The sequence below is a fragment of the Elgaria multicarinata genome, chromosome 9, assembly GCF_023053635.1.
Source record: "Elgaria multicarinata webbii isolate HBS135686 ecotype San Diego chromosome 9, rElgMul1.1.pri, whole genome shotgun sequence".
Classification (NCBI taxonomy): domain Eukaryota; kingdom Metazoa; phylum Chordata; class Lepidosauria; order Squamata; family Anguidae; genus Elgaria; species Elgaria multicarinata.
Genome location: NC_086179.1, coordinates 97,870,993 through 98,003,114, shown reverse-complemented (window position 1 = coordinate 98,003,114; position 132,122 = coordinate 97,870,993). Strand labels below are relative to the sequence as shown.

Genomic DNA, 132,122 nt, shown 5'->3' with positions numbered 1-132,122 from the left:
AGTGAGCTCTTATTAGCCAGGGAGGGCAAGGATCATCAGGGCATGTAGTCAGTCACAATGCTGCAAGCCCCGTGTCCATGTCATCAGAGCACAACTTAAAATCTCACAAAATCAGGCAGATGATGGCATCAGGCACCTTGCCTGGAACTGCACTAACAGCAGCATCAATTTTGCCATGGAAACAAATGCTTTTGTCCTCAAATCGTGATGCAAAAAGGTCAGTGTGGTTCCTTGAGGGATCCACGGCTTCATTCATCGGAGAGTGTTAACAGCTCCCAAAGCACTTGAAAGTGCTCTGCTGGATGGCTATTCAATGATGCAATGGAGGCAGCACAATAAGCCTTCTCTGCTGCCTGTACCACCACGGTAGCTTTAAGCCACATGTGTGCACTAGCTGACGTCCAGCCTGTCCCATTGCCCACAGCCCTCAGCATACCAAGGAGCCTAGTAGACACTACAGCGTTGATGGGGGCACTCAGGTGTGATTGAATCAATGGCCCATTTCATCTCACCATTCCACAGCTGAATCGTCAACTCTCTCTACTGGAAAATCCCCACTAGCGTTCAGAAATTGATTCGATTAATCACCTGGGGAAAGCCACCTGAACAGGGCCCCCAGCCCTGAAGGAGGGAAGTAATGCTGTGAGTTCATATATTATATGCTTAATCATCTGTTTGCGGAAGGACTATAATGTCAAAGTATGCATTGTGCCTTTTGTCCTTTCTTTTTTCCTGACAATTGATGGCATCTGCCCCTTACTAAGAAATCACCAATATTGAACAGCATTCCACTCACCCGAGCTCCCAGTTGATGGCTGCATGAGATGCTGCCCTCTTATGTGATCCTGTAGATACCCCGGAGGACCCTCCGCTGTTCCATATGTCACAAGGCCACCATAGCCAGGTAGAGAGAAAAAGGTTGTGCTGGATTTACTGGGTGTAGCTGGTGTGAGGTGGACACTGGGCAACACATTGCCAGTAAGATGGATTGGGAAGTGATGTAACTGAGACATTTGCTGTTGAGGGTACTGGCTAAACTGGCAGGCCCCAGACTGGCTACCTGGGTGATAATATGGAGTCTCTAGGTTGGCTGTAGGCTCCAGCTGTTCAGGGTAACTGCAGTGCCCAGGTAAATTGATACTGCGGTAAAGGAAGAAAAAGTTCATAGGCTATTGTTTAGAATTATAATCAATTATCTCTCCAACGGATGAGGAAAGTTAACTTCTAACATGCTATATATACACTACAAAAAGTATCAATTCTTAAAATATTACTTAAAATAATCCCTACCATACCCACCAGTGAATGCATGGCCAAATACAAATGTTTACATTGATTCCAGAAAAAACTTATGCTTAAGCTATGCCAAAGTTCAAGGGGAGTGAAGTTCTAAAAATGAGAAACCTCCAGCAAGAAACCCATATTCATGCCTTTGTATGAGTACAAAGGCATACGAAAAACAGGCAGCATGGTAATGTTACAAGGGGCCGGTTCAGACAAATGCAGTGGTAAACACGGACTGCAAAACAAGACCGCCTCTCCCTACCCACAACCCACCCACCCAGGGCCCCTCTTGTGCAGCTGCCCACTAGATGGCTGTATGTGGATGTAATGTTTCCATAAGGCCTATGAGGACAGGCCCAAATTGCACAGACTTCGTGTGGGATAACAATTGCATACTTTGGACCTACCATAGAGGCCCTATGCAAGTATGACACAAGTACCTGGTAGGGCAGAAAAGTGCTGTAAAATTCGTTTGAATCAGTGCATGCATGAGGAAGCCACTTGCAGATGACAGATTTGGGGTGTAATTCAAGGTAACAGATTTTCTGGGGATGGGAAGAAAGCTGACAGCCATTTTGTCTTGGGAGGCAAACAATATCGTTCTTAATGAAGATAAACACTCAGTTGCCTTCACCTCCTTTCCACTAGGCTTGCTTGTGCTTGGTACTCACCTACCTTTGGCTTTGGATGCTGAAGGTGAAGGCCTCACTGGAGCTGTTTTCCTGGCTAGATGGGCTGTATTCACTGTTGGGGGTATCCAGCATCAATGGAACAATATGATTATTTGGGTTAAACACCATGTTGAGTGGGAGGCTGGCCCTACGAATAGGTGGAGGACTTGGAATGGCAGGAAAGCGTTCTTCCTTGAGGGAACCAAATGTACCCTTGGAGATGGATTTTGTCTGGAAAGATTCATAAGAAGTCCTACCAGTAACTGAGGTGACTGTGAAGAAAAAAGAAAGAATGTGTCACACATGAAAGGCAAACAGCAGGGCCAAGGGCTCCCAGCAGCGAGTGGAAGAGAACAGAAGATCCAGGGGTGAAAGACTGTAAGAAAAACTGGTGGTGTAAAAAAGAATGAAGTTCACTCAGCTATCATATCATGCTGTGGCCTGCTTTCTAGGGTAGTGTTCTCAGGTCCACATTACAATTTTCAGGTGTTCACTCAAGATATTCCAATTCTACACCGAAAACCTTGCAGTGTGAATGTGGCAAATAGGTGTTGCAGGCACGTGTATCATGCAGGTCTGTCACACTACATCTACATCATAAGGGAACTGTGATTGGTCTCAGTTCCCTGCAGGGTGTACACTCAGTGGGAAACATGGGTTGGCCTCTGCGTAAGGTGTAGACTTTGTCATACTGAAGGCAAACTATTCCGGCTTGCTTGTTCTTAAAAAAAGAAGCCCAGTTCAAGAGGTGCTTTTCCAGTGTTAATTACCTGTACTGTTGGCACCTAGGAGATCATATTAGACAATTAAAGGGAACGTGTTTTACATCACAGCCTGCTCCAGCAGGGGACAAGGGTGATGGGAGAGTCAGATTTCCCTTGAATTGCTTGTGATATTCCTGCAATCACACCTCTCTGATACCAGTGAGGCTACACCTACCCTGGCACAGAACAGGTTTCTCTGATACTACCTGCAAGTTTCATCTTGGAGGGAATGGAGAAGTGTGAGCAGTTAGGGCATTCCTGGAGTTTTTGGAGAAGGTGGGGACAGAATAAATGCACAGTTGTTAGTCATCTGTTAGAATCCAGAAATCTTTTCTTAAGAAGTGCTTGGATTTTATGGATATTGTGATATCCAGGGTGACATCTAGCTCCCCACATGTAAAACGAGAACAATGCTGTTTTAAAATAAAACATAATATTATATAAATTAAGCACAAAAATGTAACTAAGTTCTGTGCAAAGAAAAAATGTTAGAGGCACCACAACCTTAAAACCTAAAGGTAATAAAGATTATAGAAAGACTGAATTTTGTTCTGTTTTGTTCTGTCTTGCTTATTGATTTTCTAAAAGGCTGAGCACCACCTGCTACATTAGTCAGTCACGAAAGAACTCACGTTGTCTTTTCAAAGTGAAAAGTGTTGTGGCACCCCACTTGTGGGACGCCCTCCCCTTGGAGGCCTGACTGGCACCGACACTGCCTTCATTTCAGGGCCAAGTTAAAATATGGCTTTTTATCAAAGCCTTCAAGGGCTAAATGCTCTATGGTTACACATAGTTTTAATTGTTTTATTGCTTTTAAAAAAATTCTACCGATTTTAATTTGTAAATGATTTAATACATTTTTAGCTGTGTAAATTATTTATGTTTATAGTGTTCTGATTTTATCTGTATGCCACCCTGAGATCCCAGTGATAATAGGGTGCGAAATGTTTTAATAAATGAATGTGGAAAACACCAGCAAGCCTATTGATTTCTGCCAAAAAAAATGACCTGAATTTTGCCCAACTCCAGGCTCCTGTGCACATTTACCCTGAAGAGACAGTTAATAAAAATTTGAATACCATATCAAAAACAGATAAAAGATATACTACAAGAAACCTAAAAAAATTACATAAGGGCCCTCTGCAGCCAAATTCACCCTCGTTACCAAAAGCCAGTCTAAACATAATTATCTTTCAAATATAATAAGTACTGCCTAGCTTTTTCCAGGGGTAGTGACAGAAATTATATATTGACTGGATTCAGATGTCAAGATACTCTATGTTAGGTTAAATAAGCCATGATGGTTTATTAAACCCACCATAGGTTATTGTGTCATCTGCTGGGAATTTTTTAAACCACGATGGCTTATTTCTGCGAAATAACCCACTCTGATATATTCATGGTCTGCAGAGTGGGTTGTCATGTCGTCTGTTGGGCACCATGAATTAATTCTCTCGCCTAGTGAGCTGCACAGGGAGATTGCTTCTCATGGGCTTTAGCGCTATTGGGAACTCGTTACTACAGCCAGCAGTGCCTACGGAGGGAAATGTGCAGATATTCATAATTGTAGGAGGAAATAAAGTTTATAGAAATGGGGCTTGATCAGACCAGAAGAATGAAGGTGAATAGGATGATTTATTGCCTCTAAATGTTCAGGGGGAAATACAAATTGACTGAGATGAACACTGTTGGGAACATGTGAAAGCAAGTCTATCGGGAAAATGTGCAGTTTCACTCTCACTCTAAAGCTCCAGCCCTACATTTATCGTTTGCACCAACCACCATGTGGAAAAGGCTCAAGAAGAAAGGACAACCATCGGGTTTTAAATATTCCCTTAGAAATGCTTCCTTTGACCCTTGCTCATGTTTCCAAAGCATTTTAACACTTAGCAAATGTGTAATGAATTTGCAACTGACAAAGTTAAATGCAAGCATCTGTAAGTAGGGAAATCGTGAGAGATCTGTGCTTTCATGGTAAAAATAAGCAACATCCACATGGGAAATGTGCAATTTCACCCTTGCACTATCGGGAACATTTTGAAGCAACTAAACCAGCAGGTGTCCATGAGGAAATGCAAAATTTAGCACTATAAACATGATAGTGAAATGGCGCATTTCCCCCTGGACATTAAAGTATCAGGAATATGTTAAAGCAACTAAAGCAGCAATACCTATCTGGTGCACTCAGCATTTTCCCTCCTCTGGGGTAATTGCATAGGGTTATGATGGTGCATTGGGTACACTCATCTAGGAGAGGCCATATGTGACGTTCGGGCCCGATCCTGCAAATCTCCAAGGGTTTATTTGGGCTTATCCCTTTTGGTGCACACTGGGATTGTTGTAGCCCTTTCTGCGATGTAATGAATGGGTGAAACAGCACCACTAATTGGGGTGAGGGATGGGTCAGATTAGGCACAGTAGCTTAATAAGCTATATACAGTAGCTTATTGGCCTGGTTGTGTGGTGGGGCATTGTGGACTATTTCAAAAATAAGCTACTACGAATAGCTTATTAGACACCATGGCTTAAAGTGACATCTGAGTGCTGCCATTGTGAACCACACACATGGCTTGTGCTGAGGTTTTAGGGTGGCTTATAATTTAATGGCTGTACCTAATGGCCAAAGTCTATATGACATTAAATGTGTGATTTGACTTTGTGTAAATCATTTAAATCTTCAGCAAAGGAGATCGTTACCTTGTCGTGGTGCTGGAGCTTGAGCACCTCAAGGATGCCATGAGCTAAACCGTGAAGGGACACCCAAGACGGGACGGTCATGGTAGAGAGGTCAGACTAAATACGATCCCTGGGGAAGGTAATGGCAACCCACCCCAGTATTCTTTCCATGAAAACTAAATGGATCAGTACAACCAGAGATATGTCGGTATACCATCGGAAGATGGGACCCCCAGGTCGGAAGATGGTCAAAATGCTACTGGGGAGGAACAGAGGATAAGTTCAACTAGTCCCAGATGTGATGACGCAGCTAGCTGAAAGCCGAAAGGACGGCTAGCGGCCAGTGGTGCTGGTGGTGAACGACGAATCCGATGTTCTAAAGATCAACACACCATAGGAACCTGGAATGGGTGTCAGTGAACTGAAATGGACTGGAATGGGCCACTTCACATCAGATCACCACCAGATCTACTACTGTGGACAAGAGGATCACAGAAGAAATGGAGTAGCCTTCATAATTAATAATAAAGTGGCTAAAGCAGTGCTTGGATACAATCCAAAAAACAATAGAATGATCTCAATTCGAATTCAGGGTAAGCCATTTAACATCACAGTGATCCAAATATATGCCCCAACCACAGATGCTGAAGAAGCAGAAGTAGATCAGTTCTATGAGGATCTGCAGCACCTACTGGATAATACACCAAAAAGAGATGTTATTTTCGTGACAGGAGACTGGAACGCTAAGGTGGGCAGTCAAATGACATCTGGAATTACAGGTAAGCATGGTCTAGGAGAACAAAATGAAGCGGGACATAGGCTGATAGAATTCTGCCAGGACAACTCACTGTGCATAACAAACACCCTCTTCCAACAACCAAAAAGACGGCTTTATACATGGACTTCACCAAATGGCCGACACCAAATTCAGATTGATTACATCCTTTGCAGCCAAAGGTGGCGGACATCTATACAGACAGTAAAAACAAGACCTGGAGCTGACTGTAGTTCAGATCACAAACTTCTTATTGCACAATATAGAATCAAACTAAAGAGATCAGTTAGATATGAGCTCACTAATATTCCTAATGAATATGCAGTGGAAGTGAAGAATAGATTTAAGGGACTAGATTTAGTAGATAGGGTCCTGGAAGAACTATGGACAGAAGTTCGCAACATTGTCCAAGAGATGGCAACAAAAAAGTCCCAAAGAAAAAGAAAACCAAGAAGGCAAGATGGCTGTCTGCTGAGACACTGGAAGTAGCCCAAGAAAGAAGGAAAGCAAAAGGCAACAGTGATAGTGGGAGATATGCCCAATTAAATGCAACATTCTAGAGGTTAGCCAGAAGAGATAAGGAATTATTTTTAAACAAGCAATGTGCGGAAGTGGAAGAAGACAATAGAATAGGAAGGACAAGAGACCTCTTCCACAAAATTAGAAACATCGGAGGTAAATTCCAGGCAAAAATGGGTATGATCAAAAACAAAGATGGCAAGGACCTAACAGAAACAGAAGAGATCAAGAAAAGGTGGCAAGAATATACGGAAGATCTGTATAGGAAGGATAATAATATCGGGGATAGCTCAGACGGTGTGGTCAGTGAGTTAGAGCCAGACATCCTGAAGAGTGAGGTTGAATGGGCCTTAAGAAGCATTGCTAATAACAAGGCAGCAGGAGACGACGGTATCCCAGCTGAACTGTTTAAAATATTGCAAGATGATGCTGTCAAGGTGATGCATGCCACATGCCAGCAAATTTGGAAAACACAAGAATGGCCATCAGACTGGAAAAAATCAACTTATATCCCCATACCAAAAAAGGGAAACACTAAAGAATGTTCAAACTATCGGACAATGGCACTTATTTCACATGCCAGCAAGGTAATGCTCAAGATCCTGCAAGGTAGACTCCAGCAATTCATGGAGCGAGAATTGCCAGATGTACAAGCTGGGTTTAGAAAAGGCAGAGGAACTAGAGACAAATTGCCAATATCCGCTGGATAATGGAGAAAGCCAGGGAGTTCCAGAAAAACATCTATTTCTGCTTTATTGACTATTCTAAAGCCTTTGACTGTGTGGATCATAACAAACTGTGGCAAGTTCTTGGTGGTATGGGGATACCAAGTCATCTTGTCTGCCTCCTGAGGAATCTGTATAACGAACAAGTAGCAACGGTAAGAACAGACCACGGAACAACGGACTGGTTTAAGATTGGGAAAGGAGTACGGCAGGGTTGTATACTCTCACCTTTCCTATTCAACTTGTATGCAGAACACATCATGCGACGTGCTGGGCTTGACGAATCCAAGGATGGAGTTAAAATCGCAGGAAGAAACATTAACAATCTCAGATATGCAGATGACACCACTTTGATGGCTGAAAGCGAGGAGGAGCTGAGGAGCCTTATGACAAAGGTGAAAGAAGAAAGTGCAAAAGCTGGGTTGCAGTTAAATCTCAAAAAAACCAAGATTATGGCAACCAGCTTGATTGATAACTGGCAAATAGAGGGAGAAAACGTGAAGGCAGTGACAGACTTTGTATTTCTGGGCGCAAAGATTACTGCAGACGCTGACTGCAGCCAGGAAATCAGAAGACGTTTACTTCTTGGGAGGAGAGCAATGACAAATCTTGATAAAATAGTTAAGAGCAGAGACACCACAGTGACAACAAAGGTCCGCATAGTTAAAGCAATGGTATTCCCCGTAGTAACCTATGGCTGCGAGAGCTGGACCATAAGGAAAGCTGAGCGAAGGAAGATAGATGCTTTTGAACTGTGGTGTTGGAGGAAAATTCTGAGAGTGCCTTGGACTGCAAGAAGATCAAACCAGTCCATACTCCAGGAAATAAAGCCAGACTGCTCACTTGAGGGAATGGTATTAAAGGCAAAACTGAAGTACTTTGGCCACATAATGAGAAGACAGGATACCCTGGAGAAGAGGCTGATGCTAGGGAAAGTGGAAGGCAAAAGGAAGAGGGGCCGACCAAGGGCAAGATGGATGGATGATATTCTGGAGGTGACAGACTTGACCTTGGGGGAGCTAGGGTGGCGACAGCCGACAGAAAGCTCTGGCGTGGGCTGGTCCATGAAGTCACGAAGAGTCGGAAACGACTGAACGAATAAACAACAAAAAAAATCATTTAAATAACGTAATTAGCAGCTACTAGAAGGCCAAATAAGCGTTAGGAACTTGGTACAACAGGAGAAGGAGGTATTTCCCCCCCTCTTGCACCATAGTCCCAACAAAAGCCCCCCTCCCTGAAACTGCTATTTGGCATGGGAGAAAAGCTCCCATTGGTGAGAATGAAAGTTTCTTTTCCGGGGATAACAGCAGCTGGGGGAGGACCAGGGGGCGGGGGAAGTAAACAAAACGATATCTACACACCATAGTCCTGACTGGGACTCCAGCAGCTATTTACAATTTTTAGAAGGGACAATGCTAAAATGTGCATTTAATGACATGTGAAGTCTGGCCCTAAATTTAATATATTGCAAGAGGGTCCGGTATGAAATCTACAAATGGAAAATATAGACTGCTGAGTAACAAAATGGCTAGTAGTGCCAATTATTAAAGCAACAGGAAAACTTAATATCATTTCAGTATTGAGAAGTAAGATGGACTACAAAGCACATAAGGAACAACCAGTTTGATTTCAGATGACTATTTAAGTATTGTGCAACAACCAGTGCAAGAGCACAACCTACTGCCTGTCACTGACATTGCAAGTACACAAACAAAAAAGGGAGCTCAAAGACTCATTCCAGGAAACCCCCAGGGCAGCCTTCCCCAACTGGATGCCCTCCAGATGTTTAGACAACAACTCTAAGCATTCCTGATGGGAACTGAAACCCAAAACATCTGGAGGTCACCTGGTTGGAGAAGGCTGCTCTCTAGGGCATCGATACTGGAAGACAAACCCTAACTGATGAACTGGAATATGGAAAAGCACCAGTTGAAGAAAGGAGCTGCTCAACTTTAATTCCTTGGGCCAAGCTTCCATATGTTGCGACCTATAAAGCCCAGTGCTGGTCACCAGTCCCGTAAGGTAATGTTGACTGCTTGGGACTGCAAAAAGAAGCTGATTGTTAAGCACTTGACAAGGTACAATACATGGCTGGTGCCTGGAGGGGGTGATAATGACCCTGGGAGCATGGGACATTGTACTGGCCTGGCCTAGAGCAACCAGGAGGATGCTGTCACAAGGCATGAGTGGGAGTGAGAGAGGTTGGGGGAAAATATGGGGCATTCATGGTAAAAGAACATTTAATATCCATTAATCCCACCTGCCTGCAGGAATAGGCACGCTGCAGCACATGAGAATTTCCCACTCTCATTCAACAAACAGATAGTTTGAGAAGGCTTGAGGAGTTGTCAAAGGCAGAATAAGTTTAAAAGGAGAACAGAAGCACAAAACATTTCAGAAGGGCATCTTAATTCTCTTCAGCAGACAGAGGTGGTCATTGTTGTTGTTTATTCGTTCAGTCGCTTCCGACTCTTCGTGACTTCATGGACCAGCCCACGCCAGAGCTTTCTGTTGGCCGTCGCCACCCCCAGCTCCCCCAAGGTCGAGTCCGTCACCTCCAGAATATCATCCCTCCATCTTGCCCTTGGTCGGCCCCTCTTCCTTTTGCCTTCCACTTTCCCTAGCATCAGCCTCTTCTCCAGGGTATCCTGTCTTCTCATTATGTGGCCAAAGTACTTCAGTTTTGCCTTTAATACCATTCCCTCAAGTGAGCAGTCTGGCTTTATTTCCTGGAGTATGGACTGGTTTGATCTTCTTGCAGTCCAAGGCACTCTCTGGATTTTCCTCCAACACCACAGTTCAAAAGCATCTATCTTCCTTCACTCAGCTTCCCTTATGGTCCAGCTCTCGCAGCCATAGGTTACTACGGGGAATACCATTGCTTTAACTATGTGGACCTTTGTTGTCAGTGTGGTGTCTCTGCTCTTAACTATTTTATCAAGATTGAGGTGGTCATGGAGCAGGTTATTCCTCTCACTTTCCCTGGTGTTTGGCCTAATTAGCCTCCTATATTATTTCTATCAGTAGGAGCAGTTCCCCTCCCCAAGTTTCAAAATATAACAGAGCAGAAGAACAAGAAAACTCCTATACTCAAAGAACCTAACAAGGCCGTAAAAGAAACAACTTCATATGGTATAACAGTAAAAATCTAATACAAAGCAATATCTTAAAAAAAGCCGGGAAGGATGAAAGAGAAGAATGACAGAAGTAGTTACCCCACTACTCAAAACTTCTGAAGTTCTCAAATTATTCAAAAATGGAAATCTGGGAACCAGAGTTTAATCCTCTCCTATCTCAACAAGTGTGAGAGGAGGAGTTAATAGAGACTCAGGTATGTCAGGATAATACCCATCTGTCAATGTTTACAGTAAGCCAAATATTTCCTTCAGTGTTCTTCTACATCCAGGAATGTAGAAGAACAGCACCACAGAGCATCCTAAGTAGGCCATTTTGCTGTAAATGGGTTATTACCTGTGAATTCTCCTTCTGGTTCGCCAGAGAGTGATCCAGACACTGGGTGCTCCTTACTTCACCCAGTAGAAGGCAGGAACTTTTTTAAAGATGCTTTTAGGATGCTTTTAGGAAGTTTTAACAATGTATAATATGTTTATAATCAGTGTTTTATGTATTTTATACTTGCTGTTGTTCCCTGCCTCCATCAGGATGGAGAGGCGGGTAAGATATAAAATAATTATTATTATTATTATTATTATTATTATTATTATTATTATTATTATATTGAAAAACGAGCCCAAGGGACTGTGTTAAAAGGCTTCCTCCCTCCCTAAAGTCAGACACTACTGCCTGCCTAAGCAATCATACTTATTTGCTGTGGCTTTACAGTGACCCTAGCAATAAATCCAGACAAGTCTACCAGGTCTGGCTTTATCGCTAGGAGATGGATCACTGTCCGGTGAGCATATTAAGAGGAACATTCACAAAGCATGAAAATTCTCTGCTCCAGACAAAGCGTATGTAAGTGCAGCCTGGACTCATGAGTGAATTACACACTGTGAAAGCTTTGCAGTCCAAGATTGCCTCAGCAGAAACAAATCAACGAATCTGCAGTGCTTAGTGACTGTATGAAGGGAAGACCTACTTACTTCAGGAGCGGGTCCAGACCTAATGGCCCAACCATACCATACCAAAACCAACAGAGAAACAGGCCTGAATAGGTCTCACCTGAAGTGGAAGCCAGTAGAGAAGCCTGTCCACTGAGCATACTGGAACAGCTGATAGTTGCATTGCTCATCATGAGTGCTGCAGGCCGATAATGCACAGTCTCAGACAGCTGTGGGACAGGTAGCAGAGTTGCACTGAAAGTGAAGTTAAACATCATGTTCAGTAGAAGGAATGATTCAAGGGCAACATTAAAACCTTCCCTGTGGCTTCACTTTCAGTTCCCTTGCCAACTGAGGGAAACAGTACTGGTCACCTTCCTTACTAAGGAAATATCTGAATGATTCTAACACAAAAATGTTCCCCTCCTCTCTTCAGCTGACCCATCACATGTCCTGTAATTAAATGTGTATAATTTAAACTAGGGTTCAACTAAAGCAGCTACTGCCCCAATTTCGCGCTTCCATTCAGAAGTGCCAAAGCTGTTTTGGTAATTCGCGGGGCCTGTAATGTCAGATTCCCAAAACAGTTTGGGCAGGGAGAGGGTCACCTTTCTTTAAGCAAACAACAACAAAACCAGCATAAAAGCTATTGGCTCTACCAGTGGCAACAGCAGGATCGCAGCTCCGGCCACCTCAAGAACGACACTAGCATTCAGAAGCACAGCAGCAGCTCTGCTCCACCAAAGTCAACATCAGAGCACCTTCCATTTTGGAGGGGCTGAAATGCCACCCCCCATTCAGGATAACCAGCTGTTTCAGAGGATGTTGGTTCAGCCCTAGTTTAAACCCAAATGTAACAACTGGATGAACAAAATTCAGACTATTTCACGGCTACCATATAGGGAAGAAAAAACAACCGCCAACATTATACTGCCTTTACACAAATCTATGGTGCAACCACACTTGGAATACTGATTACAGTTCTGGTCAATGCACCTAAAAAACAGGACATTGTAGAATTGGAAAAAGTGTAGAAAAAAGTAAGTGGCTGGAGCAACTCCCCTAAGAGGAAATGTTATAACATCCGGGACTGTTTTGCTTGGGAAAATGGTGTAAAAGAGGAGACATGACAGAGGTGTATGAAATGAAGCATGTTGTGTAGAATATGGATATGGAGACCTTTTTCTTCTTCTCTCATAATACTAGAATCTGAGATCATCCCCCAAAGCTGATTGGTGTGAGATTCAAGACAGTTAAAAGGAAGGACTTCTTCACACAGCACATAGTTAAACTATGGAATTCACTTCCACAAGATGTAGTGATGGCCACCAATTTGGATGGCTTTAAAAGGGGATTAGAGAAATTCATGGAGGCTATCAATAGCTACTAGTCATGATGACTATATGCTACCTTCAGTATCGGGGGCAATATGCCTACGTATACATGAGCAAGAAGGTACTATTGTACTCAAATCCTATTTGTGGGTTTCCTACAAACAGCTAGTTGACCACCATGTCAACAGAATGCTGAACCAGATGGACCCTTGGTCAGATCTAGCATTACATTCTAATCACAAGGATACAGGATCTAGGAAGCATGGGAAGTGAAAATCAGCTATATAGGAAACAAAACCCATTTCCATAATATTAATTGGCTTTTGGAGATATGTGTGCACAGGGTAATAAATTTGTGAGGAAGTATAAAAGTGGTAATTATTGCATTCTATAATAATTACTTTTTAATTTCACATACTTTAAAAAAAATCACATATGAATTCTACAGCAAAGACCACCTAGCAGAACTCATAATCTTATTTTGCATTCCAAATTCAGGGAGGGGAAACTGAGGAGAAAAATATATTCTATCATCATCCTGTCTTTTTCCCCACCCTTATTTATTTATTTCTTTATTACACTTATATACCGCTCCCATAGCCAGGGCTCTCTCTGTTACGTGAACCCTTGACTCTCTCTGTTACGTGAACACTTATACGTTTCAGTTTGTATCTCTGCAACTTACATAAACTTATATTTTATTTTTAAATTATCATTTAATAAATAAAACAGGAAATGAAACATTCACTAGATACTAAATCCTGAGCCTGGAATGTGTAGCCCTGGCTACAGAAACCTTGTTTTCAAATTTCACTTAGAGAAAACTTGAAAGGCTTCACTCCCTTGAAACATGAGCAGAGGGAAGTTTAGGGAGAAAAAAGCAATTGCTTCATTCACATGAAGTTGACTCTTTGGCTGGAGAAATAGGACATTTTTTCTGCAGACCGTTGAAACTGATCTGGGAGAGCCGTCACTGACCATGGTGCGTCCACCCATCTCACTATCACTTCTATAAAAAGCAACAGACAGTGCTGGTTTCTGAAGCATTACAAAACTTTGCAAAACCTGCCTGACAAGGGAAGACATTGGGATGAAAGAACCAGAAGAAATGCCTCTATGATAAAACTTTCAGTTCTCTTCAGAACTCCAATCCACCAAAACTAAGATGCAGAGGCTTCTCACCCTTGAGAACTTTGTTGAGGGTCTATTGACACAGCTGATGCTGCAGTTGAACATTTCTGGTTGCCCTTCACTGTCAGTTTTTCTATTTTTCTCCACTTTGCTCTGCGATTTTGGAACCAGACCTAATAAAATGGGGTAGGGGTGGGGGCGGAGGGAAACTTTAGTGAAACAAATATACACACACCTATCTTATTCATTTTTACTGCTTATACCATCTACCAGATCACAGGACATTATGCTCTTATGACTCATTCAGTATATAGAGAGAAACAACAACAGTCCAGAGAGCCAGTGTGGTGTAGTAGCTAGAGTGTTGGACTGGGAGATCTGAGTTCTAGTCCCCACTCGGCCATGGAAAGCCACTGGGTGACTTTGGGCCAGTCACAGACTCTCAGCCCAACCTACCTCACAGGGTTGTTGTTGTGAGGATAAAATGGAGAGGAGGAGGATTATGTACGCAGCCTTGGGTTCCTTGCAGGAAAAAAAGGCAGGATATAATTTCCCCAAACCTTTTTTCAAACAAATAAAAGCAATCATTTGATTGCTGCCATCATGAGCAGATAACTAGCAGTGGGCTGGTTGGCCCTTTCAATCGCCCCCTCCCCAAACTACATACCCCTATCTTTGCCCCACAGGGCAAGAAGCAGGAGAAGGGCACGCTTAGTGGGAAATGGCCAGAGGTGAAAGGGTTATTTATTTATTTATTTATTTATTTATTATTACATATTTATACTGCCCAACAGCCAAGGCTCTCTGGGCAGTTCACAGTTAAAACCACAATGTACAAAGTCAGAATTTAAAACTTTTATTTTTATTTTAAAAATGTAAAATAAAACCAGGAAAAATTATAATCTACCGAGGCCACCTGGGTCTCCAGTGACAAAGATTGATCTAGGAGCACCCCCAACTACGAACCTGCTCCTTCAGAGGGAGTGCAACCCCATCCAGAACAGGCAAACACCCCAATTCCCGGCTCCTGGAGCCACCAACCCACAAGGCCTCCATCTTATCAGGATTCAGCTTCATCTAAGCCATAACTACACTGGTTCAGAACATTCACTGCCTCTCCCGATTCAGATGTTACAGAGAGTTAAGCAGACCTTTCCCCACAAGACACTGAGAGATGTGAACTGGAGTTCTCCTCCACCCACACCTCAACCTTAAAAATGCAGCCTGAAGTAAGGGAGGAAGCCGTAAATTGCATCACAGGGGCAGTGCTGGGAGAGAGGGCAGTTCAAGTTTCCCTAGGGGCAATTTTTGTGATCAAACTCCCCTCTTTTCCAATCTGGTTTCTCAGCCACAGGGGAAAATTACAGGAACGTCCACATGCCACTCTATTTTTCCCACTTGTGGGCTAGAGAGAGTTTGTGGGTGTGGAGATTTTGACAGTAAAAGCAAACAGGGAAAAGGTTAGGAACAGAGGAAGCTGCCTTACATGAGTCAGACCCCTGGTCCATCTAGCGCAGTATTGACGAGACTGACTGGCAGCAGATTTCAGGCAGGATCCTTTCCTAGCCCTACGTGGAGATACCAAGGATTGATCCTGACCTTCTGCATGCAAAGCAGGTGCTCTACCACTGAGCCACCGGCCCCTCCCATCACCCCTCCTCCAGTACTAGTGCTCTGATGAAATTTGTTAAAAAACAACAACACCTACCCAGAGTCAGCATTTTACAGGGGGGAGAATCCTTCAGGTGAATGTTGAGACATTATTTGGAAAGGCTCAGATTCAAATCTTTACTGAACCATAAAGCTCACTGCCTCGTCTCTCTCTTACCCTAACTTAACTCATTCACAATTGTGAGGATAAACTAGGAGCACCTCCACACACACTGGGATAGGATACAAATTTGGTCACTCTCTATACCAAGGGTAGGCAACCTGGTCCCCTTCCAGGTGTTTTGGACTACAACTCCCATAATTCCTGACCACTGGCTGTGTTGGCTTGGGCTTATGGGAATTGTAGCCTAAAATATCTGGAGAGCACCAGGATGCCTTGTCCTTGCTTCTTATCATCCAAATGGAGAAAGAAAGAAATCCCTAACATTCCTTATTACCTATAAAGGTTCTCTAGGGATGTTTGTGTTTATTCCAAAGTGCTATAGTATATATTAAGTACTGTACTACATAGTTATAGGTTGTTGATATTGATTATTTTGAGGATCTTCAGTTATTATTTTGTTTATATTATTTAAAACAAGCAGAAAAAGATAGATGAAACAAGTCCACAGAGGAAAGGAACCACAGACTCTTAACAAGCACTTGAAAATTAAAGTAAGAGGGGTCAAATAAGGAAGACAATTTAACTTTCTCCCAAAATTTGCCTGTGTCATCTGAAAACAATGGCTTAGTGACCATCCCATTTTTTTAGCAAACCATCTGAATTTTATGCATAGCGAAAAGCAACACAGATAAATAAATGAATCAAACCAATATCCTTTACTGGATCAATAACTGCATATGATCATGTGAGTTTTTAAGGTACGCTAATACACTTTGACTCTAGACTATATTAAACTAAAAAAACTTTCAACTGTTAGACCAACAGATCTAATTCATAACTTTCCAAGTCCGTTCTGAAAGTACAATGATTTGTGCAGTGTACTTCTGCAAACAAACCCCAGTTTACATAATCTGTCTTATCATATGTAAACAGTCTTAACACTGATGCCACAAATTCACATGAGACTGTAGTTTTCCTTCTGTGAAAATAGAAATTGTGATTTCTCTCTTTACATAGAATCATAGAATAGTAGAGTTGGAAGGGGCCTATAAGGCCATCGAGTCCAACCCCCTGCTCAATGCAGGAATACCCCTTAAAGCATCCCTGACAGATGGCTGTCTAGCTGCCTCTTGAAGGCCTCTAGCGTGTGAGAGCCCACCACCTCCCTAGGCAATTGGTTCCATTGTTGTACTGCTCTAACAGTCAGGAAGTTTTTCTTGATGTCCAGCCACGTGTGGCCTCCTGTAACTTGAGCCCATTATTCCGTGTCCTGCACACTGGGAGGATCGAGAAGAGATCCTGGCCCTCCTCTGTGCGACAACCTTTCAAGTATTTGAAGAGTGCTATCATGTCTCCCCTCAATCTCCTCTTCTCCAGGCTAAATATGCCCAGTTCTTTCAGTCTCTCCTCATAGGGCTTTGTACAGAGCAACAATCTGACATGCATCTGCAATTTTCAATAATACACTGCTCAGGTAAGGGGATTGCATGCAGAAGCAATTTCTGTTTTTGTGCAAGTCGCATTGACAGAATCAACTACAGCCTCTTTCAGATGCGCTCCTGCGTCACCTCTCCCCTTGCCTTCTGCCTTCCTACTTCAGCATACAAATTCCAGTTATGTTAAATTATAGTTCTCCATTTCATCCAAAATATGGAACAATAGAATAATGTCAGTTTGTGGTTCAAGATCTTGGTTAGTAAACAGGCATTAAACCAGTCCCTCACTCTGAATGTAACAGGGAAATGTAGCTTACACGAATCAGGCTCAGTGCACCAAATCCAGCAGGCAAAGGGAGGAGCCAACAGGAAGGGCCGGACACTCAGCTAGCTCACCTATGGTTAAGCAAGCCAGGTCTGTTACACTGTAACCAGGCCTCAGCAGGAAAGACTTACCATAATCCGCTGCGGTGTCACACCAAGAGCATCAGCAATTTCCCGGCGCTTCTCGTTGCCAGGATAATGGTCTTCCTGGAACATTCTCTCCAGCTCACCTAGCTGTTCTGAAAAGGAGGGCACCATTAAATAAGAGAATGTAAATGGGGAAAAAGAAAAGAGTCACAGAAGGAGCAAGATGGGGAGAACCACAAAGGAGAAATAGCTAATATTTACTTTCAAAATACAAATAAATCAAAATGTTGCAGTATATCCCCAGGCTCTAACAAGAGCACTTCTATGCAGAGCTTCACCCCAGCCAGCCTGCCTGGAAAAGGAGCCCTGTAGTGCTGTTTGGAGCTTGGGGTGGGGGGAACACCCTTTTTAATTCCCCAACGTACTACATAGAGGGCTCAGGAAAAGGGCCGGCTACCAGCCCCAAGCTTTAAAAACTTGATGACACACATTCCTCAACAACATTCCAAGGCACTGAACCAAAGACTCAGAGCTTCTCCACATGAGAGTGGAGAGCTTCTCCATATGCTCATGTTTGGCCAATCATGGAGGTTTGCAGGTGCTTTACATGACACCATCAAACTCCAGGATATCTCCCATGCCTTCCCCCAATAATTTCTCTTTTAAAAAGGTCAGAGATAGTGGACTACTTAAAATTTTCATGAGATATCCCCACTGTGTGATGTCAGCATTGCACTACAATACAGTCACTAGATGCTGCTTTTTTAGTTACCTTAATGGAGGTTTGCCCAGAGCAGAAGTTTACAATTATAAGTTACATGGTCACCATATAAAAGTGCTCGTAGTGAACATGGAAAGACCAGAGGGGAAAAAAGGTTAGTAAGGATGTGGGCTTTTCCCTTGATGTAGAGACACTTTTAATTGATGTGCCCACTTTTGTTGTTGGGTTGTTCAGGCTGGCTTGTTTAAAGGGTCACTTGTGAACTCTGAAGCCGGCAGAGTACTTTGCACATGTTTTGTTAGAAAGGACTTCAGAGCCTCCTAGCCAAAGTAGTGAAAAACCCTGCCACTCCTTGCAGTGCCCTGTGTCCCTTCTCATCCAGATTGGCACTTCAATTGAGAACAACGGGTTTTATCCCCTTGTAAGCTGTTAGCCCAGCTGTGCGTGTTTACACGTGACTCATTTACTTCTGCATAAGTATGGGCATCTCCCCAATTCATCGTGATTCGAGAAAGGAGGAGTTAAGCTTTCTCTCCTCCTGCTTTTATCTGAATTCCCCTCAAGAGGGTGGGGAATGTTAAAAAAAGAAAAATGCCTTAATCCCCCCCCCCCCCCGTTTAAAATCATTTCGGGGTGGGGGAGGATTTTGTCAATCACACATGCAGGCAGAACTGTGCGAGGAAGAGGAACGGGCTGCAAGGAGCAGCCAAAGAGGCTTTTTTTTAAAGTGTTAAAGAATGAAATCCTCAGGCATCCCATCCTAAAACATAAGGTAAGGCCAACTGCTCCAGATAGATAGATATGGCATCTATCCATCCATCCATCTATCACTTGCATGAAACAATATGCATCTGATCTTAATAATCTACCAGCACTGTAGAATGTACGTTTCTTTTTCTGGGCAGGTGCAGCCAGTTCTTCAGGAGTTTCTGGTGGACATTCCTTTTCCCTAGGTCCATCTGGGTGGCCTTTGGATACCTCAAATGAAGAAAGCCTGTAGGGCTGCTGACTTGTGCAGTAAACCGCAGCACATCTGGCTGATATACAAGTAGCATGGCCCAGGCTTAGTTTTTGGTTCACATCCTGGTTCTGCTCTGGTATATGTATGTCCCCAGGAGCAGCAGAAGATGTTTTCAGGGAACCTGCTGCAAAAATAGGACTGTTTTGTTTTTCCATGATCACCTTTTCTGTAATATTAAGGCAGTATAACTCTGCTTGGTCTTGTGACTTCACATGATTAGTAAGTTCTGGGTTCAGCTGAGTTTCTGAAATAGGGGGATCAGTGTTCATATCATTGAAATAGGTTGGCAGGTAGTTGCAGGTGGTGGTGAAACTGAGCTGACGAGACTCCAAAGCTGACTGCTGTGAAGCAAGTGGCTCAGGCTCCTGGCCTATATAATAGTTTCCTTCCCCTTCTTCTCCCTTTGCTGCATCACAGTCTCCTTCTTTCTCCAGGATCTTCCCAGACTCCTTTGCTACGATCACAGTATGGAGCACGGACACATTATTTTTGGCTCCAATCTCATCCACAAGGTTCCCATTTTGAACAAATTGCTCCGTACATAACAATCCCTCTCCTTCTTGCTCGTCAAATTCTTCCTTGCACACTGCAAAGCAAAAGAGCTCACATTATAAGAAAACCAGAAACAAAACAAGAAGACAGGTCCTTCCCCAAGGTGGTTACAATCTGAGGGCTAAACTACATGCTACATTAATTATATAGCATACCGATGAGTCTAACTTCCTTTTTTATCTTTGAGTAGGCACTTGTGTGCCCAATCTAGATCAGGAACAGCATGCATGGGTATATGAGGCTTAACCCAAATCCATCCACACAGATGCACAGGGGCTAAAAAGATTGGGGTGAAAAAGATGGGGGGTGCACCTCCATTGGCACCACGCTACACATAATGTGTAGTTTAGACCTAAGTTTCAACAGTGAAGAGACAACAAACGAAGGGATGAAAAATAACACAGGATAAACATGGGCAAAAATGCAGTTACATGTACTGAATGCTAAACTAAACATTCTCCTAATCACACATAGCGGAGCTATGCATAAGTGTATCCCCTACTCTCCTGCAAGTACACTTGGCAATGATTCAGATCAGGACCATGGTGCTTTGGGAGAGGAGAGATTAAGCCCCCTCCACGCCACCATTTTTGGCCTGAAATTTCCCCAGGGGTTTGAAACAAAGAAAGTTTCATGGAGGCTATTTTATGACCCTGCAGGAATGGGATTGGGGAATGGAATTATGGGATGAAAAATTATGGGAAAGAAAAATACTCCAGATGAATGACTGGCTTCGAAGGTGGTGCCGTCGTGAGAGTTTTGGATTCTGGGACCACGGGCTACGCTACTTGGAACATGGACTGCTGGCAAGGGATGGGTTGCACCTCACAAGGGCTGGAAAGAATGAGTTCGGCCACAGCATGAAGAACTTCATCAGGAGGGCTTTAAACTGAATCTTACGGGGGTGGGAGACGTAAATTTTGAGGCAACAATGGATGAAGGCCAATGCACCACAGTACAGAGAACAGCTCCAACAGTGTCCCAAAATAGTGTCTGTAACAAGGTAGGAACAAAGCCAGACTATAAAACACATGGTCTTCGATGTCTATATACTAATGCCCAGACCATGGGAAACAAACAGAACGAACTTGAACTCTTATTACATGAAGGCAAATACGACTTGATAGGTATAACTGAAACTTGGTGGGATGACTCCCATGACTGGAATATAGCAATTGAAGGATATAACTTGTTCAAAAAGAACAGAAGAAATAGAAAGGGAGGTGGAGTTGCACTATATGTTAAAAATACCTATCCCTGCACAGAAATACAGGCGGATGAGACTGGGAGCCCCGTCGAGAGCATCTGGATTAAAATAAATGGGGCTAGGAATAAAAAGAATATGATAATCGGAGTCTACTACCGACCACCCAATCAAGGAGAAGACGAGGACGAAACTTTTGAGAAACAAATTGCCAGTGTTTCAAGGAAGTGTGATGTAGTAGTGATGGGGGACTTCAATTACCCTGATATCTGTTGGGAGACCATTACTGCCAAAAGCGGCCCTTCCAAGAAATTCCTGACATGTATGGGTGATAACTTTCTCCTACAGAAAGTGGTGGAAGGAACTAGAGGGTTGGCAATCCTTGACTTGTTATTGACCAATAGGGTTGACTTAGTGGATAAAGTGGCAGTCACGGGAACTCTGGGGGAAAGTGACCACGTCATACTTGAATTCTTGATTATGAAGGAGACAAAAGTCGAGCATAGCCATACACGTACTCTGGATTTTAGGAAAGCTGATTTTAATAAACTCAGAACTATAATAAGTAAGGTCCCGTGGCAAGGGAGCCTAATGAGAAAAGGAGTGCAGGATGGGTGGGAGTATTTAAAAAATGAAATTTTAAAGGCACAGTTACAAACAATTCCAACCAGGAGAAAAGATAGAAGACAACAGAGGAAACCAATGTGGCTCCACAAAAAGCTTAGAGATGACCTGAAAACAAAAAGGGATACATATAGGAAGTGAAAGGAAGGCCAGGCTACAAAAGAAGAGTACAGACAAGTGGCGCAGAAGTGCCGAAATGGCGTCAGGAAGGCTAAAGCTGTGAATGAGCTGAGATTAGCGAGGGATGCTAAAAGCAATAAAAAGGCTTTCTTCAGATACGTGAGTACTAAAAGACAGAGGAAAGAAATGGTGGCTCAACTGCTTAATGAGGATGGCAAATTGATAACAGACGACAAAGAAAAGGCTGAAATGTTCAATTCCTACTTTGCCTCGGTCTTCTCCCAAAAGCGGGTCTATGACCCCCCTGGAAAAAGTGAAGCAGAAGTTGAGGGGGCAGGATTGCAGTTTGAGAATGATAAACAAATGGTCAAAGAACACCTAATTTCCTTGAATGAGATTAAATCTCCAGGGCCCGATGAACTGCATCCAAGAGTAATGAAGGAGCTAGCGGAAGAACTCTCAGAACCTTTGTCTATTATCTTTGCAAAATCATGGAAGACGGGTGAGGTGCCGGACGACTGGAGGAGGGCTAACGTTGTCCCTATCTTCAAAAAGGGAAAAAAGGAGGAACCTGGGAACTACAGACCAGTCAGTCTGACATCCATCCCTGGGAAAATTCTGGAGCAGATTATAAAGAAGTCAATCTGTAAACACCTTGAAATCAATGCAGTGATTACTAGAAGCCACCATGGATTTGTCAGGAACAAATCCTGTCAGACTAATTTGATCTCATTTTTTGATAGGATAACCTCCCTTGTGGACTGTGGGAATGCTGTGGATGTCATATATCTTGACTTCAGCAAAGCTTTTGACAAAGTACCACATGGCATTCTGATTAACAAACTAGCTAAAAGTGGGCTAGATGGAACAACTATTAGGTGGATCCACAGCTGGCTACAGAATCGGACTCAAAGAGTACTTATCAATGGAACCTTCTCAAACTGGGGAGAGGCAACGAGTGGGGTGCCGCAGGGCTCAGTCCTGGGCCCAGTGCTCTTCAACATTTTTATTAATGATTTGGTCAAGGAAGTGCAGGGAACGCTGATCAAATTTGCAGATGACACAAAATTGGGTGGGATAGCTAATACCCTGGAAGACAGAAACAAACTTCAAAGTGATCTTGATAGGCTGGAGTGCTGGGCTGAAAACAACAGAATGAAATTTAATAGGGATAAATGCCAAGTTCTACATTTAGGGAATAGAAACCAAATGCACAGTTACAAGATGGGGGACACTTGGCTCAGCAATACTACAAACGAGAAAGATCTTGGAATTGTTGTAGATCACAAGCTGAATATGAGCCAACAGTGCGATATGGCTGCAAGAAAGGCAAATGCTATTTTGGGCTGCATTAATAGAAGTATAGCTTCCAAATCACGTGAGGTACTGGTTCCTCTCTATTCGGCCCTGGTTAGGCCTCATCTAGAGTATTGTGTCCAGTTCTGGGCTCCACAATTCAAGAAGGACGCAGACAAGCTGGAGCGTGTTCAGAAGAGGGCAACCAGGATGATCAGAGGTCTAGAAACAAAGCCCTATGAAGAGAAACTGAAAGAACTGGGCATGTTTAGCCTGGAGAAGAGAAGATTGAGGGGAGACATGAGAGCACTCTTCAAATACTTAAAAGGTTGTCACACAGAGGAGGGCCAGGATCTCTTCTCGATCCTCCCAGAGTGCAGGACACGGAATAACGGGCTCAAGTTAAAGGAAGCCAGATTCTGGCTGGACATCAGGAAAAACTTCCTAACTGTTAGAGCAGTGCGACGGTGGAATCAGCTACCTAGGGAGGTTGTGGGCTCTCCCACACTAGAGGCCTTCAACAGGCAGCTGGAGAACCATCTGTCAGGGATGCTTTAGGGTGGATTCCTGCATTGAGCAGGGGGTTGGACTCGATGGCCTTGTTGGCCCCTTCCAACTCTGCTATTCTATGATTCTATGAAAACAGGAAGGAGCTTAAGCTATCCTCCCTTGAAGTGCCATGATCCTGATTCAACTTGAGGTTGCATGTACTTGCAGGAGAGTAGGCAATACAACAACCATGCATAGAGAATGTTTAGTTTAGCTTTCAGGGTTGGTTGCCTCACTTGGGAAAGAAGGGTTTGGGATAAAAAAAAAAGGCCTCACAGAAAAGGAAAACAAATGCATCTCCATTGTTCAAAGGTAGAAATAATCTCATATGATAAAGACATACGTGTTGTTTTTGTATGATTTGTTCTAATACTATGTCCTGAAAAGAGCAGGGCTCCTTTTAAAAAAAAGTTTTAGCACTAAAATTAATAACCCCCTTATAAAACTCATACAATCTTCATTAAAATTCCTTTAGCCTTGTCAACAGACATGCCAATGCATCTTATGGAATGCCTTCCATTCCAACCAATAGAAATGCCTTCCATTTCCATCCTTCATCTTCAGTTTTATTTTATTTCCTCCCTGACCCCACCCCATAATTTTGCAAATGGCTGCCTTTTCTATAACCTCTTAATAACATTGCCTCACTATCACAGTATTTGTTGAGCCATCAAATTTTGAAGGCTTAAAAAAAAGGGCTTGACAAATATATGGAGGACGGCCTACCAGTAGCTATTCTAATAGCTAAATGGAACTTCTATATTCAGAGACGATACATTTCTGAGCACCAGATGCTGGGGACAAACTAAAGATGACCTGCTAGGATCAGGTAGTCGACAGTTGAAAACAGAATGCTGGACTAGATAGTTATTTGGTCAGTTCTTGCAAGGCAAACACTGATACCCTTGAGGAATTTGCATAGATAGGCAGATTTCATTTAATGGTGCAGCGTCATGTAGCCTATATGCTATGCTGCACCATAAATTATCAAAGGCCGCTGCCTCTGTCTTTCCCAGGAGCTCAGACCTCTGGCGCCCAGGTGGTCTCCCATTCTAGCAGCATCCATTCCTGCTTAGCTTCAGTGGTAACCTGGTATTAAATGCTTTCAGAACATCATTTGAGGCTATTCAGCCTATAAAAATATAAAGACTCTAAAATGGCAATGGGACACAGCTGTCCCTGGACCATTCATCTGTGGCTCCACCTGTGGACCACAACTCCAGCCATCCGTAAAGGTACAAGAGACACTTCACATTGGTGTCTGCATTGGCTCCTTGTCTCAAGTGAGCGCACCAACTATGAGAAGGCGCAACTAAGGATAGGCAATGTGACAACTTGCAAAACGGTGGTTCTTGTGAGTTGGTGATACCTACCAATTCACCACAGGTCCATGTGAAACAGGAGCCCATATGAACAGCATTTTCCAAAGGATTCAGTCACCATGAGCATCAGCCCTAAATTTAGCAGGGAAAGTAGATGTGCTGGACAGCCACCCATGCATTTCTGTTAAAGTATGAAGTGGGAATGGATGTGGTCTATTGTGCTCGAGGGAGGAAAGGATGCAAAACCCACCCTTCCCTCACCTTTCCTCATTGAGCTCCACTACTTTGAGCCACTTTCACCCAGCCCAGCTCCGTGACTGGAAGGGAGCCAGCTAGTGAAGAAACTGCTAAAGTCCACAGAGAAGAGCCTGGCATGACAGGGGATGGGGTGAGCTTTGTGTACGCCTTTTCTTGTAAATAGTAGGACCATCCCCCATTATATGGGGTGAATAAAAATAGTTTTTAAATAAATAAATAAATAAAATCATTTTTAATTTTTAGAATTTAATTTAAATAAGATTTTTTTATTTTTAAAATATGTAAGTACAAAGTTGCTCTTAAATAATAATAATAATAATAATAATTTAGCTGCATTTAAGAATGTTAGCCCTACATTTAAGTCTCTGCACAGGTTCAGTGCCTTAGATAAAAGGAGGCTTCTCTATATAAAGAAAGAGACATTTGATCCTTTCTCAGATTTTGATTATTTGCACTCTACCTACCATATACATATATCATTTTCACCCCATGCAAATAAACTGCTCCAGTCTGTTCAGTAACTATCATATTTTAGTATTAGCCACGGATATTGAATCTGGTCACTCTGGGCAGGGCTCCTGCAGCTTTAACTGTGGTGGTGAAGAGGCAATTTCACCAGGTGCTGCAGGCCTACAATGGACACCTGCTGAAGCTCCCTTTTCTATACAACTGTTAAAGATACAGGAGCCCCAGTCCTCCTTTCCATAGGGTCACTTTACCATAGGAAAAAACCGAGGAGGGTCTCCTCCAGCTTTAAATTTAATGTGGCCATAATTGGGCCATGGGATTATATTGGCAAGTAAATTAGGCAAATAAAGGTCTCATTAACGCGTGAGGCGAGTGTCGTTGTCCCGGGCTACTTTTACAGTTCCGGCCATCCGCTCGGGTTCGGAAAAGCGAGGCGCCCAGGAGGGCCGTGGAACGCAGCTGCTTGAAGACCCCACACGGGCTGGGGTCGCCCGCCCTCCCGCCCTCCCGCCCGGCCGCGCGCGCCCTGGCCCCGCCCGCCTTTCCCCGCTTGTCTCTTTTTTGTCTCCCCGCTTTACCCGCGTCCCTGTGTGGGGCTACGCGCTCCTGCCTCGTGCTAAGCTCCATCCTCTCCTCCGCGTGACACAACGAGGTAAGCGGGGCGGCTCGGAAGCCCGCGGTTTGTAGCGCCTGGGGGAGGGGAGGGGAGGGGCGGCGGCGCCCCGAGCTCCCGCGGAGAGCCTGATCAACGCCACCTGGGCCGAGGAGGCGAGCCAGAAGGCGAGCCGGCTTCCTTCTGAGGATCCAGAAAGGAGAAATGGTCGGTGTTGGGAACTTTTTCTTCACCCAACTTTAGTGAAGTGTATTGGAACAGAGATCCTGTATTGAAAAGGAAAACAAAAGCCCTCCCGGTCAACCACGAAGTGGGCCCTTGCGGCTCTTGCTACTACCAAGAGTTGCTCCCCGCGTTCGGTGGGATCGTGCGCAGGATTGGGCTGCCTGCGCCTGCCCTTTAACCCAATCCTATCTATATGTGTTCCAGAGAGGAGCCCTACTGTGTTAAGTGGCGCTGATCTTCAGATGTGTGACATATGGTCACAGCCCTATCTGTTTGTGTAGAATTTCTTCATCAAATTTCCCCATCAAATTTCCTCCCACATGTTTAGGAATTCTATCTTAAGTAACAATTCTACCTTAGGAACAAAATTCCTCTCCAGTTTGATACGTTCATTGTACACTAAAAGCACAAAATATTTATATGCAAAATATCAGTATGAGCCTTGGTAAAGGTCTACAACTAAGTCAATAATTTCACAGAATCATATCACAGTAGAGTTGGAAGGGGCCTATAAGGCCATCTAGTCCAACCCCCTGCTCAATGCAGGAATCCACCCTAAAGCATCCCTGACAGATGGCTGTCCAGCGGCCTCTTGAAGGCCTCCAGTGTGGGAGAGCCCACCACCTCCCTAGGTAATTTCTCAACCATGCGTTGGAAGAGGGGCTGAAGTTTAGTGGCAATCCTATTCTCTTGTCTCGTTACAACTTGTAGGCATAGGGGAACCCTAGGTCTATCTGTGTTACCCCCAAAAGCATGATCCCACTAGGCAAATGGGAAGATGGGATACTGGGTGACAATATTAACTGAAAAGAGGATGCCTGGGCATTGTTCCGGGAACTTATTGAGTGGACTTGTGCAAATGAATAGCGATAAGCGGGGTGTGGGAGCACAGGTAACGCCCCCCCCCCCAGTGTTCCACATACCTGGCTGCCTTCTAGAGCTTCACATGATCAGCACAAAAATCTGCACTGGTTTCTGTAAGATGGGGCTCCAGTCCTCAGGAACTCTGTAAGCACATTTAGCTTTACAAGCTTACAGAACCCTTTGCAGGTCTTCCTGTTGGACACAAAGGCTCCAGAAGGCAGCTGGGACTGCAGGGATGTTGGGGTGCATCCCCCCCCCCGCTTTAAGTCTACTCATGTGCAATCAAACACCTGCATAAACTTGAAATGTATGTATCTTTAAGTGTAAGGGAGTTTGGGGGAAACGGAGGGGGGGGATGGGGAGTGCATCTTGCCATCATTTTAGTAGGAATGTTTCTGAGTCTGAAAGGAGCGGCATCCTGTGTAAGTGAGTGGCTGACTTCGGACGACACCCTCATCCACTGAGGTGGGTGTAATAATAGGAACAGAATGGGAAACAACCGTTGATTAGCGTGTTGTCCGAACTCAGCCAGTGTGTGCATGTGTGTGAGAGGGAGGGGGGAAGAGAAGTGTAGATTGCGTTGTGACTGAACAGCAGGCTTCACTTGGGATACATTTTGGAGCTACTATGTAGACACAGGCAGTTCAGCCATCTGAAAACTAGGGAAACTGGCCTGACGTCTGTTTGTGGGTATCCTTCATACGAAGTCTAAACATACTTGTGGGAATATGCCATTGTTTTCAGCTTGCATGGCATTTACATAGATCTATTCTCATTACTGAGAAATTTCAATCAAATTGGAGTACTTTTCAAATGACCTTCCTCTGAAGTGAGACTCTGACTACATGTTATGTGGAATCCCATTATTCTTTCTCCAGTTATTATTTTTTAGCTAAAAGCAAACTGCATTGAAGAATGGGCATGGATACGTTGGTGTGTGTGTGCGTTTTTTAGTTCAAAAGTCTTTCTCCACAAGCTGGTGGTCTTTTGTTCATTCATTTTTGCCCAGTAGGGGGCAGCCTTTCCAACTCCCAGCACCCCTCAGCCAGTCATGCTTAGGGTGACCCTATGAAAAGGAGGACCGGGCTCCTAGAAAAGGGAATTTCAGCAGGTGTCATTTGTATATAGGGAGAACCTGGTGAAATTTCCTCTTCTTCACAACAGCTATACTGTGACCAGATTTAAAAGAGGGCAGGGCACCTGCAGCTTTAACTGTTGTGAGGAAGAGGGAATTCCACCAGGTTCCCCATATATACAAATGACACCTGCTGAAATTCCCTTTTCAATACAACTGTTAAAGATTCAGGAGCCCTGTCCTCCTTTTCATAGGGTCACCCTAGTCATGCTGCAATAGGGGGAAACTGACCCAGGCTTTAGCAGCCTTTTCTCACACTGTAATGTCTTGACCTGCTGCTGCTGAATATGGTCTTGCCACACATCCGGAGTTATGGCTCGTGTAGTCTCCACAATGGGTAGCCTAAGCTGCCTTCTATCAGGCTATTTGTGCTTCTAGCACATGTGCTCTGCATTGAATTATAGTTTATCCCCTTAACACAGGAACAGTCTGCCTACGGAGGTGGTGGGACAGCCACCTCTCATGGGTGGTTTAACTGGTTTTCCTGCATGTTGCAGAGGGTTGGACTAGGTGATCCCGGAGGTCCCTTCCAACTCCACAATTTTGTGATTCTAATCCAGACTTGTAGTCTCCCCTGGCGCTCATCAAGTATTTCGTTATCTGGGCTCATGCAATCTATCTTGAATTGGCTACCAACATTTTCTAAGCCCCAAACCCTTTCAAGATGAGAGAAAACAAAGCCTCCACTATAATTAAAGAAGTGTCTTTAGAGTAGAGGAGGAAGATGGGGGAAGTGTACCTTCTTTTCCCATGCATTTTTAGTAGATGCTGCTTTTCCTATATAGAAGTAAAGTTGTTTCCTTTCTTTTCTAGCCCCACACCCATTCCTTTAACAACATCCTGACATATATTCAATAGCAGCAGGTGAAGCTTTCCTAGCTGAGGGCATTTCCACATGAGGCTTTTAACGCTCATCCTTGCTGAGTCATGATCCTTTGCAGGATTAAGATCAGCTCTTTTACAGACTTTCCTGTTAGGTAAAATAAATTGCGATAATAGTTTCAAAGCCTGGGAGAGGCTCTGGAGGGTGCCGACAACGACCCTCAAACTACCATGAGTGAGGAAACATGAGCACAAAATAAAAGCTTTTGTGTAGAAAGGCGGGGGGGGGGGGGAATAAATGGTGGGAAACGCTCCACTCCCTAAATGTGGGTGTTTCAGGGCTTCTGCAGGCCAGAAAAAGGGAGTAGCTCTACTACGAAGCTGAGTTAAATTTGCTGTTAGCAGATGATAAGTTCAGGGCAATTTAAGTTTTATTCTTATCTATGAATTTGGAAGGCAATCTTTGGCAATTAAAGCAAATGAAGTATTTCAAATGGAAAAGCCTGTCTCCATGATAATAACTACAAAGTATATTTTTTCTAATGTCTTCTTTTGTAGGAATTCAAAGTACTTTGCAATACTAACATTTTAGCCTCATGTTTTCCTATGAGGTAAATATCCACATTTTGCAGAGTAGAAGTTGAAGCAAAGTTCCTAAGAGAGTTCATGCAGTTGAAGAGTCAGTAATAGGTTCCTAGAAGTCCTAACATCCAGTTTTCAGCTCTCTTGTATTTCTTCTTTGCAACCATCACACAAAAAGATGATGCAGCTCTTTCCATCTAATACTATTTTTCTATTTCTGGTGATGCACAGGAAGAGAATATTTCCATGAGGTCAGTTCTTTTTCTTTGGTAAGCGCTATGTCTCTTTTTGGTGGGACTAAACATTGTTTATTAGCCTCTGGAAAGATCTCTTGGTCAAAGAATCAAATGCAGCAATATCCAGTTTGGTCAGGGAGACACAACAGAGGATAAAAGTGTTTGTGTTGCAGAGAGAGGAGACTCTTATTTCCTGCGAAAGACCTGCTGTTTGGCATTCTTAACACGCTGTTCCTCCTTCAAATTCATTTGTCGTGCTTCCTTGCTGGAGATGAATTCCACTTGATCAGACGGGAACCATCCTCTCTCTCCATCTGAGAGTTTCACTCCTTCAATCCAGCCTGTAGAGGGAGTAGAATATGTGAAGGGTGAATAGGGTGAGTGTTAAAATTACTACAATCTGCATGTAACCACTTGGTAAGTCAATCATCTGGGTGATATATCATTTTACCACATGCCGGCACCTGATGTGTTGTAAAAGCCCCTGGTTTCCCTGAGAGTGGTGATGTGGTGGACGGGAAAAAGAGCCCACAAGCAGAGGGTAAAGCACCCCTTACTGTTCCATTAAGAATTCCAACCTCTCTGAGCAGCTTTAAAATAAAAACAAATCCATCACGAGACACTTAAAGTGATGTTTGGACTTAAGTAAAGCAGCATTTTCGTTCTGCACTTCTCAGTCCCACAAGTGCTTATGGGATCTAATTCAGAAGGAAACCCTCTTCCATGGGAAAGCAGATGTCACAGCCAAGAGTCCAGCACTTTCGAATCCACTCACCATCACTACTTTGCCGCAGGACCATAATGATATCTGCTTTCTCTAGTGCCAGCTCATCGTTCTCTCGGGCTTTGTATGACCTCACACACTGAACCTGAGGTGGATCTGAAAGTTTGATGGAACACAGGGATTGTTAGTTGCCAGGTGCATTGTGGTTAAAAAAAATTCAATGCATTGTCTGTTTTTTCAATGAACACGTAGTCATGGACATGTATCCTTTGCACTTAAAAATAATTTTAAAAATGTGCATTGAGGAAAGCTGGATTCTATGATTTGTGTAGATCAGGCAAAGTCACAATTTTCTTTTTTTTCTTTTTTTTTTTAAAAAAATCAATTCTGTTCCCCTCCCTGTTCTTGACTTCTGAGAGGCACTGCACACAAAACTTTTGTGTCTTATGGAGCAGAAATTTGTATCTGTGTTCTTGTTATTTTCAATGAAAGATGATTCTCAAGATGATTGTGTGGCCAATATAAATTCTCTTTCTGGGATAATGGAATACCCAGAGCCCTGCTTTATGTTCTCCTTTAAAAACAAAAACCCCTCTCAAAATTATTTATTTATTTATTACATTTATATCCTGCCTTTTTTCCTCTAAGGAACCCAAGGTGGCAGACATTTTATCCTCACAACTCCGTTTTATCCTCACATCAATCCTGTGAGGTGGGTTGGGCTGAGAGTCCGTGACTGACGCAAAGTCACCCAGTGGGTTTCCATGGCCAAGTGGGGACTAGAACCCGGATCTCCTGATTCCCAGTCCGCTATTTTAGCCACTACACCACACTGACTCTTTGCATGGTGAGCACACTGACAGTTTGTGCCCCCCATGCAAGTGGTGTTGGGGTGGAGCTCTTGAGTGAGGGGTGGAATTCTGGATTAGGGAAACAGCAGATGGTAACTGCTGGGAAGACCACGGAGCAGGGGTTTTCAGAATAGGGTAACAGTGGTGGCCTCCCCCTCCCCAAACAACTGAAGGTGTGTGTGCAGAATTCCAAGGAGCGAAAGGACTATGAAGTAAGTAGAGCCACAGATTGTTTCCTCCTAGCAGCAGAGATCTAATATCACCATCAAGTCCTGCTGTGCTTACCATGGAAGGTGCATCCTCAGGTCCTGCAGCAGCATTGGAGGTTCCAAGGCCACTGGGAAATGATGATTCCCAGAGATCCTGGCACTCAGCATGCTGTCCTTGTAGTATTTTAAGGGAGATTCTTGGCTGCACTGGTAACCCATCTCATTGTTGCAACTTTCAGATAGGTTCTGGGAAAAGAGACGGGGCTTATGGGGACTTAGAAAAAGCTTAGGGGTGGGGCCTCCTCATGTTCCTGCTGATATCTTCAGGTCGGTGATGAGAGAAAGCTTGGAATGGGCTGGAGCTTAAAATAAAATCATTCAGGCCTGGTCCTATTGAGTATGAATGAGCTCATTCTGGATAATTCTGAACTGGGAGAAGCTCACTCACCACTAATTATAAGCAGGTATGCATGCGATTGGGGGGAGGTTCAGAATTGAAACTTAATTTAGAAAATGGTAAGTTGAGATGGAAAAACTACTCTCTGAGCAAGCCGCAGATATGGAAACATATGAACTGAATACTTCTGAATGAATGTAAAATCCCTACTATGCGAGGAAACTTACCAGAGTCATCCAAAAGGTCAGGTTCTGCTTGTTGTGGCATTAGAGCAGAAATCCATCGCAGCTTCTCACTCCTAGAAAATAAAAAGAGAGAAGGGCTTAGAACACTATCCAAAGGTGTACTTAGTGGGTGCTGTTGAAATACCAAGATGTGGCACCCTTCATGTCATTCACTTGTGGCATACAGCGAGTTACGCCCGTAGCCTTTGCCTTACTAGCAGCCTTAACAGAGTCACCGTTCCGTCAGCCTCTGCCCTTACCCCGGTTGCTTCCAAGTTCAAGTGGGGGTGGCAATACCAACAAGCTCACAGACCCTGGCCAGGCTGTTAGGGGAATATTTAAAAGTGTATTCCTGGCAACGACACTGGCTTTGAATACTGGGAGTTGTGGTCCAGCAGATCTGGGGGGTGCCAGGTTGGGAGAGGCTGGCGTGCTAGGTAGCACCTGGGTTGAGGTCACTGGGCTGGGGAATGCAGTCATTCTGTTACACACATACATATGTGTGTGTAAACATTCATTCGTTCATTTTATTGCCATAGCACGCCAAAGCTAGGCAGTTCACCAATATACATACTTTAACGTACAAAATTTAAAAATTATTTGAAACAGCTATGAAAACCAGTTACAATAAGATACGAAGACCCGATAAAACAACTGACATTAGAAACCCCATCATCTGCTGTCAAATGTCTGGGAGTAGAGGACAGTCTTAACTCGGTGCTAAAAGATGACAAAAGTCTGGGCCAGGTGGACCTCAGTGGGGAAATCATTCCACAGTTTGAGGGCTACCACAGAGAAGGCCCTCTCCTTTACTGCCAGTTTCCCTCAGAGGAGGCATTTGGAGGAGGACCTCAGATGAAGAGCGTAGTAGTATACAGGTAGGTTCACACTTAGTCTCTGAATTATGTTGAAACCACTATTATTTTGGGGTTCACTTCCAAATTGATAGGCTCACAACCACCCAGGTTTGCTATGAGCATCAGACGATTTCCCCCCATCTGATGAGTCCGAGCATCATCAGACAGCAAGAAATCATGTTTCCCTGCCGTTGCTTTTCTGTCCCGTAATAGGGATGAGCAGCTTACTCTTTCTTCACAATGGCCATGTGGCTCATTCAGTGGGCACTGTTATCATGCTGCTTTTCTTGCACACAGCAGGAAATGGTGGCAAGTTTTGCTTCAATCAAACAAATTGGATTACCAGGTCTTGTTTTGGAAAAAAGAGCAGAAGGAGCAGGAGATGCAAGGGAGGCAGACAGCATCATCAACAGGGCCCGTGAACATCTGTAAGTGGCCAGTAATGAGCGTGCAAAAAGACACTCATCTGATGATGCTCTCTGATGTCTGGCATTTAAGATGTGAGGCAGTGAAAAGTGCATGGAGAGCCAAGCATCTGTATTTTCCAGTAATGCGGTGAACTGAGCATTGCTGCAACCTCCATTAGCTAAGAGGTAGCACCATGGTTACAGAATCGGACTCAAAGAGTATTTCTCAATGGAACCTTCTCAAACTGGGGAGAGGGAACAAGTGGGGTGCCGCAGGGCTCAGTCCTGGGCCCAGTGCTCTTCAACATTTTTATTAATGATTTGGACAAGGAGGTGCAGGGAATGCTTATCAAATTTGCAGATGACACAAAATTTGGGTGGGATAGCTAATACCCTGGAAGACGGAAACAAACTTCAAAGTGATCTTGATAGGCTGGAGTGCTGGGCTGAAAACAACAGAATGAAATTTAATAGGGATAAAGGCCAAGTTCTACACCTAAGATAAACCAAATGCACAGTTACAAGATGGGGGATACTTGGCTCAGCAATACTACATGCGAGAAGGATCTTGGGATTGTTGTAGATCACAAGCTAAATAGGAGTCAACTGTGTGATGTGGCTGCAAAAAAAGCAAATGCTATTTGGGGCTGCATTAATAGAAGTATAGCTTCCAAATCATGTGAGGTACTGGTTCTTCTCTATTCGGCCCTGGTTAGGCCTCATCTTGAGTATTGAATCCAGTTCTGGGCTCCACAATTCAAGAAGGACGCAGACAAGCTGGAGCGTGTTCAGAGGAGGGCAACCAGGATGATCAGGGGTCTGGTAATGAAGTCATATGAGGAGACACTAAAAGAACTTGGCATGTTTAGCCTGGAGAAGAGAAGATTGAGGGGAGCCGTGATAGCACTTTTCAAATACTTGAAAGGTTGTCACACAGAGGAGGGCCAGGATCTCTTCTCGATCCTCCCAGAGTGCAGGACACGGAATAACGGGCTCAAGTTATAGGAAGCCAGATTCTGGTTGGACATCAGGAAAAACTTCCTGACTGTTAGAGCAGTACGACAATGGAATCAGTTATCTAGAGAGGTTGTGGGCTCTCCCACACTAGAGGCATTCAAGAGGCAGCTGGACAAGCATCTGTCAGGGATGCTTTAGGGTGGATTCCTGCATTGAGCAGGGGGTTGGACTCGTACAGGGAAAGGATAAGGAAGGTAAAGGCAGAAACATAAAAGAGAAAGACAATGGGATAGATGTCAATAGATACAGTGAAAAATTATGTTGAAAGGTTGAAGGCCCAAGGGTCTACTTCTCTCATCCTTTTTCTCTCGCTGCCCCCTACACCTGAATTTCTCTTCCTGAGCAGTTGCGGACCACGACTTCAATTATTTATTTATTTATTTATTTATTACATTTCTATACCGCCCAATAGCCGGAGCTCTCTGGGCGGTTCACAAAAATTAATTACAGTTACAGTTTTTAAAGCTGAGTTGAAAACTTTTCTTTTTTCTAAAGCTTTTAGAACTTGATTTTGATCTTTTATACTGTTACTTTTATTGTCCCCTGTGCTTGTTTGGTACGTTCCCTTCCCTTTCTTATTGTTTTATTATTTTATTAGAATGTAAGCCTATGTGGCAGGGTGTTGCTGTTTTATTGTTTTACTATATACAGCACCATGTACATTAATGGTGCTATATAAATAAATAAAAAAATAACTCTGAAGCCCCCCCCCCCCCCCCCGAGGATTGCTGAGTTCCCACAGACTCTGAGGTGTTAGCATTTTTTCTGATAGAGTCCAGTGAAGTCCTCCCCCGCTTCCTGTGTTGGCTGGTCCATTTCTACTCCTGTTTCTTCTGGTTCGGAATCTGATTCCGATTGCTAGCCTGAAACCCCTTCTCCCACACTAAGGGGAACAGCCCTGACCATGACAGAGATAACCGTGGGCTTGGGGGGATTCATCGAGGGGCGCCCCCTTGGGAGATAACCCAGGGATCTCTCTGATTAGCTGGCCCAAGGAGAAACCCACCGTCTCCCTTATACTGACTGGAAAAGCTCCAGCTGGCACACTGGGCAGGGACTCGATGATGTCAGGGGGAGGGTCCACACCCACTAACATAAGTCAGCCCATAGAGGGCTGGGGGGTTATCCCCTGCTCCCTCCCCCCACAAAAGTAGTTCCCCACCCTTGGCCTAATAAAGTATTTTTCTGTTGCTTGGAGTACAGTGTCATATCAAGTGTCTTCTTATCGTTACCATTCTGAAAGTTGGTCTGAGGAATACTGTGGTGCTGGGAGTTTTAAGGCATAAGTCTTGAGCTTTTCTTACTGTGTTTCTGTACGGAAGAGGAACTCTACTTTTTTCCCTTGATTGTTCTGCAGCAGGAAGAGGCGGAAAACATTTTTGTTTGCGCCGTGCAGTTTCATTTCACACTTCTCTCCACGCACATCTGAGGAGGCAGCATAATCGAACACAATAAAGCGGCCATTCCTACAGGGGAGAGAGATGGAGAAGAACGGGGGTCTTAGAGAGGCAAAGGATTGCTTTTACGGGCGATAAAGAGGACTGTCAAGACTGTTCATTTCTCCTTGACCATTTACACTTACAGCCAATTAATAACGTATCTCAATTTATTTTGTTGGAAAGCTCCTTGGAATATGTCGTCATTTTTGGATCTCAGTGGACAGACCATAGCTGCTTTGGCTGACTGGCCCAAGGTCATCCAAAGAGCTTCTGGGCTAAGTGAGGATTTGAAACTGGACGTTTCCAGCCCTCGTCCTAATGCCTAACCGCTATACTGTGGTGTGGCATAATGCCGCTGGGGAAGGTCCTAATGCTGAGCGTTGGGCTTGCTGCCTCTTTACTTCTGACCACTGCAGGCAGTGCTAACTCTAGCTTTGGGGGAATCCTTGGTCAAGATGCTCTCACTAGCCTCTCCTCTTTCTCTTTGCTGCTGTTAGCATTTCCCATTCATTTGCTCCCTGTCTTTCTGGGCCCAATCCACACCACTTCCCAAAACAAGGTGAGTAGCTGATGCTGATCCTGCCACTTACTTCTGCCACTACTTGGTCACTCAGGAAAGGCTGCTGAACTGGCAGGGACAGGAGGCTCCAGAGGTCAGCAGTGGAGCTTCTGTCAGGTATGGGCTTTGACAAGTGCCAGACAATACCAGGGAGGAAGAGTTTAGGAGCTGTGATGAACCACAACGTTTCCACCTGCTCTCTTCCTCTTGTTTCTGACTGCAGGTCTTTGGTGGCCTTAGTAGGTATGTTAAAGGTGTGGGTGGATCTCTTCTAGATTGACCCCTAAACCCCAACAATGACTTTGCTACAATGGGCTCTGCAAACACCATGCTTTCAGCAATCTTTTTTTGGGGGGGGGGGGGGACAAGTTTGCAGAACCAGTGGTAGCCACAAAGCCCACCAAAGTTCTAACTCCTTCAACAAATCTATGAGAGATGTGCAACCCATCCCCCAGCACGTATTTTTTGATTTATTTATTACATTTATATCCCACCTTTTTTCCTCCAAGGAACCCAAGGCAGCATACATAATCCTCCTCCTCTCCATTTTATCCCCACAACAACCCTGTGAGGTAGGTTAGGCTGAGAGTCTGTGACTGGCCCAAAGTCACCCAGTGGGTTTCCATGGCCGAGTGGGGGCTAGAACCCAGATCTCTCGACTCCCAGTCAAACGCCTTAGGCACTACACCACACTTACTCTCTGGGCCGAGACAGCAGCAAGTAGTCATTAAAGAGATGCAGGTAGATGGGCCGGGTGGTAAGTTTCCACTTTAAATTCAGATTATACTCCAGTGCTGTAAGTTCACCATGCTTCACTAGCCGTCGTGACTGTGAGATAAGTGGAAAAATCTGCAAAAGCAAGCATGATGGTTTTAGGTGAAGCCCATCAAATTTTTGTAACTTCAAAACAAGGCTGAAGGCTGCTTTCCTCTCCCTATGTGTATGTGGGCATTTCTTATCCTGTCTCTGGTGCTAGAAAGAAGTCTGATTGCTCAACTAGCCCACAAAAAATGTAAGAGAAATGAGTCACTTGGGTGGATACTAAATATACGGTGGATGAAGGCAAAAGCCAGACTTGGTCCACGGTAAATTCTTTAGCAAGGTGCACTCTCCTTTCCTTTGGAACAGGGGCGTTTCAGTCTGTATGATGAGATTATGCAGCATCAACATAAGCTGGAGGTTGGGGAGAAGAGTTGCTATAGTCTAGGGATTCCCTCTCATGGAGATCTGTCTGAGGTGTGGGCCTGAGTATTTGTATTTAGGGTTGGGCTTGAGAGATAGGTTGGAGATTCTGTTCTTGTACTGGCCACCCCATGCGCATCAGGTCTCCCTGAGCTGATGGAGGTGGTCTCAGGCATGGTGTTGGAAAGCTTTATCACACCAGCGTTATACTGTGCAATCACTGCGAATTGCATGCAAAGGACTCAGAAGTTTTCCACCTTATAATCTGTTTTGATTGTGAAGTACTCCCATGCATCCTGCCTTAATTGTGCAATAAAGCAAAAAGATTCACCATATTTAGCCCCTACTTTTTGAGCGTATATTCCGCGCCGCCGCTGGGGTGCAGGAGCAGGATTTTAAAGAAATGCTTACGTCTGCGTAAGCTTTAAAGATAAAGTCACCAAGATTGGCACAGTAATAGATATAAGGGAGAGCTTTAAGCATACCAAATTTGAAATTAATTGGGTCATCCATTGATTTTTTATGATTTTTTACATTTCCCCCCTTAAACTCACTTCCTGGTATGCAAAGGATCGCTGTTGCCCGGCAGCAAAAACAACAACAACAACAACGGCGAAAGTTTAGCGCTACGGGGATAATCCGAGGGAAGCAGGTCCATGGGATGAAGCTTGGAATCTTGCAGGATGGTTATCCTGGTAGATTTCAGCATTCACATCGAGGCTGACTGTGTGTGTGTTTATGTTTGTGTGTCTGGCTCAGGATTTCATGGCTGCACTGATAACCATGGTTCATCTCAATATATCATTTGCCCTAAATCAGGGGTAGGCAACCTTTTGGGGGCTACGGGCACCTCTGGCAATTTTAGAAACTGTCCTGCACACCATCACAAAATGGCTGCCTTGGGGGGCATGGCAAAGGACGAGTAACCCGCCCAAAATACTGGGTACAAGGCAGAGCCCAAACAGAATTTGAAAAGAGGTGGTGTGGCAGAATGTTTACAATGACAAAGCTGATTAGCTGGAGGGGTCTGACTGAAGCATCTTGGGGGGGATTTTGTCAGGAAGAGGTTTTTCTGAGAGTCACCAGGGAAGAATGTGTTTAGGAAAGGCTCGCAGCCTGAAGATGACAGTAGCACAGCAGCAGCTAGACTTGGAAGCCAAGCTGGAATCAGGCACGGCAGAAGAAGGGCCAGCAAGTGCAGAGAGGAAGACCCCAAAAGCAGCCTTCAGGAAGAGCTGAGGCTTGGGTAACAGCTAGTGGAGGTTGGAATTGTTGTAGATCGCAAGCTGAATATGAGCCAATAGTGTGATATGGCTGCAAGAAAGGCAAATGCTATTTTGGGCTGCATTAATAGAAGTATAGCTTCCAAATCACGGGAGGTACTGGTTCCTCTCTATTCGGCCCTGGTTAGGCCTCATCTAGAGTATTGCGACCAGTTCTGGGCTCCACAATTCAAGAAGGATGCAGACAAGCTGGAGCGTGTTCAGAAGAGGGCAACCAGAATGATCAGGGGTCTGGAAACAAAGTCCTATGAAGAGAGACTAAAAGAACTGGGCATGTTTAGCCTGGAGAAGAGAAGATTGAGGGGAGACATGAGAGCACTCTTTAAATACTTAAAAGGTTGTCACACAGAGGAGGGCCAGGATCTCTTCTCGATCCTCCCAGAGTGCAGGACACGGAATAACGGGCTCAAGTTAAAGGAAGCCAAATTCCGGCTGGACATCAGGAAAAACTTCCTAACTGTTAGAGCAGTGCGACGGTGGAATCAGTTACCTAGGGAGGTTGTGGGCTATCCCACACTAGAGGCCTTCAAGAGGCAGCTGGACAAGCATCTGTCAGGGATGCTTTAGGGTGGATTCCTGCATTGAGCAGGGAGTTGGACTCGATGGCCTTGTAGGCCCCTTCCAACTCTGCTATTCTATGATTCTATGATGCTGGAGCAATGCTGCTGAGCCAGATGGAAGACTTCGAGGGAAGCCTGGTAACCCATCACTCAAGGTCCCAGGTGGAAAGTCAAACCTTACGACGAAGCTTCTCCTTGCCTGGCCTATGTATGTACAGGGGTGAAGCTTGGTGGGGTGGGTGGCTTCAATTGCCTAATTGGAGGTAACAGTAAAACATACTGATTTAAAGTAATGGTAACCATAAGTTAATAGGCTTTATTGTTTTATTCCTTTTTAACAACATTTCATATGTTAATTTATTTTACTTGTACCTCTGATCTGCTTGTGTCATGCCTAATGACTATTCGGTGGTATAGAAATGCAATAAATAAATATATCAAATAAGGGGGTGTAGATTTATGGTGGTAGCAGAAGTGAATAATAGAATAAACCAGTGAAGGGATGTTTCTTCACAATTTATGGCTACAGCAGTGGGATTGCTTCTTGCATAATGGATCCCACCTAGGGTAATTCTCCACATGAGCAAAAACATTTTTATTTACTTAGGTGTTTTAACGTTTGTATTCTTCAGAATTAAAGGATTTAGCTGTTTATTTTATGTTATAATTTAATGAATTGTACACCATTGTGGAATTTGAAACAAAATGAAGAGTGGTATAGAAATGTCTTAAATAAATACAATTATGAGAAACCAGAATTCCTTGGATGTTTATTATGGAGTTTCAACAATGCCAGAGAGGCTTCCGGGAAAGACAGCATTGCCCAAACCTGCTCCTGTGTCCCCTGCCCTTCACAGGTGCAGAAGGAGTATTGGGTGTGCTCTATGGTGCCCTTTGTTAACATAGAGCAGTGCTGAGGCCAAACAGGCCTCAACATCCTGCATGAATTAAAATCTATGGCTAAGAATATGTCCCGGAATCCTCAGAGAAGGGTTGTGTGGCAGAGGAGCAAGGGCTCCTGGGTGGACAAATGCATACGGAAGGGTTATCTGAAGCTAGGACGTCCATAAGTGACTACTCTAGCCACTGTACTGGAAACACTAGTATGACAAAGGGGCAGGATGGATGATGCATCTCTCTGCGTCCACACCAAAACAGTTGTTCCTTAGGGCACATTTGATATTCTTACTAATGTACTGTGCCCTTGGCGACAATAGCCTAGCCTCGCATAGCAACATAATGATAGGAACCTTGCCTGTAAGATAAGAATAAGCCGAAGCAAATGTGAGAAGCACATGGTGGTTCATGAGTGGATTAGTTCTGAATGTGTGTGGTTTTTTTGGAGGGGTGAGAGTATGTGAAAAAAATGAAGGGGGTTGCAACACAAATTGGGACCTCGGAATTGGGAAATTCTTTTTACCTTGCATTCAAACTCCATATTTTGACTTAAGTAGATCAGCTCTTCAGTACTCTTCATGCGCTGGACATTTTCATTGCAATCTTTGATGAGCTGCAGAGAGGAAAATATCAGAGTGGGAAGGAGTGAAGAATGGCGGAAATTATTGTTGAAAAGCCTGGTATGACTTACAGCGGAGTTGCTTTACACAGAGAAAGTTTTGCAACATAGCATTTATTATTGTAGGAAATAAACATAGGCTACAGCCAGTTTAAAAGAAATTCAAATCAAAGTGTTTTATTAGTTCTTTTATACACATCATCAGAGAAGGCTATGTAACACTCTTTAAATACAAGCACTCCCTAAAGCTGGGTGTGTGAATGTAAGTGAGAAAAGGTATGAGATATAGTCCCTTCCTTCCTTCCTTCCTGGAGGGACCACATGGTGCTTGACCAGAGGAAGAAGAAAAAAGAAGGGGAAAGAGCAGGAAATGGGAACTGATCAAGCTACAGGGCAACCTCTCTGAGTCTGCCTGGCGCCTACACTGTATTCTTTTCGTCACCAGCTGAAGACCTTTTTATTTTCTCAGTATTTTAACACCTAAATTTAAACTTTGCTGTTTTAATTCTATATTTTAATCCTATATCAATTTCTGCTGTGTGGTTTTATCCTGGTTGTGCTTTTTATATTGTATTTTGTATTTGGGTTTTTAGATTGTTGGATGTTTTATTATGTTCTTAATGGTTTTAATTTTGTGAACCGCCCAGAGAGCTTCGGCTATTGGGCGGTATAAAAATGTAATAAATAAACAAATAAAAATGAAATAAATAAATCTCTTATCGCCCCCTAGTGTCTGGAAGCATGCAGAGCTGTTCCTATTATCCAACAATTGTCCCTTGGAGAAGATAGTGGGAAAAGAAACAATCATATATCCTGTGGAGTTGTCACAAACATTTGTTTTTGAAGATGCTGGTAGAATTTTGCTTTTTTTTTTTTTTTTTTTGGAAACAAACAGTTGTGGATTTGCATCTGAAATCCAATGATTGATAATGACAATTTAGCAGCTCATCTACAAGGCCTCTATGCTGTGGGAATGATTTTTTGTTTTGTTTTACTGTTGTTATTGAAGCTTACATTAAAAAAAGATAGACAGAAAGAAAGAAAATGGTGCTACTGACAATAATATGAATCACTTCCCATGATCCAGAAAGGAAAATTCATGGGTCCCTTGTGAGATTGAAAATCCCTTTCACAGAATGGATGTGAATATGCCCACAATAAACATTTGCATTGCCATTATGCATTCAGAGGTGAAGCATCTTCTGTAGATCCATCAATAGGGGCAGGGAAGTGAATTCCATTACCACTTCAAAGCAGATAGAATGGGCATCCAAGCCACTGCCTTGGGCTACCTACATGCATTTTTCGATCCAAAGGAGAGGCAGGTGAGAAATAAATATTATTATTGTTGTTGTTGTTGTTGTTATTATTGCCCATAATTGTATCTTCCAAACTATTCTTGCTATGTCTTGCTACAGGGAAAATACACAGAAGAGAAGAAGGGCAGCTTCTCTAGCGAATTCAGCTCATCTGTGTCTTGGGGGGGAAACAAGAGCATGGGAATTTCAGCTTCTGTGTAGTGGGAATTTCGGAACCAATATGACTTTGTTGGTGATGGCAGCATTGAGAAACAGGTTTGAATATCCTTTACCTTCTCAAGAGCATCATATGCTTGGGTGGCCTGCACTTCCTCATCAGCACCAGGCCGAGTTCTCTTCAATATGTTCTGTAGAATGGAAGCAAAGGGGGGTTGGTAAGAGGTGAAATGCCTGGGTATTGTCTGATACCTATTATTTTGCATTGGCAGTGAATTAAAGTTAGTCTAACAGTTAATCCACAGCATCGATGCTTCTGGTCCACAGGTAGCTTTTGTAGAGGACAATTTTGAGGAGTGATGGATCAACACCTCAACTTCCATCCCCTAGAGAGGCTTGACAGAAAGTTTGGATAGCCGAGGTGCTACTTTCTCCAGACTTCTTTTGCCCTCTAGGGCGGCAATTAGGAGGGGGAGGCAAGACCTTTCAGGGAAGCAGATTTTCCAGGGGCTCCAGTTTTTATTCCTATGCTGAAAAACATCTGGGACTAAGAGAAAAGTCCATTTTATGGGCAAATTTTAGTGCTGCTGCTGCTGTTAAAGTTCCCAGAGTATAAAATACTGTTTCAAACTACAGGGCTAGAAAACACATCCTCTTCAGGCTGGATCACACTGCTAAAATTAGGATGCAAAATGTTCAGAAGTTTTAAATGGCAAATTACATGTTTAGTGACATCAATTGTCAATAGCCTACATGCAGACCTCCTGGCAATAAGTGAGTGGAGACCCAGTTCTTTCCCAGTTGCTACTGACATCTTTACTGCTAGGGAAACTGCTAATGTAACTATGCATGAGCTATCTCACATTAAATCCCGGAGGCTAGCTGACCGACCAATGGAGCTGTGAGCCCTGTGTCCCCAACGCTCTTACCTGGAGAAGGAGCTTAAGTCGTGTGATGCGCTGGAATGGGAGGATGAGGAAGGACTTAAGGGAAAGGCGCTGGCAAACAGGGTCACTCTCCAGTCTCTCCAAGACCTGTTGAAAGGCAGGAACACCATTCCTGATGGAGAGAAGAAATGAGACATGTCCAATTACATGCAGGCAGCTTTTGTGCTGCAAACCTGCAATGTGGTGCCAAGAGTGTTTGTGGGGTTTGTGGCACGCCTGGCCAAGAGCAGGAGGTTCCATGCACTTGGTTATTAGGGTCAAGCCTGATAGTCACTCCGGTCCTATGCTGCTGCCTGCTCCCTTGCTCAGTAGGCTCAAAGGTAGAGACACGGCAGGCAAGTGTGTGTGCTGCTGGGGGGCGGGCTGGATATTTATTTCTACTACATTTATATCCCACCCTTTTTCCTCTTGCAAGGAATCTAAGGCAGCTTACATGGTGCTCCTCTCCTTTTTATCCCAGCAACAACCCTGTGAGGTAGGTTAGGCAGAGAGCCAGTGACTAAGTCACCCAGTGAGCTTCATGGTCAATTGTACTGTTAGTGGCATGCACTAGAGTGGCGTACTCATACTTGTGGCACATTTGCCACCTTCCCCTCAAAAGAGTTGACTACCACTTTGTGGCATAGAACCTTCTTCTAAAAAAGACATATACTGTAACCTCATCCAATAAATGGAGCCCCCCCTCCACAAATATAGATTAATGGTCATTGCCTAAGGGGGGGGCAGCTTTCTCCCCCAGTGAACCTGCCCAAGTATTACGACATTCCTCAGAGGCCTTTCTCCAGTTTTCCAACCATGTGAGCTGGTTGGTAACCCAAAACAGGGCATTTTACTTATAATGCTCCCAGTTCTGGAACACTCCCTCCAGGGAGACTTCCTCGAGCTGAGCCAATTTTATTTTTGGTCCTAGTGAGAACTTTTTATTTACTAAGGCCTTTAGATCTTGGTTTTATACTGTTTTGTTGCTGATTATTTGCTCTGTCTTTATGGTTCTATTGCTTTTTACTGTTTTTGATTTGTCTTATATCAGCCACTCCGGCAGCCTGAATGAAGAGCAGGGCAAGAATATCTAAAATGAATAAAGAATAATGAAATAAAATAAAATCCTGACTTCTGGAAGTTCCAAATGCAGAGCCTTTAAAAAGCATTTTTTTTAAAAGTCAGGCTGTTTCCTTTTAATCTCTTCAAGAGGTGGTAGAGACTGTCACAAAATATTCAGAACTAAATAACAACGCAGTCCAATGCATGTTTACTCAGAAGTAAACCCAACTGAGTAGCGCTGAAGACCTTTTTATTCACTCAGTATTTTAACACTTAATTTTAACTTAAATTTAAATTTTACTGTTTTAACTCTGTATTTTAATCTTATATCAACTTTGCTGTGTGGTTTTATCCTGGTTGCGCTTTTTATACTGTATTTCGTAATTGTGTTTTAACCTGTTGGGTGTTTTACTGTGGTTTTAATTTTTGTGAACCGCCCAGAGAGCTTCGGCTATTGGGCGGTATAAAAATGTAATAAATAAATAAATAAATAAAAACTAAACCCAATGGGGCTTACTCTCAGGTATGTGTGTATAGGATTGCCGCCTTACAGCAGATCCCTAAATATGTCTACTCAGAAGTCCAATTGATTTCAATGAGACTTACTCTCAGGTAAGTGATATATAGTTGTAGCCTTTATCTCAAATGCTTCCATTTTGCTGCCTTTCCTTTAAATTCTCCTACAATTCAAATCTAGGACTTGGATTCTAGGAGATCCATCTTAGTTGCTTGTTATTCCTGTGAAAAGATCCTGGAATCACTGCTTCCTCTAAAAAGGATCCTGAATTAAATCATACTTTGAGTGATCCCTAAGTGTACTCATACTGTTCAGTTATGAATTGAAGCAGATATGTTGCTATTTGAAATAGGAACTTATCTGTAAATTAACAATTGGCTTAAAAAATAATATTTAGTCCATGGAAGAAGGGACTGTCGAAATGTCTCCAAGGATGATAATTGTATACCTCTTAAAAGATTAATGATGGAATACAATACTGGTCATATGCTAAGGAACTTTGACTTCTCCACAGCCTGTATTTTGAATCTCAAACCAAAAGTTCTTAAAGCATAATTTTATACCAGTTTAACTGTCATGACTTCTTCCAAAGAATCCTGGGACTTGTAGTTTGGTGAGAGAGCAGAGAATGCTCTGTTAAACTTTAGTGCTGTCAACACTAGTATTGGGCAAAAGGCAGGATACAAATATAATAATAATAATAATAATAATAATAATAATAATAATAATAATAATACCACCACCCTCCCTAATTACAGAGCTACAGTTTCCTGGAGAGAAGAGGTGACTTATGCCTATGGTGTAGACTCGCTTAAAATGTAATTGTGGAGTGTTATAAAAATAGCAAAAAGGCAGGAAAGGGAAGCATCTTTGAGTTTCTTACAGTAGCCTCCGAAAGGTCTGTTCCTGATAAGTCTGGTTTGTCACATAGGGCAAATAAACCCTGCGGAATTCTGGCGCATGCCTCAGTGCCACATCGCAGACGTTGAAGGTGAACATGTTCTCCTCAAGCTTCTCTTCCAGGTCAAAGAGGAAACTGCAGGAGTGCACAAGTGAGCATGGAAAAAGCAGGACATGGTTACCAGAATTACTTCCCTGTCCCTTTCAGTCTTATCCTCCTCTTAGAACTACGCATATAAAAGTCAGTGTGGACTTTATTGTCTCTTGTCGGAAGCATAATATCTAAACTTGTCTCAAAATTCCTGGTGTAAAAGGCAACATTCTTCCAACTGGAGGAAATATTGTTTGAACCACCACAGCTGATATGGAAAATCACAACACGCTTAAGGGTGCAATCCTATCAGGTTTGCCCTAGGTACTTGTAAGCCTCCAAACTCGGAGGGTTATGAGTATCTAAAGCAGAGTAGGAAGCACACGGTACCTCCCATTCTACGATGTAGCTAGATGGGCATTTTCGCCTGTCTAGCTGAGGCATAGGGAGGGAGAGGGAAGGAGACTGGGGAGGCCTCTCCATCCGGCATAAACTGTTCTCTCCCCTCTTTCCCTTCCCTCTGAGACCACCTTTGTGACCTCATAGAGGAGCCTGGGCAGTTCTTTCTGTTCCACTTGCAAGGGGGAGGGGAGTTTGGACTATTAACAGTGTAAACCTATGTATATCTACTCAGATGTAAGTCCCACTGAGTTCAACAGGGCTTGTAGCTAAGGAACTTCTCGATCATCCCAGAGTGCAGGACACGGAATAATGGGCTCAAGTTACAGGAAGCCAGATTCCGGCTGGATGTCAGGAAAAACCTCCTCACTGTTAGAGCAGTATGACAATGGAATCAGTTACCTAGGGAGGTTGTGGCCTCTCCCACACTAGAGGCCTTCAAGAGGCAGCTGGAGAGCCACCTGTCAGGGATGCTTTAAGGTGGATTCCTGCATTGAGCAGGGGGTTGGACTCGATTGCCTTGTAGGCCCCTTCTAACTCTACTATTCTATGATTCTATGAAGACTGCAGCTGAAGTTGAAAGATTGTAATGTTCCCAAAACGGTACTAATAAAACAAAGTGGTATAAATACAAAATACCTGCTAATGCCAGTTCTCTGAGCAACATTGGCTCTTACCTTGCTGCTCAGAGGCTGGATACACAAGTTCCTCACACTTCCTGTCTCTCTGCAATAACATTAACATTGCATCTGGAATACAGCCTCCACATCTTCCTCACTCAGGAGATGGCCCAAGCTGGCTCTGCATCAGAAGGCTGCTCATCTCCAAGGCAGGGGGGACACAAAGGCTATATTTGGAAGTGACAGTGTTATGAAGGACCAGGAAGCATAGGGAATTTGCGTAACAATGTTCAAATTAGGGCTAAGCAAGCCCCCGCCTCCGATTTGGAAATCTGAGGCTTTGGAGGCCATTTTATGACAGAACTGCCATTTTAAAGCACAGCCCTAGGACTCCGTAACGGGGGAGCAGCCCACAACTCCTAGCATGCGCTGCCTGGGAGGGCTGCACTTGTTGGGGCCCAGGAATGGTGGGCACTCGTGGCCTTGCCGCTGCCATCACCACGATCACCTGCCCACTGGTGTAATACGGGATGCGCCAGTCCCTGGATGGGTCACTGCACATTCTGCAAGTGCCCCGCAGCTGCTTGCTTCCCCTGAGAGCTGCACATTTCTGGAAATGGCTGGGCTACCGGAAGTGAGCTGCTCTTGGGCGAAGCAGGCAGCTATGGGGCACTCACAGATAGGTTCATCACACCAGCGTTATACTGCGCAATCACTGCAAATTGCGTGAAAAGGACTCCAAAGTTTTCCAGCTTATAACATGCTTTTACTGTGAAGCACTCCCATGCACCTGCTTTAATTGTGCTTCTTAGCCAAAAGAGGCGTCGTATTTTACTACCCCTTTAAGAGCGAATCTTTTGTTGTTCTCCGAGCGGCCACAGGGGGTGCAGGGGGATGATTTGATATGTTTAAACTAAAAAGTAAACAAATGCTTACATCTGTGTAAGTTTTAAAGATAAAGTCATCAAAATTGGCACAGTAATTGGCACTAAGGAGGGCTTTGAGCATACCAAATTTGAATCGGATTGAGTCATCTGTTGATTTTTTAAATGATTTTTTACATTTCTCCCCCTTAAACCCGTTTCCTGGTATACAAAGGATCTTAGGAGCGCTGCCGCGTGGGGCGTGATTTAACTAACAACAACAGCAGCAGCTTTACGCTATGGAGATAATTCAAGGGAATTGGGTACGTGGGATGAAGCTTAGAATGTGCAGTGACCCATCTAGGGACTGGCATATCCTGGATCACATCGGAGGGTGGGCGATTGCAGCAGTGGCAGCAGCGAGGCCACGAGTGCCCATCGTTCCTGGGTTCCAGTAAGTGTAGCCCTCCCAGGCAGTGCACGCTGGGAGTTGTAGTCTGTTCCCCCATTACGGAGCCCTGGGGCTGTGCTTTAAAATAGTGGTTCCATCATAAAATGGCTGCGGAGGCCTCAGAGTTCCAAATTCGAGGCTGAGGCTTGCACAGCCCTAGTTCAAAACATCTTCAGCTGATCATTGGTTTATAAAGCAACTTTTATTGTGTGTCTAAATCAACATGTTCCTGCTGCTTCTAATTCAATTCAGGGGGCTGCCTATACAGCGGCGGGCTGCCACTGTGTTAAGCTAAACCCCACACTTTTGCTGTGTTGGGGTGGCGTCAGCTAATTCTGATGCTGTAGCAAAAGTGTGGGGTTTTCGGAGGCCAGGCTTACCCCCCGCAGTCTGCCTGGGTGGATGGCAACCAAGCAGGGGGTGCCATCGCCCCGCCACACCCTCTGCATCGAGGATGGAGCGTGGTTAGACGGCCGAAGGGCTGTGTTCACCGCGCTCCATCTTGAAAAGTCCAAGTAAGTCCCCGACTTTTAAAAAGCCAGGCTTCTCTGGAAAGCTCCGCAATGGCTTTGGGGTGGCTACTGTGTTGCAGAATTGACGTGAAGCCACCTCCGGGCTTCCAGAACGTTTAGACAATCCCCAGGACATCTCTGGAGTCATTTTCAGTAGCTTTGCTTAGATGAATTGTTTTATTTATCTATTTACTTAAATCACTTATATTGTACCTCTCTGCCATGAAGCACTCTAGGCAAATATACAGAAAAACATAAAACTAATTACACGTTAAACAATATTACTTCTTTTAATCAATGTATCTCATTTTTCCAAGACTCCATACACACAGGTACTGGAATTCAGGTATTACTCCAAGATGGCAGGAAGTACTTTCTACATCAGGCCCATTTTTTATTTTATTTTTTTACATATGACCATAGTGTCAATGTGAGTGCAGGGATAGCCCCGTGCAATGTGATAGGTGGTTATGGGACAGAGGCAAGTATCTGTGGATTGTGCTGACAAGATATGACGCCTACTGTTGGCTTTTGAGAACAGGCGGAACGGGACTCACTTGGCGCTAACATCGCGCACTTCCTGGAGACGGGAGAAAAGCCACTGCTTATCTTGGTTAGTCAGGACAGCGTGAAGCTCCTGCGAGTGCTGGAAGTGGTCCACGGCCACGTTTAAGCTCCGCAGGTAGGAGGCTTCGGATGCAATCAGTTCAAACTTGGCCTGTCAGTAATAAGGAGGACACAGTTTAGTGCCCTGAGCGTTCACTCTTGGAAGTAATTAATTATTTGGGCCAGAGGAAAGCGGAAAGCCCCCAAACCCGTGGGTATGAGGTCGTATCTGCTGGTTCCTGAGGGAGGCAGAGCCAGCAGTTATATGTCTCAGTCCATCACAATAGAGGCCTGGCTGGAACATCATTTTGGCCTATCCAAACCAGCAGATCAAACACGCTACGCACATCTCTCAGGACAGATTTGGAAGTGTGCCTGTCCTTCTACCTGCCCAGATCAGGGATATTAAGTCTTCACTCTTCTCTTGCTTGCTCTTTCCAACCTCCTGGATCCATGGCAAAAGGGAAACATGGCTTTATTTTATTTTTATTTTTTTGCCATCCTGTCTGTCTATCAATTTATTTTCATCTTAAATGTTGTCACCTTGAATTATTTTAACTAATTTGTTGCCTTAATATTATTGTCCTCTGTGCACCCATTTCCTTGTGTCTTTTAAGGTTGCAATCCCCTGGAAGTAAGGCCCTCTGAACTCAGCTGAACTTACTGCAAGCTTGAGCTATACATTCATGTTGGTTGCCGCTTTCCCAGTAAGCTTAATGCAATATGCAGTATTCTAGAAGCTTGCAGCCAAATATTTGGTTGGTTATGTCAAATAAAAATGTGAGCCCGTTGCCTTTCTTGCTTTTCAGCCCCTAACCAAGGGTCTTTCCTCTCTGTCCATTTCCCCTCAATGTTCCTTTTGGGCTTCTACATTCTCTTCCCTCATTTGTCTGGATCACTCTGCCTTCTCTAGGCCTCTGCTGCTTCTACCCCTCTTGCCTACCCTGTTCTTTACCTGTGCATTTTTAATGTCCTTCCTAGCCAAACATGTCTGACTGTGGCCCCCCTCGTCTGTTACCTCCTGCAGCTTCTGTTCCTCCCGGGTCATGCTAAGCAGTATTGTGCTCCCTCGGACCATGGGGATATCTTGCCAGAGGGAGGTGCTGGATGAAACTGACAGGCGTTGTAGGTAAGAGTCTTGAGGGGACAGCACTTTCCTTCGTAACCTTGGGGAGTCTGGGAAGCCCAGCTCCACATCTTCAGACAAGGAATCTGCTCTCTTTTGGCTTTGAATAGCTTTGTTCAGTGCAACGTCACTGTATTCCTGATAGAGTAATCTTGCTGTGGAGAAAAAACATAATATCTTATATGTTCTGAATCAATGCACCAGGCCTGTAGCAAGATAATAAGCTGTGGTGGGGTCATAAGAGTGCACTCAGATAGGGAATGGGGAGAGAGACAGACTTCATACGTCAAGGAAAGGGAAGGAGGCTCTCGTGCAAGCACTTGAGTCATTGCTGACTCCTAGAGGGACGCCTGCTTTCACTGACGTTTTCTTGGCAGACTTTGTAGCGGGGTGGTTTGCCATTGCCTGCCCCAGTCGTGGCTACATTTCCCCCAGCTAGCTGGGTACTCATTTTACCGACCTCAGAAGGATGGAAGGCTGAGCTGACCTGAGCCGGCTGCCTGAGAACCAGCTTCCCCTGGGATCGAACTCAGGCGGTGGGGAGAATTTCGGCTGCTGCAAAAAAATCTATTACCACCCCCCCCCCCCAATATGTTTAACTTGAAGTTATCTGTAATTTAAAGTTACCTACATTACATTTTAGTAATATTTTAAAATAATAAACACTAACAGGTTGTTAATCTTGCAAGTGCCTCCCTATTGATTGGCCAGGACCCTAGATGGTGGCAGCAGCCTGCCCCTTTTTTCTGAGCGAGTGGGAAGAATGCTGCACTGCGTGTTTTTTCATATAACACTGTAAATTAACAGAGCTTCAGACTTAATTTCTTTTTTTAAATGAAAGCTGAAAATACAAGGATGGGGACTGAAATATCCCCTTAGTGGGCAGCCCCCTCAGATCCTTTCACGTTGGCAGGCAGGGTACATTACGTATTTCTAGAACATAAGGCGCAAGGATGAGGAATGTGTGGTCCTCCAAGTATTATTGGATTGCAGCTTCTATCGTCCCTCACCATCAGCTGTGCTGCCTAGGGTTGACTATGAGTCGCAGTCCCCCAACATCTGCGGGGCCTCATATTCCCCACCACTGGCATGGGGTAGTGGTCTTCTCGAAGCAGCTCTTCACAGGATGACACAAGGGCCAAACTAGACGTAATGAGGGCAGCCATATGCATTGTTCACATGTCTAAAATGGAGGTTGGCCCCCTCCTGGTAACATCGAAAGGAGTGGATGGGTGAGGGGACCTGAGCCTTCCCCCACTATATCTCCTGGCCGTCTGTTGCTCCAAGCAGTTTCCCCTTAGCCCAGCTCTGATAATGGGAGTGAAACCAGCTGGGGTGAAAAATTACTGAAATCATGGAGCAGAGGGAGATACAGCAGAGGAGGTTTCAGCTCAACTCACCTCTTCAGCTCCTTTGATTTAAAAATAAAGCCTGTGCTTTATACAGGAATAGTATGGAAACATAAATAATCATAGGCGCATAGGAGGCTGCCTTAGACGGAATCAGTCCACCTTAGACGGACTGGTCCACCTGGCCCAGTATTGTCAACACTTACCAGCAGCAGCTCACCAGGATTCCAGGCAGATGCTGGTCACTGAATGTATGCAGAGCCATGTGCTTGGCCACTGAGCGCCCCCCCCCCCCAAAACACACACACTGCTGTAATAGAGACATCATTGCAAGGGAAGGCGGAGAAATCCACAACGGAACCAAATGATTCCAGACATTTCTGGACCTGACTTGAGGATTCCACAGTGGACAAGGCTTTTCCTGAGTCACGTGGATTCCAGGGACTTGAGGGCCATCCCCCCCCTTTAGTTTCCGGAATTATATGCAAATGTAGTCATAGAAAATTATGTAAAATAAAAAAACACCAGTTGAAAATCCACATTTCACCCATAAGCTAAAGCATGAAAACGCACATTTTGGGGAGGATTTGTGCAGGGGGATTCTCGCATTTTCATAAAGCGTGGTTTTTTTTGTAAATATGAATTTGTGCAAATTAGGGAAATTGGAAAAAAATCTCATTCCACCAATGAGCAGGTGATGAAAGAAAAAGCACTTGGCAATCTGTGAAGCCCAGACAGAACAGACTTTACAAAATCCACAGGTCCCTAATCAACTCCACCATCATGTCTTGTTTGGTTCATAGCTAACCTGCTTATAAAGGGGCTAAATATACTTGGTGATACGCTACTACTTAAAAGATTGTTTATATCACATTATTTGCAAAGGGAGGGATAGGAATCCTCTGGAGATCCATATTAAATATCCTTCTTAGCTGTACTGCTGTCCCCAAGTGGCTCTAATATTTATTCATTTATTTTGTTTTCAATCTACCCAATAACCAGTGTTCTGTCTATCCTCTCCTGTCTGTCTTTGGGGCAAATAGCAGCCAGGGAGAGCGTGGACTTTTAATTGGGAACTGGCGTGGGCCCCAATCTCGATAGGGAGAATATTCTGAGTCTGGGCTTGATGGCTTATTTTTCTTCATAATATAAATGGCCAGTTTTAAGCACACTTCTTAGAAATCGTGAATCCAACATGATCTTACTTAAGGGGGGGGGCACAGAATTACCAAAAAGTTACTTAGGCAAAAAAGATACTAACATGAGTTGATCAGTTTGGAGTGTCGCCGCTTGATGTTTTCCAATGCTTCTGCTGGTTTCTTCTCTCTTTCAGTATGAAAAAAAGGAAAATCAATAAGCTTTCCAAAGGAACTGAGTGTTGGATCTCATCACATGCACCTGGCAGTTCACCTTGAGGTTCAGAGTCTGCATTGCCTGCTCTTGCTGTAGGGAATGACAGCCTGGAATTCAGAACTAAATCAGGATAAATCCCCTCCTTGGCACTTGGCGTGCTCCCAGATGAGCCCTTGATTGTGTAATCACCCTGCCTCATTTACTGAATTTCATGGGCAGTGCAGATGATGTCATCTTCCACTTGTAAACCTTCCCATGATTTCCCACAGCTGCTTCTCTCTCCCCCCCCTCCAATAAAATAATGTGCAAGGAGGGAAAGACAGAGTAGCTGTACTCTGGCCAGAGTAGCCTGTGGATTGGTACAACAACTCTGTGAGGTACAAGAGGGTCCTCCAGCCCAGCCCAAGGTGGGTTGCTGCCTGATGCGTGCGCCCTGTAGCACCGCCCCTTCACCCTGTGCACCTATCCCCTGCACCGCCGCTGCTCACCTGGCCTGCCTGCCACCCAGCTGGTGTTTTTCTCTTTGGCACACGTATGCGTCCCCCACCTCTCCTGGAAGTCTCCAGTCTCATGGGACTTCCGGGATGAGGTGTCTGAAGTCTTGCGAGAGTTCAGACACCTCATCCTGCAAGTCTCATGAGACCTGAAACTTCTGGGAGAGGCGGGGAAGCCAGTGAGCAGCTGGCCTCCATGACCCTCCCAGAAGGTACTTGCGCCATCTGCTCAGGCGGGCAGTCTCGGTGGGTGGGGGGGCGGGCAGCGGGACTAAAAGACGGCTGCTCACGCAGATGCCTCTCAGCCGTCTGGGCTACTTGCTTGGGTAGCCAGCTGGCTGTGCCCACCAGCTACGTGCACATGGCTGGCAGGGACCAAGAAGCAGTGGGCATGGCTGGTGGACACAGCCAGCTGGCTACACAAGCAAGCAGCCCAGGTGGGAGTGGCTGCTTCTTGGTCCCACTGGGTGCTTGCAGGTGGCCAGCAGGACCAAGAAGTGGCGAATGTACCCGTAGGCATTGCCGGCACTGCACCCCGCTGCCTGCATCAGGTGGCTTCATGGAAGGCTGGCCTGACCCCACACTTCCCTTTACACATCATTTTATCAACTTGGGGGTTGGTTCTTTCATGGTTGTTCCCAGGCTGACCTGGGTCTATCTCAAAGCTTCCACCAACGTGCTTCATCTTAGCACCCAGCTACTGATGACTCGCATCAGATTGGCTAAGAAATAAGCTTAGTTGCTTCCCCACCAGAATGGCTCAGAAATAAATGATGAGCTAACTCACCCCAAAGCTGTCATTTGCAGCCAAGGGATCATGGAGGCTTGTGAGGCTGCCCAATTCCCACTGCAAATGACAGTCCCTTGGTCACAAAGCAGCCCAGTGTAGCCCAGGAGAATAAAGAGGCTGCACCCCGAGAACATTTGTTGGAGGGAAATTCCCTTCTGGGCAAAGGCCCCGTGGGGCAGGAGAGTCCTCCTCTGTGGGGGCATTTCCCCACAAACAAGGCTTCTTGAAGGAGCAACCTATTTACTTCCCCCACTGCAGTCCAATGGAGTGGGCTTGTCCTGGCTGCCGTCTCCCTGGCTGGGGCTTCTCCTTCATTTCAAATGCTTCATTTCAACAGGATCTCGCTGCCATTTTGAGGATGCATGTTAATCTGAGCAGGAGAAGAATTCTGGGTTCTTGAAGTGAGCATGTTGAGCCCTTGAAGCTCAGATCCAGGCCCAACATTTCTAATGTTGTACCTGCATGCTTCCTGAAGGGCTGAGCATTACTTGTCTGGCATGTAAAGATTTCGTCAGAATGAACAACCATGGGCAGAAGCCATTATTCACATCAGGATTGGTCTGGGGGCAATTATGTATAAAGGGGATTTTAGAGATTTGCCCAAGGTCACCCAGTGAGCTTCACCACTGAGCAAGAATTGAACCAAGATTTCCCCCATTGAACCCCAATGTTCTTGCTGCTGTACTACATGATTCTCAGTTCCAGTGGCATGGTGTAAAATGTAGGCAGGGGTCATGGAATCAGAAAGTATTTTTTTTATAGTTTACATGAAAAATTCAAAAGGTTCTAGAAAGAACTTAAAGTCCACTGTTACAAGGGGGAGTGTAAGAAAACAAAGCATGAAAAAGCTTATAGTAAGCGACTCACCCATATTTAACTCGGTCCATATCTTTGTGTACAGGGGTAGTTTCCTTTGAAGGGACAAGAGATGACAATACTTCTGAAAATGATAATGAACAAAGTTGTTGTTGCTGTTTGCAAATAAGTGTTTAAATTTATGTACTTCAGTCAGGACATCTTAGCTGAGAGAGTAGAAAAGTAGCTTATTACAACAGCTGCGGTTTCAGGCAGAAACGGGGAGTATGTATTTCAGGAAGAAGCCAGGGAGGGCCGGGCCCATGCATCTCTGTGCACAGGAGCATGTTGTGTGTCTCGTGGATTCTCTTTTGGTAGAGACCTTTACTCTTACCCACAACAATGTGCCCAAGTGCAGTGCTTTGCTCACCCCACCCCAGTCTAAGCATCAGGAGGGAAGTAGCCCCAGAGATACCATAGGTTTGGCAGTTAACTTCCCTGCTGCCCCACTTTCTTGGGACAAATAGATTTTTCCGACAGTCTTCCCAACTACAACACATTTTGTCCCAATTTAGATGCTGCCTTAGAGCATGGGAACTTATGGCCTATGAATGCTCTCAGATCATTAAGGTAGTGTGTGTAATCTCGGACTGTGCCATTAAGGTGGCCTTCATGGTTGCTAACAGTGGCCTCCAGGTTCAGCATCAAAAGTGTAGTTCAAAACCACACAAGGGCAGAGAAAATCTGTATTTCAACTGCAGGAGCAACTTACATTAAGGTGCCATTCAAATTAGCTTTAGGCTTTACTTTTTGGCAGGATTATAGAAGAGACCTGAGAAGTTAGTCTGCTCCTATTTGCATAGCCCATTTACAAAGTGTTTCTTGTTCATACTAGAACATCACACAGCCCAGGAAACAGCTTCTATATACTGTAGAAAGACTAGAAAAATGCTGGTTGTTCTGGTTATTGGGCTCTGTGACAGCTCATCTCTGTCAGTGGCAGTCAGGCCACACAGGCCAGGAGTGTAAAATAAGTGTTATCTTCATCTCAACAGTGTCCTCAAGTGCAACGATTCACTTATCTCCATAGGGATAAATGGCAACTTTCACTCATATAGAGGAAATTGAAGGGGTGCACTGGAGACACCATTTAGGCCCAGGGCTAAATCTCGTGCCTGTCTCTGGTGACCTCTGGAGCTTGCTGGATCATATTGTAGCTCCATATAATCCTCATTTCTAACAACGAACGGCTCAATTCTTCCAGAAGGATCAAAAACAAGCATGCAGACAACAGCCTTTCCCTGTTTGTACAAAGTATCAGATTCAGCTATCTTTGAACTGATGACTAAAATATCTATCCTCAATGGATTTGCCTTTTCAAGTCCTCTAAGGCAATGGGTATTAGCACATCTTCTGGCAGTGGTGATCACCACTAGTTTAGATGACTTCAAAAGGTGTTAAACAAAATGGCAGATAGGTCTTTCAAGGATTGCCATGATAGCTAAATAGAACCTCCATGTTCAGGGACAGTATACCTCTCAGTACCAGGGGCAGTGAGGACACATGTGGAATAATAATCACCTTTATGCTCTGCTTCTGGGCAGAAACAGGATGCTAGATTAGATTTCTTTTCCCTATAGCTTTTAAATATTGAGTTTGTTCTGACTCTATACTGTTTAGCTTCACCCTACCCGGTGCCTGTTTACACTTCCCTGTGCCTGTTTGCATTCTCTTCCCTCCTTATTGTTTACTACAACTTTATTAGATTGTAAGCCTATGCGGCAGGGTCTTGCTATTTACTGTGTATAATCTGTACAGCACCATGTACATTGATAGTGCTATATAAATAAATAAATAAATAAATAAATAAATAAATAATAATAATAATAATAATAATAATAATAATAATAATAATAATAATAAGGTGGATGCTTGGACATATACATTAGGGCTCTTCTTATGTTCTTAACGTTGGGAACTGGTCCATTAGTTAACTGTTTTGCCAAACCTAAAGACAATTAGGGCACAATCCTATTCATGCTTAGACAGGAAAAAGTCCTATAACTCCCAGCATTCTCCAGCCAGCATGGGAGTTGTAGGACTTTGTTCTGCCTAAACATGCACAGGATTGCACCTTAGTAAACTTTAAATTGTATTATTGAGCTAACTCATTCTAGTGGAGTGGTTTCAGTACTTTTGCAGAAGGATGAGGGATAAGGAGTTATACAAATGTGGTTTGCTTCCACAATACCTTTGTTGTATTTGCTTTTCCTGCAGCTTTGATAGGGGACAGTAATTAAAAGGCACTCACCGAATGCATTGTCCATTGGTATTGAGACCTTTCTCACACCGTGTCGATGCCAATCCTTGCTTTTTGCTCGATGTCTGATTAATACCTCTTGCTTCTTTGAATTGGATGCTGATTCTTTTGTGTCCAGCCCAATAACATTTTTATCTGGACAGCTAGAGGATTTCTCTAAAGGTGGATGTTTGGCTAGCCTGTCCTTCCTAGGAACCACAGCAGCTAGAACTGGTTCCATCACTGATTTTTCCAAGCCCTTCCTGAAGGTTTCAGAACCTTCTGCCACCTGACACATTACCACAGATGCTTCTGTGTCTTTGGTATTTCTTGTCTGTTGCTGCTGCCGCCGCTGTGACCCTTGAGAGACAGCTTCATATGGGGGTCTGATAGTGGGTGGTGATGGAGGGCCAAGCTGGAGGAAGTGGATGGGGTTGGTGAAAGCTAGAAGAGGAGGAGACTGGATTGAATTTGTGGACTCTGTGACTTCACACATTTTCTGACTCTTGACTGAGGGATAGGAGGCATGATCAGATGAAGATTTCCCATCGTGCATATCCATAGCACTAGACATTGTTTCAGGAATACTATAGATGGGGTCTATCACTGATGCTTCATTTCCTAAAATGACTAAATCTGAGTGTCTGCCCAACAGATTGACCTCCAAGCCACTGCATACTTCATGTATATCCCAGTCTTTCTGGCCGTGTGGAATGCCTGTCTCCTCTGACTCGGCCAATTCTACAACAGAGACTTCTTCCACTCTATTGTCCATGTTTGGAATCTGGGCAAGGTTTTCAGATTCCAAAACAGAGGGGGTGGTCTCAGAAACAACATTGACAACAGGCATACTTGTATGTATCCAGCTATCCCCACTTGTGCAGCAAGTAGGTAAATTGGATGCTGGTGTTTCAACTGATTGCTTGGTTAAAAGTTTGCCATCAGGAGTTGGAGGAAGATTGGATCTGGAAGCCAAAGTTGGGTTGTGAAGCTCCTCGTCAATCACAAAGACAGGAAGTTGAGTGGGAAGGCTGTCATTAAGACCAGGAGCTGTAGATTCCCTGGATTGGCTGCAGCTAACTAGTTGGCTGGATTGACTGATATTAAGTTCAGGAAACATAGTATGACTGAAAACAACTGACGTGCGCACAGGTTGGTTAGCATCATACTCCAGGGATAGAGACTGGTCAGAATTGGGAAATGGGTCTGGAAGCTGTCTATGTTGGTTCAAATCACATTCAAAGGCTGGAGTATGATCAGATAATTTAGTGTCAACTGTGGGGGCTGAAGAAAGTGGAGCCTTAATCAAAGTGGACTTTAGGGCTAAGCACTGGTTGGAAGTTGGTGGTGGTTCTAGCAGCTCACTGGGATGCTTGGGATGAAGAGCATGGACTGCTGGCAGGGCAGGGACATGTGTATTCGGTGGAGGAGTTAAACACTGAGTAGGTCTGGAGTATGGTGCAGGTGTTGGGGGCTGACTGAAGTGGCTAGAAGCAGGTTCAGGGGCCAGAGTCTGATTAGAGAAAGGCACTGGGATCGAAGGCTTTATAATCTGAGCCACATCAGTGGCTATCACAAAACAAACATTGGGAGAGGCAGGACTACCAGTGTTGTGGTCACATTCTGTTCTGTCCTCCTTAAGAACTGAAAAACATGGCGACTCATTGACTGAGGTCTGTTGCTCCATGCAAAGTGTTTCTTCTCCTGCTTGCTTGACTGGAAACACGAAGGTCCTAATTGGGGGGCTTAGATGCTGTTGGGATTTCTCTAAATAATTTATGGTAATATCTTGTGCCTGTAATGATGTAGTCAAAGATGAAGCAAGGCTCAATTCTGCATTCTCTTTAGCTGTATTGGGCAGACCTTCCCCTGGAGATTCACTTTGGAGGTTACTGGAGGCAGAACCCTGAGCATCTTCATGGAAGTCCTTATCAGAGGTGATGTTTTTTCTGGGAGCCTGGCCACCTACATCCATGTCCGATATTGAACCTTCTTCACAAGCTCCCTTGCCAGCATCTTCCTGCAGTGGACTTGTTACTGTTGTGGTCCCCAATGGTGAGGCAGGACTATCAACTTCACTATCAACAGGGTGATCTGCACTTTGGGCATTGTGTAGGTCCTGGGGATCCAGAGCAACTACAAAATCCCTACAGGATGGTGGAATTCCTTTGCCAGTAGCACTTCTGACACTTTTCTCATCTCCAGCATTTTCACTGCCCTCTTTTTCAATAGAATGTTTTCCGTCTTCCTCAGTGGTTTGCTCACTGTGTTGGCCAATATTGGAAATACAGCCTGCTTGGTCAAAGATGTCAGAGTATTCTAACTGTCTAGAGTCATGACATATTGGACATTCTGTCCTTGGGCTTTCACTTGATAGGTGCAGACCCTCAGGGGATCTAGCAAATGCCATAGATGCTATTTGGACACAGGGCTCTGGGAATTCACAAACTGGACAGTGATCTGGGGGCTGAAATTCCTTGAAAGAGAAGGCAAACTCTTCAGTCTCAGCCAAAGAATTGTTCTTGTTTAAATTGGGAAAGTCCAAATTATTTTCTAGATTATAAAGTGTATCCAGTGTGATAGGTGGGGTGGTCAGCTCTCTCTCTCCTCCTTTTCTGTCTGCTTTTGCTACTTGCATGTCTGACTCTTGTTCTTCCTGCTCCAATTCTAGCTTCTCATGTTTTGTTTTAATTTTGTTCTCCAGTCCTTTCCGATCCAGATCCTCTTTGTCTTCATGCTGTCCATTGTCTACTAACTCCAATGCCTCCATCTCTGGCTCCATTGCTTTTGATAGTTCTTTCTGGTCTGCTTCTGCTTCACCACAATCTGTATTGTTTTTAGCATGTTTTGTCTGGTTTGTCTCCTTTAGTAAATGAGTCTTGCTTTCACCTGTGTCATCTTGTTCCTCCTCCTTGAGATGGAGGACAGTGTAAATAAATGAGTTTTGCCCCATTTCTGCCACTTCCTCATCCATGCCTGACTGATCCTTTCCTGTCTTAGAGGGTAGCAGACACAAAATTCCATTAGGCTGTGCTTGCATCACATATGCATTGATTGTCCTGTCTTCAGAACGTTCAGAGCTTGACTGAAAAGGAGCAGAAGATTTCACATCTTCTCTTTGTCCCTTTAACTCTCTTACTTTCTCCACATCATCCTTTGTAGAAAAATTGAACTGTATTGAACCAGATCCCTCCATCTTAGAGGCCATCTCCTTATCAGTCCCCCAAGTACCTTCTAAAAGTCTCTTGTCCATCTCATGTTGTGCCTCTAGTTCCCGTGAGTGATCTTCATCTGATCTGGCTTTGGAAGATTCAGCGTTTTGGTGACGCTTTGTAATACCATGAGTCACTGAGGGACATTCATAGGCAGGAAAAGTGTCTGTTCTCACAGTTTCCCCACACTGTGTCTGAGGGAATGTGTCATAAGGGTCCAGAGCTTGGGAAAATCCAATCTCCACTTGTCCCCCTTTGACTTCACTGGTAGTGCTTGTCACGGTGGTTGTATTGAAAACAGAAGGCTGGTGACTCCCTAAGGAATAAGCAGCTGTAAGTTCTCCATGATGGCAACTCAAAGGCAGATCCTTGATATCCTCCAAATTCGCTTCTTGTATATTGAGAGCAATTTCTTTCTCTGAAAGTCCTGCACAGTTCTCTGGATCACTCTGGCATTTTTCTGGTCCTGCAGAGGTCTCTCTTTCCATGGTGTTAGACAGTCTGCCCCATATCTGTTCTTCCATAACAAAGAGAAGTGCTAAGTCTTGGGAAAAGGAGATCTCTTCCTTCTTCTCTGCCATCCCCTCTTCAGAAACATTACTCATGGTGATAAACTCTGTGACATCATGGGGCCTTCTGGATGGTGCAGGATTAGAAGCTTCATTGAATATGTGGGTTGCTGGGGGGAAAAGGTCTCCCCCGTTGATTTTTTCAGACTCCATCAGTGGTACATCCTGAAAATAGGGGATATAGCAAACAGTTAGTATTAGTAAGTACTGAGCAGGAAATTATATCTTAGAAAGCATTCAGAATATTGGGGAAAGGGATGGAAACACATCTACATAGGAAGAAGTGAACAGCAGGAGGGAAAGGGTGGGCAGACAAACTGCAGGAGTGCAGAAAAAGCATAGACATGGAAGTCAACTATTATTATTATTATTATTATTATTATTATTATTATTTATTTATTTATTTATATAGCACCATCAATGTACAATATACTATCTGAGGTTCAAGCTGCATATCATAGAATCATAGAATAGTAGAGTTGGAATGGGCCTATAAGGCCATCGAGTCCAACTCCCTGCTTAAAGCAGGAATCCACCCTAAAGCATATGTGACAGATGGTTGTCCAGCTGCCTCTTGAAGGCCTCTAGTGTGGGAGAGCCCACAACCTCCCTAGGTAACTAGTTCCATTGTCGTACTGCTCTAACCGTCAGGAAGTTTTTCCTGATGTCGTCAGAATCTGGACTCCTGTAACTTGAGCCCATGATTCCGTGTCCTGCATTCTGGAATGATCGAGAAGAGATCCTGGCCCTCCTCTGTGTGACAACCTTTCAAGTATTTAATGAGTGCTATCATGTCTCCCCTCAATCTTCTAAACATGCCCAGTTCTTTCAGTCTCTCTTCATAGGGCTTTGTTTCCAGACTCCTGATCATCCTGGTTGCCCTCCTCTGAACACGCTCCAGCTTGTCTGCATCCTCCTTGAATTGTGGAGCCCAGAACTGGACGCAATATTCTAGATGAGGCCTAACCAGGGCTGAATAGAGAGGAACCAGTACCTCACGTGATTTGGAAGCTATACTTCTATTAACACAGCCCAAAATAGCATTTGCCTTTCTTGCAGCCATATCGCACTGTTAGCTCATATTCAGCTTGTGATCTACAACAATTCCAAGATCGTTCTCGTTTGTAGTACTGCTGAGCCAAGTATCCCCCATCTTGTAACTGTGCATTTAGTTTCTAATCATAGGCTGTGTTCAAGATAATGTATGGTGAAAGGGTTGATATTACTGAAGCAGGCTAGACTTCCCTGGAAAGCAAATTTAATTTTTTTATTCAAAAGAGTACAACAATGCACTATTATTAAGTCAAAGTCGAGATTACAGTTGTCTGTTCATATGGCCTACAAGGCATTGGGAGGTCAAATTAACAATGTACATGTAATATACACATTTAAAATCTCACTGGAAATGAGAGGGCTGGTGTTTCAAAAGCCTTAGAATATTTTTAACTGGTATTTTTTCTGTCATGCTGTGGCTGTCGCTCCCTTCCTCATCTTCTGTCATTTTGAACAACATGCTGAGATTAAGAGGGTGGAGGAAGAGGAAACCCTCTTGCAACAGAGGTGGCTGCAATGGCCCAAGATGCAAGATAACAGGAATGGCTCCTTTACATCAGACGAAGCCTGTTACTAAGCAAGTAACTGCAGTGGAAGAGAACAAGGCCTAAATCTATCTCCCAACTACTTTGGGATCTTACCTACTTTCCCTTTGTTATGCCATATATTATGCAATCATGTTCTGCCCTGTTCTCTTCAGGTTTGAAAGGTCAATTGTTTAAATTATTTCAGCTTTCCTATGCTGTAAGAGGAGTGAAAAACTCAGCAAAAATATATAAACACACACACACACACACACACACACACACACACACACACACTTCCTTTCAGTACTTCCTAAGCTGCTTTCACAACATGTGACTGTTCACCATAGGGGCTGCAAAGTCGAGGCCCATATAGACATTACATTAAATCTGCGTCTAGCAGCTATATTTTTTTCCCATTTTTGCTCTAGAGTAGTTGCAGGACTTGTGATTTAGATTGGGGCTTTAAAGACCTTGGCTAGGCCCCTTACGCACACTCTAGAGTAAAGATTAACAAAAGGCATAGCTGTTAGACAGAGACTTAAAGTGATGTCTGTTTTGGCCAAAAATGGACTCAGTGCCTCTTCCAGCATGGGATTGGTTCACATAGGATTTGTGTGGATTACCACTGCTTCCACTATCCCATTTGAGATTTAAAGCTCCATCCGACGAGCATTTTACTGCACGCTCGTTCCAGGGCACTCACAGATTCTTTGGAGGAAGCTCACATGACATCGTCTGCTCCTCATGCACCATGTTTATTTCCTGTTTGAAAACAGGAAGTAACTGAGTGTCCACCGAGAAATGACGGTAGCCAGCATTAGCCAGTGTTTCTTCCAAGGTGTGATGGAGCTTTTAGAAAGACAGGAGTTCAGGATTAGTGTTCCTTTGTTGTAATAAATATTTTCCTGCACATGGTATTAGAACAGGGCCAGCTCAGGCCTTTCCAGCAACTTTCCAGCCTCTCCCACTCTAAAGGCCTTCAAGAGGCAGCTGGACATCCATCTGTGAGGGATGCTTTAGGGTGGATTCCTGCATTGAGCAGGGGGTTGGACTCGATGGCCTTGTTGGCCCCTTCCAACTCTGCTATTCTATGATTCTATGAGGCATAAAGGCCTTCCTCCAAACTCCACCGAGACTCTGGACCAAGTATTCACCGTTGTTTCCAAGATAAAGGAAATTATTCTAAAACATGGGGACTATTTTCCTGATGACTCTAATGGTAAGTTGTCAAAAATATCCAATACTGCTATACTGTGTTTGCACATCTTTCTCTCTCTCTCATATATGTGTGTGCATGCACGTGCGCACACATCACACTCCCCAAGACGTTTCATTGGGGCCAGCCCTGTGCCTGAACCCCTTGCCTCAGATGGAAGAGCAGGAGGAGCGGTGAATTGTGTCCCCCACAGCAAGGGAAGGTCCCAACCATCGTTTCACTCCTGCAAAGCGGCAATGCGCCAGGTGCTCCAGTGGGAGAGCAGCAACAGTCTCCGCTGCTCATTCTCCGTAACAGTCGCCTGCCCACTAGTGATCCTGTGAGATACCCATCTCGCAACGCCTGGCTCCCCCTCAGAGCCAGGCATTTGGACCCAGCTGCCTCTCTGCGCTAGATGCTTTCCCCAGCCAGCAGGGCTCTCCAGACAGTCCACTGACTAGATAATGCTAAGAGTGAGCTGGAGGGGAGGCAGAGGAGGAAGGGGAAAGGGACGACGCAGGCGGGGGGATGGACAATGTGGCAGTGGGAGAGGGGTGACACAGCAAGGGCACATTTATGCTAGCCTGACTCAGGCTGCGGGAGGGCAATGAGGAGGATCTAGGCTCTGGAAACAAAGCCCTATGAGGAGAGACTGAAAGAACTGGGCATGTTTAGCCTGGAGAAGAGGGGAGACATGAGAGCACTCTTCAAATACTTGAGAGGTTGTCACACAGAGGAGGGCCAGGATCTCTTCTCGATCCTCCCAGAGTGCAGGGCACAGAATAATGGGCTCAGGTTACAGGAAGCCAGATTCCGGCTGGACATCAGGAAAGACTTCCTGACTGTTAGAGCAGTACGACAATGGAACCAATTACCTAGGGAGGCTGTGGGCTCTCCCACCCTAGAGGCATTCAAGAGGCAGCTAGACAGCCACCTGTCCAATGCCTTATCTGCTCCTGTGGATGCTGGGATGATATTTTGAGCTGCTCCTCTGCCATCTCGCCACAGTTTCCCAGGACCATCCACAGTCTTGTGTGTGGCTGGGACGGCATGGACTGCGGTCACATGGCCTTCCACAATGCCATAGTGTTAGCAAACGTAACTCCATTTTAGAAAAATCTTGCTGTGTGACTTGGGAGTGAACTCTGTTTCACCCAAACCCCCTGTCCTATGTAAGTTGTTTTTCAGAATCAGCAGTTGAGGAATCGGTTTGAACCAAACCCGGATGCCTGCTGACATTTAGTCAGAACCAGTACAATGTACACATTTTTAGAACAATGGTGGGAAAGAGGCATATGTAATGCTAACTATACCACGTATACATTTTTAGAATAATGGCAGGAAAAGAAGCATATGTGATGTTAACTGTATAAATAATTGTAATTTCTTGTATTCAGGGTCCGAATGGCATTTAAGCTTTTCGCACCCAGAGCTGCAGCCTGAAAGCCTAAAATAAATCTATTGCATCCTCCAAACTTGATCTGTGCCTTTCTATGGGATCCGCCCTTAGGAAGAAAGAACCAGATATTTGTCTAACAATTGGTGAACGCGACTTGGATATCTTTCTAAGTTGGATCGCTGTCGGCCGTTCTGTCGAAGTGTGGGGCAACTAGGGTGTGGCCACAGGACTGAATTCAGTCTTCCCTCTTTGCCTCAGGACCACAGACTGACCGATGCCGATGTCCAATTAGGCAAGGATCTGAAAGTCTGACAAATTTAGACACAGACCGGAGGCTTTGAAAGGCGTCTTAAGTTGGCAATTAGACGTAATTGCATATTGGTTCGCAATTAGAAATAGTTGCATTGTATTGTTTGGCAGTTAGACGTGACTGCAATATTGTCTTTGGAGTTCCCGGGAACAGGGGTAAGTGTAATTCTTTTCTTCAAATTGGAAGTTCAGACTTGTCTGAATTTCACTTGGGAAGACATGGGAGTTAAAGTCCCAGTCTGTAGAAGAAAGTTCCTTAACCCCACTTGGTTATATGTTGGGAAATTTCTCTGTCCTTTGTGGTGTTGTGCTAAAAATGTTTGTTGTGTTAAAAATGTCTGTTGTGTTAAAATGTCTAAAGATGAATTGATTAAGTTTTGTGATTGTGAATGGCCAATTTTTGGCACTGGATAGCGACCAGGGGGGTCTTTTAATGACATCACAGCCTGCCCCCTCTTGGCTTTTAAAAATGTAAAATGCAAAGGTGTAATATTATGTTAATACAGAAACGGTTTAAGGAGTTAAAGTCCCATGTTTTACCCCAGAGTGAAACCTTTGCACCCCCCTTCTCAAGGAGGCGAAGATGATCCCTTTGATCATCCCCCTTTGAAACCTACCCCCAAGAATAAGGTTCGCGCTCCCAGCAGGGCATCACCTGCAGTCAATAGGATTAAGACAAAAGAAGTTAAAGCCCCCCCTTCCTCTGACTCTGATCAAGAGGAGGGAGCGTTTGCCCCGTCATGAGTAATGCCGCTCCGCTTGCGAACATATTTGCTTACTCTCTCTTCTCCACGTCAAATTTGCACAATTGGAAAAACCAGAACCCCTCATTTAGCAAAACCCAGAGAAGTTGGCAAGTCTGTTCGAATTTATAGGAGTTGGCGGGGGCTCAACGGATGCCGCTGATTCAGCTCATGCCTCAGGCAGATCCCAGCAGGGGAACTGGCCAGGCAGAGAGAGCACCGCCTATTACAATTGTATAGTAGCTGGTTTAAGATAGATTGTTTCGTAAACCAGTGAACCTGTCTAAAGTTTTTGAAATCAAACAAGAGAAAAACTGAGAGCCCTTCCGCTTTTTTTTTTTTTTGGAATGGCTGACAAATACTTTTAAAATGTATTCTGGCATAGAATCATAGAATAACAGAGTTGGAAGGGGCCTACAAGGCCATCTAGTCCAACCCCCTGCTCAATGCAGGAATCCATGGATCCCTTGGCATGGGTCCCTTGGATGATGCCAACCAAAGGGTAATAGTGAATCAGTTTAGATACAACACAGCCAGATATATATATATATATATATATATATATATAATGCAGAAGATAGATGGAGTGTATGGGAAAGGAATTGGAGAACTTTTAGAGATTGCTCAAGCAGTATATGATCGAAGGGATGAGATAGATGAGAAGAACCAGGTGAGGCAACAGGCAAAATTTATTGCCCTAGCCTTAGAGGAGAAAGACAAAAAGAAAGTTAGAAATCAGGAGGAGGTTCAAGAAGGCAGGCAAGAAGGCAGCCCCTTGATAAGAATTAATGTGCGTTTTGAACAAGGACAATGAAAACAAGAATGCCCTATTTTAAAGGCAAAATTGGAACATGAAAGTCCCAGAGGAGGGTCTGGACCAACACCAGTTATTTATGAATCCCAATGAAGGGGATCCGGGTCGGGCTCCCCCATTCTTTAAACTGATTCAGCCAGCACCGACCCAGTGGTTAAGATTAAAGTGGGGGATAAGACCTTTACGTGCCCTCTACTGACCAAAGTTGGAAACACTCATCTGGGCATCTGGGCTGAAAATGGGAAGAGAGATGAATAAAGCGTTTTTAAGACCTTAAATCAGCATTACAGGTGCCACCCGCATTAGCCTTACCCGATTACCAGAAGCCATATCATGTCGCCTGTACGTGCACGAAAAGAAAGGAGTAGCCTCAGGATTGCTGTGCCAGAAGCAGGGACCTTCATGGCTATTATTCTAAAGTCTTAGATCCTGTAGCTAAAGGTTGGCCTGCATGCTTGAGAGCTGTCGCTGCCACCGCCCTCCTCGTCCAGGAAGCGGACAAGCTGACCATGGGAGGAGAGATGGCAGTTCTTGTGCCACATGGAGTGCCCCAGATCCTAGGATCAGGAGGAGGAGATATCTCAACCCTGCACGGCAGTCAAGGTATGAAATTGGATTATTGTTAACTGAACGATTGACTTTCAAGGCCATTGCCTCTTTAAATCCTGCAACATTGCTACCTGAAGGAACCTCAGAGGAGGGCCCTGAGCATGACTGTTTAGAGACTTTAAGTCTAGAATCCAAACCTGGACCTGATTTAAATGATATTCCCCTTGAGCACCCTGATGTGACTTATTTTGTTGACGGCTCTAGTTTTGTAACTGAAGGGAAAAGACACACAGGAGCAGCTGTGGTAACCAGTGAAGAAACCATATGGCAGGAGAGATTACCTCCACATTTCTCTGCACAAGCCGCTGAATTGATTGCTTTAACGTGAGCCCTCGAGTTTGGAACAGGTAAACGCCTAAATGTACATACAGACTCTCGTTATGCTTTCTCTGTATTATATGTACATGGTGCCTTATGGAAAGAAAGAGGTTTCATCACTGCCAATGGACAGCCTGTCGTGCACTGAGGTCTCATCAATGACCTATTACAAGCCCTGATGCTTCCCCTTGAAGTGGCTGTGATGCATGTGCAAGCCCATGGACGTGCGCCTGGAGAAGAATTGAGAAAAGGAAACCAGAAAGCAGACCCAGCTGCTAAACAGGCTGCCCTGCAAGGAGAAGCAGGAATTTTCCTAATCCATCCCACCAAGCTGCCACCACCCGTGAACGAGAACACAGAGAGACTATAGCTCGAGAAGCCAAAGCCCAGAAGAATGAGAGTGGTTGATGGATAACCCCCAAAGGACTTGCAGTACTGCCTCGATTGATCATGAGAAAAATCCTACAAGATCTTCATCAGAACCTGGGACATCCTGGAGCCAGCAGCATGGTGGAGCACCTGCAAAGAACAACCATTGGAAAAGGGATGCACCAAGAAGCCCAAAGAATAGCCGCAACCTGCACCATCTGTCAGAAGACCAACATTCCCAGACGACCCCCTCCAGCGATGGGAGGAAACCGTGGGCACACTACCCATTTCAGCGTCTACAAGTAGACTTCGCCGAAATGCCTCCTGCCAAAGGGTTTAAGTATTTGTTAGTTTTTGTTGATCAGCTCACGGGTTGGATAGAGGCCTTTCCTTGTCGGAATAACCAGGTTAAATCTGTAGTTCAAAAGTTAATGTCAGAAATTGTAACTTGCTTTTCCTTACCTGAAGTCATAGAAATCCAATCAAGGAAGCCATTTTACTTCTAAGATAGTGCAGTGGGTAGCTAAAAGAGCTAGGGATAGATTGGAAGCTCCACACTCCTTGGAGGCCACAGGCCTCAGGACAAGTGAAAAGAATGAATACTAGGTCCTTGAAAGAAACACTGAAGAAAATCCAGCTAGAAACCTCTCAAAATTGGGTAGATGCCTTGCCCCTAGCCTTAACAAAGCTTAGGAGAATGCCTCGCAAGGGTTTAAAGATATCACCTTTTGAATTGATGTTTGGGTTTCCACCGCGTGTGCTGACCGGGATAAGGGAAGAAGTTAAGTGGGAAATGGGAGACCAGATGTTATTTGATCATGTAACTGCCCTTCAGTCTGTTTTAACACAGCTCCACAAGTACGCCGCACCCTTCCAGGGATTGCCACTTGATGCCCCGATCCATCGCTTCCAGACGGGAGATGAAGTGTTGTTGAAAAGGTGGAACCCAGATTCTGACGGCGTACGGTGGGAAGGACCTTATTCAGTAGGACTTGTAAGCCATTCAGCAGTTAAGTTAATTGGACTAAATAAATGGACTAAATAAATGGACTCATTGTTCTAGAATTAAAGCCTACAGGCCACCCCTGCCTCCTTCGAGCCTCGCATGCTCGAGGGACACGGGCAACCTTGAGGACAGCAACCCTCCCTCTCTGAACTCACCGGAAGCAGCTCAGAGCATAGGACAAGAATCCAACAAGGATCAAGACAAGCGTGTTAAGTATACTTGTATACCTCTTGGAGGCACCAAAGTTAAAATTGTGAAAAATCAGTAGATGGGTGGGCCTCCAAAGTGTGCACTATCATACAGCAGCTGAACCAGTCATTCGAAATTTTGTAAACCCACTGCCCCAAGGAGAACAGAACAACACTGTTGTGTGGACACAAGGAAAAGGGCCTCAGAAAAACCCCTACATCTTTCAGAGATTAGGGACTGTAGAGCCCAAAATCTACTGGCCTTCGTGGTATAGGCGGCATCCAGAGAATTATCGGCCTCGGCCCTAAATTAAAAATAAGCGTGTAACCACTTTAAAAGTAAAGAGTCTCAATTAGATACTCCCATTTGTGTACACCACGATTGGCACCCATCAAAGTGTGCCATTTCCACGATAGGCCATGTCTACTTTTAAAAGATTCAGAAGCATGGCCTTGGTCCTGCTTGAATGCTTGATCCTAATCCAGACGGGACAAGGAAACTGGTTCAAAACACATGCTGAATATATGTTTAACCAACATGGACAAGATGCAATTTTGTTTTATGAACATCCTCTTACTGTAAGACACTTTGCCATGATACCTAGTTTAATTACTGATCCTGACGTGGTTGTAGGAGCTCTGCAAGCCACGCTAGGGAATAAAGGAGCAGGTACTCTTTTTACTAAAGTAAGTAGCAGTGAATTCAGAGCAAACCCACACCGAAGGTTTAAAACCAATAAGTACACCAAAGGAATGTGTTTTTGTTGTTCACACTCAGGAAGTTGGAATAACAAGACCAAAGATTGGGGAAAGTGGAAGCCATTCTATGAACGATTAAAGAATTATTCCTATTGTTCTGATAAATTTTGGTTGTGGGGACAGAGAAATACTTCCATGTCTATTAACTCTCCTAATCAAACAACCTTTTCTGATATATATCCTGAATACCCAATGTTTCAGGTGAAATATTCAGGAAAAGGAGGAAGTATTTGCTCTGGATAGCAAGCCAGAGACCCCAATTTATGGTTCTTTTATAAAGGATGGGCCACTAACTATCACCCTGGAAACTACCAATGTGTGGGCGTTGGGTATCTGACCATGCCAGTGCAAGTGGTAAAACTTGCTGGAACCAGAACTCGGAGAGAGACAGGGGGCTTAGGACAGCTAGTAGGACCCATAAGAAAGAATTGCAATGACATGGTGATTGTAGGAAAACAAATGTCTAAAACAGAATCATCAAGAGTAGCAGGTGGATTATTCTCTGGAATCCTAACATTAGGAGCATATCCTGGCATCATTGCACAGGAAAACCGCAAAAGTATATTAGGCTTGACCTGCCGCTTAGAGAAAACTATAAATGCTACTGCAAGAATGATTAGAGCAATGCAATCTGAAATAGAAGACCTTAGTCAAGAAGTTGCACAGCAGCGTTTTGTATTAGATTATATTTTGGCCAAACAAGGAGGATATTGTAAGATAGTTGGTAAAGGGTGTCGAGTCACCTTTCAAGATTTAAATAAAGCTATTGAAAATGAACTTGAGAATCTTCAACATATGAATGGCCAAAATACAAGAGGGATCAGCGGACCAAATGATTGGTTTAACTGGCTTACCAGCTGGTTACCTGATTTAAGTTGGCTCAAGGGATTGATAATGATTATGTTAGCCATATTGTTTGTTTGTCTAGTATTATCCTGTTGCTTTCCCTGTTTAATGGCTCTTATTCGCCACATGCAAAAAAAGCTTGATGCAAAAACAAATGCTTGTAATGTATGAACAAATAGATGAAGGAATCAATGATAAACTGTGATTTATGATCTATAAAACGCTTTAGAGGAGGGAGAAATGTTAGCAAACGTAACTCCATTTTAGAAAAATCTTGCTGTGTGACTTGGGAGTGAACTCTGTTTCACCCAAACCCCCTGTCCTATGTAAGTTGTTTTTCAGAATCAGCAGTTGAGGAATCGGTTTGAACCAAACCCGGATGCCTGCTGACATTTAGTCAGAACCAGTACAATGTACACATTTTTAGAACAATGGTGGGAAAGAGGCATATGTAATGCTAACTATACCACGTATACATTTTTAGAATAATGGCAGGAAAAGAAGCATATGTGATGTTAACTGTATAAATAATTGTAATTTCTTGTATTCAGGGTCCGAATGGCATTTAAGCTTTTTGCACCCAGAGCTGCAGCCTGAAAGCCTAAAATAAATCTATTGCATCCTCCAAACTTGATCTGTGCCTTTCTATGGGATCCGCCCTTAGGAAGAAAGAACCAGATATTTGTCTAACAATAGTTGCCATGGATGACCTTGGCCAAGGGAGCAAGGCAGTTGGTTGTGCAAGAAGCATTGCTGACGACTTTCAGAGAGTTGTCATATTGAGCAGGGGGGTGGACTCGATGGCCTTTTAGGCCCCTTCCAACTACTATTCTATGATTCTTTGACTCCTATTCATGATTGCTCTTGTGTGAAGCTTGAATAGCATTAGTGCTGTCAAATTCCAAGGATTTTCTGCTGTTTTGTGTAGGCTTCTAAATGGCCAGGAATGTGATGCTAGAGAACGTGCTTTGCATGCAGAAGGTCCCAGGTTCAAATCCTTGTGTTAGCATAGGTGCCTCCATTTTCTAAAAGAAGCTGTGAAGTAGCCATTATACAGCAGGCAAAATGTCATGTATGCGCAAATGTCTCCTTGGATGTCTCCTTGTATCTGTCTTATCTAATGAAAACATAGCCTCGGCTCCAGTGCTCCTGTGTCAAAGTTAGCTTACTGTAACTTACTGTAGAACAAAGGGGATTGTTTATAGAACAAAGGGGATTGTTTAGCAAAATTAGCTATGCTCCAGTGTTACGTTCTGATTGGTTTATACTGGGCCCTGCCCCTTGCAGGCTCAAATGCTGTGCTGAATTCCCAATGTCTTTGTCTGATTGCTCCCTTTGAAGAGACCAGACCTTGATTACTAATCAATAAAGTGCTTTTGAACCCTCTGTTGCTGAAAGTGTGGAGTCGTGATTAGGGGCTGTTTGGATTTCGTCCCTGGGTGAAGAACATTAATCTAACACTTGGCTTCTCCAGGGTGTAATCCAGACCAAGCAGGATATTGCACTATGAAAGTGGTATGAAAGAGCCATGTGTCAGAGCTCCGTCACACCTACATGTTTGCCCTCGAATTATCTGCCTTCGTTTCCATAGCCTATGAAAGCCTGAGCCCTTACACCTTTGCACTTTTACATTTCATTCATTTTTACACCTCTCCTCTCCTGCGCACAGCGTATTGCTGTTGTTCCGTTGAGATGCACTCTCAGATCTCCTTTGTACCTCCCCCTACAGATCATTGGTTGGTGGTAGTTGGACACCTCGCCCTCCCTAGTAATCGACATGGGGCACTCCTGGTCTTGCACTGCTTTTTCCTAGGAAGTAGCTTTTCTTATTACTGAACTCACTTTGGGAAAACTCTGTCTTTCTCTTACGTACTTTTGTGGTTATTCCCTGTTGCCTATGCTATGCCTGTTCCCCTCACCCTGCCTGGAGGCTCTGGAACATGACCTGGAGAGGGTTGCAGCGTTGTATAAATCCCATTGATTTCAACTGCATTTACATCCAATTCATACTAAAATCCCGTGCATGCTTACCTTTGAATAAACTCTATTGAGCAGAGACAGACTTACTAAAATGGGGTTTACTCAAAGGTAAGCATGCATGGGATTTTAGTATGAATTGGATGAAATGCAGTTGAAATCAATGGGATTTACTCTTGAGTAAGGGAACCAGCAGATTGCTATTTTATAAACTTGGAAATGCACAGCTTAGCATGATCAAAGGATTGATCCTTCACACTTGCAGACTACCAGGAAAAAGGTTTTTTTGGGGGTGGGATTTTAAAAATCCTAAAAAATCAAGGGATGGACCGATCTCATACAAACTTGGCATGCTGAAAGCCCTCCTTAAGAGCTATCACTCTGTCAATTTTGATCTCTTTATCTTTAAAAAAGCACTAAAATGTTCTTAAACAGTTTGACAGAATTAAACAGTTTGACCTAGCCTTGAAAACACCATAAGCTAGACACCAGTCGAGACTCTCTGGGCAGGGCATTTCACAAATTGGGTGCCACCATTGAAAAGGCCCTCCTCTCATTTGGTGTGGGCACCTGTAGGAGGGCCTCACGTGATAATCTTAATCACCTGAGGTGATTCAGGAGAACATGGGAGGAGATGTTCCTTCAAGTAATTTAGCCCCAAGCTGCTTAGGGCTTTAAAGGGTAAAACAAGCACTTTGAATTGGGCTCAGAAATCAACTAGCAGTCAGTGCAGATGGATAATGACTAGCATAAGATTGTTACAATGGCCAGTCCAAGATAGCAGTTTAGCCACCCTGTTTTGGACCTACTGAAGTTTCCAGATCATTTTCAAAGGCAGCTCCATGTATAATACTTGCAATAATCTAAATAGGTTACCAGAGCATGTTCAGAGGAGGGCAACCAGGATGATCAGGGGTCTGGAAACAAAGCCCTATGAAGAGAGACTGAAAGAACTGGGCATGTTTAGCCTGGAGAAGAGAAGATTGAGGGAGACATGATAGCACTCTTCAAATACTTAAAAGGTTGTCACACAGTGGAGGGCCAGGATCTCTTCTCGATCCTCCCAGAGTGCAGGACACAGAATAACGGGCTGAAGTTAAAGGAAGCCAGATTCCATCAGGAAAAACTTCCTGACTGTTAGAGCAGTACGACAATGGAATCAGTTACCTAGGGAGGTTGTGGGCTCTCCCACACTAGAGTCATTCAAGAGGCAACTGGACAACCATCTGTCAGGGATGCTTTAGGGTGGATTCCTGCATTAACCAGGGGGTTGGACTTGATGGCCTTGTAGGCCCCTTCCAACTCTGCTATTCTATGATTCTACGATTCTAATAACAGTTGCAAGGTACGGTCCAGGTACGGTCATAGTTGGTATATTAGTACAAACTGATAAAGGGTGCTCAGAAACACTGAGGCCACCTGTGCCTCTAGTGGCAGTGATAGATTTAGGGAAAGAAAAGGAACCTCTCGTGCAAGCACTGAGTCATTACTGACTCTTGGAGGGATGCCAGCTTTCGCTGACATTTTCTTGGCAGGCCTTATAGCGGGGTGGTTTGCCGTTGCCTTCCCCAGCCATTATCACCTTTCCCCCAGCTAACTGGGTACTCATTTTACCGACCTTGGGAGGATGGAATGCTGAGTCGACTCGAGCCAGCTTCCACTGGGATTGAACTCGGGCCATGGGGAGAATTTCAGCTGCAGAAACTGCTGCTTTATCGCTCTGCGTGATTTAAGAGCACCCTAAATTACAAGTCTGTTCCTTTAGGGTGGGAGTGCACAACATTCCATCTGCAATAAGACTGTTCCATTGATATATTCCAAGTGGAGAAAATCATGTTTGAATGCTTCTCTGAGCTCCATCACACCTCCTTCCCCCCCCCCCCCGGTATGCACCCGTGATTTTGATCTCTGTCGCTACACCGGGGGACTCTCTTTTCATTTATTTGCTCTCTCACTATTGTGCCCACCCCGCCCGTTCTCCTACCCACTCCAGTTCATTGGTTCTTGTCGGGTGATGGACGTGGGCGCCTCCACTCAGGACATGATTTATTTATACAGAGCGTTCCCAGCATCGGAGTGATCACAATGGTTAAAGTTTGGGAAGTCACAGGCAGGACTTCCTTATGTTGCAGAAGTCCCCAAAATGTTTGGGAAGCACTGGGGGAGGGAGCAAGGAGAACTTTAAGTCAAGCACGGAGTCCTCCTGATGGCACAGGGGTGACTTTCTACACCATCTCTTTGCTTAACATCAAGCCATTTCCCAACTTTCACACACTTTTCCCCCCATGCCTTGTTGGAAAAATAATCCTATTTGGATTATTGCAAGCATTATTGCAAGCCAAGGCTGCCCCCCACTCCTTCTTCAGCGTTTAAAGATCTCAGCGTTACTCCTGTTTTCACACTCCACATCCCAGTTATTTACTCCCCCCTCTCCCAATCCCAATTAATAACACTTAACAACATAGGATCACTGCACCCATTCTTCCCAGCCAAAGTCCCAACTAACCAATCAACAACTTCATAGGTAACAGTGGAAAATCCCAGACCCATCAGCCAATGTGATGAATATAACCAAAATGCTTACAGCTCCTCCATTATTAAAGATAAAGAGATGAAACTTGGCACCTTGATTGCTCTTAGATAGGGCTTTAGGCATGCCAAGATTTTTTAAATGATTTTTTAAAAAACAAAACAAAATACCAAACTGTTAATCCACATATACACCCCCCCCTCTGATTCTCCTTTAATCCACCCCTGTGCATTTATCCTCCATAAATGTGCAGGGGTGGATTAATGCAGAATCAGATAGTTTGAGGGGGGAAGTTTAAAAAATAAAAAATAAAAAAATCAACTGATGAATGGATCTCGTTCAAACTTGGTATGCCTAAACCTCTACTTAAGAGCTATCATGATGCCAAGTTTCATCTCTTTATCTTTAAAAATGATGACAGTTTTTTTAAAAAATAAAAGCTCAAACTAAAAAAATCCTAAATATTAAGGGATGGATAGATCTACTTCAAACTTGGCATGGCTAAAGCCCTACTTAACAGCTACCATGGTGCCAAGTTTCATCTCTTTATCTTTAAAAATGAGGGAGCTGTAAGCATTTTGGTTAATTCCCATTGACTGTAATTTTGTGGCAGAGAAGACCTGCTCTGCACACCCCTAGTGTCTAGTTTTACAACATTTCCTTGACTGGGTGCCATTTCTGTGGGTAATGAGTGTAGGGTTGGAGCCGTGAAAGTCCGTTCAACTGACTCAGCACAAGCTGCCGTGCTGGAGAAGGAGAGCAGCCCCACCCGCCTCTTTCGTCAGCAAGACCTCACTTCAAATCACACGCCCCCAACAAAGGGCATCATGCAAGAATGGCAATACAAAGGGGCAGGAGAGTGCTTTAATCCCATGTGGAGGAAATAAATCAGACTTTCTCCACTCTAGGAAAGCACGAAAAATGGAGAAGAGGCGGGGTGATTGCAGGACAAGCACATCATGGGAGTACCATGCTGCAAAACAGCAAACCAGGCATGATGAGAGTGCGATAAAACACTGGTGTGATGGAGCCTGCTTTCTTTCTCTATACATAAATAGCTATAGCTGCACACACAGAGAGGTGTGGGGAGAAGGGTTCTGCCCTAGCAGTCTCCCTGAGATGCTTCCCTTCCCCACATGCTGGCAATGTCTCCCCACCCCCTCCCAACGAGGCAGCACTGCACCATGCAATCCCTCCCCACAATCTGAGATGGTATCATCCAGGAATAATTTTGCCAGCAATGTCATCTGCTGTTTGTGTGAACTTTGTTTGAATAGGTAGTTAAATACAGGTTGCTTCCCATTCTATCTGGGAAAGCCTTATTTGAATGTGTCTGAATGGGAGCAGAAACAGGTACAGTCTGAAGCACTTAGATGATTCCTGCTGTTTGTTTTGAAGGGGAAGAAAATGGATGTCCAAGTTACAGCAACTTGCTTCAGAGGCGCTGTTGAGCTTCGGTTGTTCTCTTCTCCCTTCCACCCTCCCTTTTCAATTTATGTCAAACCCTTTTCCTGGAGTTCATTAACAAAAGGGTGTGGTTTCACATTTTGCCTGTATTTCTTTATATTCCAGGCTCTGATTCACAGCCAGGACTGTCAGAGCACCTAAGCTCTCTCACCACCCATCCCTTTTTTCCGTGGTGTTTTGGGAAAAGGTAATCTGCAGTCAAATATTCTCAGGGCAGACTGAGGACAACATAGCTTCCCTCATGAACTGATAGTTTTTCTTGTTCTAAATCCTCAAACCTGTACAAGAGAAGTGGAACCTATTTGTCATAAATTAAATAAACCTTATTGACACATAGGTGGCCTATATCCCAGCTAGAAACCCCCATGGGCCAATACAACCAAACGGGGGAGACCACTTTTTTTATTCTTGGTGCCTCTGAAGATGAAGAGTTTAATACCAGATAAATGGATTTACTTAGCATTTACATAGCATTTTGGAAGATTCAGTCCCTCATATACATTATCTCGTTAATTGTACAGAATATTGAGCTGCAGCCTTGTGCCACTGAGTTCAAGGGACTCAGTTCCTCCTGGCACAGATGCTTTCGATTTTCAGCCCTGTCCCCTGATGGTTGCTTGGAAGGAAGGGAAGCTCACTGGATTCAGGGTTGTAGCAGGCTTTGAGTTGCTTCCATAGAAGTTCAGGTATACGGCTATGCCACAAGTTTGCCATAAAATACTGTAAGGAGAGTTGAGTGACCATCTTTTGCATGCTGAATTGCTTGCTAAGGGTCAGGACTGATTAGTTGATATATCCTCCATAAAATCCCTGGGAATATTTTATCTGAAGAGCAGGTTAGAAGAAGTGTGGGTGGACAAAGCAACAGAAGCAGCTTTCTGAATTTGGGCAGCTGTAGTGAGCAAAAACCGGGGTGTAACCTTGAAGGGATCTGGGGCAGTGCTACAACAGCTGCCCTCTTGACCAGGTACAAAAATGGATAGGGCTCCTGCAGCTTTAACTGTTGTGATGAAGAAGGAACTTCACCAGGTTCTGCGTATACACAAATGACACCTGCTGAAATTCCCTATTCTGTGCAGCTGTTAAAGATACTGGAGCCCTGTGCTCCTTTGCATATGGCCATCCTGTACATCTACTTGATGGAACGCCTCTCCCGACATGAACCTACCCGTACACTATGCTCAACATTTAAGGTCCTCCTCTGGGTGCCTATTCCCAGGGAAGCTCATAGGATGGCAACATGGGAGAGGGCCTTTCAAGTGGTGGCCGCCCAATTGCAGAATGATCTCCCCAACGAGGCTCGCCTGGTGCCAACATTGTTATCTTTTCGGCGTCAGGTCAAGACTTTTCTCTTCTCCCAGGCATTTAACAGCATATGCTGAGTTTTTTTTTTTAACTGACCCAAGAATAGCTGTTTTAATGAATATTTATTTATTTATTTATTACTTTTTTATACCTCCCAATAGCCAAAGCTCTCTGGGCAGTTCACAAAAATTAAAACCATAATAAAACAACCAACAGTCTAAAAACACAAATACAAAATACAGTATAAAAAGCACAACCAGGATAAAACCAAGCAACAGAAATTGATATAAGCTTAAAATACAGAATTAGAACAGTAAAATTTAAATTTAAGTTAAAATTAAGTGTTAAAATACTGAGAGAATAAAAAGGTCTTCAGCTGGCGATGAAAGGAGTACAGTGTAGGTGCCAGGCAGACCTCTCTGGGGAGCTTGTTCCACAGCCGAGGTGCCACAGCGGAGAAAGCCCTCCTCCTAGTAGCCACCTGCCTCACTTCCTTCAGCAGAGGCTCACGGAGAAAGGCCCCTGTGGATGACCTTAGGGTCCGGGCAGGTACATACGGGAGGAGGCGTTCCTTCAGATAACCTGGCCCCAAGCCGTTTAGGGCTTTAAATGTTAATACCAGCACTTTGAATTGGGCCTGGACCTGGACTGGCAGCCAGTGAAGTTGGAAAAGGACTGGCGTGATGTGGTCTAGTTGGCCAGTCCTTGTTAGTAAATGGGCTGCCCTGTTTTGTACCAGCTGAAGCTTCCTGACCATTTTCAAAGGCAGCCCCACGTATAACGCGTTGCAGTAATCCAAATGAGAGGTTATCAGAGCATGGATCACTGTAGCTAGGCTATCTCCGTCCAGATAAGGGCGTAGTTGGTATATCAGCCTAAGCTGATAAAAGGTGCTCTTTGCCACTGAGTTCACCTGTGCCTCAAGTGACAGTTCTGGATCCAAGAGCACCCCCAAACAGAATATTGTCTGTTTTTATGCTTTTTATGGTTTTAAATTTTGTATATTTGTTTTTAATGTTCACTGTTTTAATCTTTGTAAACCACTCAGAGAGCTTTGGCTGTGGGGCGGTATATTAATGAAATAAATAAATAAATAAATAATGTGTTTTTGTTCTTGATGGATTTTCTGCAGTAAGAAAAAGGATGGAAAAACACACAGAAGGTAATGAGCAGAGGATGTCATCTGCACCTCTCCCCCCACACCCCCGGGCGAACATATTGTGAATAAAGCAGGGTGATGGCACCATAAAAACTTAATCTGGAAGCAACGTTTGTCTAATTATTTTTGCAATGTCGTATTTTTTAAGTACCACCAGTGGCTTTTGAACATGTGTGTGTGAATATATTTGACTTTCCTTACCCATAACAATGCCAAATTCTCTGTTGTAGGCAGCTGTTGGTTATTCTTGGTTGGAAAGAGAATGATGGAGTCCTACTCAGATGACAATTTAGGAAGAAGGAAGATAAAAAGGGGGATCTAGACTGCACCCACTAGATGTGGGCTAAACACATGGATGTTGAGTGCACAGCCAGCAGGCATGATCCTATCGTGCGTATTTGATAATTCTCCCTGGATGATCATCTGAACAAGGCTAGTGTTTTCTTGTCAAATAACAGACACATTACATTTATAAAAAGAGAGTCTGGGGCTCAGGCTTACCTACACAGTTTACAATTTGATCTGAAACAAACCTCTCTCTACTTTCAGTTGCATATGCATTGTGCTCTGATTACTCAAGAAGTGCACTTTGTACTTGCTTAGAGGCTGTTGCGTTTTGTTTTGTGTGTATTTCCATGAGTCATGGCATATAATAAGCCATGAGTTCTTAGCAGTCAGAATCCGCCTCCCTTTGTGCCATGGCCCTGATCCAAACTGTCCTCTGCGCGTGCTTTTTGATGGAGAAAATACCATCGGGAATTTCACGGCAGAATGTCATTTTGACTGAAACTCTCTGACATAAATGGAACTTAGTGACAAGTAGGGGCATTTGCCACTAAGAAAGAATGTCAGGAGGAAAGCTGCTGCATATTGTGACTAACTAAACAGTGCTGACTGTTGGGTAAGAGCCATGAGGCGCTCTACTATAGTGCTAATCTCTCTGTAATTCAGGATTTGTTCTAGGGAAATCCTCTAGAAGGTTAGTAATGGCAGACAATTTTCTCTGATTAATAGCTGATCCTCCACTATCAGTCTCCCCCATCAATGCACAGCTGCAGAGGGAGGAGGCATGCCAACCCTAAAGGCGCATTTCATAGTGAGAGACCAATAGCTGCGGCTGGTGTCCTGTGTTAGCTGGCTGTGCACCCTAAAACATGCACCAGAATGTCTTTCAACACACAGTGGGCTCAGGACAGACACACAGGGGTTTCTCAGCAGCTGTGGAAAGGTTTCCCTGAAGCTAGAAAACATGGAAATTCCTACTCTATAACCATGCAACAAATTTCTCAAAGTCTACGAGTCCAAATTTTAATTCGCTTCCCTCTCTGGAAGATTTTTAGAGTATCTTTGGGGGTATTAATGCTGTGTACCTCAAACCTATGCTCAACGGGTGCATTTGTAAATAATGCAATAACTAGACAAAATCTCAAGTCTCTAGTGACTTTGCTCAAAGGAAACCAAAACCCAGAATAAACACTAGAACCCCTGAAATCTCACTGTTTGGAGAGTTTCAATGTGCATAACAGTATGATAATGCACTGTACAAAATTCATTATCCTGTCTTAATGAGGAAAAGACTCATCTGAAAGGAAAAGCATACCTTCTTACATTATCCTATTAAATCAATCTTTAATAGGAAGAGGGAATTGTAGGGACAGGCAAGAAATTCATTCAGTTCGCACCTAATGTAGCACTTTCAAACCTATACATGAACCAAAGTCCCATTATCCTTAGAAAACCACACCTCTCCAAATTTTGTAATGAAATTCTCCAATCATAAAATGCATACAAAATGTGCACATTAGGGGAAGGCATGCACAAAAAATGTGTATTAGTGATAATAACAATGAAAAGGAAAATTGTGTGCAAGTATGTGTATATTAGGCAAAATAGCATACAAAACAGTATGGATTAGGAGAAATGCACATAAAAATGCATTTTCATGTGAACTTAAAAAAAATCTGTAAAATTCAGAATAAACTGAAGACTGGAAAAATAAGAAACTGAGAGAAACCAAAACTGAGAGATTCATCCATCCCTAGTGAATTTATTTATTTACAAGATCTATATATACCACACTCCATGCAATGAAATATCCAAGCAGTGAATAATAAAAAGAGGAAAATACTACTACTAATCTTATATAAGAATACGGTTGCATAAGGCTTATTATGCGAGATCTACCAGACTGGTTTTGCATATTTTGTTTTAAACGGAAGCTTGAACATTGTTGATGTGCAGAGAATTTTGAAACTGCAAAAAAGTCCAAAGCTTGAGTTTTAGTAGCAATTAAGTTCCTTTGTGCCAAGCAGCCCCTCTGCCCATGGGACAACGGACAGCCCTGTTTGGCCAATCAGTGTGGCACAAAGGCAGCCAGCAGGGAGGGAGAAGGAGATGGAGGAAGCCAATGGGGGTGCATGAGGGAGGGGACGGCCTGCACCACATGCAAATTTCAGAGGGGGATGCAGCCACGTTTTCACTATTCATGAGATGTCTGTGGTGAGGGAACTGAGGGGCAAAAAAGTAGGGTTACTAGTGCCCATAGTGACACGAGCTTTACATTAGTAATAATAGTAATCATAATTAACATACAGAATTTAATCTTTAAAATCAGATTGTGCCAATAGAACTGTGGATGGTTAGTTAGTGAAGGCTTGCTTAAATAAAAATGCTTTTAACAACAGGTGCCAAAACCAGAACAGCATTGGTACCTGCCTGGCATCAACAGGCAGGGAGTTCCATACATATAAAGCCACAAAATCTATATTCTGGAGGAAGGCCAAATGGATTGCAGCTGAAGCCAATTTTTATCTGTTGGGTACTGTTTAGTATTATTATTATTGATGGCTATTTTATTTTATTTGATGTTTTAATTATAATTTTATTTTACATTTTATTGTTGTCAAATGCCTTGAGCAGTATCTGTAATGGAAAAGCAGGATATAAATTTTATAAATAAGTAGCCCAAAACATTTTAACTACTGTCAATAATCAACGTGTAAATACTGGCAGATTCCAAGGAAACTCACATACAGGAGTAATTTTACATACTCAGAGACACAGGAATGAAGATACCGGCAGAGAGATGGCTAGCATACAATCTAGCATACAAAATGTTATGTAAAGTATAATCAACCAATTTTGAACTTTCAAGCCTTGTCACTCAAAATTATCCTTTGCCAGTTTATTTATTTACATTTTTATACCACCCAATAGCTCCCCATTCTGTGGATTAATCTTCCTTTCTGTTCTCATCTCTGGACCTCTCTTTTTATTCTCCCACTGGTTCTGTGATTCTCTGACTCCATTTTTGGTCCCACAGCAACCAGCTTGGCACTCTGTGCACCTTTTTATTCACCTTTTACTGCCACCATATAAATCAGTACCTTACCTCTGCTACTTAAAGAATCCAATCCAGTGTGAAACAAAATAACTTTTATTTAACAAGAAGTTCATGCATTTCATTAAACTTATGGTTTCATTTGTTTCAGAACTTGGTTGTTACAATAAAGGTGTCATGTATCCTTGCCTACTCTACCTTCTAAAGTCCTAATCTAACTCCACCTGCTCCCTCTTATTCCCAAAACAATAAACCGCAGATCTATCCTCTTCAGCAGACTGATCCCAACTCTCCTCAACTACCAACTGATTTTTAACTGTCACTCTCTTTCACACACTCAAATCCAACAGCCAATCAGCATTCACTGCAACATTCCATTCACTCACTACTCCTCCCAACAGAATTAACTACTTACCAACCTTATCATACAAAGTCTAAACAGCATTTATCTAACATATATAGCACACAACAGTGAAACATCACAGAGATCACATGGGTTGGGAGGCCACTTTGACGTTCTCGCAGTTCAGTGTGAACATAAGAAAAGCTGTTCTGGATTAGACCCAAAGCCTATCTAGTCCATCATTCTGTTCCTGGGGTCACAACCATGATATAAATGCCATAGCACTCTCCTTATATTCCCCAGTATTGAGAGGCCTTGGTCACTGGAGGTAACATTAGCCTGACCATAATACTTGGAAATCCCCGGAGACCTCCAGTAAAATGCCACACAATTGGGGCAACCCGGGCTGAGGGCCAATTTACTGGGGAACAGGGGCGTCTGACAGAGATGGTCAGGCCTCATTTTGCTGCCACTTGATTTTTCCAGGAAGTACTAGCAAATCTCGTGAGATTTTTGACATCCCAGACATATCATGAGACGTGCCAAAAAACCCTGGCTGGCTATCTGTGCAGAAGCAGGATCAGCCAGCAGCAGGATCAGCAGCGGCACCACCAGCGGTAGCACTGGTGGCAGACTGGCGGAGGAACCACCAGTGGCAGCAGAACTGGCAGTGGACTGGGCTCGGCAGCAGCGGACCAGTGGTGGCAGCACCCAGCAGGGCAAGAGATAGGTACAGGCTTGATTTCGGGCATCCCCGGGCAGCTGGGCCTGCTCCAGCCCAGGGCTCCAGCCGGCACTGGGCCGGCCATCCTCAGCCATGCAGGATGCACATGGCTTGATTTGCGGCTATTCGGGCCTCCTGCCTGCCTGCACTGGGTAGCCAGCCATCCTCAGCTGCCCCGGAGTGCATGCGCGTGGGCAGTCCTGCTCCAGCCTAGGTTCCGGCTGGGCCAGCCACCCCCGTGCAGTTTTCCCCAGGCTGGTGCAGTGCCCAGGATTTCTGACTCTTAGCCACACAGGCTGGGACTGAGGGGTATTGAAGTCTACAGCAACTGGAGGGTGACAGGTTGTGAAAGACTGATTTAGAGCATGTTGCAGTAGTCCAGGGCATGTATGATGGCATTTTTGTAGCCTTAACTATTTCCTCAGTTTCTTTTCTATTATTGTTATGGCTAAGGTAGCGGATAATAAATATATTCTAGGCAGCTTGAAATTTCTTGAGAGTAGTTGAGGGGATTCAGTTAGAGTCAGTTGAAGAAGTTAGATTCAGTGAGGTTGACGAATGAGTGAAGAGGGTTTGAGGCTGTGAAGCTCAAAGTTAGTGAGAGCTGGAAGGAATTTAGTGATATCATTTATGAGATAAGATTGTTTAATTTGTTTCAGCAATCTATCTATATAAAACGCTTAGGTATGTTTCCGTAAAGGCTTCAGCTGATACAGGTTGCTAAGCAACAGTAACAACGTGTAACGTCAGCTGATACAGGTTGCTAAGCCCCTCGTCCAACTCCTCCGGGCTTTCCAAGGTAATCCTACCCCCTTTCTGCCTCTTTGTTCCCCCCCCCCCGAAGGGGGCAGCGCCATGGTATGGATCATGAGTGAGGCACAGCCGGGGCCCTTGGTGGCCGGGTGGGAGGCCGCTCGCCTGCTGCGAGCCGAGGCCCCTGCCTAATCTCATGCAAGCTGGGTGGGTGGCCCAAGGCTGACAGGAACCTCGGGGAGAGGGGGTTCCCCCCCTCCCCCCGACCTCCCTGCCCCCCAGGTCTGCCAGACGGTGCTGTATCAGTGGCCTCCAAGCAGCCCGCGCCCCAGCGATGATATTTAATTAATAAACTTTAAGATATGCTACAATGGCGTATTTTACGCTGGGTACAGCTAGTAATTTGTATGTTCTTGAAGAACGACTGTATCTGCCTCTTCTGCAAATATGGTATAAGTTTCTACAGGTTCCTTTGCCTGTGCCTGGGTATGACACACATTTCTTCATAATCTCACAGGTATAACGGGTGGCTGGTTGTGCACTCAGCAACTGGGGGTTCAAAATTCTACCCACAAAGTAGTTCTAAGACTCTTGATACTCTAGCACATCCCTCCTTGTTGTCCAGCCGCAGCGCAACCTGGTGCCCCCTAGATATGTTGGATTTCAACTCCCAGCATTCCTCACCATTGGGGCTGATAGGAGTTGAAGTTCAAAACATCTGGAGAGCACCAGGTTGGGGACAGCTAACCATATGAAAAGGAGGACAGAGCTCCAGTAGTATTGAAAAGGGAATTTCAACAGGTGTCAGTTAAAGCTGCAGGAGTCCTGCCCTCTTCTGTATCTGGTTTCACTAGGCAGGGCTCCTGCAGTTTTAACTGTTGTGATGAAGAGGGACTCTCACCAGGTGCTGCATGCATACAAATGATGCTTGCTAAAATTCCCTTTTCTCTACATGTTGCCTGAAAGCATTTTAATGTATATATCAAAATGTATAAAAGGAATTTGCCTGTGAATTTTGACATAGGTTTAACTAATTGTTCTGAAAGTGATTTTATTTTAGTATGTTGAACATAGTAATACACTTGATGGGGATACTTTTGTGTTTATTAGAGCATGTCCAGATTATCTTTGCCTTGGACAAGTAGTTATATGGTTTTTCATACTTGAAATCTGTGTAAAGTGAAGTGTTGTTGTTGTAGTCTGGAGGGCACCAGGTAAGGGAAGGCAAGGAGTTGTACTGAAAGTGGAATTTCAGCAGGTGTCATTTGTATGCATGCAGCACCTGGTGAAATTCCCTCTTCATCACACCAGTTAAAGCTGTAGGAGCCCTCTTTTGTATCTGGTCGCCAGATACAACTGAGGTGTAGAATTAGACATGTGACAAAGGCCACACCCCTTGGGGCCGGTCATGTCAAGGTGGCCCCGCCTTGGGGGCTGGGCATGTTGGGGTGGCCATGCCTCCTTTAGAGTGGCCATATTGTCCTCCTTTTTGGTTTCCAAAATAAGGTCAGCCTAGCATACAGCCATCATGACTAGAAGCCATTGATAACCTTATACTCCATTGAGTCACAGAGCAGTTTGTTTGTTTTTTAAATTGAAGCATTTAAAGGTACAGATAAGAGCATCTCCTCAGCAAGAGAGACAAGGGAATTTGAACGTATGTCAACAGAAGTTCATTCCAAGTAAATGCACAAGGTGTAACCCAGTGAGTCATAATTCAGTATAAAAGTACATTCAGTCCCTATGCCTACAGGGCCATATCTACACTCCCTCCCTACCACCTGAAAGTACATTGATCCATGCAGTTGCAACAGCTACTTCGTTCAACTTTGCTACAAAATAACCTCAGAGCCAGCATCAGATGCCAATGACCGGAGCAGCTCGCCAAAACCCGTCCTGCTGAGGAGGACAGCCATTGGTTGTTACCAGTTCAGGCACCCTGTGAGTGCTCAGAACCTCTTTTTTTGTGAACTGCCCAGAGAGCGTCGGCTATTGGGCAATATAAAAATGTAATAAATAAATAAATTGTTGGCAAGAATATGCTTCTAGGAGGAAGAATTGATGCCTAACATTCAGCCCCTCTAACACACTCACACTGTTGCTCTGTTCTGCCTCCCACAGAGTCTCTAGTAACCTGTCACCAGACCTGGATTTGCTCTACCAAAGAGCAAAAAGGCTCCTACTGAAGATGGAACAACAACAAGAAGAAGAAGAAGAAGAAGAAGGCTAATAGCACTTAATGTGCTTCCTGCTGTAATCATTGCAACATTCTGAAATCTTACTGTAATCATTATAACCCTGTAAGATAGGTCAGTTTAATCAATCCTATATTACATATGAGGCTTGAAGCAGAAAAAGTGGCTTGTCGAAGTCCATCTAATAAATTCATGGAAGAAGCAAGCTTAAACCAGGTGCTTTCCAGTTTACCTTCAATACTATACCACTCTCTCTACCAGAGAACCTCTACCACAAAAGTCTGGTTGAGATTTCTATCCAGTAGCTTTTCACTTGAGGGAATGGTATTAAAGGCAAAACTGAAGTACTTTGGCCACATAATGAGAGGACAGGATACCCTGGAGAAGAGGCTGATGCTAGGGAAAGTGGAAGGCAAAAGGAAGAGGGGCCGACCAAGGGCAAGATGGAGGGATGATATTCTGGAGGTGACGGACTCGACCTTGGGGGAGCTGGGGGTGGCATCAGCCGACAGAAAGCTCTGGCGTGGGCTGGTCCATGAAGTCACGAAGAGTCGGAAGCGACTGAACGAATAAACAACAACAAAAGTTTTTAAGAACATGTTGGATCAGACTTCTGGTCCATCTAGTCCAGCAGCCAAGCAGCTGTCGACCAGGGACCTACAAGCAGGACTTGGGTACAACAACACCCTCCTGCTCATCTTCCCAAGAAACTGGTGTATATAAGCTTGCTGCCTCTGATGCTGGAGGTTGCACTTAGCCATCAGGACTGGGAGCCATTGACAGCCTTCTCCTCCAAGAATTCATCCACCCCCCTTTTAAAGCCATCCAACTTGGTGGCTATCACCACATCTTGGGGTAGTGAAATCCATAGTTTAACTATGTGCTCTATAAAGAAGGACTTCCTTTTATCTGTCCTGAACCTCCCACCCATCAGCTTCATGGGATGACCACGGGTTCTAGTATTATGAAAGAGGGAGAAAAGGGTCTCCCTATCCACATTTAAACCTCTATCAGTTCTCCCCTGAGCCTCTTTTTTTCCAAGCTAAACAACCCCAGTAGATGTCACCTTCCCTCATAGGGGAGATGCTCCAACCCCTTCATCATTTTAGTTGCCCTTTTCTGCACTTTTTCCACCTCCATAATATTATTTTTTAGGTGTGGTGACCAGAACTGTACACAGCAGTCTAGGGGCGGGGATCTACACTATTGCTTTTAAAGCGCTTTAAAGCACTTTGAAAACGTTTTGAAAACTGTATATGCAGTGTGTCCTGGGCTCCAACAGTTGTCAAAACTGTTATAAAGCACTTTAAAGCTGTAGTGTAGATCCCCCCTAAGTGTGGTTGCAGCATAGTTTTATATAAAGGCAATATGGTACTGGCAATTTATTCTCAACTCCTTTTCTAATTGTGCCTTCTTTACAGCAGCTACACAGTGGGTGGACCTTTTCATCGCGCTGCCCTCCACAACCCCAAGATCTCTTTCTCTGTCAGTCACTGTGAGCTCAGATCCCATCAGGTCATGCTTGAAGTGAGAGCTGAGCAGCTGTGAAATTTGCTGACGGAATTCCTAATACATGTTTAGAACAGGGGTAGGCAATGTAGTGCCTATAGCACCCTTGGACACTTTTCCTGGCACCCACGCAGAGGGCCCGACCCCTCCTACTTTTAAAAGTATTTTTCAAATGACAAAATATCTTAGTGGCAGCTGGGATCACTTCAAAGAAAACTCTGGGCCTCTAACTACGTCCACCTTCTTTTCTGGTGAATGCCCCTCGGCCACACAGGGGGCTCACTGACAGATTAGGAAATGAAAGTGGCCAGCAGCTGCAGGCTGATGCTTCCTTCTGCGGCAGGCCCATTTCATGGCATAGCTCAGGACATTTGCCCAATCTGCGCATGGGCCCAGAAAGGTTACCCCTGTTCTAGAAAGTTTATCTAAATACTAGAACATGTTTCTTTGATCTCAAAATGACCACCCTTACTTGAATACCCAATAATAATGTATTTTGTATTTGCTCAGAGTGTTTCACACACACGGGCCTAATCTTCAACTGCCATTTATCCCTGGGTGGTCACAAGGGCGTCCTGCACTTCCAGCTGATCCTGGGGTGAACTGGGGGTGAGCACTCAGCTGTCCTGGGATAGCTGGGACTGCTTTTCCCCATTATTTCCTCTGGTCTCAGGACCATCCCGGGCTCTGTGGACACTGTGGCTCTCCCTCCCAGGGTCCTTCCTCTTCCCCATGAGTAGCAGGGCTCAGGAAATGGGCATGGAGCTGTGCTGGGTGAGTCCGTGGGCATCGGGGGGAGCATTTTTGCCATCTTTGGGATGGCGCTCGGCAACTTCCAGCACCATTTGGTGTGTGTGTGTGTGTGTGTGTGTGTGTCTTCTAACAAAAAACTCACCTTCACAAAGGATTGTGCCTGCGTAATTGCGCAAATGTCACTTTTTAAAAAAATAATGGTGCCCTGGAACATCCCTCTTTACTTCTGGGACAACTCACTGCCCCCCTGAGGGACGATCCTGGAAGTGGAAAACTCCATGTTTGTCCCTCCCCACTCCCCAAAGGGCTGCAAGTGCAGATGAGCCCATTATCTCAACAAAATGTACAATGACCCTGTAAGGTAGGTCAGTATTATCACCATCTAGACTGAAACTCAGAGATGAAGGCTTTCCTAAGGCTACCTAGCAACATTTATGCTAGAGGAAAGGATTGCACCATAAAATTTCTGGTCCATAGCTTTCAGTTGTCACAACTTGGTGTCCATCAAACATTTTGGACTACATCTGTCAAAATTTCTGACCATTGGCATGTTGGCTCAGGCTGGTGGGAACTGGTCCAAAACGTTTGGAGGGCACCAAGTTGAGGAAAACTGGTTCAGGTGCTTGGGCCACCACACCAGCTTCCCAAGGTCTGTCCAGCCCAGCATTCTGGCTGAAACCTGTGCCAGCCAGGTGCTCAGGTGAGGCATGAAGGTGATTACTTTTTCTTGTTGTTTGTTGCCACCATTGGGTGATACTCAGGGATGCACTGCCCCTGAACAGGAAGGCTCCATCACACTGATGGAAAGCACAGAGATCTTCTGTACAAAAGCATTAAAAGGGCAAACTAAAAACCTGAGTTCCTAGTGGAGCAATTTAAAAGTGCAAATTACCTTTTCTGGCCGTCTTCGATAGCAATGCATCCTGTCCTTTTTGCCTTTGTATCCCATTTGCTCTAATCCAATAATGTGCATAAGCCGCACATGCAAAAAGGAGGTCTATGGAAACTCCAGAGGAAATCCCCTTGCCCCCAGGCCGGGGCTTCATGGCCAGGCCTGCATCGTTGAGACGGCCTTACATTACTCTCTATCACACACCCGTTGTTTTGCGGGGAGAAGACAGTCGGAGCAGGCGCACGGGACTGGGCAGATGAGGCATCAGCAAGCGCTGCCTGGGAGGATCCTGTAAGACGTATCAAGCGCAAGCCTGGGAAAATGTTCATAGGCAGCAGGATATTCAAAAGCCACCGTTGCTGCCTGGTTCTCCCCCAACTTCCTGCACCACAAAAGGAGGATAAGGGAAATAAAGGGATCCAGTTCTGTTTGCTTAAAGCTCCTTGGCGAGCCACTCCTTCGTTGTGCTGAGCCGGAAGCCAGAGCATTGGGCAACTCTGAAAATCTAGTCTAAACACCCCATCTATGACTAAGTTAAGCTGAAAGCATAAGCTTTTTTTATTATTATTTGAGGTTTCTTCCCCCCCCTCTTGTGACATCATTATCAGCATCAGGAAATTTCACCACACTTAGCTGTAGTCCACAGACTAACATTAGCAGCTGTAGTAGACAGTGGGGGAGGAGAAAGAACAATACGTGACTAGGAAAATGGCCTGCTGCGACTTATGCAGAAGTATGACACTGTGAAAAGCATGCTGCCAAGTGGTGGCTTCATAAGGCCGCTTTGGAGCACAAACACCCTTCAGGGAGGAGCAGTGTTTTCGCAACAGCCCAATGGTCTCCCAAGCCAAACCCACTCTCTTTCTCACACAGAGCTGCATGAAAGCAATTCCGCCTATGCTGAAGGGATTCCTATAGAGTTGTAGCCCAAAACTGGAGAAGGCTGCCATAGCATGGACAATGCCCATGCTGAGGATTTATTTTTTATTTATTCATTACATTTTTATACGGCTCACCAGCCGAAGCTCTCTGGGCAGTACAATTAAAAACCATAAAATACAAGTATAAATTTAAAACATTAAAAGTTTAAAAGGCAATATAAAACCGGCTACACTAAAGACCAGGGAAATCCTGTGTAAAAAGGCATGTCTTCAGGTGACGTTTAAAAGATATTATGTTTTCTGCCTCCCGAACTGCACGAGGGAGGGTCCTCCAGAGGGTGGGTGCTGCCACAGAGAAGGCCCACTGCCGAGGTTCTTCATAGCGGATGATGGGAGTTGTCGTCCAAAAGTACGTTGGGGAAAGTTACCATAGACCGAGGAGTTCTCTCTTCCTGTACCGGCCTTCAGCTGCTCTCTGGGTTGGGCACATTGCATCGTAGCAGCTATTACTGATAGCAGGAAACCCTTCTGCATCTCACACACTGGTGAGACCAACCAGCCAGCAATTTTCCCCTTCTAGTACCTGGCATCCTTCTACAAGGCACATGACTTGCCTCTGGGCTGGGAGCCTAGAGAGGAGTGAGGTGCCAGAAGCCCATGTGTGAGGCAGAAATTGGCCTCCTGTTAAGAGTACTTATCAGGTATGTGGCTTTTCACTTGGAAGTGGATGAGTTGCATAGGCTCCACGGAATGTCTCTCAGCATCCCTTCTCCTGTGCCCATGAGAGTTATGCATGTGCAGTTCTGTGAATGACAGAAGAGTCAGATCATGTCCACTGAGATTGTCAATTTTTGCATGACCTAATTACTTTTTGTGAACTGCCCAGAGAGCTTCGGCTATTGCGCGGTATAGAAATGAAATAAATAAATAAATAAATACTTTCAAAATCTAAGATAGCAACCAGAATTCTGCATACTCTGAGCTGAGAAAAATATATGCGCACTTCCGTGGATATTCACCCATCATTTTGTGTATTAAAAAAATGATCCAGCCAATATGAAGCACTTTTTAAGTCACTTTCATTTCAACAGGAGATACCAGAGTGCCGTAATTCTCCCACTGCAAGCATTGGGAACTAAAATGTGCTTAACTGTGACTGGCTCATAACCCCCTTTTAAAATAAATAAATAATAATTCCAGGGCATGAAGGATCAAGGTCATCATGGGTGCCTGGGCCAGGAGACACACACACTAAGATATATGTCTGTCTGTTGGAGGAGCTCTCATCGTGTTGCTAGAAGCTGGTTTGGACCTTTAGCGAAGACTGCTTGAAGCACTGTAGAAGCCTGTAGAAACTGGGGAATGAGGATGCTGGCAAGCCTCGGGGGCAGGGAGAAAGGGAGGAATGAAGTAAGAGCTTGATAATACTGCCTCTGCCTCCCTGAAATGTTACCCTCTCTGTGCAGCTGGAGACACACAGGCCTCAATTCAACACAACGCCCCTTGATTTCAATGGCTTTAAGTGACATGATCTTGTTATTAGACTGTGGCTGCGTATTATAATTCTGACAATATGTTTTGTGAATATATGGATATGGCCCAAACAGGGAATCCATTCCCTTCCAGAGTAAAAGAAGAAGTCAGTAACCCTAAATTAGTAGCATGGCACATGCTTTATGTTTACAAGATTCAGATCCCCGTGTCTCCCATTAAAAAGTTGCAGGTTGAAGCAAGGCAGAGAAATGCCTCTACCTGTAATAGATAAGAAATGCCTTGGTCACCAAGACATACAAAAATGGATTATAGACGGTGGTAGTCTTGGTGTATTAGATATGAGAGCCAGACTGCAACGGCAAGCAATCTGTCCCCCATCTGAACTGAAATGGGAATGACATCACGCAATGTAGGTGTTCAGATTGAAGATTCTGCAGAGCTCCAAAGGAATGCAACTGCCTGCAGTGGTTGCATTTTTAGAAAGTATCAATGCTATGTTTCATTATTGAGGTCCATACACCAATGCCCAATTGTTGTGGGTGGGTGTTTGTTTGGCACCCACCTCTGTAAACACATATACCAGCTCTTAAACAAATACAGTGGTAGTCCAAATCCTTTTAAACAAAACAGCAACACGGTCTGAACTTAATTGTTTTTTGTAGGCAGGTAAGCGGTTTTCACTTGTACTTGGTTACTCAGCTCCTCAATGTAAATGCTTATCTACAAAGTTAGGAGTATGGTTTGAGGAGCACGCGATTTCTAGAATTGACTGCTGACAATTATTAACCCAAGCAAAGGTTGCCAGTTTGGGGTTGTTCTTTTAATGCACAGACTTGCATTTTCCAGGTGGGGATGTTGGAGGTTAGTGCATGCTCTGTATTTGGGGGAGTGGGGGGAATAAGCAAAAGGCTAATCCAAATTCTGTGCCAAGAAAACTGAAATTCTGCAGGATGAATAAATGATGCAAATTTGCATATTTCCACCTTATTTTGCATAATGTATTTTGTATTTGATAGTCATGGGTAAGAGCAAGGAATTATTGGGGGAACTGCTTGTGGCAGATCCATTCCTTGATGCAGCCCGGGATTTCTAAATGCTCTGGGTTAATCATATTAAATGCCATCCCAGGATTATACTAGACTGATAGAGGAGAAGTGGATTGTGTAAGGAAGAACAGTACTCTGCCTGTGGCTGTATGTATGCAAGGGATTACAGAATCAAACTCTAAACCTGTTAAGTTCATGGCCCAATCCTATGCATGCAGACAGCTCAGCTGACCTGGGCATTCTGGGAATTGTAGGAATTTTTTTCTGTCTAAACATACATAGAATTTCACCCTTAGTCTTATTATCATGAGCCCCAGGCCTCTAAACACAACAGGTACTGATGCGATTCTTTCTAACCACAGGACCTTTTTTCAGCTCCTGAGCGGTCTCCCAACACTATCAACTGGATGGCTTATCGGGTGGACTTTTAACTAAGGATCAATCCTATTCTTAATTCTGTCAAGCAGAAATATTATTTGTGTTCCTGGATCTGATTATCACTTTGCTTATTGACTAGATTTTACTTATTTATTGGTGAAATATAGTTTAATAGAAGAAAATTATGTAACCACTGTTATTTGTTTACATTGCCATCTTGTGGCAACTCTGAATAATTGCAAGCTTGAGAGGTACATTTCGGGGATATGCAAAGTTCTAAAGTGATTTCAGGACCCATTTGGCTTCACCTGATATTCCATGGATGTTTCACAAAAATATGCTGCGAATTTCATTTTAGGCAGAATTTCAACTGCAATTATATTGTTACAGCTGCTGACCAACGATTCCTTTGTTAAGCCAGTAGGTCAAGATGGTTGATTGATGTTTCATCAATAGGAGTTAATGTTTAGGAGGTAATTGGGAATCTGTGAAGTGGTGAGGGGAGAGGAAAAGATGGGGTGCAGGGTAGTGAATCTGTTCCCGTGTAGGAGTGCCTGCTTGCCTTCATATTTACTTTGCTTGCATGTTTGTAAATAAAATAAATATTACAGTGATGATTTAATGTTCTGTACTCTTCCATCTAAAAATGGTAGCAGTTCTCAAACTTCATGGTCTGATTAAAAATGAGTGTGGCAGGGTCTGGATGACTGAATAAACTTTTTTTTTGTTCTACAAATCCAAGCACAGACCACACTGTTGAATAGGGTGCTTCTAGCTGGTAACATTTCAGAGAAAAATGACTAGACTGCTCAATGCCACATTATGAAAATCAAAGGCCCTACGTAATTTGGCTTTGGTCAGCATTACCTCGATATGTCACCAAAGGGGGTGGTGGAATCAAGCGCAGGGCCAAGTACAGGTATTGCTGACTGTATCACAACCTTTCCATGAACGACCTGCAAGGAGCAGCATGGACTAGAGTTTGAGGACCTCTAATCTAAAGGGGGGAAAGCCTGGTAGTACAGTCCCTAGAACTTTTGACTGTTTGGGGAAATGGAACGTGTGCAACAAAAAATTCTGTAATATGTGTATTTATTTGTTATAATTCATTGACGTCTAATTCTTTTAACCAACCGAAACACGTTCTCACACTTTTGAGGAGACCCAGCTCTGTTTAACTCTGAGAGTTGGTGCAGAGTAGGAGTAAAGGCTAGCTCTACAACCAATGGCTCCCATGGAATGTCCTGCAAGAGCTCAGCCAGGCTGGGAACTTTTATCCACTACACTACCCCCAGCTCTGTGAGCTAAGCAGAGCTGGATTTTCTCTATTTATTTATTTATTTATTTATTTATTTATTTATTTATTTATTTATCCATCCATCCATCCATTCATTTCATTTCATTTCATTTCATTTCATTTCTATACCGCCTCATAGCCGAAGCTCTCTGGGCGGTTTACAAAAGTTAAAAACAGTGAACATTAAAAAGTATACAAAATTTTCCCAAGGAAGGGGTACGTATGCCATCTCATGGACTTTCAGGGCTCACGGGCATCGCTGTATTCCCAAAGCACAATGCCTCCCTCATTCTTTGTAGTGTCATCCCAGCCACAACTATGAAGAGGTATGTAACATTAGGATTTCATGGTGCAGCAAACAGCTGCTCATACATGAAGAACATGCAGAGCAGTACTCAATTGACATCCACTGAAGATTTATTTATTTACTGCATTTCTATACTGCCCAGTACCTGAAGCTCTCTTATGCACTAAGAGCAAGCACAGCAACGCCCAACTGACATCAATGGAAAATGAATTTATAGCATCCATCTCAAGCAACCATAACTAAATAACTAATAATCTTGCCATCCTGGGCCTGAAGGCATAGTTCCTTGGGCCAGCTGCCTCAGTCGCTAAGCAGGAGGGACTCTGTGCCCATCACTGACAATAACGACCAAGCGAACTATGAGTCAGTCAGTCGGCTGGCTCCCTCACAGCCTACCCATGGGCACAACTTGCACAGTGCAGCATGGACCATCTTGGCCAGATTGTACTTCCCATGAGCCTCAGTGGCAAGAACCCCATTGGGCAAATTGGCACCATGGCGAAAGGCATGCCAGGAGTTGTAGTTTTCACTTTCTGTGCGGACAAGAAAAATCATGGCGGCAGCTTCTTCCTCAGGCCTGAGTAGGCCTGATGATAGGGTGACCATTTTGGAAACCAAAAAGGAGGACAACGTGGCCAGCCCCCAAGGGGGCGTGCCTACCAACATGTCCGGCCTCAGGGGGCATGTCCAGCACCCAGGGAGGGGGTGCCCACCCAAACATAGCCTTGGTCACATATCTGATTTTACAGCACACATTTAAGACAAATGTTAAAATTTCAATTTTAAAATCACTGAAGAACAAGTGAGACATTCAATGTATCTGAAATTAACTTCACTCACTCCTACTTTTGTAGTTTTTGCTGTACTTTGAAGCTTTCGCTATACTCTGTGTAATACAGTCTCCCCTTCCCTCAAATATCTTTTCTGACTGTATCCTCACTCCACTGCAAGCTGCTGTTGTTAACAGGGTTTGCTGCTGGCCAGCTGGCTGGCTTTTTTATTTTTAAATTTCTATATTTTTTAAAAAATTGTGTATGAATGTCACAAGTTTCTCTACTCTAACATTAGGGTGGGTGTTGTGGCAGTGAACACTACTTTGCCCATTCACACTTCTCACTTATATACATTAGCTTCTCAAGGCTTGTGTGTTGGCACCACTTCACACATCCAGACTTAGAGCTCCTGTCTACTTCCTGCACAAACACGTGACTCTGAGACCCTCTTTCTAATGCCCTGCATTGCATGCCATTACTGTAGGGTTAAGTTACAACAAGTGTCTCTGGGTTGTCTGTGCAGCCTCTGTTGTCTCTCTAAGTCATTGCAGCCAAACCAAAAACTCCAGCCTCAAACAATCTCTCTGGCCATAGCTAGACCTAAGGTTTATCCCTGGATCGTCCAGGGGTCAAACCTGTTCATCTAGGTGACACACAGGGGATCCAGTGCTCAGGCAGGGGCGAACCCTAGATGATCCCAGGATAAACTTTAGGTCTAGCTGTGGCCTCTGTCTCTCTCTCTGCCAAAGTGTCCCGATGGTCCAGCCGGGCTGCGCGCTTGTGGCAAGGGGTACTGCTTATTGTAGCTTATTGCTTGGACATGTCCAGTGACTCTTACTTTAAAAACCTCTGCCGCCAGCCGCCTTTGCCTCCTCTCCTCCCGCACGACCGCTCGACTCTGATGCACTATTAAAACATTCTGGGTGGCAACCCAGCCTCTCAGTGCCAAGCTACAGGTGCATCTGGGTTGCCTTCAGCCTCTCTCTGCCTTATGCCAGCCAGCCAAGATCTCCAGCTCAAACAATCCCCCACCCCTCTCTCTACCAAAGTCTCTCAATAGTCCAGCCAGGCTGTGCAGTTGTACCCTGTTGCCAGGGGTAGGGAGCCAGCTTATAGCTTGGTCGCAGCCAGTGACTCTTGTTTTGAAAAACTCCGCCGCCAGCCACCTCTGCCTACACCAACACTGGACTCTGAGCCACTCTTAAAAGGCTCTGTGTGGCACACCAGCTTCTCAGGGCTAAGCTATAGCCATCTCTGAGTTGTGACTCTGTGTGGAACTGATGCCAGCCAAAGCCTCCAGCCAGCCAACTCCTGCACCAACACTTGATTCTGTGATGCTCTTGAAAGGCTCTGTGTGGCACGCCAGCCTCTCAGAGCTCAGCTACAGCCATCTCTGAGTTGTGTCTTCAGTCTAACTCTGTCTCTAAGGGATATGCCAGCTGCCAAAGTCACAAATCTATCTATTTTTCTCTGACATACACTTCAAACGTTCTGTATTGCATGCCAGCAGTGCAGACAGAGCTTAGCTCACAAGTGAACAAAATGAAGTGGAAGGGAAGGGGTAGTGAAGCAAAGCAACGACATGCCAATTTCCAACATCTGCAGCTACAGGATATTTGCAAAGGTGAGAATCTCTCTCTTGACTGGCATCTCACCGTTGGTCATGAAAGTTTTTCTCTAAGGATGACCCTTCATCGTCCACGATGTGGAACTCTGACAAAATGCCTCTGGCCCGTTCTGTTTTGCATTGTGGGCTGCTTCAACTGATCTCTCTTTTCCCATGTTTTGATATGTTGACGCCTCACCTCTGCTGAGCTCCAGGTGCCCGACTGCCCACCAAATCTGCAACAGGAAAGGTGCCCTGCTAGCCCAGCACTTCTTAGCTAAAAACTGAAGATCCCCTTAATGTCAAGGGCTGAAATTGCTCAAAGTGCAAGACCCCAAAAAGGAGGTTTGACAACCTGAGCTTGAAGGATATGGCTCCAGCAGTTTTAAAAAATAATAATTTTAAAACCTCAGACTTTAAAAAATTCCTTAAAAAAATCAACAGATGAACAGATGTGCTTTAAAGTTGGCATGGCTAAAGTCCTACTTAAGAGCTATCATGGTGCCATGTTTCATTTCTTTACTTTTAAATATGACAGTTATAAAAATAATAATTTTTAAACCTCAAACTTTTTTAAAAAATCCTAAAAGTAAACAGATGAACGGATCTGTTTCAAACTTGGTATGGCTAAAGCCATGCGACCATGGTGCCAAGTTTCATCTCTTTAGCTTTAAAACTGACAGCAGTAAGCATTTTTGTTAATTCTCATTAAAGTAGAGCTGCCCTTTGGCTGGGAAGATGGGAAAAATCCAGATTTTCATAATTCCCCCCCTCCTGGATTTGTTACCAAAAATCCTGACAAATCCAGGTTTTTCCTGTCATATGGTCACCCTATCCGATGAAGGGGGCAAGTGTCCTGGTGCTTCAATAGCCTACTGGGGCATTTGGTGGGTGAGAAGCACAGGCCGAGGTAGGCATAGGCCTTCGACCCAGCTGCCCTTGGAGGCTTCCCGGATCCTGCCAAGAGCCCCGAGCAGAAGCAGGCCATGGAGAGCTGTGGGTGCAAAGCAGCACTGGCCTGCATTGGTGATGGTGGTGGGGGAGAGACGTAATATAATTTGTTTAAAAGATAACTCATAGGCCTAGCACTGGACTACTACTTTAAGATGATTATCTCAAAAACATACTTTAGGGGGCCCGAGCAATGCCGGGTATATCAGCTAGTATTCTGTAACAAAATAAAGGCTACTAGAAATGATGGGATCCCTGCCTGGGCTTAGTATGACTGAGATACCCCAGAGACCCTGGAGAACTTTCCCATCTGCTCTCAAGATTGTTTGTAAAAGATCTGTGTGTAAAGATGGTTCTAAATAAAATGGGATTTGGAAACAAATTTAAAGCAATAATAGAGCAGTTATACTCCCAAAATACAGCCGTAGTGGTAGTAAATGATGGAGTTACGGACAAGATACGACTAGCCAGAGGGACAAGACAAGGTTGCCCACTCTCGCCAGTCCTGTTTGTATTGGTTATGGAGTTATTGGCAAATGTAATAAGAGAGGATGGGTAGATAGAGGGGATAGGTAGCAGAAATAAAATTAAACTGAATATGTTTGCAGATGATACTTTGATAACTATTAAAGATCCTATTGACAAGATGGAAAGAATTAAACAGCAGTTGAAAGAATTTGAAGAAGTTACGGGTTTAAGAATAAATTGGGCAAAATCGGAATTAATGTTATTTAACTATACTAAAAAGGAAGAAAAGGAGTGGGAAGGGAATGTTACAGATTTGAAAAGTAAGGAAAAAATTAAATATTTGGGAATTAGGATTACTAAAAATTTAGAAGATTTAGAAAACGAGAATTTAAATGGTTTAAAAATAGAGATATTAGAAAAATTAAAAAAATATAAGAGACTGAACCTTTCTTGGTTTGGAAGAATAGCTTTAATAAAGATGAAGATTTTACCTAAGATTAATTTTGTTTTTAGGATGCTACCAATAAGAATCTCAGATTTAGAGTTAAAAAGTTGGCAGAATATTATAAATAATTGTTGTAATGCAGAGAAGAAACCAAGGATTAATAAAAGTAAATGGTATTTAAGCCAAAGAAAGGGAGGACTGGGACTCCCAAACATTAATTTTTACTATGTAGCAAATAGGTTAAGACATATTGTTGAAGCAATTTTAGGTGTAGGTGATTTAGATTGGATGGAGGAAAAATGCACAAGTAATATAGAATTAAAGTTGCAGAATGTATTTTTTAAGGAAAGAGGGAAAAGAAAATGGGTTGATGATTTAGGTAATCAATTTCTGAAGTTCCATTGGGAACTTTGGAACAAATATAAAAAGGAATTGCTCTCAAGCAGCTCCTATTTAACACCGGTGATAATGTTAAAGAATTTTCCTGAAGATTTAAAGAATAGATTAAGTAAAGTTTTAATAGAGAAAAATAAAATGAAATTAAGAGATTGGTTAAGAGGGATGAATACAAGAGAGAAGATGGAAGAGGTTTTGAAAGATATAAAATTAACGTGGTTAAACTATGGGCAATTGGAACAATGGACTAAAAATTAGGTAAGAGAAAATGGAGAGTGCGGAGAGATGACGAAGTTTGAGCAATTGATTGAAAAAAAAGAAATCGATAAGGGACAAAATATAGGGACAAAAGGGTTAATGAGTAAATTATATGATATATTAATTGAGAAAGGAGTGTCGGATAGGGTAGGAAAATTGGTTTGGGAGACATATTTAAAGATACAGATAGGACAGCAGAGTTGGGAAGGACTATGGAAACAGAGAGTGTTGAGAAATATGTCAGTAAGAATAAAGGAGAATTATTATAAAATTTTATGGAGGTGGTATCTAACTCCGGTTAGATTAAACAAGATTAATAATCAGCATTCAGCAGATTGTTGGAGGGGTTGTGGTGAAAAAGGAACATATTTACATATGTGGTGGGATTGTAAATTTGTGCAAAAGTTGTGGAAGATGGTGTTCACTGAGATTGAGCAGATTGTTGGAATGAAAATAGAGGACACACCAAGGATTGCATTACTCTCACTGCAAGAAGATCTTAAATGTACTAAAGAGACTAAGAACTGATAACGAATTTGCTGACGGCTGCAAGGTTAATCGTAGCTAGGAGCTGGAAGACACAAGGAGATTATTGTATTGAAGAATGGTATAAAGAAGTGTGGGATATTGCTATTAATGATAAATTGACATGTAATATTAAAATGAAAAGAGGTATAGTAAAAAAGAATGATTTTGAGGGAATTTGGAAAAAGTTCTTAGTATTTGTATTTTCTAAGGGAAGCGGGAAACCACCAACAGAAGAAACTATGAGTTTCTGGAAACAGGAATGAGATCCCGAGGTGGGGGTGCACTTTTATGTTTAGCATGAATATGTTTAATAGACTAGTTTGAATATATGATACAAATGCTATTTTATGTTTATGTATTATGTCTTTTAATTTGTTAATTGTTGTAAAAGTTAATATTTTTTTTTTAAAAAAGTAAAAGATCTGTGTGAAAGGTTGGCTTGATCATCCTTTTCTTACTTGTTACCTCTTCCAAAAAGAGGATACCTGGTCTTTCCTTGTACATTACACACCTACAAAGTAGGCTTTACTTCTGCACAGATTAAATATACACAAATTTGCACACATCCCCCCCAAAAAAATCAATTTTGAATGCAAAATGTCAAAGCTTGAAATTAAAAATATGGTGTGTAGGTGTGTATGTTTAGGTTGATGGTATATAATTAACAGTTTAGTTATGAAATCTCATAAACTGACAAATGTTCAGTATAATTACATTTTAATATACCAAATAGTAGCTGCATTTGCATAGAATTGAACATGTAAGCACACAGCCATTTGCTTTCATCTGATTCCTCCCAGTAGTGCAAAGGGCTTCACATAGGGTGACCCTATGAAAAGGAGGACAGGGCTCCTGTATCTTTAACGGTTGTATTGAAAAGGGAATTTCAGCAGGTGTCATTTGTATATATGGAGAACCTGGTGAAATTTCCTCTTCTTCACAACAGTTCAAGCTGCAGGTGCCCTGCCCTCTTTTAAATCTGGTCACAGTATAGCTGCAGAATAGCTCCTGCGGCTTTAACTGTTGTGAAGAAGAGGAAATTTCACCAGGTGCGACATGCATACAAATGACACCTGCTGAAATTCCCTTTTCCATGCAACTGTTAAAGCTACAGGAGACCTGTGCTCCTTTTCATATGGTCACCCTACTTCACAAAACAAATGCTTTGCTTAGCATGTCATCTGAAACCACAATTCTGGTTTCCAAACAAACTAGGATTCATAAGCCAAGAACAATTCCTAGTTTATGATCATAGCACTTAAAGAGAGCACTAAAGCCAGGATCCTGGGCTTGGATATGCTAAGCAAATCATTCCTAGTTTTTTAGCTGCTCTCACTTAGTTGGAAGAGCCAAGGGGAGCCAATGGGTGGATGTGTCTCATTTGCAGTAAACCAGCCTTCTTCAGGGTCCTGGCTTACCATTGCATGCGAACGAGGCCACTGCTAATTATAAAGTGCTGAAGTCAAATTAAATGAAAACAAGTATCTTGTTAACTGCAAATACAGATGCCATACATTAAGAATTCAGGGGAAATCAAGTGAATATTTTACACTGGGATTTGTAAAAGAGAATTTTGATAGCAAATTCCTTTCAACTCTAGCAAGTAGAAGACCCCAGCTTCCCCCTAAAAATTACAGAAGGTCGTTCTCCATAAATGCCATTACAGAGACCACTTACTCACAGAGACCACTTTCAAAATTTTCTGCTTTTTTCATGGTATTTAATGTGTCTGAATATTCATCCATAACACTTCGTAAATGCCAACCACAGACTGGAATCTCCCATTAATCCATCAGAACTGTTCCCAGGATCTATGTACTAGGCCATTGTACATAATGACACGTTACATTGTTGAATAGGAATTATTCTTTCTGTCAAAAGAAGGTTCAGGTTCATGTATGACTACACCTTTATTCCTTGCACCTCCCAGGGCTGCCAGACTAGATTTAAACTGGCTTTGCTGGTTGGAGTCATCAGTTTATTAGCTAATTTTAGCATCACATTAGTACTAGGCAATGGCCTACTTACAGCTGCATATGTTTACATAAATTCACACTTGCAATTTAGTTTTTCTGACCAGGAGGCAGATGACAACCATATTGCCTCATTATTAGAATGTCCAGTTGGAATAAAACCTAAAGTGCGCAATCCTAGGTACACTTAGGTGGGCAGTGAAAACATAGCTGTCTCTCTGTTCCAAAGAGCCCTTGGGGTTTTATGTATCTGAAAGTTTCAGTCTTCAATTGCAATTTTGATGGGGTTTTAATTGTGCTTTTTAAAATGTGATGTATGCCATTATTTATGCTGCAGTTTATAGATTTACTATTGATGTGTGTCCTGTTTCAGGTTAGTGTTACTCTGGATTGTCATGATGTTTGTTAACCACAAACAACCCAGAAAGAGAACCTATGGAATGGGGTTGTCATTATGTGCGAAGATAAAACTGTGAGTTGTTCATAGACTGTTCTGCAGCGGTGATCAAGAGCAGTTAAAACAAACAAAACAGCTGCTCTGCATGCCAGTACTACAGTGGAGAAAAGGGCATTTGGGATACAAGGAGGAGGGTCAGCAAAGGAGGAAGGAAGGGAACAACCCAGTGATTGTGAAAACAAACCTCAATTTGCTCAGCCATCTGCCAGACAAACGCCAATCCTTCTAGAACTTCATTGGCTGCCAGTCCAGGTCCAGGCCTGATTCAAAGTGCTGGTATTAACATTCAAAGCCCTAAACGGCTTGGGGCCAGGTTATCTGAAGGAACGCCTCCCGGACCTTAAGGTACCTGCCCGGACCTTAAGATCATCCACAGGGGTCCTTCTCCGTGAGCCCCTGCTGAAGGAAGTGAGGCAGGTGGCTACCAGGAGGAGGGCCTTCTCTGCTGTGGCACCCCGGCTGTGGAACGAGCTCCTCAGAGAGGTTCGCTTGGCGACTACATTGTTTTCCTTTCGTCGCCAGCTGAAGACCTTTTTATTTTCTCAGTATTTTAACACCTAATTTAACTTAAATTTAAACTCTGCTGTTTTAATCTCATATTTTAACCTATATCAATATTTGCTATGTGGTTTTATCCTGGTCGTACTTTTTATATTGTATTTTGTATTTGTGTTTTTAAATTGTTGGTTGTTTTATTATGCTCTTCATGGTTTTAATTTTTGTGAACTGCTCAGAGAGCTTCGGCTATTGGGTGGTATAGAAATGAAATGAAATGAAATAAATAAATGAATAAATAAAGTATTAGCGCTGAAAAATATGTTGGGCTTCCAACTGAAGACATTCCCCGAGGCAGCATGATTGCACAATAAAACCCTCACTTGGAAGAACCCCCATGAGGTGAACCCCAACCATTGTGTTTTGTCATCATCCATAGAGGATTCAGAGAGCAAACCTATGGCCCCTAGATGTGTCTGGCAGTTGTGCCAGCTCTTGCCAGCATGACTAGTATGGGTCTACAGAATGGACACGCATGACTGGGAGCAAGATTTCAGCAGCCAGCCTAACCCCAACCTACATGTGTTCATTTTAGGTTAGAGAAGAGCCACACCCACATCAGTGTGTGCATATGACCCTCTGTGTGCAATTGTGAACTCCCAAGAGGAGTTGTACACGTGGGAGCTCTATTCTGACCTTAAAATTATTATTATTATTATTATTATTATTATTTATATAGCGCCATCAATGTACATGGTGCTGTACAGAGTAAAACAATAAAATAGCAAGACCTTGCCGCATAGACTTACATTTTAATAAAATCATAATAAAACAATAAGGAGGGGAAGAGAATGCACGGAGGTTAATGCACGGAGGTTGGGAGTGAGGACAGTGAATATGATCCTGCTCCTCCCTTCCACATATTCATAGAATGCGTGCAAGGGGCTTCCTGAGGAGTGTAGACTTGGAGGCAAACCTAGGTTTACTGTTATGTTGTGTGTGGAATGGAGAAAGGAACTCACTATATGGCAACCATACCCACCCCCCACCCCCCACCCCCCGCCGCCAGGAATAAAGATTAAGTGGGATAAACGGGCAACAGTTTTATTAATTTAACAAGAACTGCAACAAAGAAAACATGTTAGCACCAAGCTAACATCTCTTCAGTGTTGGTCTTTGACTTCCTTGACAGCTAGGAGGATGCCTTTCCTCCTGACTTGTTGGCATGAGCAATTTCACCATGGCTCTGGGAGCCAGGGGCACTTTGCTTGTCCTTGCCTGTAGGGATGGGGAAAATGAACAACATTCGAGATCACTAGAGGTTGTCTGAACGTTGTCTCGCCACTTATCGCATGCATTCATGTCTGTGATTGTTGCTCGCTCACTGTGAAAAGGAAAATTGCAAAAATTGAGCAGCCACTGAACAAGAAATTTGCACATATTTCTAAATTTGCCCAAATTTCCTCCATAGACTAAAGCGGTGTTGATTCAGTCTACAGAGGAAATTTGCCCAAAAGCAAACGGAGAGTTGTGCAAATTGAACACGAGCACATGGCCAGTAGTCTATGAACATTTTCATGAGACGCATACTCACGATTGCTTTTGGGGCTTCAAACAGGACACGCTTTCATGTTTTGCAAGCAAAACAAAATTCTCCTACATCCCTACTTGCCTGCATTCTTTAAGGTGTGTTGAGGAAGCACCTGACTGTGCCATGCCACCGTGCTTAGACAGCTCTTGATGTGATGCGAGCATCAGCGTTTGAGGAGAGTTACCCTTCTCTAGCCCCTCTTGCCAGTGGACCACGATGGGGTCAGTTGAATTAGCTCCCCTTCATCATTATGATGCCTCAGGGTGCTCATCAGCATAGCCACTGACTAACTCCCTTTTTACCTGCACTGTACCTGCCAGTTGTGCCAAATTCCCCCAAACTACTCACAGAACTAGGGGGGGGGGGAGAGAAGGCACTCTCAATTTTGCAATTATGTGCACACTCAAAAAATTCCTACCCAGTCTTCTAATCATCAACTGGCAAATCTTATGCTCTAGATGAGTGAGGTGTGTGGGTGGTCAGCTGCTCAGAGAAACACACTAGTGCGTGGAGAAGGCAGGGCTGACGTTTTAGGCATGCCTTTGCCTTTTAAATTTGCAACAGCCCAAGAATGTGGCCAGTTGTCTTCAAGAGGTGAGGCCTATCACTTCTGTGCAGCGCCTTTACCCTTTCTGGTTTATAAAAGCAGCTGAGTGGTGACTGGCCGAGTGGGAAAGGGTAATGCTGAACACTTGTTTACAGCAAAGTATGCTTCTGTAATAAGATCTCGGTTTAAGACCTCTGTTTAAGACCTCCATCACACCTAGGAAGAAATGCTGGCTCCCATCACTTCTCTGTCGTCACTCAGTTTGAAAACAGGAAGTAAACAAGGAGCACGAGGCCCATTCAGTCCAGCAGGAGAGAGCAGCAACCAGACTTTTTCTGTTTTTTTCTTGAGGCACAAGGAAGGCCAGAAGGGGCAGAAGGGGTGCGCATGGCAGACAACGTCATGTGGGGGACCTCCAAGCAATCCATGAGTGCCCAGTAATGAGCGTGCAATAAAATGCTCGCTGGATGGAGCTCTTAAATAAACAAACCTTCCCTGAATCTCAGTCTGTTGGAGAACTTCCAGCCAGTCTGCTCTATTCTGTTCTTGGGCAATGCTGGAGCATGTGATGGCTTCTCAACTCGAAGGGTTTCAGGATTATCTAGATCCATTTCAACCTGGCTTCATTCCTGGTTATGGGACTTTGGTTTCCTTAGGGAATTATCTAAACCATGAACTGGATAATGGGAATAAGTCCCTGCTGGTTCTGCTGGAACTCTTGGGGGCTTTCAGTAAAGTTGACCATGGTATGGACATTTCTTGGATGGGTCTAGATGCACTGTGGTCCTGGTTAATCAAAAGGCAGATTAGCAAATAGGGATTCAACCTGTGCTAGATGGATGGGGTTACACTACCCCTGAAGACTCAGAATCAGGATCACATCCTAGATTCAGCCCTGAACCTGCATGTCCAAGTTCTGGCAATGGCCAGGAGTGTGTTTGCACAGTTAAGGATACTGCATCAAGTGCATCCATTCCTAGAGATGTCTGAACCGGTCACAGTCACAAATGCTTTAGTTACATCTCATTTGGACTACTGTAAGGCACTCTGTGTGGGGTAGGCTTTGAAAAGTGTTCACAATGCTGCAGCCAGACTGTTGACTGGATCTGGTTGCAAGGCACACTTGACTCCCTTGTTGCAATACCTTCACTGGCTACCATCCGTTTCTGGGCACAATGTAACATGCTCATTATGACCTACAAAGGCCTATATGACCTGGATACTTGAAAGACGATATTCTCCCATATGAAACTGCCTGATTTTTAAGATCTTCAAAGGAGACCTTACTCTCAATCCAGCCACATTGGAGTGTGTCTGATGGGGACACAAGAAAGGGCCTTCTGGGTGGTTGCTCCCTGCCGAGAGAAGTCAGGCTGGCCCCCTCTCCATTGTCCTGACAGCAGGACTACAGAAGACAAGAAGTATTTTTTATTCAGGCAGGACTCTGGTCTGTAAGAGATTTTAATTCTTTGGGTGTTGTCTATTTCTTTTATTGTTGTGTTTTATGGATCTGTTTTTGTGTTGTTTTAATGAAGATTTTAACTTGCATTTTATTGTTCGCTACTTCAAGCACCATTTTTATATTTGTATCTTTTATACATCGGTGTGCCTGGTGCATCATCCCACATGCGCCTTGCCACTGACATTGGGGGTGAGGGCAGAGCAATGCCTCTTCTAACTTGGTCCATTACACTAACAGCAAAGAAGTAGCATTTCTATTGCAGAATTTATATCTGCCAGCCAGTGTAACATGAGGGGGTTGGAATCCCCCCCATACTGGAAATTACATGTCATTGGAAATAGTTCCTGCCAAGGCTGATCAGAAAGTGCCCTTCACAGCCTTGTTCTCAGGCTGCAAAAGTGCTGAGGCAGCTTTTCAAATTCATAAACAGGCTGAAGAAATTCTTAAGACTTTAGGGCAGCGGGAGCAGAACTGTCTTTAGGATGAGGGATAGATTGCCCCACAACCCAAGAGCCAGAGGAGAACTCCACCGTGTCCTGATGTCACAGTATTCTGCACCAACAGTAGTCACTGATGTGGAACAGAGGTGGGGACACATAGAAATATCACGTTACAACATCGGCATTAGCCATTACAGAGATGGAGTGGGGTGTGAAACACACAGCTGCCATTTCCAATGGCAATACACCTTTAATCTAAGGAGAAAATAAACAGTAATGCATATGTCTGTCTAGGCTTAACAAAAAGTCCATCTTTCTCATAGCATTTATTTCTGCCTTAACTAAGGGCTGCAGCGCTACCTATACTTACTTGGGAGCAAGACCACTGAACTCAGTGGGACAACTTCAGAATGAGCATGCATAGGATCAGGCTTATTTATAGTGGCCACAAGCCATGATAATTTTGAAAAAGATCATATTATTTCATTGTAAGTGACAGATGCATATTCAGCTGAATAAAACATGAGCATTAACAGATAAATATAACTTGCCCCATAAGTTAACGTGAAAAAAAAAAGTTATCTTATCCCAAAAACCAGTTCACAAAATACACCAAATATAAAAAACAAAAATTAAAATGAATCACCTCAAATATTTGCTAACCTGTAATAATTTGAGCAATAACCAGTGCAAAAATTAACATTCTTTGTATTATTTCAGTTTTAGTTCCCCCCAAGACCATCATTTTGCCCATCACAGGACAAAACATTCTATTTAGAACTGTGTAATCTGTTTAGTTTTGATTTCCCTATATAAGGTGCCAAACAGTAAATTAAACAGTTTAATCAGACTAGTTCCACAAATATACAGGTGTTAATCTAAGCCTCTAGTGGCAAACCCCTTTGGCCAGTGTCTCAAATCACGTATGAGATAGCGATGATTCAGTTTGCTCCTTCCCACCCTGCACAGGTTGAGGTCATTTTATCTCCTGTCTATGGAGTTAGTGCGCAGGCAGCACTGAAGGGGCAGAGAGGTTATAGGTCTGGCTCTATCCTGTAGCCAGACTATGTTCATGATATCAACTCTTAATACCCATGCTATTTATGGCAACTATGCTACACTAAACTCCCCAATATTCTGGGCTAGTTATTATTATTTATTTATTTATTTATTTATTTATATAGCACCATCAATGTACATGGTGCTGTACAGAGTAAAACAGTAAATAGCAAGACCCTGCCGCATAGGCTTACATTCTAATAAAACGATAATAAAACAATAAGGAGGGGAAGAGAATGCAAACAGGCACAGGGTAGGGTAAACAAGCACTGGGTAGGGTAAAACTAACAGTATAAAGTCAGAACAAAATCAAGTTTTAAAAGCTTTAGGAAAAAGAAAAGTTTTTAGCTGAGCTTTAAAAGCTGCGGTTGAACTTGTAGTTCTCAAATGTTCTGGAAGAGCATTCCAGGCATAAGGGGCAGCAGAAGAAAATGGACGAAGCCGGGCAAGGGAAGTAGAGACCCTTGGGCAGGCGAGAAACATGGCATCAGAGGAGCGAAGAGCACGAGCGGGGCAATAGTGTGAGATGAGAGAGGAGAGATAGGAAGGAGCTAGACAGTGAAAAGCTTTGTAGGTCAACAGGAGAAGTTTATATTGGATTCTGAAGTGAATTGGAAGCCAATGAAGAGATTTCAGAAGTGGAGTAACATGGTCAAAGCGGCGAGCCAAGAAGATGATCTTAGCAGCAGAGTGGTGAACAGAAACCAACGGATTGATGTGAGAAGAAGGAAGGCCAGAGAGAAGTTCCTTTGTAATGCCCTTACAAAACTTTCCTGGACATTACTGAAGAAATGTATTGTGACATAGATTGTCATGGCCAGAGCTCATGGAAGTTCGTGCCACAATAAGATTGGCTGAAAACTCTGGTATTTTGCTACAACAGACTAACATAGCTTCCTCTCTAGACCTGGGGATTGTTTAGTAATGTTATTGCTAATATACCTAGTTCTTCATAGGAAGTGATGTGCAGAAGGGAATCTTAGATCCTGTTGCTGTATCCCCACACATGCCTATGAGCGACTGATCCTTTTGATAGTCACTCCCCCTAAGCGGCTATTTCCCACAGGTGGGTGGTGGTGGAGAGAATTTGACATGCAACTGGTATGAAATATTTAGTCTGGCTCTCATACTAGCCCCGATCCACCACCAACCACATTATAGCCTATTTTCCCATAATGAGTAGAAGGCTATTTTTTGCTATTTGCCATTTCTTTTCTTTTAATAAGGCAGATTTTCACTGCAGGCAGCTATTGCCTATGATCTGTCAAGGGCTACACATGTATAACCCTGGCTACTGCACTGGGCTTTTTGATGTCAAGAATTTCACATGTGGCCACTTGCTACTACACGCATATACAGTTCAGCTAGGGTCCAATAAAAATATTAAAAATTACAATCATAAAATGGCAGTGACAAGTTGAGGAGTTGTATTGCTTATCACCAGTCATGTCATTGACACGGCCTCCTTGGTATTCAGCCACAACACTCATGAAACTACATCCTACACATCACTAATTGCTGCAACTGACAAGTTAGCTGGCTGGGGGGGAAAGTTTTTCCCCCAGTGGCATAATATTAGTTTGAATGTTGGAAAAATATTTTTCTGAAACAGATGTGTTATATTGAAAGAAGTTGGGATGTTGTGGGAGTAGTGAATAATAACTGTATAATTGTTGTCTAAAATGTATATTGGCTCCAATCCATCACTAGTTGTGTGTGTTCTTGCAACTACTGGCCATAGATGGGAGACTGACATGTCCATCTGCATCAACAGATGCATTCCATCAAGTTCAAAGGCTCCTGAATGACCTTCTTAATGGAGATTTGCATTGCCCATCAGCTGTGCACACAGGTCTTTCATGGTGGATTGGGGCAACTGTCTCCAAAGGCCCTCAGAAATCCTTTTCTCTGGTGCAACCCAGCTCCAGAATATCCTGGGACTTTTTCACAGTTATTTCTTCCCCCTGGTCCCTTCTTCAAGAGTCAATGCAGATTAAGCACTTGGATTTCTAAGTCTATCAAGTTCATTTAAAAACCCAACTCATTCTCTTGGGTCCATTCTTTGGAGCCAGAATGTTCTAAAAAGAACCAACTGTATGTTATGTTTAGATTATTTTCTGTGGAATTGATATTCTAAAGTAAGTGGGACCTGCTTTAACATCAGAAGCCGCCTTAAGCTAACTCCCATAGAACCTCTGCATGTGGAACGGTCTGGCAGATCCACACAGGACAAATCTTCCATTTAGGATGGCAATTATTCCAATTAACTCTCTGAAGGAGGTGGTAGAGCCAAGGAAACCTTATGTTCTGTGAGAGATAGTGTTGTCTCTTTTCTATCACAGTAAACACCTCTGAATACCATAAAAGTCACAGGACATCAGTAAATAAAACAAGGAAGGAAAAAGGTTCAAGCACAGTCCATTCGATTTGGTTGCTGTCCTCAGCAGCTCCTCTGATTAGGGAGCTGACACTACAATTATTTGTCTCCAAGGTTAGAAGCCAAGGAAGGTGCTGTCTGGTGGGAAGAAACCACGTTGATGAGGAACAAAGTAAGGCCTCAGCTTTAGGCCTGAGCAATTGGCAGGAGGTTGACGCGAACCGCTAAGCAACGAAGGGGCACAAATTTGAAATACATTGTAATAATTCCAGCAGCCTGACTGATAGTTGCAATCTCACATCGGGCTGCTTTCCTAGACAAATCTTTACTAACTGGAGTTTGAGCGCACGCAGTCTAGCTAGTACATGGAAAAATGTATTCCCCACTCCCAGTTTTCTTTCTACAAAGGAGGTGAGACTCAAGGCTTACTTTTGCCTCATGCCGAGGGAAAAACTAAGACATAAACCAACCATCCCTGTAAGAGAGTCTTTATATGAAAAAGAGAATATATCCAACGAGAATCAAACTAGGCCCCTAGCTACTGTTCCCTGCATGGGGGAGGTCATGGATTTCACTTTGCATTTTAAAATGGTGGGTCCCTTTCTTTTCCTTCTTCCCCAGAACTTGGCTGTCAGACCCCATTACATTCTTGATTAAATCTGACACAGCTCAGCTGGAATTTCTATACAAGGCCCCACACATCCCTCTCTCACTCCGATTCACCCTGGAATGTGGCAACAGGGCAAAGTTTACCTCCTTGTATTGCAATGGAGAGAGAAGATTTAGTTCTCTTACCTGATCGGTGTCACATCTTTGATCTTTGGTTCGGTATTTTCCTGTAAACCCGGCGCTTGTGGTGTCTCCCACTACTAATGCTGTTGGAATCAGACTGAAGTTTTTCTGACTTCCCTGAGGCCGAAGGTATTTCATCTGTGTCTAACTTTTTCAGGTGAGTACAAACACACCTACGAGCTGGGAGAGACAGGAAGCCAGGAAAGCGACAGGCTGATTGGTCTCCTCCACATCACAGAGTCTAGTAAGGAAATAAAGAGACTCCTACGCCAGGTGGTGAGAGGAGGGGAAAGGCACAAAGAAAAGCAGAACAATATGCAGGCTAGAGAGAAAGGGAGGTAAGTCAGACATCACTGACTTATCGCGTTAATTGGCTGAAACGGAAACCCACTAATAACTTTCTTTGCTGAATGTAGTTCATGGATTCCTTTCATTATGAAATTCCTGGATTATTATTCATTGGTTTAATGCCATCAATGTACAATACCATCAGTTACTTTAACGACTAATATAAGCAAAAAGGATGATAGCACTCTTCAAATATTTAAAAGGTTGTCACACAGGGGAGGGCCAGGATCTCTTCTCGATCCTCCCAGAGTGCAGGAAACGGAATAACGGGCTCAAGTTAAAGGAAGCCAGATTCCGGCTGGACATCAGGAAAAACTTCCTGACTGTTAGAGCAGTACAACAATGGAATCAGTTACCTAGGGAGGTTGTGGGCTCTCCCACACTAGAGGCATTCAAGAGGCAGCTGGACAAGCATCTGTCAGGGATGCTTTAGGGTGGATTCCTGCATTGAGCGGGGGGTTAGACTCGATGGCCTTGTAGGACCCTTCCAACTCTGCTATTAATGCAGCCCAAAATAGCATTTGCCTTTCTTGCAGCCACATCGCCCTGTTGGCTCATATTTAGCTTGTGATCTACAACAATTCCAAGATCCTTCTCATTTCTAGTATTGCTGAGCCAAGTAGCCCCCACTCAGGGGAGTGACTGGAAGAGCAGTACGACAATGGAACCAGTTACCTAGGAAGGTTGTGGGCTCTCCCATACTAGAGACATTCAAGAGGCAGCTGGACAACCACCTGTCAGGTATGCTTTAAGGTGGATTCCTGCATTGAGCAGGGGGTTGGACTCAATGGCCTTATAGACTTCATGTGTTAAGAGTTCAAGTTAGTATCAAAGACCATTTGCTTTATACTCTGGCTTCTTTCCTACATTATTGTGAAGATTATTAGAGCTCTTCTCTCTTTTATGGTGCATAAGCCTTCATCCATTGTTGCCTCCATGTTTACATCTCCTTCCCCCGTAGGATTCAGCTTAAAGCCTTCCTGATGAAGTTCTTCATGCTGTGGCCAAACACATTCTTCCAAGCTTTTGTGAGATGCAACCTGTCCCTTGCCAGCAGTCCATCTTCCAAGTATGCCATATTGATCTCAGGCAGGAACACAAACATTGCATATATCTTGCAGGTCACCACCACTGGAGAATCCTTTCCATCCATAGTCCCTTTTTGTTTCTGCCTTTCTGACTGTGCTTTGACCTGTCCTCCCTGAAGGTTAACAACAGAGCCCCGTACTATATGAATGTGTGTTACAAGAACTTTTTTGTTTGTTAGGGACTTCCCCCTTGATGTCCCCTGCCAAACTTCTGTTTACTCTCCCTGTTCACTCTTTGGGAGCTCGCTTCCTTATGTGCCTTCTAGTCCAGCTGGGGCAGCTTCCTCTGCTCTGCTCAGCTAGGAGTCAGAAAACAGGTGGATTCCTGCATTGAGCAGGGGTTGAACTTGATGGCCTTATAGGCCCCTTCCAACTCTACTATTCTATGATATCTGAATCTATTGTTCATTGTCTATAAGGCCACTACAGGGGTGAAAAGAGACATGGAAAGAACAGAGGATTTCAGCTGTGTGTATAAAGCTGTTGTCTGGACACCAGTTCTACCCAATGAGAAACAACCGAGTGGTAAACCTGGTATATAAATTTCTCAGAGGCTTAATCTACCTACCTTGGTAGACCTGGTGCCTAGGCATTATCGTTACCCACTCACCAGATATACCAGAAATGGTAGACCTATTCTCTGGTGCTATTATGGGCATTTTAAAAATCATTCACAAAATATACAATTCAAGGAAAAGTATGCAATTCCAAAAGAATTTTGCTGTACTTCAAAATTCAACCCATGCAGAAGTTGTATGATTAGCTAATGTAAAAAGTGGCTGGTAACAATGTGAATAAAATGAGTAGTCCAGTCTCTTCTAGGAACCTAAAGCCTGATCAAGCAGCCTCATTCTCCTTCCACCAGTAAAGACTCTCCCCACGGACTCCACTGCCAACTCTCTTTCCCAATCTAATGGGCCTTCAGTTATTTTGGACTTTCAACTCCCATCAGCCTCAACCAACATCTGGAGGGCACCAGGTTGGGGAAGATTGTTTTAAAGAATGTTCCCTGATGTTTCCAAGTTGAAGGAAATCATTCTAGGATGAGTCATGTGACGTTGTTAATGTTATGATAAGGCTGGCAATGCCATAAAATATGTTACGATACTCTTAAGACAGCAATACTGTGTTTGTGCGACTGTGTTTTGTGCATTTCCCCTTTTGTTCCTGTGTGTGTGTGTGTGTGTGTGTGTGTGTGTGTGTGTGTTTAACTATCTCACTTCCAATAAAGCTTTGTTGGAGTTTATGTTGCTTCTTGAATATAACACTCTTACGCAGGATCTTCTACTCTGTGTATGTTTCTAAATGTCATGGGATATCACACTAAACAAGAAAGTGCACGCACACAGCAGAAAGAAGCAATACGGGAAAGAAAAAGACAACAAAATTATCCAATGTACTTCTGTCTGTATTCTCTTACTTAACCTCAATTTGTCATGGGTGCTGGATTAGGGCATGGAAGAACTAGGGATGCTTGAGCTTGCTGGTTCTCCGAACTCCACCTCAGAGCCTGGTTTTCCTGGTCCCATTTCCATATGTGACTGGTTTTTCTTTTTGTTAGAATTTTTCAAAAGCGGACACTCTCCACCCATTGACTAAAGTGTGAAATTCTGTATTTTTTATATAAAAAAGAAAGTGCATTTTTCTAATGAGATCACAAGTTCAGAAATGTGCAAGCTTTCTTTGAAAAGTGTGTTCTTCGCATTCAGAGTTTTGAACGAGGCAAGTTCTGATGATTTGCAAACTGGAGTGAAATTCTTGTACATCCCTAGAAGAAAGACCCTATAGAAATGTTTTAAAAACATTTCCTCTATGGGTAAAAAAAAAAAAAAAGAGGACACATGGGCAAAATATATACAGTGAGACAAAGAGATGCAACGCCTGGTAAGGATGAAACAATGTAAATAATGCTTTAACTGCAAATTGACATGGTTTAGTGGTTAGATTTGCCCAATTGTTCAGGAAATATATGAAACATTTCAGTGGGAAACTTGATTTAAATAACTGATTTAAATCAGCCTCCTTTTGCACATTTAAATCATGTTTTACATCAGTGTTTTACATTGCCTTGATTTAAAATTCAGTTATTACTGGGCTGAATTATGCTGCCCAATTTTAGAGTGGGACAAAAACCCACCCAAAGTTCAAATCACTCTTGGGAGGATCACAAAATTCTTACAATTTTCAAGGGGTGGTCTCATCTTAAATACACACTGGCTATGAATTTATTTTTACTTAAAATAAAACCTTGCATCCCATAGTAGCCAGTTATATTCCTAGGGACAGAATGCCCCTAGAAATTATGCTGCATCGTGAGCCAGCATTTCCCCAGGGCATTGTTGGGCAAATGGCTGAAGGCAACCTTCTTTCCCCCACCCCCCAAGGATGCCCACTTGGGGCTATGCTATAATGGTAGTGTTGTTCCCAGGCTCATTCTGTCTCTAGGAACGGAGCTGCTGTGAAGCCGCTAGAAGCAGTGCCAAGGATGTTTCGTTTTCGTTTTTTAAAAAAAGAGAGAGAGGGGAAATGCAAGGAACACTTGGGAAAACAGCGAAAAAGATAAGATTGTGAATGACAGGCTGATATGCCTACAAATGGTTGTGTTGTGTAAACGTGGAAGTGTTGCTTGCTGACAACCTGATTGCAGTTGGACAACCGCAGGATTGCCAGGTTGCAACCAGTGGTTGCTCCTGAGCTTTAAAATCACAGCCAAATCAGGAGATGAAGCAGCCAATGCCTTTTCCTGCCTGGTTCACCTCAGGGGCCAGAAATTGGCAGTGGGTAAATGAACAGTTGCTGCTTCTGATTCAGCTGGAAATTCACCTTTGGCTGAGGTTCAGGATAAAAATACTCTAAAAAAAACCTTATAGAACTGTGTGTGGGATCAACCCTAACCCTATGCAACTTGGCACCAGAATGTTCCAATGTCCTATGCAGATTATCAAATATCACAGTTTTAAAATAAGCATTGAGAATGGGTTGTTGGCCCAGAGGAAGTACCAGCTTCATCATCAGCCCATGGTCACTAGGTCAGTCCAAGAGCATCACCTGTTGGGCAGAGAAGAGAACTGTTCCGTATAAGAAACCTGCAGCACCTGATCAATACATTTCTGGCAGGGCCTTGTAGGCAATGAGAACTGATCAAAAGGGACCTGTAAACTGCCCTTCCCTAGGAAATGTTGCTCTTTTGGCTTCCCACAACATTCCTCAGATGTTTCACCTATGGAGAAATGCACACATTTTAAGTGAAATTTTGGTGGCAACTCTTGATAGCTTCCTAATTCACTTAAATTGCAGGGTAGAGTGGGGTGGGACCAGGTGTGTGCAAAGGGATTTGGGTTTAGAGCTGCACTTCCATTTTGTAAATGGGGAACATGCGCTTGCATCTGCTCATCATAGGAGTTCTGGAACGGTGGGTGGGAAGGCAGGTACAAAATGTCCATTGCATTTCACTTGCTCTGTTCTGACTCTATTGACCCAAAGACAAGAAGAGTTAGCTAGCCTGGTCTGAACCTTCCTTAAGCCAAAGTATTTGGAGTTAAGCTGATTTAGGGCAGCTTTGCATGTGGGGTTTGGATACATGCAAATGGTTCTCTTCATTCCAGAGCTGCCTTTTAGTGGCGTGTTACCAATAAGGACTTTATACGCTGGGTGGACCAACACCATGTAAAGTACAGTATGAATTTGGGCATGGGAATTATGGCAAGGGCTTTCCAGGAAATATACCTATTTCTGCAACCTACGGTGAGAAATATCTTCCATGCTGAGATAGCCTTTATTTAAAGAAAAACAACAAGAAGAAATAGACTTTAAGCATAATCCAGCCAAACTTCAGCACTCAGGTCTCACTGAAATCCTATGCATGTTTAAGAAGTAAGCCCCACTGCTTTCAAAACTTTTCCTCAAACGTAAGTTTGCATAGGATTGCAGCTGTAAGCATATCCTTAAATCTCTCCCCATGAAATCTGGCTGCCAGATCCAGTTAAGGGACTGGCAGCCAATCCTATGCAGGTCTACTTAGACATAACCCCCACTGTGTTCCATGGGACTTACTCTCATGTAAGTGTACATAGGATTGCAGCCTTAATATATCTATTAAGCTAGATCATGCTCCTTTTTTCTCAAAAACATTTTAGTAATGATACCGAAATATCACATCCTACTTATTAAGACATATTTCTATCCTACCCTTCCATTGTAAAAACAATGCTCACAGCGGTTCACACTATATTAAAAAACAACCTGAAAGGCATCCGAGTGTTGCGATGCTCATTCAGTCCCCTTTGCTTTCACACTAGCATGCTGAGTTGATCAGATGGCTGCAAACAGATGTAGTAATAAATACTTTAAATACAAATAATTGCAATAATAAGTACAAGGGGAAAGTAGTAAGGCAGTAGTTGAGGGTTGTTTAAAGATCATAAAAAGGTTTCAATTCCAGCTTTTCCAATTGTTTTCTCTCTCTCTGCCTCTTCTGTTTCAGATCCACACCCAGCTCCAAGGTTCCCTTCAGAGCTTGTTGTTATTCTTTAAGAAGTTTGTGACAATCTGCTTGATTCACTCCACACTAGGATCCAGGCAAACCTTCTCCCCATTTTCCAGAAACGGCACACTGAGGCCCCTCACAGGCAGGATTTCCTTAAGTAATGAGAGTAAGTGGAATCATTTCAGAGACGGTGAGGAGGGTGTGCTTCCAGAGATGGCACTGGCCATGCAATTGCCTCATTCACAATATTTGACTGGGGTTCCAGACAATGTCATCTTCCATTTGTAGCCTCTCTGTGTTTCCCCATTGCTTCTGTTTTCTTTTTAATTTTCACAAAAGAACCACTAAGGAGGAAGAGAACAGATGCTGCACAGATATATGCTCCTCAATGTGCCACCATCTCAACCCAATTCAATTCCTTTTATTAGTCAACAGACCAATAAAACATAAAAACACATAATAAATATTTAAAATACATGAAATTAAAACAGAGTATGATTGCATGAGCCTCCTTAAAGTTCTGTGCTAGAAGCAAAGGAAAGTCCTGCCACCATAACTGATCTGGTAAGGATTGCCTGATTAAGAAATTTAGCAACTTGTTCGGTGGTATGCTTATCTTGAGCCTGTAAAAGGACCGACATAAGGGTCACGGACGATCGTCCAGGTAATCGTTGCGTGAAAGGATGGATTAGGGCTTTTCTTGCCTCCTGATAGAAGCTGCAGTTGAATAATACATGGGAGATAGATTCCACCTCCTCGTTGTTACAGGGGCAGCATCTATCTGATAGTGGGACTTTCCCAAATCTGCCCTCCATTACCCTAGAAGGCATAGCATTAAGCCTTGCTAGGAAAAATGCCCTCCTATATTTGGGTATAGATAACCAGCTTAAATACAGAGGTACACTATTTTGGTCGTGATCCCGTAGCCCCAAGGCATATGGGGAACATGGGCCCCGTGCAGCTTGCTGTAGTTCCTGAGTATCAATATCTAGGAGTCTCTGCTAAATTATCCTTTTAGCACTACCCAGGTCCAGGGATAACAGATGGTCTTGGGAGAGCCCTATGGTGGTAAGTTTTAGCTGAACTGCTTTCACCCATGGAGATTTATAAGAGTCCATCCAGACCATTGAGGTGAGCGAATTAGGGATAGGACTTAAATTGCAACGGAGCCAGAAATAAAGTGTATGTATCCACCCTATACATTTTAGGGTACTCAACCCAACTTCCAGATTTAAGACTGCACTAGCAACACATCTTGGAACTCCAAATATTAGCCTTAGAAAGGAAGATTGAACATCTTCCAGTGAGTTCTTACAAAGAGGAAGACATATCTGAGCACCAAATAGAAATTGGGACACCACCTTTGCTTTATAGACCTGAGTGGCGGCTGGAATGTATTGCCCGCCCCTGGAGGAAAAAAAACAAGAAAGTGCCCTGATTAAGTTCTCTGCCCTAGCTTAAGCATATTTATTATGAGTGTTCCATTTTACCCAATTATGTAACCCCATGTCCATTATTTCTTTTCGCCCGCAGAAAAAAGCATCTTCATGTACTCTGTTACATTTTCTTCATAACACAATATGCATGTGAGTTTGAAGTACTTTCGGGAACAATCTTAAGCTCCTGGGAAGGGCAGCTGAAGGGCTGTTGGCAGCTGAGGGCCTTCCTTCTCCGCCAACAGAAAGGGAAGTACTGGTTCCTCTCCATGGTTCGGCCTCACCTAGAGTATTGCGTCCAGTTCTGGGCTCCACAATTCAAGAAGGACGCAGACAAGCTGGAGCGTGTTCAGAGGAGGGCAACCAGGATGATCAGGGGTCTGGAAACAAAGCCCTATGAAGAGAGACTAAAAGAACTGGGCATGTTTAGCCTGGAGAAGAGAAGATGGAGGGGAGACATGATAGCACTCTTCAAATACTTAAAAGATTGTCACACAGAGGAGGGCCAGGATCTCTTCTCGATCCTCCGAGAGTGCAGGACACGGAATAACGGGCTCAAGTTAAAGGAAGCCAGATTCCAGCTGGACATCAGGAAAAACTTCCTGACTGTTAGAGCAGTACGACAATGGAATCAGTTGCCTGGTGAGGTTGTGGGCTCTCCCACACTAGAGGCCTTCAAGAGGCAGCTGGACAACCATCTGTCAGGGATGCTTTAGGGTGGATTCCTGCATTGAGCAGGGGGTTGGACTCGATGGCCTTGTAGGCCCCTTCCAACTCTGCTATTCTATGATTCTATGAAGTCCAGGGATGGAGAGGGAGGTTCGCTGCTGTGGTGGTGGAAAGCTCTGCCACCATCACTGTTCTGCTCCTGGTACTCTAGCGGAGAACTCAAAAATGGGGCTTGTCAGACGTGACCATTGATCTGAAGCTGCCACATTCTCAGTGGAGTGGGTGCTGCAGCCCCCTTTCCCTCACTGCTCATTTATTCTTTGTCCATCAGCGTGGTGTGTGTGTGTGTGTTTGAGGGTGGAGAGCTGTGCTTCTAAAGTGCTCTTCTCTCTCTCTCTCTGTTCAGGCTTGCCTGTTCCCCTCCTAAAGGCTCTTAGGTCCATCTAATTTAGCACCCTCTTGCCATCAGCGGCCAACTGGATGATTCCAGAAAGCCCAAATGCAGAGCAAGAAGGCAACCACCCTTCCCTTTGCAGCAGGGAAGCACCTGCTGCTTCTGAACATGGAGGGGGCATTAAGTTTCCATTGGCTAATAGACGGCCCTCAGAATCTGTAAAACCACTTTCGTAATGTCATCAAAGGACCAACTACATGTGACATTTGATGCACCTTTGCATTTAACGGGCAGGTAAAGCACACAGCACCAACTTTGTGAGGGTGGGGATGGATGGCAGGGAAACTGCTAATTATTGAGTACACAGAAGGCCTGGAGAGTAATTTAACCTCTTCCTCCCCTGCCTTGGTCCTAAGAAAGATCCCTCCTCTGAAACCAGAATTTGCATTGTGAGAAATTTCCCCCATTTCCACCTTCATAAGAGGAATTTCCCCGAATAGGAGTGTGGTTGGTTCTTTTAGAGCAGCTCTTTTGTATTTGTCTAAAATGTCTCATAGGTTACATTTAGAAGATTGTTTTCCAGTTCTACAAGAAGATCTTGGTTTTCCCCCCTAAAGTTATTTTAGTTGGCTTCAGAAAGTGTAAATAACAGTGGGGATAGACAGTTGTTTCAGCAGTGATATAAGGTTTGCCATAACTCACATACTGTGGCTGGGTAACGATCACCAGAGGGTTTCCCGTTCTAGAATAGTGTGCATGTGGGGGGTGAGTAGGGAGAATTTGGTAAGTCGCTTTTCTCTCCTTTTAGATGCTGCTTCTATTTGGAAATAAAGGCTTGGTCCACCCACCTCCTAGCAAGGGGTCCTCCCATTTCCTGCTTGGTGGAGGGCCGGCCATTGATCGAGGCAGGGAACAACATTAGAACAGGAATCAATACATCTTAAAAAATCATGATTTAACATTGATCTGGATAGGCCTGCCGGAAAAGGCTAGTCTTTAAAGCTGCCTTAAAATCACACATAGTGTTAATTTTACGAATCTCCTCCGGCAGGCCATTCCACAATCTGGGGGCGACAGAAGAAAAGGTCCTTTGGGAAATTGATGTCAGCCTAGTTTTAGCTGACTGAAGTAAGTTCACCCCAGAGGACCTAAGTGTGCAGGGCGGACTATATGGGAGAAGGCGATCCCGCAGGTAACCTGGACCCAAACCATTTAGGGCTTTAAAGGTGATGACCAACACTTTGTACTTTGCCCGGAAACTAATTGGCAGCCAGTGGAGTGATTTTAATGTTGGTGTAATGTGGTCACCCCTAGGTGTACCAACCTGGCTGCCATATTTTGAACTAGTTGAAGTTTCCGAACTAGGTACAATGGTAGCCCTATATAGAGCACATTGCAGAAGTCAAGCCTTGAGGTTACCAGCGCGTGCACTACTGTCTTTAGGTCTTCTGACTCTAAGAAGGGGCGCAGCTGGCGTATCAGCCGAAGCTGATAGTAGGCACTCCTGGCCGTCGCATCTATCTGGGCTGTCATTTGGAGTGACGGATCCAGGAGCACCCCCAAACTGCGAACACAGTCTTTCAGGGGGAGTGTAGCCCCATCCAGAACTGGCTGACACATCTCCAAACCTAGGTCAGAGCCCTTGACAGCAAACACCTCTGTTTTGTCTGGATTCAGCTTCAGTTTGTTTTTCCTCATCCAGCCCATTACTGCCTCCAAGCATTCATTCAGAGGAGACACACTATCCTTAGCTGATGCTGTTATTGAAGGCATAGAGAAATATATTTGGGTGTCATCAGCATACTGATAGCACCCCGACCCATGCCTCCGGATGATCTCTCCCAGAGGTTACATGTAGATGTTGAACAGCATTGGGGATAGGATGGTGCGTTGTGGTAACGCCATACAACAGCTCCTTCTTTGAGGAGCAACTATCCCCAAGCATCACCATCTGGAATCTACCTGAGAGGTAGGACTGGAACCACTGGAGCACAGTGCCCCCGATTCCCAAACCTCTCAGGCATTCCAGAAGGATACCATGCTCGATGGTATCGAAAGCCGCTGAAAGGTCCAAAAGTACCAGCAGGGACACTCTCCCCCTGTCAATGCTCATGCGGAGATCATCCACTAAGGCGACCATAGCTGTCTCAACTCCGTATCCTGCCCTAAAGCCAGTTTGAAATGGGTCTAGAAAATCTGTATCATCCAAGACTGCTTGGAGTTGGAAGGCAACGGCCCTCTCGATCACCTTGCCCAAAAATGGAAGATTTGATACTGGTCTATAATTATTAAGGTCCAGGGGATCCAGGGAGGGCTTTTTGAGAAGCGGCCGTAGTGTGAGAAGAGGGGGTCAGGGAAAATAAGGACAGACGTGGATGCAGCTGCCAGCCGGCCATCCCTGCCTTAGATTGCATCCCGGGACTGAATTATTCAGGTGCCTGTTTAAATGCAATCAGCGTTGTAAACTTCTGCGAATTTATCAGACGAGAGGAAGGCTTTGAGTGGGCACTGCCAGTCTCTGTCCTCCACCTGATACTTTTCAGCATTTTATCAATGACTTATATGAAGGGGTGGAGGGCATCCTTTTAAAACTGTAGATGACACAAAACTGTGAGGGACAGCTATTACCTAAGAAGACTGGAATATAATTCAAAATGACCTCACTTAGCATGGAAAATGGAGTTGGAATTAATTTGTCTCCATTGAATTAAATTCAATGGAGACAAATGTGAAGTTGTGTATCGGTTGCAGATAAATGCACAGGAGATTATAAAAGAAACTAACTGGTTGAGAGAGCTATATGCGAAAAGGATCTCAGGACTAGACACGAGGCAGCAGTGTGATATGGCTGCAAAAAAATGCTAAAGCAATTTTATTCTGTCTTAATTGATCCATAGTTTCCAGATCATGAGAAATAATTCCTCCACTGTAATTCTATACTAGTCAAATCACATCTTGAATATTGCATCCTGTTTTGGGTGCTGCACTTTAAGAAGGATACAGACAGGATCGGAACGGGTGCAGAGGAAGGCAGTGAAGATGGTCAGCAGTATGAAAACAAGTCCTATGAGGAAAGGATGGAGAAACTGGGTATGTTAAGCCTGGAGGAGCATAGCCTGGGCTGGGGGTGGGAGGGGCACAATAGTACTCTTCAAATCCCTGAATGGCTATTGCATAGAAGAGGGCAAAAACTTGGCCTCTGTTGCTCTACAGAACTAGAGCTAATGGGTTTAACTTACAGCAGGGTAGATCTAGGTGGAAGATTGGGGGCAGGGGACCCTCTTGGCGGCAAGAGAACAGAAGAGGGCAATGTATTGTGTCCAGTTCTGGGCTCCACAATTCAAGAAGGACGCAGACAAGCTGGAGCATGTTCAAAGAAGGGCAACCAGGATGATCAGGGATCTGGAAACAAAGCCCTATGAAGAGAGACTGAAACAACTGGGCATGTTTAGCCTGGAGAAGAGAAGGCTGAGGGGAGACATGAGAGCACTCTTCAAATACTTAAAAGATTGTCACAGAGGAGGGCCAGGATCTCTTCTCAATTCTCCCAGAGTGCAGGACACGGAATAACGGACTCAAGTTAAAGGAAGCCAGATTCCAGCTGGACATCAGGAAAAACTTCCTGTTAGAGTAGTACGACAACAGAATCAATTACCTAGGTAGGTTGTGGGCTCTCCCACACTAGAGGCCTTCAAGAGGCAGCTGGACAACCATCTGTCAGGTATGCTTTAGGGTGGATTCCTGCATTGAGCAGGGGGTTGGACTCGATGGCCTTGTAGGCCCCTTCCAACTCTGCTATTCTATGATTCTATGAGACTGTGGCTATTGGTTAGCCCTAGGTAACTGGTTCCATTGTCGTACTGCTCTAACAGTCAGGAAGTTTTTCCTGATGTCCAGCTGGAATCTGTCTTGCTTTAACTTGAGCCCGTTATTCTGTGTCCTGTACTCTGGGAGGATCGAGAAGAGACCCTGGCCCTCCTCTGTGTGACAATCTTTTAAGTATTTGAAGAGTGCTATCATGTCTCCCTTCAATCTTCTCTTCTCCAGGCTAAACATGCCCAGTTCTTTCAGTCTCTCTTCATAGGGCTTTGTTTCCAGACCCCTGATCATCCTGGTTGCCCTCCTCTGGACACGCTCCAGCTTGTCTGCGTCCTTCTTGAATTGTGGAGCCCAGAACTGGACGCAATACTCTAGATGAGGCCTAACCAGGGCCGAATAGAGAGGAACCAGTACCTCACATGATTTGGAAGCTCCTCCCTGTCCCCCACTCTAATCACAGTGCTTAGGGTAGAGACTGCAAATAATATAACTCATTCCCCCGCTTCCCCCCCCCCCCCGCACTGGAACTCATTCATTTGCTAACTTACGAAGTGGAAAGAGTCCAAGTTCCACTCCCCATATGCACTTCATCTTCTCTCAAGAGAGCTTGCAGAACTTTCAGAAACTAACCTCCTATAAAAATCAAAGTCCCCCATCCATGTGTGTTGACTTGGTACCATATGTTTAAATTATGGGTGTACTGTTTCTGAACTAGAATGAAAGTACAACTAATTTTCTTTACTTCTTGAAAAATTGATTTTGGCTAAAAGGAAGGATTTAGGAAAAATGGCTCACATTATGAAAATAACAACCATTCCAGGAAGTGATGATGACTGGCAGGCAGTATAGATCCATACAGTCTCACAAGCCAATATTAGGATACAGAAAAGAATCTTGTGCCAAAAGCTGGGCGTAAAGTCAAGAGAAAGGGCAGTGAGAGAAAAGTTTGCTATTGTTGTACTAATATCTCCTGTTTTGAAGACAGGATTCAAGTATATATATATATATATATCTATATATATATATATATATATGGTATTATATTTGTTTGCTCTTGTCTGACCTCTCATAGGGAGAGCACACACACACACACCCCAATTTCACCCCATTAGAGCAAACAGTCAGGGAATGAAACAGAGCTTTATTTTTATAAACTGAAGATGCACAACTGTGCATCAGCAAAATAAAGGATAAAAAGTCCTGTACAGTTTCAGGTGTGTGTGTATGTATGTTTCAGTATTTTTTATCTCTCTGCTCTGCAGTCTGTTTGTAAGATTCCCTCTTGCTCTCAATTTCTGCTGTTGGTGCTGTTTTTAAGTTTTAAAATTATATTCTTAATTTTTAACCCATTGCAAGTTTTAACATTAGCCATCTATTTCAACCAAAAGGCAACTTGCAAATTGACAAATAAATAGATAAATAAATATAAAATGAATAAAATTTGATGTGAACATGTAGGTATATGGTACTGTTGTTTTATACTTTGTTATAATACTGTTGTTTTATACTTTGAATGTATTTAATTTTTGTGAACTGCCCAGAGAGCTCTGGCTATTGGGCGGTATAGAAATGTAATAAATAAATAAATAAATAATAATAATAATAATAATAATAATAATAATAATAATTTTGCTTTTCCCCTCATGGAATCACTTTTATGTTTTTATGGGAAAGATTAAAAAAATGTTCCAAGACCTTCTGAGGCAGAGAGGGGAAGGCAAAAAGAAACAAACACTTATTTCGGTCTGTACTTCTGGATCAGCCTGAAACCCGCCAGAAAGGGGCAAGGCCATGGATCTATTCCAGACATGCTCACATCAGCTGGCTCAGGTTTCAGTGGGAATGGAATTTTCTTCAAAAGTTGCTCAAACCTTTTCAAAATGTTATCTCAGTAATTTTTCAATAGCCCTGCAAGGTAGACCAGAACAATCATTCCCATACTTCAAGGAGGAGGTCAAAAGGCAGTAGTGTGTTAAAGGCTCTGCCATGAGTTGCCAGGTCAAAGGGGGAACTGGAGGCTGGGGGCACCACAGCTCATGCTCTGGTAATGACGTCCCACGAGCCATGTGCCAAGGGGGCTGATACCTACCACTTATGCACTCTCCGGTGAGCAACAAGGTAGGCGTTGCGACTGAAGCTTTTCCCACACTGCATGCACATAAAGGGTTTCTCCCCCGTGTGGGTCCTCTGGTGCCTGATCAGGGTGGACTTGTCACTGAAGCTGGTGCTGCATTCAGAGCATTCATATGGCTTCTCACCCGTGTGCGTTCGGTGATGCTGTATGAGATGAGAGCCCTGACTGAAGCTTTTCCCACATTCTGAACACACGTAAGGTTTCTCTCCTGTGTGAGTCCGTTGGTGGATGGACAGTTTAGAGCTCTCGCTGAAACATTTTCCACAGTCAGCGCATTTGTAGGGTTTCTCACCCGTGTGAAGTCTCTGGTGAGCCACAAGGTTAGAGCTATCACTGAAACGTTTCCCACAATCTGGGCACCTGTATGGTTTCTGCCCCATGTGGCAGTTGGCGTGCCGAAGGAGGCCCGAGTTCTGGTAGAAGTGTCTTCCACATTTGCCACACACGTAAGGCCTTTCCCCAGTGTGGTTGCGCTGATGCTGGACAAGGTGTGTGCTCTGGCTAAAGGTTTTCCCACAGTCTTGACACTTGTATGGTCTCTCTCCTGTGTGGATCCGCCCATGCTGAATGAGGTGGGAATGCCGACTGAAGCTCTTTCCGCAGTCCATGCATATGTGTGGCTTCTCTCCTGTGTGTATCCTTTGATGCCTGACCAGGTCTGAGCTCCGGTTGAAGCTTTGCCCACATTCAACACAGATGTACGGTTTCTCCCCTCGAAGAGTGTTTTGATGAACAATAGTGTCCTTCCGTTTCCTGAAGCCTCTTTCACAATGAGTGGTCTTTTCTTGCCCCTCCTCTGAAGAATCAATGTCCTGGATCTCACACACCTTTTCTGAGCCAGGACTGGCATCCATGGCAAATAATTCACAGAACAATTCATGAGCTTTAGAATTCTCAGGACCTCCTTGCAGGAATATTGTCTCCTCCTCAATGTCATTCATGTTTCCATTTCCTGCTGGAATAAAACAGTTATCTAAGCACAAATATGTATCAATGCACACTGTACCAGCAATGCCCTGTGCTTTTTGCCCACAATCACCTCGTAACTGCAATCTGTCTTCTAATTTCCCCACTTCAACCCAGCTGAAACTTTCCTCAATAAAATAAATGTTTCAAAAATTCTGTAGCGTTATTGGCTATGCTGGAGTTGTTACATTTATGGAAATATTGAAGACATGGGGCTGGGGCTGAGGCACATACACACATTTTGGGGAAAACAAATACATGTTATACTTATTTTCTTAGCAGTTTATGTTACTTTACTTATTTAAGATCATAGAATGCGTTATGTATAATGTCATCAGTTTACAACATTGTTACAAAAATTTAAAAGTATAGCTTTAATTTTTTACAATCCATAATTTCAAATGCCCAGTCCTGGAATTAGAGCAAGAGCCTACTGTACCTAAAGGTACTGAAGCACAACTTAGTTTTGCCAGTTGGGAAAATAGGAAAAAATAAGAGTTGTAAACAGAAATCATTCAGAAACAGAAGAAATTAATATAATAATAACCCAAAACCACCCCACCCTGCAACACCAGTTTATCAGAGGTGACAGTGAGGTGAGTATACAGACCTCAAGCAACAATCCCAACTTCAAACAGCTTCCAATTTTCTGAAAGAAAAAGAAGAAAAAGACAGTAGTTTCTGCTTCTACCCTAACAGATCATAGTATCAATAAATCAGGATGAATATTGAGTTAAACTTTATAATAAGTTTTCAGAATCTTGTCATGATTACACAGAATAAATTAGTCTCATGAATCTCATTTTGATCTGGTTCACAAAGCATGCCAGCCCACCATGGCTTAATTTACCCATGGGGGCGACTGCGTCATGCCAGATGCTCGCAGGTGTTATTTTTACATTGCGCCCACAGGCGCCCAACCTGCCATGGCCTGTTGTATAGTACAGACCCAGGTGGCAGGGGCTGTTTGAGGGTTAGACAATCATTAAATAACCCTAAAACAACCTGCGAGTTATTTGAGAGTTGTCTAGCCCTCAAAGAACCCCTGCCCACCTGGGTGTGCCAGGCACCTGGGAGCACCATGGAAAACTGGCATCTGCAGGCAGCCCTGCAGGTAAATTAAGCCACGGTGGGCTGGCATGTCATGGGAACAGGCTCACTGTGTCATGTTAAAAACAACAACATACACTTGAAAGCACAGCCACCTCAAGGCACCCTTATCCTTGCTCCATAAATCCAACTTCCCCAAACAGTGTGAGGGCCGGAGTGCTGGGCTTCGGTGAAGAAAATCTGTTCAGATCATAGAATCATAGAATAGCAGAGTTGGAAGGTGCCTATAAGGCCATCGAGTCCAACCCCCTGCTCAATGCAGGAATCCACCCTAAAGCATCCCCGACAGACGGTTGTCCAGCTCCTTAGATTTCTATTTGGAGGAAGGGCAGAATACACATACTAAAAGCAGCAATACATAGTTTCCCACTTGTAACCATGCCTTTAACAAGCAGCTTCAGCTGTAGCAAACAGCAGGTGATAAACATTTCTCTCCATACCAAAAGTACACACACCTGCTAATCCCTGTACACCCAGCTGCTCTTCCAGCAAGGTTTTTATTGTGCAGTCTCGGTGCCTCATTCATGGGATTTTACAAGGTGTCCAGGAAATGGAGTCTTCCGCTTGTAAGCCTCCTGTGTTTCCCCACCATTTCTCCCGTCTTCTTCCTTTCCACACAAAAATCCATTATTGAGGAAAAGATGGAAAGCCTCTTGACTGCTAGCGCTGCTTCAGAAGCTGACATCCTCGCAACAGCAGCATTTCCCAGCTACGTACAGTAGTCTATCTGAACAGCAGAAACGGCTGCAGCTCACATCCTCATCCTTCGCACGTTTTTCTCAGAGGCAAATCCTACTGTTGCAAGAAGGGCCCCGCCTGACTCCAGGAGCAGCCCCAGTCGCCCAGACCCAGGAGGAGTAGGAGTAGGAGTAGGAAGGGGGCCATTGCATCCGGTTACGCCAAGTTCGTCAAGGCCTGGCCCATGAAGGAGATGGGGATGGGAAGGCCCGAGAGCGCAGAGGGCTGAAAGGAGAAGGCAGGCGACACGTGTCCATACATACGCACAGTGAGGATGCAGCCAGAGGGAGCAGCGGACTCGGGCTCTCAGCAGCCTCCTCCTCCTTCATCCGAAGAACAGAAGCAGACAACCCCCCGGCAAAGGACCCGGAAGTATCCCTGGGCAGCAGGGCTTCGCTGCCGCTGGGCCGGCCGGGCCGGGCCGGGCCTCTCGCTCGCGCACTCGCCTGGGCCTCCCCTCCCCTCCTCCCCTCCTCCCCTCCCTTTCAGACCCGCGTCTCCCAGACCCCCGAGGCTGCAGTCCCCGCACGCTCCTGCGCCCCACGGGCTGGGAAGGGCCCCCTGCGCGCTGAGCGCAACAGCCCCTCGGCTGCCCAGCCCCTGCAGCGGCCTGCTCCTCCCAGCGCAAGGCGCGCGCGGCGGCGGCGGCAGCAGCTCGGCCGCTCGCCCTTCGGCCCCCGCATGAAAGAGCCGCCGCCGCCGCCCCCGCGCCTGCTTACCTCCCCCCTCCCCCGGTCCAGCTGGCGGAGGTGGAGCCACGTGGGCGATCAGCGCGGCGTCGCTGGGTACCAGGATTTATTTTATTTTATTTTAATTAATTAATTAATTACATTTCTATAGCACCCAATAGCCGAAGCTCTCTGGGCAGTTCACAAAAATTAAAATCATAGTAAGACAATCAACAGGTTAAAAGCACAAATACACAATACAATATAAATTGTATTTATATACAATCGGCCGCTGGGGAGCCAGGGGCCCCCCCGCGGGGCTAAGAGGGTCGGGGGCGGTAGGGAGCCTCCCCCCCCAACCACGCGTCCCGCCGACCCCTTGCCCGTCTCCCCCCTCGGTGGGCAAAAGATTCCTGCTTCTCCCCCCCCCCCCTCCGAGTGGCTCTATGGTGGTAACCTTTTGCATCGCCAAAACATGGGGGGAATTCAGGGCCAGTGCCAGACTATTTTGCGCCCTAGGCAAGGTGAGCTACTTTCACACACACACACACACACACACACACACACACACACACACACACACACACACACACACACACACAATGCCAACTTGGATTTTTAAGAACATATGTTTCCTGGAAAAAATAAGCACAAAACTGCTAAATTTATTTTAAAGTGCAAGAAATATGTCATGCCGACTATAGCAAATAAATTGGAAAGGAACGTCTATGGGTCTAAAATGCATTATTTAATAGGAATAGCACCTCCAAATCATCCTCCCCCCAACACACACATACGCGCACACACACAGCATCACTCACTCCAAACAAACACACATCAACACACGCATTCACTCAAAGACCCATTGCACCCCATACACCCATACATTCTCTCTCTCTCTCTCTCTCTCTTCTGGGCGTGTTCCGGAAGTCCGAACGTGGAGCCGCCCCAACCCCACCCCAGCGTCCCTGGCTTTGCTTCAGCTGGGCGGGCGCAGGACGCCATCTCGCCCGCCCAGGCCCAGCTGAATCCTTGGGCCAGGCAGGCTCACAGCCAACACGCGTGAGTGCTGTGCTGTGCCCGGCGCCCCTCTTAGCTTAATTTTAACTTAAATTTATTATTATTATTATTATTATTATTATTATTATTATTAATCTTATATCAATTTTGCTGCGTGGTTTTATCCTGGTTGTGCTTTTTATACTGTATTTTGTATTTGTGCTTTTAACCTGTTGGTTGTTTTATCTTGGTTTTAATTTTTGTGAACCGCCCAGAGAGCTTCGGCTATTGGGCGGTATAAAAATGAAATAAATAAATAAATAAGCTTGGCGCTCTAGGCGTCCGCCTGAGTGG

General features: G+C 44.0%; 3 protein-coding genes across 8 annotated transcripts; all 3 read right to left on the bottom strand.

Annotated features, from left to right (window-relative positions):
• Positions 1-29,859: 29,859 nt before the first annotated feature.
• Positions 29,860-60,682, bottom strand: LOC134403865 (uncharacterized). Its single transcript, XM_063134387.1, has 14 exons — positions 58,042-60,682; positions 55,803-55,875; positions 53,560-53,624; positions 50,842-51,104; positions 49,775-49,935; positions 46,265-46,417; positions 43,806-43,935; positions 42,993-43,067; positions 41,306-41,395; positions 37,558-37,709; positions 36,167-36,328; positions 32,585-32,655; positions 30,952-31,056; positions 29,860-30,517 (listed from the first exon to the last, which is right to left on the bottom strand). The coding sequence occupies exons 1-14, from the start codon at positions 60,665-60,667 to the stop codon at positions 30,363-30,365; spliced, it is 4,281 nt and encodes a 1,426-aa protein (XP_062990457.1). The 5' UTR covers positions 60,668-60,682; the 3' UTR covers positions 29,860-30,362.
• A 14-nt stretch (positions 60,683-60,696) lies between these two features.
• Positions 60,697-113,112, bottom strand: LOC134404315 (uncharacterized). The gene is made up of 3 exons (XM_063135030.1): positions 112,917-113,112; positions 60,768-61,975; positions 60,697-60,700 (listed from the first exon to the last, which is right to left on the bottom strand). Exons 1-3 carry the CDS (start codon positions 113,049-113,051, stop codon positions 60,697-60,699), a joined length of 1,347 nt encoding a protein of 448 aa, XP_062991100.1. The 5' UTR covers positions 113,052-113,112.
• A 5,067-nt stretch (positions 113,113-118,179) lies between these two features.
• On the bottom strand, positions 118,180-130,419 carry LOC134403867 (zinc finger protein 239-like). Of its 6 annotated transcripts, XM_063134390.1 has the most exons (5): positions 130,369-130,417; positions 129,819-129,971; positions 128,864-128,902; positions 127,243-128,242; positions 124,145-124,398 (listed from the first exon to the last, which is right to left on the bottom strand). In XM_063134390.1, exons 4-5 carry the CDS (start codon positions 128,226-128,228, stop codon positions 124,323-124,325), a joined length of 1,062 nt encoding a protein of 353 aa, XP_062990460.1. In that variant the 5' UTR covers positions 128,229-128,242; positions 128,864-128,902; positions 129,819-129,971; positions 130,369-130,417; the 3' UTR covers positions 124,145-124,322. The 6 variants fall into 6 exon arrangements, with proteins under 6 accessions (XP_062990464.1, XP_062990460.1, XP_062990462.1 ...); XM_063134394.1 differs by lacking the exons at positions 124,145-124,398; positions 130,369-130,417 and adding an exon at positions 118,180-119,179 and having other exon boundaries at positions 129,819-130,129; XM_063134392.1 differs by lacking the exon at positions 129,819-129,971 and having other exon boundaries at positions 130,369-130,419.
• Positions 130,420-132,122: the final 1,703 nt, after the last annotated feature.

Coding starts and splice junctions, on each gene's coding strand:
- LOC134404315 (XM_063135030.1), bottom strand. CDS start 113,051: ATGAAATACCTTCGGCCTCAGGGAAGTCAGAAAAACTTCAGTCTGATT. Junction 61,976..112,916: donor AAAGATGTGACACCGATCAG/GTAAGAGAACTA, acceptor CCCTATTTTCAG/GATGTACCACTGATGGAGTC.
- LOC134403865 (XM_063134387.1), bottom strand. CDS start 60,667: ATGCAAGTAGCAAAAGCAGACAGAAAAGGAGGAGAGAGAGAGCTGACC. Junction 53,625..55,802: donor ATGGACCGAGTTAAATATGG/GTGAGTCGCTTA, acceptor TCATACTGAAAG/AGAGAAGAAACCAGCAGAAG. Junction 51,105..53,559: donor CTCCAAACTGATCAACTCAT/GTTAGTATCTTT, acceptor TTTTCTCCACAG/CAAGATTACTCTATCAGGAA.
- LOC134403867 (XM_063134392.1), bottom strand. CDS start 128,228: ATGAATGACATTGAGGAGGAGACAATATTCCTGCAAGGAGGTCCTGAG. Junction 124,399..127,242: donor CACCGGAGAGTGCATAAGTG/GTAGGTATCAGC, acceptor CTTTCCTCATAG/GACTTGTTTTCATACTGCTG.